This window comes from Oryx dammah, unplaced genomic scaffold, assembly GCF_014754425.2.
Source record: "Oryx dammah isolate SB20612 unplaced genomic scaffold, SCBI_Odam_1.1 HiC_scaffold_11210, whole genome shotgun sequence".
In the NCBI taxonomy this organism is placed as follows: Eukaryota; Metazoa; Chordata; class Mammalia; order Artiodactyla; family Bovidae; genus Oryx; species Oryx dammah.
The window spans coordinates 6,519,513-6,663,691 of record NW_024080603.1 but is presented as its reverse complement, the minus strand read 5'-3'; the positions used below and the strand labels follow the sequence as shown (position 1 = coordinate 6,663,691).

At 38.6% G+C, this 144,179-nt stretch overlaps 1 protein-coding gene across 1 annotated transcript; it reads left to right on the top strand.

Moving 5' to 3' along the window:
• Positions 1-29,321: 29,321 nt before the first annotated feature.
• On the top strand, positions 29,322-99,248 carry LOC120860999 (3'-5' RNA helicase YTHDC2). The gene is made up of 30 exons (XM_040236704.1): positions 29,322-29,718; positions 31,453-31,543; positions 38,105-38,301; positions 39,607-39,806; positions 40,963-41,129; positions 44,860-44,962; positions 45,782-45,938; positions 50,123-50,230; positions 52,649-52,797; positions 54,358-54,493; positions 58,573-58,699; positions 59,083-59,148; positions 63,999-64,177; positions 64,421-64,517; positions 64,596-64,683; positions 64,770-64,850; positions 67,198-67,280; positions 70,170-70,275; positions 71,943-72,062; positions 72,378-72,650; positions 78,155-78,281; positions 79,368-79,573; positions 79,917-80,112; positions 80,699-80,808; positions 82,369-82,661; positions 86,858-87,035; positions 95,151-95,354; positions 96,076-96,258; positions 97,291-97,378; positions 97,488-99,248. Exons 1-29 carry the CDS (start codon positions 29,535-29,537, stop codon positions 97,369-97,371), a joined length of 4,290 nt encoding a protein of 1,429 aa, XP_040092638.1. The 5' UTR covers positions 29,322-29,534; the 3' UTR covers positions 97,372-97,378; positions 97,488-99,248.
• The last annotated feature ends 44,931 nt before the right edge of the window (positions 99,249-144,179 follow it).

Sequence of the window (144,179 nt, the reverse complement as noted above, 5' to 3'; positions counted from 1 at the left end):
TGGGAATCTCATTATCTTGCAAGGGACAGGACTATCCACCCATCCCGCTGCCCTACACAAGGCACAATTGTGAGGATTTCCAATGTTTCCTGTAAAGTCTCAAAGACCAAGTCTCATCCAGCATTGATCTCTCGTCTATCTCCTTGCTGTGGTTGAACTGGTGTATTTCTCAATTCTATTGTGCTATGTTTAGTCATTTAGCTGTGTCCGACTCCTTGTGACCCCATGGACTTGTAGTCCGCCAGGCTCCTCTGTCCATGGGATTCTTCAGGAAAGAATACTGGAGTGGGTTGCCATGTCTTCCTCCAAGGAATCCTCCCAACCCAGGGACCGAACCAGGGTCTCCTGCATTGCAGGCGGATTCTTTACCTTCTGAGCCACCAGGGAAGTTCAAAAATAGTGGAGTGGGTAGCCCAACCCTTCTCCAGGGGATCTTCCCAACCCAGGAATCCAACTGGGGTCTCCTGCATTCCAGGAGGATTCTTTACCAGCTGAGCTACCAGTGGTAGCCTTCTCAATTCTATTAGAGCCTCCTATACTGATAACCTGGGATTCCCTGGTGGCTCAGACGGTAAAGCGTCTGCCCGCAATGAGGGAGACCTGGGTTCAATCCCTGGGTCAGGAAGATCCCCTGGAGAAGGAATTGGCAACCCACTCCAGTACTCTTGCCTAGAAAATTCCACAGATGGAGGAGCCTGGTGGGCTACAGTCCATGGGGTCTCAAAGAGTCGGACACAACTGAGTGACTTCACTCACTCACTCATACTGATAATCCAGTTCCCTGTAAAGCAAAGTGAGTGTCCTTAGCACAAACTGCTTGCACCCTTCTCGTTCATTCTCCTAAATTCAGAAAACCCTGAATCAATCTGTCCCTTACTTGTCTATTTCCTGGTGGTCATCCTTCATTTTCCCCAATCTTCCAACTTACTTTCACTTCCAGGCTCTTTGATACACTGTTTTCTTCATCTGAAGCATGTTTCCTCCTAACCTTCTCCAAATCTTAGTGATTCTTCAGATCCCAGTCTAAAAATCTGTAGACACCTGTTCCCCCTCGAAGCCTGGGGTTGAGGCATGTGCTGCAATTGTGCTCGTTACTGCCCTAACACAGCTCTTACTGGGCTCCATTGTCCTCGTATTTTTATTCATCAGCATTTCCCACTAGCCCAGGCTCCCCAAGGGCAGACATTCCGTGTTTCTATGTTTTGTTCCTGGTGGTGATGCCAGAGAACAGTCTGTTGCCCGTCACTTAATAGGTGTTAGTGGATGTTGGGTGATGAGTAAATGAGTGGCACGTGGGGAGACCCGAGGCTGTAACACCGCACTCCGCTCCTTAACCACCGATGCACACACATTCTCTACAGTTCCTCACTACAATTACCAATTTGGCAAACAACTACCCAGCACCTACTATGTGTCAAACACAGACATGGACACACTACGGAAGGAATCAACAGAGAAATTAAAAAGGAGTGGATATGGCAGTGGGTGCGGGTGGGGAGGGGGCGGGTGGCGAGGATGGTGTCCACAGAGCCAGAGGAGGAAAGGGGTTCCCAGGGGAGAGGGCTGATCTGCTGAAACTCCACCTGCTGAGAAGGCAAAATTCTCAAAGGCCTTTACCACTTAGGTGGTCATTGTTCAAACCTTATCACCAGCCATTTCAGATGAGTGGTGAAAATTACTGACTTGCTACTTTTAATCACATTTCGATGCTCCTATAATGAGGGAGGAGCAGGCCCTTTTGCGTCTATTACCAGAAAGGTCCCTGAGCAGGTTTCTGTTTTTATTAATACTTGGCCTTCACGTGGCTCCTGTGAAAGGCTCTGATTTGACCGGCCCTCCAGTCAGGACCACCGTGGCCCTGCACGCCCCCCAAGTTTCCCAGCCTTCTCTGAACAATTAGCCTCCCTGACTTCTCATCAGGCTCGAGGAACAATCTAAGACTGTGAAAGTAGGGTAATTGCTGTGAATGACTAAAGAAGGCTCCCAGCACTGAAGTGTTACCATGAGCTCTAAAACCTGCAAATCATACGATAATTATTCCTGAAGCGGCTTGGCAGCCCTTAAGTATAATTACCATGTAATCTGCAAGGCATGTAATATTTTCAAAACAAGCATGAATGGGAAAGAAAGCTAATGAGCCTCTCTCTTTTTTATTAGCACTGCCCTATCTGAGGTCAAAGGGGCCAAGGTGGAGACAGGTCGTGTCCAAGAGCGCCTCCCTCTGGTGGGAGGGCTGTCACTTTGTAACCTATTGTGACAGGCTTGTTTGCCTGTTGGCTCAAAAGAGGGATGCCGTTCCTTCCCACTTTGTTTCCCCTACCTGTGGGTGGCTCCCTGCAGTGAAATATGTAAAATATTCAAGAGACTCTTAAGGATTTTAAGGTGAACTCAGAACAAATTACCTTTGTCAGGCCTGGTGGATGGAGGCTTTTCGGTTTGCTTAGATTGCCATGTGGAAAGGGGGCAATCAGGATAAACGGGCCCACAAAGCCTATGGGTTGTGCTCCTGACCCGCTACGACCGGGGACTTCCTCCTAGAGAACAGCGTGGTGATTACCTATCTCCTCGGGAGCCATCAATGCCCCAGTGTGAAATGCGGTAACTATGTTTAAGAAACAAAGCACGACACAATTTTACAGCTCAGGGCGGGAGACCAAGACAGGCTTATGGTGTGGCTACTTGGGGAGATATTAAGTGAAAGGTAATTTTGAAAACTGCCGCCCTTCCCAGCCAAGAAAAGCTCATTTAGCTGCAGCAGTGACGAGCGGGCTTGCCCGTGTGGGATGGTGGTGGGAACCATTGGATTACAAGGTCCGACAGGGTAGAGGCTGTGCCTTCGCCCTCTCAGCATTCCAGGACACAGGGAGCTCAAGAGTAACTGAAACACTTTGATCCCTAAAAAATCTTGACTCTTTCCAGAGCTCTTGGCTTGTAGCCAATTGAGACAGTGGCCTGGAGAGAATGAAGACGGGATTTGCTGGGTGGGTGGGGGGTAGCTACAACCCTGTTTCAATGTGTGATCACATGGTCTCCTGCTCATGCCCAACCCCCACACACCTCCGCCCCAGATCCGGGGAAGCCCCCGTCTAGTCCAACGTGGCAGAAAGAGCTTTCTGTGCCGTGCAGCCCTCCAGGACAGAGCAGTCAAGCTGGAGGACAGTACTTAGTCTCACAACAGAGACAAAATGTCAAGAATGGATTATTAAGCATAAAATTATATTATTTGGTTTATTTTATAAACCTACCTAGAAAAACAAATATAGAAAAGTAGACAGAACTTAAAAAGTTACCCAGAATCACTGCAGCCTTTGATAATATTTTAAAACATATTCCTTTATCTCTTTTTCTATGCAATATTTCATTTTTTTCTATAATTGTGGCATATGGCACACAGCATTTGTATCTGACTTTAAAAGTCATAATTGTTTCCCTGTGAAGTTATTATATACTCTCCATAAATGCTTTTTATGGCTGTAGTATGACAGGGTCATAGTTTATGTACCCATTATTCTGTGATGGCACCATGATATTATTTCCAGTTTCTCACCATTTACTAATAGTGCCATAAAGAATGTCATTAGGCATATAGGATTTTCTTTCTTCAAAATTATTTTCTTGGGAAAACTTTTATGACCTAGGGTTGGACAAAGGGTTCTTAAAAATGTCACCAACATAGGGTCTGTAAAAGAAATAATTAGCAATTCAGACCTCAGCAATTAAAACACTTGCTCAGCTTAAGATACCACCAAGAAAATAAAGAGACAAGCTGTAAATGGGGAGAAAATGTTTGCAAATCACTTTTCTGATAAAGGTCATGTGTTCAGGCTATATTTTTTAAAAGATCAAAACTCAACAATAACAAACAACCCATTAAAAAGTGGGCAAAAGACTTGAACAGAATCTTTCCCAGAGAGGATAGAAGAATAGCAGATATAAACATGTGAAAAATGCTCAACATCATTACCATTAGGCGAATGCCAATACAAACAGCAGTTAGACACCAATATCCCCCATCAGAGTGGTTGAAAGAAAAAATGGTGACAAGGAATTGGTCTCATACATCGCTGATAAGAATGCAAATGGTATAGCCACTCTGAAAAATAGTTTTGTGATTTTGTATGAAGTTAAACAGACTCTAACCACTGACCCTGAAACTCCACTCCTGAGTATTTACCCTAGAGAAATGAATACTTATATTGTTCTCACAAAAGCCTCTATACAAGTGTTCACAGTAGATTTGTTTGTAATAACTAGTAGCTGGAAACATCCCATATCCTTCTATGAATGAAGGCATAAGCAAATTGTGGTATATCCATACAATGGAGCACAACTGAATAGTCAAAAGGGAAAAAAAATAACTATTGATGTATTGAAAAACTTGGAAAATTTTTGAAAGCATTATGCTGAGAGAAGCCGGTCTCAAAAGCACAAAGGAAGAATAGGAAAAAGATTGGTGGTGGCAGTTTCCGTAGGCAAGGAAACTTACAGAAGAGGCTGGTCTTGGGCGCCTGTAAGACTAGTGCACTTCCCAACCTGGAGGCCTCACAGTCACATATACCTTCCACATAATCTCTCTGGGCTGCATGCTTGAAAATGGCTCCAGCTGTGGGAACGGTGGGTGGGCAGAATGTACATTCCAAGGAGGGGGAAGGGATGGGGAGCTTCCATTTACCTGGGTTCAATTTACAGGTCAACAGACAGTCACGTCCACTTGATGACGCTCTCCAGTAATACCTAGTTTGAATGTGTGTCAAGAAATCTGCTCCAAGGTATTAACAAGCTGAAAAATTCTTAATAACCTTTGCCATAACTTGGAATGTTAGAAGTGCACTTTTTCCCAAATTTATTTAATTATATTCAAATAAGAGTTGAAATAATAGATTTTTTAAAACTGTAAGGCACTTGGAATATTCCTTATTACTTGCCACCCTTACAGATGAGAAGACTGAAGCAAGAAGTGTCTCACAGCTAGTTTGTGCAGACCTGTTGTCTCCCGAAAATCCTGCCTCCTTCCTCTTCCCTCTGCTCTTGAGTGGTTCTCCTCGTTGGCCCCTAAAATTGTAGAATTTTTTTCTGACTGGTTGGGTGAACTTCCAATTGGTCAGATAGCCTTCTAGTAAAAGGGACTGAAAACAAAGAGAAGATATACTTCCTAAATTTTCAGAGCACTATGTCTTGAGGGACAAGTAAAATTACCACAGGCTTATCCATTTTACTTTTTATTGTATATAGAGCTAGAGAAAACCTAGAAGGTAAGAATTGCTTTGTTTGCCTGCTGCACTCTGGATACCCCCATTTTACCTCAAAATTTGGTTGGGAGAAGTAACAATAAAATGTGATAATGATTCAATTTTAAAATCAACTGAGGGAAGTATTTCAGGAGAGGCAAATAAATTCATTGTAGGGAAAGAAGTTTTCCAATGAAGTAAGGGGCTTGATGTTGGAAGAAATCAATTATAATTGAGTTACTCCTATCTCTAACTTGGCTATACCTTGGCTTATGAGTGGGCTCTACTTGTATGAATGCCAGCTGGTAACTGGCAGTTAATGTTCAGTGAATGAATGATATTCTTGCCCTATAAAATGTCAACAAAAACTTTTAAGAGGAATGAGTGATATCTCATTTCAGTATAAAGAAGAATTTTCTTAAAATAGTCTTTTTTAAAAGTGGAAAAGGAAAACTTTTTTTAAAAAACGAATGGTGTACCTTGCAGGATATTTACTCTTGTATTCCTGCGCTAGCAGAGGCCAGAAAAGCACTGATAAGGAATCTAGTGGGTGGCATGAATATACAAAATCTAGGATCCCTTCCAACTCTAAGATTCAAAGATTCTGTGGTAAATATGTTATCTTATATTGTCTCACATATTTAAAATTATTCAAAATTTATTCTCTTGTTCAAAGCTCTATTTATGTCTTCAGTTTTTATCTTTCTTAAATAAAAAGATTTCATAAAAATATTGATGAAATTTGATGTAGCTATGCTATAGGAATATATATTATCTCTATCTTATTTCTATCTGTCTATCCGCTACTGCTGCTGCTAAGTCGCTTCGGTCATGTCTGACTCTGTGTGACCCCATAGACGGCAGCCCACCAGGCTCCCCCATCCCTGGGATTCTCCGGGCAAGAACACTGGAGTGGGTTGCCATTTCCTTCTCCAATGCATAAAAGTGAAAAGTGAAAGTGAAGTCACTCAGCTGTGTCTGACTCTTCGCGACCTCATGGACTGCAGCCCACCAGGCTCCTCCGCCCATGGGATTTTCCAGGCAAGAGTACTTGAGTGGGATGCCATTGCCTTCTCCAATCTATCTACCTAAGCTAGGATAAATATTCATATATATATATATCACATATATTCATGTACTCCTATGTATGAAGTGATTTTAGAAACTCTAAGATCTCAATTACATAATCAATTGATTTTGGTATCAGTTGATTTCTTTCATCCACCATGAATGACAAGTGCCAAAAAGTGATATGTGGTTATTAATATCAGCAAAATGCCCTAAGTGACTCTTATTCCATTTACTACCATAAGGGATTGATTATTTGGTGATTCTGTCTACAACTTGGCAATGATTCTATCCACCTTTTAAATTTACGTAAATATGCATCTGTAAGCCTCAAGTATATTTCATATTTGAACATTTGTTCACATTAGCCTTTCTCTCAAGGAAATAATAATGATAACATAATAAATATTTATAAGGGAATTTAGAGTTTTTAAAGAAGCTCTACATACATATTTGATATAGTGCATTTTGTACCTCGGTACAGCCTGAATACAATCCTACTGTGATTGTGTGTATATGTGTGCTTAGCCGTGTCTGATTCTTTGCAACCCCAAGAACTGTTGCCCTCCAGGCTCCTCTGTCCATGAGGATTATCCAGGCAAGAATAAAGGAGTGGGTTGCCATGCCCTTCTCCAGGGGATCTTCCCAACCCAGGGGTCGAACCCAGGTCTCTTGCATTGCAGGTGGATTCTTTACTGTCTGAACCACCAGGGGAACCCTCCTCTGATTACCATTTTATAGATAAAGACACTTAGAGTCAGTGCAGTTGAGGGTCTTGCCCAAAGTTATTCAAATAGTAATGATTGAATTGGAACTGAAAAACCAGTTTCCATGATTCGACAATCCTTCCCCACTATACTAATACTGATAAATGTTCTCAGAAATTTCTTCAAATAGGTGATTGAGTTAAAATGGGGTTCTTTGATTACTGTTTGAATGCTCTTCATTGTACAATGTAGGAATGTGATAAATCTAAGTACTAGAGAAATAGGCCCTGCAGAAACAGACTGATTTATAGAATTTTTCAAAGCCCCTTTACAAAATTGTAACATGATGTATAACTTTTTAATAAATATAATTAGGAAGCATTTAAATGTTGGCAAGATCTGCTACTATATAATGAAGTGACAAATCAAACTGTGGTATAATCTCAAATAAGAATATATAATGACGGTATCTATATAACTCCAAAATAACTGCTTTTTTAGAAAATGACATTGCAGAGCCTAATTTTTTCCATTCATTGGTCACATTTTTGACATAATAGAGGCAAAGTCTCTATTTAAAAATATAAATACTCGTATGAAAATTGAAGAATGCAGTCAGCATATCTGTCTTTTCTTGCAGTCATTTTTATATTTGATTTCAGGGTCTGCTCTTTGATCTTAAGCTTCTTGAGCACAAACTGTATCTAGATTATATTTTTCTCAAGACACTGTTAGGAACAGAGGAGTGGTCTAATGAACGTGTACTGAGTTGAATAAAACATGAAACGAATGGGCTTCCCCAGTATTCTGCTCTGTGATCTGTGGAAAGTTTCCAAAGCTGTTTAGGTTTCTCATCAAAGTGAGAACCATTGCTTTCAACATAGATAACCACTCCTTTCTTAAAATCATTTCATCCCATAACTTGAGAAGATTTCTCTCCTGGTTTCCAGCTCTTCCTTTTGCTTTGCCTTTCTCTTTAATGTTGGTGCTTCCCAGGATCCTCTTTTCTGCTTCCTTCTGATGGCTTTCCCCATTATCCCTGGGTATCTTCATATATGAATACTTCCCAGATCTATATGAGCAACTCATCTCATATCTTTCAGTGGAGTTCTAGATCTATACCTCTAGCCTCCCCCTGGATAGCTTCACATCTGCACTTGAATACACAAACATCTAAAACTGAATTTATTCTTTCTTCACGGGTGGCTCCTCTTACCATGCCCATCGTTTACTTAGTCTTCCAAGCCCAAAACCCTAGAATCCTTGCCTCCCTCTGCCCCTCACTTCCCATCTTCTATGAGCCCCAACACCATGTCTATGACATATTCACAGGTTCTGGGGATTAGTATGTGGATATCTTGAGGGCCATCATTCTGCTTACCACATGATCCATCAGCTTATCTTTACTAAACTGAAACGGCTATATCTTTCTACCTTTGTCTCAATCATCCCATTGTATCCAACCCATTGGAAGGATTGGAAGATTGTGACCTGGGTGAGCTCTCTGCAGCAGAGTTGGTTCCTGACAGGCTGATCGCTCAGGGTTGTCTGCTGACAGCACTCTTAGAAGCTGGGGCAACAAGCTCCTTTCTTGAAGAAAAAACTGTATGGTGTATCTCCAAGTTCATCAGAGTTCCTCTGTGAGCCATTTGGATTCACTTCTTCACAACTGCTTTGGGAACAGCTCCTCTTGGATTCTGGTGAGTCTTTCTGCCTGGGAGAGTTTCAGAATAAGAGGTGGGAAAAAGCATAATTCTGACCACTCCTGCAGATCCCAACTGACACTCATCTTCTCCCTTCCCACCAGCAAGTCTAGACCCCTGTCAGCCCTGGCTCACCTCATGGCACGAGGTAGATCCTGTTTTTTGATCAAAGTACTTGTTCATTTCATGTTATAACTGAACAAGGGAGTATGAAAGTGGTTCCCACGTGAATCACTCAACATATTTTTTGCCCCTGGTGTATACTTGTAGCCCTGCTTCTTCTGAAAAACTGGGATCAATTACTTTAGCCAAGATGGTGACTTCTCTTCTTTCCTGCTGATATCTGGATCCCTTGGTGGAAGAGTTCTTCCACTGAAGATCAAGATTTCTAAGCCTGCAAAGCCAAGAGCCTTATGAACAGGAGGCACCCATTTCTCAATGGGTCACTGAAGTCAAGGTAAGTGTGGTCACTTTGGCTTCTACCCCTTGGCTGCTAGATCTTTTTAGTCTTCCTACTGAGGATGGCCCACTAAATATAGCCTTTGATTCCAGATATGTCCTGTGTCCTGGAGGGCGGTCCATCATGCTCATGAAGTATCACCCTCAGGCTGGCATTTTAGCTGTACTTTCAGGAGGCTATCCTGCTTTGTTCCCAGAAGCTTCTTAGTGTGGAGTATGAGATGAGACCAGTGAATCAGCGGTCATGGGCCCTTCCTGCCCTTCAGGCAACGAGTGCGCTGATCTGCCTTAATGTTTTATGGCGCTCCTGGGTCCATAGAACAAATACACTGCAAGCTCTTGGTTAATAACACTGGCTGAAGCCCTGCAGGTTGGAAAGGCAACCCACACCAGGAATATATGTCTAGTATGATCATTTTAGTCTGGCCCTTTCAGACTAAAAGTGGCCCAATGTAATCAACTTGCTAGCAGATGGTCAGTTCACCTCCTCAAAGGATGGTGCCATATTGGAGTCCAAGCAGTAGTCTCTGTCCATGGCGGGCTGCACATCACACAGCAGTGGCAGCAGCGCCAGCCTTTGTTGAGGGGGTGCCTGGCTGGCTGGGCCCGGGCAAAGCCTCCGTGTCTGTCTTCACAGCTGCTTCATGCGTGTGTCCGCGGTGTTGGCAGTGGAGTGGCTGATGGCACGGCCTTGCTGGTGCTACTGGGCTGAGTCATTGTGTCTACTTTGTGGCTGGTGCCTCTTCTGTGTCCTTTGGTGGACTTTGCAATGTGCTAGAATGCTCTGTTTTGCCCACTCCCTTCTGTGCTTTCCTGTGTCTCCACCTAGTCCTCCTTGTCTCCTCGTTTTTCTAATCTTCCTGCTTTCATGCTCCTGGCCGTCTGGCTGGGCCATTTGTCTCTGCCTGCGAGTTGCACATATATTCTAACTTGGGCCATTTCTCTCTATACAAAGTGGATGACCCCTTGAAGTTTTGCTTATTGGAAAGATTTTGGCTTGCCACAGTTTTGGTTCTCAGGGAAGGTGTGCAGGATATCTATTAGGGAGTTTCCTTGATTTCCTTGCAAGGACTGTGGGAAAAAGAGAATGGAAGCAAGATTAGGGGGAGAAGGACAGCTAGTTATGGGCCTGATGGCAATCTGATAAGAAACTCTGGAGCTAAAATGATCTTTTAGAGTTGTGCTGTGCTGTTCTGTCATGGCTGGGCCTTCATATCTCCGTCTCAATTAGTCATCAGGTCTAGGCTGCTCTGAGAAAGGCATGATTCTGTCAAGGAGTTTCTGTGAGGCTGAGTCAAACTCTGAACAGTTAGACAGCTGAAGGCTGCAACTGCTGAGACTCCCAGAATCTGGACAAGTCTTCTCTTGTAGGGGGATCGGGTGGCACGTTTCTGTGTCCACACAGGATCAGAGAGCCTGAACTCAAATCCTGTCTGTCTTATTACTTCCTGGATGATCTTGGATAAATTAATTAACTGTTCCGTATTTCAATTTCCTCATCTATAAACTGGGAGTCACAGTGTTACTTATTTCCTAGGGATATTGTGAACTTCTAGGACATAATTCAAGTAAAGCACATTATATGGATCACTAGGAAGAGTCCAGTGAAACTCAACTATTATTTTTTATTAGAAAACTAGATCAGGCTGTGCATCATAGTGCTTCCAGAACCGTAATTGTTGAATAGCTAGCATCAGACCCTCTCCTTTTAAAATGTGTTCTATTTTTCTTTCTGAGTTTAGACATAGGGAATTGTTTTTGTTCAGTTTCTCAGTCATGTCCGACTCTTTGTGACCCCATGGACTGCAGCATGCCAGGCTTTCCTGTCCTTCACCGTTTCCTGCAGTTTGCTCAAACTCATGAATCAGTGACACGATACAACCAACTCATCCTCTTTCGTCCCCTTCTCCTCCTGCCTTCAATCTTTCCCAGTATCAGGGTCTTTTCCAATGAGTCGGCTCTTCACATCAGGTGGCCAAAGTATTGGAGCTTCAGCTTCAGCATCAGTCCTACCAATGAATATTCAGAGTTGATTTCCTGTATGACTGACTGATTTGATCTTCTTGCTGTCCAAGGAAATCTCAAGGGTCTTCTCCAGCACCATAGTTTGAAGGCATCAGTTTTTTGTCACTCAGCTTTTTTTATTGTCTGTTCTCACATCTGTATTTGACTACTAGAAAAACCATAGCTTTGACTAGATGGACTTTTGTCAGTAAAGTAATGTCTTTCCTTTTTAATATGCTGTCTAGGTTGGTCATAGCTTTTCTTCCAAAGAGCAAGCAACATTTAATTCCACGGCTGCAGTCATCATCTGCAGTGATTTTGGAGCCCAACAATATAAAGTCTGTCCCTGCTTCCATTGTTTCCCCATCTATTTACCATTAAGTGATGGGACTGGATGCTATGATTTTAGTTTTTTGAATGTTGAGTTTTAAGTCAGCTTTTTTACTCTGCTCTTTCACTTTACAGAGGCTCTTTAGTTCCTCTTCATTTTCTGCCATAAGGGTGGTGTCATCTGCATATCTGAGGTTATTGATATTTCTCCTGAGAATCTTGATTTCAGCTTGTGCTTTATCCAGCCCAACATTTTGCAAGATGTACTCTGCATATTTGTCAAATAAGCAAGGTGACAATATATAGCCTTGACATACTCCTTTCTCAATTTTCAACCAGTATGTTGTTCCATGTCTGGTTCTAACTGTTGCTTCCTGACCTGCATACAGGTTTCTCAAGAGGCAGGTTAGGTGGTCTGGTATTACCATCTCTTTCAGAATTTTCCACATTCCTTGTGATCTACACAGTGCTCAAAACTCTCCAAGCCAGGCTTCAGCAGTACGTGAACCGTGATGTACTTCCAGATGTTCAAGCTGGTTTTAGAAAAGGCAGAGGAACCAGAGATCAAATTGCCAACATTCGCTGGATCATTGAAAAAGCAAGAGAGTTCCAGTAAAACATCTATTTCTGCTTTATTGACTATGCTAAAGCCTTTGACTATGTGGATCACAGTAAACTGGAAAATTCTGAAAGAGATGGGAATACCAGACCGCCTGACCTGCCTCTTGAGAAATCTGTATGCAGGTCAGGAAGCAACAGTTAGAACTGGACATGGAACAACAGACTGGTTCCGAATAGGAAAAGGAGTACGTCAAGGCTGTATATTGTCACCCTGCTTATTTAACTTCTATGCAGAGTACATCATGAGAAACACTGGACTGGAAGAAACACAAGCTGGAATCAAGATTGCTGGGAGAAATATCAATAACCTCAGATATGCAGATGACACCACCCTTATGGCAGAAAGTGAAGAAGAACTAAAGAGCTTCTTGATGAAAGTGAAAGAGGAGAGTGAAAAAGTTGGCTTAAAGCTCAACATTCAGAAAACTAAGATCATGGCATCTGGTCCCATCTCTTCGTGGCAAATAGATGGGGAAACAGTGGAAACAGTGGCTGACTTTATTTTTTGGAGCTCCAAAATCACTGCAGATGGTGATTGCAGCCATGAAATTAAAAGATGCTTACTCCTTGGAAGGAAAGTTATGACCAGCCTAAACAGCATGTTAAAAAGCAGAGACATTACTAACAAAGGTCCATCTTGTCAAGGCTATGGTTTTTCCTGTGGTCATGTATGGATGTGAGAGTTGGACTATAAAGAAAGCTGAGCACTGAAGAATTGATGCTTTTGAACTGTGGTGTTGGAGAAGACTCTTGAGAGTCCCTAGGACTGCAAGGAGATCCAACCAGTCCATCCTAAAGAAAATCAGTCCTAGATGTTCATTGGAAGGACTGATGTTGAAGCTGAGACTCCAATATTTTGGCCACCTGAAATGAAGAGCTGACTCATTTGACAAGACCCTGATGTTGGGAAAGATTGAAGGCAGGAGGAGAAGAGGATGACAGAGAAGAGATGGTGGGATAGCATCACTGACTCAATGGACATGAATTTGGGTAAACCCTGGAGTTGGTGATGGACAGGGAGGCCTGGCGTGCTGCAGACCATGAGCTCGCAAAGAGTCATACACGACTGAGTGACTGAACTGAACTGACACAATCAAAGTCTTTAGCATAGTCAAGGAAGCTGAGGTAGATGTTTTCCTGGAACTCTCTTGCTCTTTTGATGATCCAACAGATGTTGACAATTTGATCTCTGGTTCCTCTGCCTTTTCTAAATCCAGTTTGAACATCTGAAAGTTCTTGGTTCCTGTACTATTGAAGCCTAGCTTGGAGAATTTTGAGGATTACTTTGATAGCATGTGAGATGAGTGCAATTGTACAGTAGTTTGAACATTTTTGGTGCTGAAATGAAAACTGACCTTTTCCAGTCCTTTGGCTACTGCTGAGTTTTCCAAATTTGCTTACATATTGAGTGCAGCACTTTAACAGCATCTTTTAGGATTTGAAACAGCTCAGCTGGAATTCCATCACCTCCACTAGCGTTGTTCACAGTCATGCTTCCTAAAGCCCACTTAAGCTCACACTTCAGGATGTCTGGCTCTAGGTGATTGGTTACACCATGGTGGTTATCTGGGCCATGAGGATCTTTTTTGTATAGTTCTTCTGCGTATTCTTGCCACCTCTTCTTAATATCTTCTGCTTCTGTTAGGTCCATACCATTTCTGTCCTTTATTAGTCATTATTCATCTTCGCATGAAATTTTCTCTTGATATCTCTGATTTTCCTGAAGAGATCCCTAGGCTTCCCCATTCTGTTTTTTCCTCTACTTCTTTGCATTGTTCATTTAAAAAGGCTTTCTTATCTCTCCTTGCTGTTCTTTGGAACTCTGCATTCAAATGGGCATATCTTTCCTTTTCTCCTTTGATTTTTACTTCTTTCCTTTTCTCAGCTATTTGGAAGGCTTCCTCAGACAAACATTTTGCCTTTTTTGCAGTTCTTTTTCTTGGGATGGTTTTGATCACTGCCTCCGGTACAATGTTATGAACCTCTGTCCATAGTTCTTCAGGTACTCCAAGAGATCTAATCCCTTGAATTTATTTGTCACTTCCACTGTATAATCATAAGGTATTTGATTTAGGTCATACCTGAGTAGCCTAGTGGTTTTCCCTACATTCTTTAATTTAAGTCTGAATTTTACAATAAGGAGTTAGCTATACAGTATTTAGATTCACATCTCTGGAGTAGTCTGGTATTTTCCTTGCATATACGGCTTCTCCTATATGCAGGAAGCTTGCATTTCGTCTTGCCGTTAAAGGATATGGCAAACACAGTATAGAATCTTGGGGCAGGCTGAGTGTGGGGATGGCTGGACATCATCATTTTCTCATGACCCCAGATGATGACTGGCTCTCCAGCAACCGCCACCTCCGCTATCTGTGAAGAGAAACCTTCTATTGGGCATGTACTCAATGTTGGTTTATTTTAAATAATCCCTAGCTAAATATCACCTTTTGTAAGGAGCCTAGGCACCTTGGATTTAAGCTGAGTAACCATAATTTGTTGAGGGATCAGACTGGCCCCTCGTGAAGGAAACAGTGAGGCCAACGGCCCCAGAGAGGAGCACTCCAATCCAGCATCTTAGGTAAAGCCCCTGGGGCAGCGGCTTTGGACTGCAACCCATAAAATGCAAAATCATTTTATTTATTTAAGTGGATGTGACCAGCTCTTTTTTCCCTTTGAATGAGCTAAAGAAATATAAAATATCTGAATGTATTCATATGTAACTTAATAATATTACATTATTCTTACATAATCTTACTATTTCAGAAAACTTTTTCATTTGTTCATGTATTATCTTTTTCTGGAATACAATGTAGAAAGAGTGTGTATTTGGTTGTGTGTCTGGTTGAAATACACAACCTTAGGGAGGAGAGACTTATAATAAAAACAATTACCCTGACACTCTTAGTCCAGAAGCCTTACTTTTCTTTCTATCTTTCTTTCTTTCTTTCTTTTTTTGAGGAAGGGTTTGAGACATTTATCCTGTCCTTTTCATTCATCTTCTGTTCATCCTACTTGGGATAATCAAGGAAGGAAACATTTTCTTCTGTTCCTCCTATGTTCCTTCTCAATTTCAGGCAGTGCCCAGGTAGGTCTAGAAGGCTGGACTGCTCCATTTCTCTCTACTCTGGGGCGAAGCAATCAAGAGTGAGGTGGGCTGCTGCGTTGTGGAAAGGGGTTGGGGTAGCCTTCTTACCTGAGATAGATGACGTCAGTGAAAAAAGTACAGAAAATTTCCTTTGGATCCTCAAATCTAGGTTGCTAGGCAGAAATCTGGAGCCAATGGGCAGAGGCAAACAGTGTTTAAAGCAAAGTAGAGGAGGAAGGGTTGATATTGCAGTGTTGAAATGAGAAGAGGGGAGGTTAAGGGGAAGATTCCCCAAATGAGAAATAGCCATAGTAATGCTTCATGATCTGAAAATGAGAAAAACTAAAAATCTGTAAACTCTTTCCTTATCTACATATTTACATATTTTAAATATGAACAGAAGAAGATGATGGAGGTGTGTGTTACATGGGCATATCCATTTCCAAATTATGTAGCTAATTGTGCATTTCAATGCATATACATTTTACTTAAAAAAAACAACAAAAAAAACACAATAGATCCCTCCTACCATGCGAGGGTACGGTGAGAAGGCTCCAGTTATGAACCAGGAAGGAGGTCTTCACCAGAGAAGGAGACCATGCTGGTACCTTGATCTTGAACTTTCAGCCTCCAGAACCATGAGAAATAAATTTCTGTTGTCATATATACATATGTCAAATTTATATATATATGTCAAATTTATATACATATGTCAAATTTATATATATATGTCAAATTTATATATATATATGTCAAATTTATATATATATATATATATAGAGAGAGAGAGAGAGCATGAGAAATTTCCTTCTCATGATTCTGGAGAGGACCATGAGAAATAAATTAGACATCAAGAGGTCCTCTTAATAAATTTAGACCTTGAGGTCCTCTGGTAAAGACGTCCTTCATATATATATATGACAACAGAAATATATACGTAAAATTGAATAAGAGTGGGAAGTGTATGGGGCTTCCCTGGTGGGTCAGATGATAAAGAATCTGCCTGGGAAGTGTATGGTGGTGCATATGGGTCAAGAACGGTTGATTATAAAGGCTGGGTGATGAGTACATGGGGATTCATGATATTATTCTGTTTATTTTGTGTTTGAAAATTTCCACAATATCTCGAAAGCTGTTAGCAGTCTTCCTTGTTATTAATCCATCCCAGGGCTGATATTATGTTTTTCTCCATAACCTCTAACCAACACGGAAGCAATGAATGGGCTACACTTTTCCACATTCTTAACTGCTCCCAACAGCCAAGTCCTGAGGTCAAGATAGACAAAGCCCTCCAGGAGAGGCATAGCTACCACATTTACACTGGACAATCAGAAGAGATCTAAAAGAGACAATAGATTTGTGTCTGAAAAATTTATTACATCCAGCATTTCTCCATTGACTCTACAGATCTCTTTATGTATTTTAATTGGAGGCTAATTACTTTACAATATTGTATTGGTTTGGCCATACATTGACATGAATCAGCCATGGGTGTACATGTGTCCCCCATCCTGAACGCCCCCTCCCACCTCCCTCCCCATCCCATCCCTCAGGGTCATTCCAGTGCACCCGCCCTGAGAACCCTGTCTCATGCATGGAACCTGGACTGGCCTCTTTAATGTCAGACCTTTCCAGAAGTCTGTGGAGGTAAGAAGAGACTTGTGTTTGTTATATCTGTTGTGCCTTGGTAATTAAGGAGGCAATAAGACCTGTAGCTACCTAGCAAGTACCTGATGTTGTAAATGATGACAGAGAAGGTGGGATCGCAACACATGTGGTTTGCTCTAACAGGAAGCCACAAACTAATCCTTGAGACCCAACACAGCATGAAACTTGCAGAATTGCTTTCTCAGCACTAAGAATATAAAGCCTTGCTAGTGAGGAAGTGGTCCCCCTCATCTACCTCCTCATTAACAGGTCCAGAGTGAGGGTGTGCTGCCAGAGGCCGATCTTGATGCCTAATGACACACAGCGGAACTGGAGCACTGATGTGGAATGATGTAGCAGAAAGGCGTTCTAATCTTGGGTCTTCTAGTAACTGTACCCTATTGGACAATCCATTCAGCCAAGTTATACTTTCAGGAGGAAATATGGTTGTATTTTAACAGTCCCTTTTATTTCTAAAATTCCATGATTCATTTGCCATAGTTAAAGTTTCACTCACCCATTACATGGGTGAATTATCAATAAGGCAAAATCGTTCTCTGCTCATGTGTGACCTAATTTTTTTTGTTGAAGTATAGTTGATTTATCAGTTCAGTTCAGGTCAGTCGTTCAGTCGTGTCCAACTCTTTGCAACCCCATGAATCGCAGCACGCCAGGCCTCCCTGTCCATCACCATCTCCCGGAGTTCACTCAGACTAACGTCCATCGAGTCTGTGATGCCATCCAGCCATCTCATCCTCTGTTGTCCCCTTCTCCTCCTGCCCCCAATCCCTCCCAGCATCAGAGTCTTTTCCAATGGGTCAACTCTTCGCATGAGGTGGCCAAAGTACTGGAGCTTCAGCTTCAGCATCATTCCTTCCAAAGAAATCCCAGGGCCGATCTCCTTTAGAATGGACTGGTTGGATCTCCTTGCAGTCCAAGGGACTCTCAAGAGTCTTCCCCAACACCACAGTTCAAAAGCATCTATTCTTCAGTGCTCTGCCTTCTTCACAGTCCAACTCTCACATCCATACATGACCACAGGAAAAACCATAGCCTTGACTAGACAGACCTTGGTCAGCAAAGTAATGTCTCTGCTTTTGAATATGCTAACTAGGTTGGTCATAACTTTTCTTCCAAGGAGTAAGCTGATTTATACTACTTGTTAATTTCAGATAAGAGTCAATCTCACAAGGAGAGAAAATAATAATTACTTCTGTGTGGTGATTTAGGGCATAATGAGATGGAATCTGAAGTTTGCAAATCCTCACTATCTCTAGCATTTCCTGATATTACATTAGATTTGTCTCTTTATACTTTGGCGATTCCTCAAGAGTTTGTTACTAAATGGAAATGCACTTGGAAGAATATTCAGCCCTTAACACTGATTTAAAACTTTATGAGAGTAGTCTATTAGGTCGGTCTTTTGGGCAGGAGGAGAGGAAAGGGTGAAGAAGAATAACACCAGTGTGAATCCAATACACTTCCTGCACTCCACTACTCTGAAGGATGGATTAGTTGTTATAGGAAAGGGAATATAGGGGAATTAAGGTGAGATAGTTGTTTGGGGGACTTGAACCAGCTGGAGTCAGCATGAATTTTAGCACCTGACTCTCGAATTCCTTTCATTTCTGTTACGGACTGAATCTTGGTGTCCCCTGAAATTCGCATATTGAAACTCTCACTTCTAATGCTATGGTATTTGGAGATGGGGCCTTTGGGAGGTCATTTGGGTTCAGTGAGGCCATGTAGGATGGGGCCCTCATGATGAAATTAGGAGACTTAAAACAGTTTACTCTCTCCCTCCATACACAGTTTACTCTCTCTCTCTCTCCATACATATCAAGGAAAGGCCACGTAAGCATACAGTGAGAAGGTGGATATCTGCAAACTGCAAAAACAGCTCTCCCCAGAACTGGATCCTATTGGATATAGATTCTAGGCTTTCTAGCCTCCAGCACTATGAGAAAATAAATTTCTAGTTAAAGCCTCAGTCTGTGCTACTTTGTCTTGTCAGCATGAGCCAGCTAATACAATCTCCTTTTAATCATGCAGCCCCTTTCCCTTCCAATGTTAGCCATGAACCAATTTGCCAGAGTACACATGAAAGAAATAGCTTTAAGACAACTGTCCAGGATTGTTCTCTAATGTTCTCAAGCAGAGGTTACCAGGCTAGTTTTCTGGTGGTACTGTTGCTGACATTGACTACTTTCAGATAGTCTATTCAAACATGGTGGTTACATTTCTTAAAGAAACTTTTCTCTCTTAACCTGTCCCACATGTGAAGTGGGTTTATTAACTTGATATCTGTTGGAACTGAAAAGACTTATAATTATTATTTTTTTAAATCAGCATTTTCAAACATGTTCCAAAGTAAAGAGAATGGTACAAAGAGAACCCATATACCCATTACCCAAATTCAGTGATTACCAGGATTTTGCTGCTGTAGATTTTAAAGAAAAATACCAATGAGTGACAAAGGATCGTGTTTATATTATATTTAAGCATGATATGGGGAAAGTAAGCTCAGTATTTTGTGGGATGTGAATATACTATCAAGTTAGAGAAAAAAGCATATATCTAATTCTTCTTCAACTATATGCAAGGGTAAATTTGGCCTAAGCTCTAAAAACTTAGATTCTTTAATAAAATGCAAACATTAAAATTCAGTGATAAATCTTTTTTTTTTTTTTTTAACTGCACTCTGTAGCTTGAGGGATCTTAGTCCCCTACCCTCAGCAGTGAAAGTGTGGAAGCATAACCACTGGGTCACCAGGAAATTCCCAAGAAATCTTTTCTCCGTCAGTAGGTTCTTGATATTTTTTCCTCTTTAGAAGATCCTAGGAGAGGGTTTCCAGGAGAGGGTTGCACAAATAGATAGGTTCTTTCTCTTCATATCTGAGTTCATCTGAACACTCTTCTGAGGGAGAAACCTAGGGGCATTCATTCTCCCACTCTCTGTGACCCTGTGCACTGTAGCCTACCAGGCTCCTCCGTCCATGGGATTTTCCAGGCAAGAATAATGGAGTGGGCTGCCATTTCCTTCTCCAGGAGATCTTCTCGATCCAGGGATTGAACCTGGGTCTCCCACACTGTAGGCAGATGCTTTACCGTCTGAGCCACCTGGGAAGTCTCATTCTCCCCACCCTACTGCATTCTCTCATAGATTCTATCTGATTCTTTTTATAATCACAACTAAATCCTAGCTTGATTTTTACATTCTACTCTTACTGCCCCCCCCTAACAGCATCATTTCCTTAAAATTCAACAAAGATGTGTGCCAAGGGACATATTTTTATCACTTCTATCTTCCAAACAGTATTAGGGTTTCTACTTCCCAGTAAACTCTGTTTCCTCTGCTTCAAGACCACAGATTGGACTCATATGTCTCCCCTTGGCTCACTGCTTTCTTCCTTGCTTCCTTCAAACTGCCTTGCTTTGTTCCCAGAGGGTAGTCTTCAGGGTTGTGACATGGTACTTTATCTTCAACACTCCTTTGCTTAGAAAGTTCTTCCCTGTGAGCTTTTCCATACCTCTTCTTCCCCTTTTACTGTGTGTCTCTTTAAAATTACAACTACTTAAAAAACTAGTCGTCATATATGGATGTAAGAGTTGGACCATAAAGAAAGCTGAGTGCTGAAGAATTGATGCTTTTGAACTCTGGTATTGGAGAAGACTCTTGAGAGTCCCTTGGACAGCAAGGAGATCCAACCAGTCCATCCTTAAGGAAATCAGTCCTGAATATTCATCGGAAGGCCTGATGCTGAAGCTCAGCCTGGAAGAGGTGATCTTCCTCTTCTCCTCAGTCATCCTCAGCATGAGATAGCATATGCTGTGTGAGTTATACAGTGCATTTGCTGGCCTAATGTGTTCACATTTTGGTGCTGAGCTTTAGTGTTTAGGAGAGGTTTAAGGGTGTCCTAGATATTTTGGAGGAATATCCTGTAAAATATTCATTTAAAATTTACACTCTGAGACCTAAAATGCCATGCATATTTCAATTTTCCTCCAAGTGCCAAATATATAGTGTTTGATATTTCAGGTAACAGTTGGGATATTCTACAGTGATATGATAGTAGATAAGAAAAAGAGGAAGAATACAAAATAGGTGCTATCAACTTTATAAGAAAAAGAACAAGAATATAAAATAATTGATAGCAGCTTTCATAGAGAGTTTATTTTTTTATTTTTAAATATGAGCATTGCCTCACATGAACCCAGTGGCTGCTATCTCAGCCTCTGCTCTGATTACTGCAATTACAGTTCTTCACAGTTGTACTGATATGTTGAAACTAATGATAGTCAAGGATGGGCTAGGGCAAAAGATAGTTTTCTAGTACCACCTTGTGGCCAACTTATTGATATACATTTTAAGCTGATTACTATGTAGGCAGGAAGGTAGATACATATAGAGAGAATTAGCAAAATAAATATTTTTGATGTATATGTAAATACATAGAGCTGGAAGAAATTTCACAATTACTGAACACTTCGGTATTGGGGACAGATTTCATTACATAGATTTTGACATGCAGGACTTAATTTCTTTGTAATTAACTTAATTTCAGTTAATTCAGTAGCCCCTATTCCACCCCTAGGCTTGCTTTTAAACTATGGAGGACTTAAAGGGTGTCATGGCATTAGAAAAAGTGGGAACAGTTTCTGATCTTTTGTCATCTTATTACTTGTTCCGAGCTGCACAATACCTGCAGGTCTGGTGTATATCTCTGCCAATTCCGGGCTCCTTTTGGACACCAGGTATCTGGTGTGCTGTGCCACATTGAGTCCCACCTGCCCAGATACAGATACCCTGTACCACCACTCTTTCCCAGGCTGCCTCCCTGGGGCTCCACCTGAGAAAGGAGCACAGGGCAGGCTCGTCTAGGGTCTCCCAGACCACATGGAGTTTCTGTTTTGTCCTCCTCTAGGAGGATAGAGCTCAAGATCCTTTTTATTTCTTACTTTCTTATTTTTTTAAATTAAAAAAATACTTTTGTCCGTGTTGTGCAGCATGCGGGATCTTACTTCCCAGGCCAAGGATTAGCCTGTGCCCGCTGCAGTAGAAGCGTGTAGTTCTAACCACTGCAATGCCAGGGAATTCCTTCAGGATCCTTTTTAGTGACTCACTAGCATGTTAGTATGTGACTTCTTCCTCCCCGAAGTCTCCCCATTTCTTGCACCTCCCAGCCCCTAACAACCACCTTTCCACTCTCTGTTTCATTAAGTTTGACCTTATTTTTTTATATCTTAAAAAAAAATCACCTTTAAGTGCTTATAATTCCACAAGCAATGTTTGTCTTTCTCTGTCTGGCTTATTTCACTTAGCATAACGTCCTCCATGTTCATCCATGCTGTTGCAAATGATAGAATTTCCTTATTTTTTTAAAAAAATATATCCTTACTTTTTAAAAAATGTGAATGACATCCCATTTTGTATATGTATATGTGTGTATATATATATAGGTACATATACACCATATTTTCTTAATCCATTCATCCATCGACAAACATTTAGGTTATCTCCTATAATGAAGGATGTTACAGTGAACACAGGAGTACAGGTACCTTTTCAGGTAATAGTTTTCTTTCCTTTGCATTTATACTTAGAAGTAGGATTGCTGGATCATATGGTGTGAAAAGCGTGTGAAGGTGCTAGTTGCTCAGCTGTGTCTGACTGCAGCCCCATGGACTGTAGCCCGCCAGGCTCCTGTGTCCGTGGAATTGTCCAGCCAAGAATACTGAGGTGGGTTGCCATTCCTTTCTCCAGGAGAACTTCCCAACCCAGGGATTGAACCTGGGTCTCCTGCATTGCAGGCAGATTCTTTACCATCTGAGCCACCAGGGAAGCCAAATTGGTATTTCTGTTTTTAATTTTTGAGAGGCACCAAATCTGTTGTCCACAGTGGCTGTACCAGGTTAAATTTCCATCATTCATGTACCTGCTGGCCGTTTGTATGTCTTCATACAAATGAAGAAATGCTTTTTCAGGTCTTCTGCCCATTTTTACTTGGGTATTTGTTGTTTTGCTAGTAAGTTATGTAAGCTTCTTATATATTTTGAATATGAACCCCTTATGGAATATATGATTTGCAAATATTTTCTCCCATTTCATAGGTTGCCTTTTCATTTCACTGATTGTTTCCTTTGCAGAGAAGATTTTTAGATTGATGTAGTCGCACTTATTTTATTATTTTTGCTTTTGTTACCTAATTCAAAAAATCATTGCCAAGGCCAATGTCAAAGAGATTAGTCCATGTGTTTTATTCCAGGAGGTTTATAGTTTCATGTCTTATGTTTAAATCTTTAATCCATTTTGAATTGGTTATTCTGTATAGTATAAGATAGGAATTTAGTTTCTTTGTTTTGCTTGTGGTTGTCCAGTTTTCTCAACACCATTTATAATTAGAATACTCCTGTAAGGAAGAGCTATCCTTTCCCTCATTTATTTATATATTCAATTATATATTACTTTGGGCTCATGGATGTTTATTTTATGGGTTATATTCTAATACCATCATTATTTTATCAGTCAAATTATACCAGCACAAACTCTTAGGAACAAGCTCCTTGAGGTTGTCTCCTGCGTTCTTTTGGTACACTCACACATACACACTTATTTTTGTCTATCTATCCGTCTGTGTATATATATTAAGAGCCAGATACTGATAATTTGAATCCAGTACCACAGACCTCATTCTGATTTTCCCGCTTATTTGTAATTCCTTCTTCCAAAATCCAGCTGCGGATTAGAGAAGAGGGAAAATCACAGGAGAGAGAAGCTAAATCACTTCTGTAAACATTCCGCTGGCTAGAACTTAGCCATTTGGCTTCACAATTTCAAGACAAAAATAGAGGCAGACACATGAGAGGATATGGGAGAAATATGGTCTAGTGTTCTTAGAAAGAAGAGGAGAAACGTGAAAACTTACGAGCATGAACATTCTTTGCCATATACATGGTGCCACACAAATACTGTAATTTTCAACGTGTGCTATGAAGTGGAAAAGTCTGGAAAGGACTAATCTAGAGAGACTCAATGATTTGTAAAAATTAATGATCCACTAGATTTATTCCAATTAAATGATGTTATCTAATTAGGGCTGAGCACAACAATTTTACTGTTCAGTTCAATTCAGTTCAGTCACTCAGTCATGTCTGCCTCTTTGCGACCCCATGAATCACAGCACGCCAGGCCTCCCTGTCCATCACCAACTCCCGGAGTTCACTCAAACTCACGTCCATCGAGTCAGTGATGCCATCCAGCCATCTCACCCTCTGTCGGCCCCTTCTCCTCCTGCCCCCAATCCCTCCCAGCATCAGGGTCTTTTCCAGTGAGTCAACACTTCGAATGAAGTGGCCAAAGTATTGGAGATTCAGCTTCAGCATCAGCATCAGTCCCTCCAATGAACAGGGAGGACTGATCTCCCTTAGGATGGACTGGTTGGATCTCTTTGCAGTCCAAGGGACTCTCAAGAGTCTTCTTCAACACTACAGTTCAAAAGCATCAATTCTTCAGCACTCAGCTTTCTTTAGAGTCCAACTCTCACATCCATACATGACCACTGGAAAAACCATAGCCTTATTATTATTATTATTAGGGAATATTTTTGAAAAGTAAATAATAGAGTTAGTGGAAAAACATCAAAACTTAAGTGTAATAAGTAGCTCAAGGTTTCAGTTCAGAACACATATTTTTACCTTAATCTCTAAGACAGATAGAAATCTGAGTGTTTATGTATGTAAGTCTATTTGTTGTGTTAGGTTTTGGGGTTTATTTTCTAAAGTATCATTATTTGTGACTCTGTGACATCCTGTGAAATCTGTAAGAAAGTGACTAACATGGTAGAATAATAATTACTCTTTAACAGATACTGGGTTGCCAATTCAAATTCTATGTGGATGTATTAGGAGTTGTGTGGTCTTTTCTACTTTAGTGAAGGAGACAGTTACTTTCTGTGGCTTACTTTCTAATTTCCTATGAAGTCTTAATGCACCTTCTGGGAATTAAAATATTCTACCCTCAACGATAGCTGTTCTTCCCCTTTCAGTGTAACCATATCTCTGTTATTTGCTTGTGGAAAATTGGACATATATACTTGAGATAAATTAATTATCTGAACCAAACAGACCTGCAAGTTAGTACCTGGTATAAGGGACTATTTAATTAATAAAGAATATTTGATCATTCAATTTGAACTGAAATTATATTTCATTTTAAAACATAAAAAATCACATAACAACTCTGTTTATCTGGAGGTCCAAGAATGACTTTTATGAAGAAGGAAAACCAGTATACCTATGCCTTCTGTTATTATGTAGGAAAAAATAGTATTACATTCAAAGTCTTGTAGGTTATTTTTTTAAAAAACAAACTTACTGAGGTATAATTGACATACAATAGTACATATATTGACAGTGTATAATGTTAAAAGTTTTGATATATGTATACATAAGTGAAACCATCACCCAAATCAAGGTAATGAATATATCCATCACCCCAGAGTTTCCTCATGTCCCTTTGAAATTCCTTCCTCTCTACGCTATCCCTAGGCAACAACTGATCTGCTTTCTGTCACTGTAGATTAGTTTACACTTTCTAGAGTGTTGCATGAATGAAATTATATAGCTGTACTCTTTTTGTCTGACTTCTTTTATTTGGTATATTTATTTTGATGTTCACCCATGTTGCTGTGTGTAACAATAGCTCATTCTTTTTATAGTTGGGCAGTATTGCACCGTATGCCTGTATCACCATTTCTTTATCCATACACCTGCAGATGAATATTTGTATTCTTTCCAGTGTTTGGGCTATTATGAACAAAGCTGCTATGAACATTTGTGCTCTTGTCTTTGTACAGATACATGCTTCTGTTTTTCTTGGGTAAATGCCTAGGAATAGAATGGCTGGATTTTTTGGTAGCTATATGTTTTGTGTTCTAGTTAATTAATTTCTGGCTATGCTCAGTCTTTGTTGCTATGGGTTTTCTCTAGTTGCAGAGAGTGGGGCTTCCTCTCTAGCTGTGGCATGCAGGCTTCTCATTGTGGTGCTTCAGGAGTTGGCGGCTCTCAGGCTCTAAAGCACAGGCTCAACAGCTGTGGCACCCAGGCTTAGCTGCTGTGCAGCATGTGGGATCTTCCTGGATCCGGGCTCGAACTCATGTCTCTGCGTTGGCAGGCAGATTCTTTACCACTGAGCCACCGGGGAAACCCTGTGTTTTATTTTTTAAAGAAACTGCCATACTGTTCCAAAGTGGTTTGTTTCCCATCTTAGAATATGAAAATTCCACTCCCTTGGCTTGCTCTCTGATAATCTGTAAAATCAGTTAATTTTAGATTTAGACATACTGATCAGTATGTAGTGGCATCCCTTGGTGGATTTCAGATGCATTTTTCTAATGATGAATGATATTTAGCATTTTTATTGTATTTATTTGCCACCCGTATAACTTCTTTGGTCAAGTGTCTATTCAAACTTTGACCAGTTTAAAATATTTGGTTGTTTGTTTTCTTATATGGTATTTGAGGGTTATTCATATATTCTGGACATATCTTTTATCAGATATATGATTTGTAAATATTTTCCCCCAGTCTGTGTTTTATCTTTTAAAAATGTCTTTGAAAGAACAAAAGTTCTTAGCTTGGATAAAATCAAATTTAGCAGTTTTTTCCTTTAATGATTTGTGCTTTTTGGTGTTATATCTTAAAAAAATCTTTGTCTAACCCAAGGTCACAAAGATTTTCTTTGATGTATCCTTAGAGAAGTTCTATAGTTTTAGTTTTTATACTTAGGCAATGCCTATAATCCATTCTGAGTTAATTTTTTATATGGAGTGAGATAAGGTTTGGAATTATTTGCATTTGGCCATTCAGTTTCAGCACCATTTGTTGAAAAGCTCAGCTTTCCTCCAGTGTGTTAACTTTTACCTTTGTCAAAAATCAGTTGTCCAAATATATATGGGTTTATTTTTAAACTCTATTTTGTAGCAATGATCTATTTGTTCACATTTATGTCAGCATCACACTATCTTGTTTTCACAAGATCACTTATTGTAGCTTTTTAATAAGTCTGTAAATCAGATTGTGGTAGCCCTCAAACACTTTTTTCTACTTAAATTTGTTTTGGATATTTTAGTGCATTCCCATATGAAGCATCAGCTTGTTACTGTTTTAGAAAAAAATTGTGCTGGGTTCCAGAAAAACATTTATTTCTGCTTTATTGACTGTGCCAAAGCCTTTGACTATGTGGATCACAACAAACTGAAAATTTTGAAAGAGATGGGAATACCAGACCTCCTGACCTGCCTCCTGATAAATCTATATGTAGGTCAGGAAGCAACAGTTAGAACTGGACATGGAACAACAGACTGGTTCCAAACAGGGAAAAGAGTACATCAAGGCTGGATCTTGTCACTCTGCTTATTTAACTTATATGCAGAGTACATCATGAGAAACGCTGGGCTGGAAGTAGCACAAGCTGGAATCAAGATTGCCAGGAGAAATATCAATAACCTCAGATATGCAGATGACACCACCCTTATGGCAGAAAGCAAAGAAGAACTAAAGAGCCTCTTGATGAAAGTGAAAGAGGAAAGTGAAAAAATTGGCTTAAAGCTCAACTATCAGAAAACTAAGATCATGGCATCTGGTCCCATCACTTCATGGCAAATAGATGGGGAAACGAGGCTGACTTTATTTTGGAGGGCTCCAAAATCACTGCAGATGGTGACTGCAGCCATGAAATTAAAAGGCGCTTACTCCTTGGAAGGAAAGTTATGACCAACCTAGACAGCATGTTAAAAAGCAGAGACATAACTTTGCCAACAAAGGTCCATCTAGTCAAGGCTATCGTTTTTCCAGTAGTCATGTATGGATGTGAGAGTTGGACTATAAATAAAGATGAGTGCCAAAAATTGATGCTTTTGAACTGTGGTGTTGGAGAAGACTCTTGAGAGTCCCTTGGACTGTGAGGAGATCCAACTAGTCCATCCTAAAGGAAATCAGTCCTGAATATTCATTGGAAGGATGGATGCTGAAACTGAAACTCCAATACTTTGGCTACTTGGCTTGTACAGTTGTCTCTCTGTCTGCAGGGAGTTGGTTCCAGGACCCCTTGAGGATACAAAAATCCAAGTCCCTCATATAAAATGGCACTGAGTGAAAGTCGCTCAGTCGTGTCTGACTCTTTGTGACCCCATGGATTATACAGTCCTGGAATTCTCCAGGTCAGAATACTGGAGTGGGTAGCCTTTCCCTTCTTTAGGGGATGTTCTGGACCCAGGAATCAAACCAGGGTCTCCTGCATAGCAGGAAGATTCTTTACCAACTTGAGCTATCAGGGAAGCCCTTAAAATAATAGTAGTATTTGCATATAACCTATAGACATCCTGTTATATACTTAGAATCATCTCTAAATCACATGTAATACCTAATAGGATATAAATACTGTGTACATAGTTGCAATGCATAGTAAATTCAAGTTTTGCTCTTTTGAACTTTCTGAATTGAAAAAAAAAATTTGGTTTAGTGTTTGGTTGAAACAATGGATAAGGAACTCAAAGATACTGAGAACCAAGATCTTTTTAATGTGTTTTTAAAAGGATCATTCTAGTTGCTTTCTGGAGAATGGATAATAGGAAAACCAGAGTGGAAGCAGTGTGGCTAGGTTTAGGTTTGTGTAACTGTATAAATGCAAACGGACATTCTCATAATCTTCCTTCACTTCGCAGACTAAAGTTTCCATCTTTCTATTCCATTCCCTCACATAGCACTTACAATTATCATTTAATCATTTCTTTGGTTATTGCCTGTTTTTCCCATCTAGGGTTGCCAAATAAGGCCGCTCAGTTGAATTTGCATTTCAGATACTAATTCTTTACTCCTAGTATTCTTGTGTTCTCAGTTGTGTCCAACTAAAGACTGTAGCTGGCCAGGCTCCTTTGTCCCCGGAATTCTACAGGCAAGAATACTGGAGTGGGTAGTCATTCCCTTCCCCAGGGTATCTTCCCAAGCCAGAAATCAAACCCCCTGCATCCCACGTCGATTATTTACTGTCTGAGCCACTAAGGAAGCGCAGGGAATTCTTTAGTCTGCGTGCTCCCAAATATTGCATGGGAAAGCCCTATACTAAAATTTTGTTCTTTATCTGACATTCAAATAAATGGCGCATCTTGTATTTTTATTTACTAAATCTGGCAACACTACCCCCAGTAGAACACAAACTCCTTGAAGGGCAGGAACTCCTTCTGTCTGGTTTCCCAGTATATATCCAGGACACAGAGTAGGAGCCCACACTGAATGAATTGACAAAGGATTTAACCACAGAGCGATCGAATAAGAGCCCCTCGGTGAGGGTGTCGCTGAAGACCGGAGACAACGGGGAGAAACACAGCTGTCGAGCTGGAGGCTGGGGTGGAGCGCCCCCGGGCCTGGGCGGCCTGCGCGCTGAGGTCACGGGCGCCGGCTGCGGTGACGTCATCACGCCCGCGCTGGCTGCCGGGCTGGAGCTTCCCTGGCGCCGGCACCTCGCCGGCTGTTGTGGAGACCGCGGGCTCTCTGGTGCGCCCTGCGCAGTGCAGGCCGCCTGTGAGGCCGTCCGGCCCCGGCCAGGGCCCGAGAGGCCCAGTCTCACGGTCGTTGGCTGTCAGGCCTGGCGGCTCTATCGCGGGGAGACCGTCTCCTCAGGGCCATGTCTAGGCCGAGCAGCGTCTCCCCGCGGCCGCCGGCTCCCGGGGCGGGCGGGGGCGGCCCCGCGCCCTGTTGCCCTGGGGGCGGCGGCCGTGCCAAGGGGCTGAAGGACATCCGTATAGACGAGGAGGTGAAGATCGCGGTCAATATCGCTCTGGAGCGCTTCCGCTATGGGGACCAGAGAGGTGAGGTTCCTGACAGGGACCCCGCCGGCTGCCCCACCTCCCGGAAGCCCGGCCCCTCGGTGGGCAGGGGCTGCCTCACGCGTGGGAGGGAAGACGGCCCGGCCCAGCGAGGAGGGCGGGGGGCGGCGGCCGGCGGCCGGCGTGGTCGCCCTCTCCCGGGATGTAAGGAGCCGCAGAGTCCTGCGGGCCAGCCGCGTTTCGGGACCCTTCGTGGCGTCCGAAAGCGAAAAAATCAGGTTGCTCCGTAGCAGGAGGCATTTCTTTCCCTAGGGAGAGGCCTTCCGGTAGCTTTGCCACAACTTTTAGGTATTGTTTAGCCCCTGCTTTTTTTTTTTTCTTTTTTCTAAATCGAGGTAGATTTAGTTTGATGGAGGAGCCTGGTGGGCTGCAGTCCATGGGGTCGCTGAGAGTTGGACACGACTCAGTGACTTCACTTTCAGTTTTCACTTTCACGCATTGGAGAAGGAGATGGCAACGCACTCCAGTGTTCTTGCCCGGAGAATCCCAGGGACGGCGGAGCCTGGTGGGCTGCAGTCTATGGGGTCGCACAGAGTCGGACACGACTGAAGTGAATTAGCAGCAGCAGCAGCAGCAAGGAAGTAGAGGAGCGGAAGGAAACTGTACAGATAAATGAAGTGGCAACATGTAGTCCTTTGCTTAAATCCTGGAAGTATCACTCTATTGAACAGTTAGAAAAAAAAAAAGGAGTTAAACTCCTGGTAGACAAAGCATCTTCCACCCCTCTTAAGGTTAGAAACCGGCTTGAGTCACACAGTGCAGAACCAGCAGTCGACCTGTGATCAGTACAGTATATATTAAGTGCTCATTCTGATTTGCTGGTCTAAATACAAGGGCCCCTTACTCTGGAAGCTTAATTAAAAGCGTCTTAAAAAAAAAAAAAAGATATGAAGCCCCAGAAATACACAACATATCCACATTTTACTATCTGAGACAGTAAAATATGAATTCTGTGCAGTTTTGAAGGCAAAGACAATGGAATCTGATGCTGAGCGTTCATAATTCTTGAGCATACCTCATCATTGAAGGAAATAAGCATTTTGTTAATTAAACAAGAAGTAAGTTAAGATAGTAAACTTCGTCAGTTTTTATAGGAGCTCAAGATTTCAGCACAAGTAAGAGTAGTAATCTTTGGTGAACATCAGAGTCCTTTATCATATTTAGATTTAAGTGTTACTGATATCAGAATTCTGGTAGACATTAAGTGATTAGTACAGGTATATCTGATTATTACACTTTATTTTACTTTGCAGATTTTTTAAATAGTTTTTTCTTTTTTAAACAGTTGAAGGTTTGTGGCGATTCTCTTGTCAGATGATGGTTAGCATATTTTATCAATAAAGTATTTTTAAATTACTGTGTATACATTGTTTTTTAATACATAATGCTATTGCACATTTAATAGACTACAGTGTAGTGTAACCATAAATAGGCCCAGGAACAAACCAGCATAGGCCCTGGAAACTGAAAAAATTTGTATGACTCGCTTTATTATTATTTATTATTATTTATTATATTTGTTTTATTGCAAGAGTCTGGAACCAAACCCACAATCTCACTGAGGTATACCTGTATCTACTTTTCACATAAAATATGGTAAATGTGCTTATATATGATTTTTTTTCAAATTTTATGAATATATGTGTACTGAAATACTTTGAAAGAAATTTGTCTATCAGCAAATGATGCTTTGTGTTTTTTTTTTTTTCCATGTAGAAATGGAATTTCCTTCTTCTTTGACCAGTACAGAAAGAGCCTTTATTCATCGGTTGAGTCAGTCTCTTGGTTTGGTTTCTAAAAGTAAAGGGTAAGCTGATAACTTTTCTTAATTAAAAAAACTTTATTGAAAAAGAGAAATGTTTTTGACTAAATAGTTAAACCGTTTTAGATTCACATCCTTAATTATATTGTATATAGAAGATCTGATTTATGTTTGTACCAAACTCAACTCTTTGCTTTTCCTCCTATCCCCGTTTTTTTGTTTTCCCTGGTTGGGAGAGGGTGGGAGAAGAAGGTCAATTTTAAGATGTTAGCAAAATGGTTTAAAAGTTGAAGTTGATTGCATTCAGAAAGGTATTTTCTTTTTTTTATAGAAACCAAAGCTCTTTTTTTTTTTCTTGAAGAATGGATAGCCTTAAAATAATAAATACAATTATTAACAGAACTTATCTCTTTCAAAGCTACTGTACTATAATGGTATGCTTTAGAACACATGCTTATTGTTTTCTTTCCTACCAAGTCACAAAGCTGATGATTAGAATAGAATTTATGTTCACTCCTGAGTAAAGATCTTTTTTTTTTTAATCTCCTAGAATTAACTTTGTTAATTTAGCAAATTAGTCTTTTTTCTTTTCTTTTTCTTTTGTGCCTGGTATTATGGTTCCATTTTACCTATTTGAGAGAGATGGAGAAAAGGGCAAGAAACCTGGATTCTACTCCCAGTCTCTCAGTGCTTCATTTTTTAGTTTGATCATGTCCCTTAACTTTAAATGCCAGTTTTTGGTTTTTTTTTTAATCTAAATAAATGAAAGAGTTAATCTCTTTGTGCTAGTTGAGATTCTGTGATCCTGCAGTTTATTTTGAGCTGCTTACTTGAGTTTTAAAAACAGATTGCAGAATTCCTGTGTGATAACTTACAGTTGTTTTTCTGATCACTTTTTTTTTATATCCGTTCTTTTGAAATGAAGCTATGTGTGTTGGGTTTTGTTTTTCATCTCCTTTCAGAGAGTTGAATTTACTTTGAATTGATTTTTTTTTAAATAACTGTTCACCTTTTGGTGAAAATACTCTTGATAGAATAGCACTTGTTTTGTGTTCTTTACTATATCCTTATATTTTCTTAGAAATTCCAGTCAAGTATTCCCATATCCCAGATTTTACCTCCTTATAATTTGCTTCATTTTTCCTGAACTGGTATCACTATGTTTTGGTTCTAAGAGCACACTTTTCTGAGTCTTTAATTTGTTCATGAATAAAACAAAATTGTTTCCTATTCGTCTTAGTCCAAGTTAGACAAAATGAAACTTATAAAGTGAACTCGTTAAAAACTTGTAAAGAGAATAGATATAAGGTATATGAAAACAGGTTTTCCAAGTACAGGTTTGTAATCTTGTGATTGCCACAGGTGCTGCTTAATAGGTATCCAGGGGATTTCACTTGGGCTTCCCAGATGGCTCAGTGGTAAAGAGTCTGCCTGCCAACGCAGGATAGACAGGAGGCGCTGTTTCCATCCCTGGCTTGGGAAGATCTCCTGGAGGAGGAAGTGACAACCCACTCCAGTGTTCTTGCCTGAGAAATTCCCTAGATGGTGGAGCCTGGTGGGACATGGAGTCACAATAGTCCAACATGATTTAACGACTGAGCATGCACACAGGCAGGCATGCATGCATGCAAGTATTTTTCTCACCCTGACCAGGGCGCTGTACCCTACAACAAGACCTCCCTTTCAGATTTGAATTATTGCCTCCCTTACCTTCTGCCCTAAAAGATTGAATGCTGCACTCCGCCTCTCTTCCCCTAGCTAAAATAAGAATATTGGGTTAAAAGTGAGGAACCCTGTTAGTGAAGTTTTGGAAATCCATTAAAACCCTGTGATGTACAGAAGTAATAGTAACAGTAGCTAACATTTATTAAGTGCTCTTGTGCGACAGGCATTGTATTAGGTGCTTTAAGTAAATTATCATTTGATCCTCACAACATTCTTGTATGGTAGGCTCTACTTTTTTAATACCTGGTTTCTATATAACAGATGAGGCAAGTCAAGCTTTGAGATATTAGTTTTCCCAAGTTCACACAGCTAGCAAGCGGGAGAGCCAACAATCAAACATAGTTAGTGTTTAGCTAATTAATTTTTATTGTTTGTAGTGAATTCATAGCAATGTTTTAGGAACTATGAGTAGTTAAGAGAGAAATATTAGATAATGCTCATTTCTAAGTTGTTTAGAGTCCATTAAGTCACAAAAAGAAAAAGAAATGGTCACAAACATAGTGAGCATGACATGGAAATAATTGTGTTTAGTGACAAAATTAACTCGGTTTATTATTTCTGAGCTAATCATAAAAAGCATAGATTTGTGTGGTGTAAACTTCAATAAATTTGTATATTTGTATTGAAGTATTGAAGATAAAATGGTTTGGAGTTAGGTCTTTGCATCTGTCTGCCTGTGCTTAGTTGCTCAGTAGTGTCTGACTCTTTGTCACCCGTTGGACTGTAGCCCACCAGGCTCCTCTGTCCATGGGATTTTCCAGGCAAGAATACAGGAGTGGGTTGCCATTTTCTAGTCCAGGGGATCTTCCTGACGTAGGGATTGAACTGGCATCTCCTGTGTCTCCTGCACTGCAGGTGGATTCTTTACCTGCTGAGCCATTGAGGAAGCCCCTCTATCTGCCTAGTGGAAGTACAGATTAAAGGGAAATGAAATCAAGTATTTGCTAGACATTAAACAAATGTGTATTATCTTTGTGAAGTGAAGTGAAAATCACTCAGTCGTGCCTGACTCTTTGCGACCCCCTGGACTATACAGTCCATAAAATTCTCCAGGCCAGAATACTGGAGTGGGTAGCCTATCCTTTCTCCAGGGGATCATCCTAACCCAGGAAATGAACCAAGGTCTCTTTGCATTGCAGGTGGGTTTTTTTACCAACTGAGCTATGAGGGAAGACTTTGAATCTTTGTATAGAGACATTAATTCCTTGGTGGCTGAGAACTTTTAAGTAGTGATTTCAGATTTTGGCTCTTCAGCAGATTTTTAAACTGTTCTCAGGTTTGTAAAGTGGGGAATAGCTGTATGGTTGTATTTAAGGTAAATTATTCAGTAACATACTATGTAAATGCAACATTTATGTCATGGTCCATGGGCGGGTTAGAAAAGAATTTCTAGACATGAGACAGAATGAGAGGGAAATAAAGTTTATTAGAGTGGGGGATGCTGCTAGAACAGCGGGCTGGCCCAAGGGAGAACGGACATTGAACAGGCCCGTGGTCTATTTTTATAGCCAGGGCACAAGGAGCAGAATAGGGGTCTTGCAAGTAATTAGCTGATTGGATGAGGCCCGTATACTGAGTGGGGGAAGAATAAGGCAAATACCTTCTCCCTATGGGGTAGAAGGGGAGGCAGGTTATACTGCTCAGGAGGACCTGAAATTCGTTAATAGTTACAACATGGATGTGGGAGGGAAGGACAATAAGGGTCTGGTTTTTCTGTTCCTACATTCCAAGGCCCTCCTTGGTTTTATCTGCTCTTTCATCCTTGGGTCACCACAGTGTATTAATATTAAAATTGCATTAGTTATATGCAATTGATTAGTTATATCATCATTTGATATAATTAGTTATATCATTTCTTTAAAAGGAAGAAGCTATTGAAATATCAGAACTTCATTATAATGTATGATTACTTTTCCCTTTGAAAGTTAGAAGTTACAATGTTCTTGCCTGTATTTTCAGTCCATTTATACTTAAATATGACATTATGTGGCTTGCATGTTACTATATTTTTAAAACTTCTTGTGAACTTCACTTATCTAGCATCTTTTCCACATTTTGCACGTAGTTTCTAGTTAATTTTGCTTTGTAAAGGGACTACTAGATTTTCATGGTAGTGTGTTACGTTGGAATGAAGTCATGGTGAGATTTCGTTGTATTAATTTACCCAGGACAGCTGCTGTATAGAATGTTTTCATCTGCACAATAACAAAGTGAATATTTTGCCAAAATTTCACTAATTTTTGAATTATATATCAGTGCCACTGTGGTGTTGAATGGTGTAGGAACAGCACTAATATTGACAAGTAGAATTTTTTACTAAAACATAAAAACTAGCAAGTTGGTATTATCTTTCTGTCCACCATCTGTGTTCAAACCGAATTTAGTAAATTTTAAATGGTAGTGGCTAAGTACTCCCACTGCTTAGTATGAGTTATTTTTATACATTGTTTTGTTGTCTTTTGCAACCCTGTGGACTGTAACCCACCTGGCTCCTCTGTCCATGGAATTTTCAAGGCAAAGAATGTTGGAATAGGTTGTCATTTTCTTCTCCAGGGGATCTTTCTGACCCAGGGATCAGAGTGGCGTCTCCTGCGTCTCCTCTTTCTTTATCACTGAGCCAGTGGGGAAGCTCATTCTTATACATTAATTCTGTGTGATTATTAGGCAATCTATGTTAGGAAAGTTTCAATCTAACCTATTAATTTAGTTGTGAGTTTATTGAGGAAAGAGTGTATTCTCAACTTTGTAATCCTGGCCTCTAGCATAGTGCCTGGCATACAGTAGGTATTCAGTATATGATGAATGATTGAATAAAAGAGAATTAAAAGTAAAATCTAGGAAAACTTCGCTGAGATGATTTTTGAGAAAATTAAAACATCTTGGAACTGATAGACATATTCAAGATTTTAAAATTAATGGTTCTACTGTGTCAGAGAAGTAAATTAATTTATTTTTGATCACATTGTTACTTGAAAGATTATTACCAGGTGAACACAGGCCTCCAGACTCTTGGTCTAGTGCTCATTTCAGCACACTTCTGGCCTTCTATAGTTAAAATTTTATGAAGTAAATGGGAGAGAAGGGGAATGAGTGACTGATGGGAAAAGAACCTGCTACGAAGAACATCTCTGTTGCTGCTGCTGCTGTTAAGTCGCCTCAGTCGTGTCTGACTCTCTGTGACCCCACAGACGGCAGCCCACCAGGCTCCCCCGTCCCAATAATTCTGATATACCATGGAATTGACTAAAATTTCTAGATAAGATTAAATTTTAATAAGTTCATCTTTATGTCATCATTTAAGCATCAGTAAGCACTTGTATGGGCTTCCCTGGTGGCTCAGAGGTTAAAGCGTCTGCCTCCAATGCAGGAGACCCGGGTTTGATCCCTGGGACGGGAGGATCCCCTGGAGAAGGAAATGGCAATCCACTCCAGTGTTCTTGCCTGGAGAATCCCATGGACGGAGAAGCCTAGTAGGTTACAGTCCACGGGGTCGCAAAGAGTCGGACACGACTGAGCGACTTCACCTTCACCTTCAAGCACCTGTTCAGGAGTAGATGATGGCATAGAAAGGTTATGATTCATTGAGGAATTTTCAGAAATTAAAAATTGGTAAATTGAAGACCAAGACTTAGAAGACTTAGCTAAAACTATAGGTTAATCTTTGGTTTCATGTCATTTTATAGTGAAGGTATTGTTGAAAAAATTTTAAATCTAGTGAGAATTAGAAAAATTGTACATGTACTTTTCATTGTATTTGTGGCTTTGTTGCTCATTTTTGTAAGGTGATATTGGCATTAACAAATTGTAAAAATTTTATTATAAAGTTTTGGTTAACTTTTTTGGTATAAGAAATGATATTTTTTCCTGGCTATAATAATTGCTTTCATTTATTATATTTAGTATGTACACAGTAACAGATACTGCCCTTTATGCATTATCTTATTTAATCATGTAAATAGTTCTTTGAGGCAGGTATCATCATCATCATCATCATCTTAGGCTCAGAGCTATTACATAATTTGCTTGTGGTCCCACAGCTAGTAAGTGGTAGAGGAAGGATTCAAATCCAAGTCTGTGTGCTTTCAGAGCCTTAGCTCTTTACCAATACTACATTGTACTAGATTATAGGCATGTATTATTAAATCCTTCAAGATACATCTGAGGACTTCCTTTGTGTGTGACATTGTACTTAGTACTCTTGAAGCTACAGAAGTCACCAAAAATATAATTAGGACTCGTTGAAGAATCTAGTAACTTGAGAACAGTTATAAATCATCATTACCTTACAATCAAAAGCTGGAGCTGGAAACTTTGAAAGATTTCTTTTTATTTATTTTTTCCAGTATACATGTGAAAAAGCTAATCAGTAATGCTGATTTTTTTTAGTTTAGCCACTAAACTTGGCTTTCTTAACAGGTTTTTCATGGGAGTGTGACATTACCAGCATACTGGGAAAACACTCAGTGGGATATATTAGTCTGGATCACTGTCATAACTGGACCACCATGGCATTTTCATTATCATTTTTAGTTCTGTTGTTCAAATTGGTTTTCTCCCTCTGTATATTTCCCAGCATGTATTAGTTGGTGATGTTTCATCCCCCGTGAAGCCTGCTAAGACAAACTTTAAGGGTAAGTAAGCATTTTTTTGCTGATTAAAATTGGATTTGCAGCATTTTGAAATTTTAATTGAAACTGGTCTTGTGGCCTCTTTGGCACTCAATTCCTCTTTACTGAAAATTTTGGAGATTTTCAGCATCTTATCTCAAAGCATTTTGATCTTTTTCAATGTTTTGCTTGAGACATGTTTTCTAAGTAGCCATACATCATATGTGAACAAATTGACTTATATAGTAAATAAATGATTTTTATTAATATTCAGAAAGGGAGCAAATAGATACCTAACTGTGAAGAAGAAAGATGGATCAGAAACAGCTCATGCAATGATGACCTGTAATTTGACTCATAATACAAAACATGCTGTTAGGAGCCTAATTCAGAGATTTCCTGTCACCAATAAAGAGCGTACTGAACTTCTGCCTAAAACAGAAAGAGGAAATGTGTTTGCTGTTGAAGCTGGTATGTATTTTCTGGGGAGATTCCTTGTGTATCCTTTTATTGAATGACTATTCTTTTTCCACTTAACATTAAAAATTTTTTTTAACATTTTAAAACAACATTAAGATTTCTCATTGTGAATAAGGTTGTTTGAAATGATTAGAATTTGTAAAAATTTTGTAATGAAATGCAGTCTTAAGGCATGTCATTAAGTTAGACAGGGTTTTTGTTTTTGTTTCTTTTTTTGCATGTTACAGTAATAGCTAACCATTTATTGAGCACTTATTGTGTGCTGGACAGCATAGTAAACTTGATATAGAGCCTCATGGCAACCCTTCCAAGGTAAGAATTTTCCCTATTTCACACGTGAAGAAACTGGGCTCAGAGAAGTTAATTTGTTCAAGGCCACTCAATCAGCTAGTAAACTGCAGAGCTGGGGTTTGACTCCAAGGTCTGGACTTCACTATTATATATTATGCTGCCATGATATACTATGAGTGGAATTTTGAATTAGGGCTTCAGCTTCTGGGAAGAGATAGGACAGAGTCTTCAGTATATTAACTTGCTCAGAGGTAGATAAATATATATATTTAGGTTATAAAGTGAAGTTGTAATTTTACTGTTTGGAAAAATAATTTTCCAAAGTTTATTTCTTTTATTATCTCCAGGGACAGAGTTTCTATTTGTGAAGTAGGTTTGCAGAATGTAGAAAATGCATGGTTCTAGCTATCAAGGAGTTTTATTAATAAAAATACATTCACACAAAAATATTTTATGTGAAGAATATAAAACACATCATGCCTTTTTTATTACTATCTGCTTAAATATAGATGTTGGCTAAAATGCACAATTAGGAGATTTGTTAAGCATTAAGGCCTTAAATTTACACGTTATTCTGTTTGATCACATAATCTTACATGCTAACTTCAAGAAGGGTTTTTTCTTTTTCATACATGTTTTCATACTGCATGTAATAGACCTTACAAGTATAATGTATATTGTTTCCTTCTCTAAAGTTTTGTTCTAATCGATAGAAACAAGTTTGAGAATCATTTTAGGATATCAAAATTGGATTTTATTTTTAATGATTTTTGTTCATTTTAAAACATTATACACTAGGAATACTTCTGAGAAATTTGCCTTCTAATTGATATCAAAATGTGTAAAATGTTCTAAGAATATTGTGTAGGAGTAAAGCAGCTGAGGTATTGTTAATTTTATGTTGACTGAGTAGAGAAGAAACACTTAGAAGGTATTAATTACTTATGTTTTTAACTGTATTGTTGATATACATTTTTTTTTTCATTCTCTTATTCATTTTCAAAGAAAATCGAGAAATGAGCAAGACAAGTGGGCGACTCAACAACGGCATACCTCAGATTCCAGTAAAAAGAGGAGAATCTGAATTTGATTCTTTCAGACAATCTCTGCCGGTGTTTGAAAAACAAGAGGAAATTGTTAAAATAATTAAGGAAAATAAAGTAGTTTTGATTGTAGGAGAAACTGGATCTGGAAAGACTACACAGGTTTGTTTCTACTTTGTTGTTTATAGAAGAAAAAATATTTTACTTCATGTGATAGTTTTGCATCAAATTTATACTACATATACAAAGTAAACATAATTATGTTTTTAAACTACTAGTTTGGCTGAAATTTAAAAATTCATGAAATCCAGCATTTGCATAGGTATTGAGAAAACAGCATCTTCTGCTCTTTTGATAAAAGTATAAATTGTTTTGAAGGGCTGATTGATCATTTTTATGAAAATTAAATTTAATACTCTTTGACTCAGCATATTTTTGTCTTTGCAAAAGTATTTGAGGATAGATGCTCACTACAGTATTCTTTATAGCAAGCAACAAAATCAATAATAACAAACCTAAAAAAGCTGGACGTTACTTTGTATGTAGTCATATTTGTTAAATTATAGCACATCCATTAGATGGCATGTGCAGATGTTAAAATGGATTAGGTAGATCTGATATGCTGTTAAGTGGTATCAGCAGGTTACAAACATTAAGTATAATAATAACTTTGTGTGAATAAAAACCTGTTTATATACACAAATATTTTAAGTTGTATAAGCATATTTTTCCCCCAAAAGAGTTTATGAGAAACTTAACAGTAGTTACTTTTGTGGAGAGGACTGTTGGTAATGGTAGGGGTTGGCAAAACTTTAGCCTTATATTTTAAATCTTTTTGACCTGTTTAATTATAGAAGAGTGTTTGCAGTCCTGGTATTAGGCTATTTCTGATTTCTTTATACTTTTCACTATTTAAAAGATTCCAACAGAATTTTATTTCATTGACTTTATAGGATATTTTGGAGATAATTGACATTTTTGCAATATTGATTATTCCTGCCCAGGAATATGTCATATTTTTTTAGAATATTCCCATCTTCTATGTTTTTCACTAGTGTTTTATAATCTTTTTCATGTAAACCTTAGCTGTTTCTTTATACTTTTGTTTTTTAGTGTTTTAGTTTCTATTGTGAACAAAATCTTTCTAAATTACACTTTTTAGCTGATTATTAGCAGTTAATATGAAAGGTGTTTTTTATTTTTATTTTTATGTTTGGACCTGTTACATAACTTTTTTAGTTCTAATGATTTTTCAGTTGACATGGATTTTCTGGATATACAGTTATGTCATCTTATAGTACTTTAAAATTTGTTTCAGATTCCTCAGTTCCTTTTAGATGATTGCTTTAAAAATGGTATTCCCTGCCGTATATTTTGTACTCAACCAAGACGATTAGCAGCTATTGCTGTGGCTGAAAGAGTTGCTGCAGAGAGGAGAGAAAGGATTGGTCAAACAATTGGATATCAGATCCGTTTAGAAAGCAGGTAAAGACAATTCACCTGTAACCTTTTATCATTCTTAGAAAAGACCAAATATTTGTATTTCACTAAACAGAGAGAATATGTTTGGAGAAGGCACTGGTGACCCACTCCAGTACTCTTGCCTGGAAACTTCCATAGATGGAGGAGCTTGGTAGGCTGCAGTCCATGGGATCGCTGAGTTGGACACAACTGAGTGACTTTGCTTTCACTTCTCACTTTCATGCATTGGAGAAGGAAATGGCAACCCACTCCAGTGTTCTTGCCTGGAGAAACCCAGGGATGGGGAAGCCTGGTGGGCTGCCCTCTATGGGGTTGCACAGAGTCAGACATGGCTGACGTGACTTAGCAGCAGCAGAGAATGTGTTAGTTGAAAAATGAGGTGGTCATTTTGCTTCAACTAAGTTTGCGAACAGAACATTGAGGTCATGTCTAAACTTACTGAGGTTTTGAATAAATAAATAATTGAAAAGAAATCCTTGTTCATAGTTTCATGATAAAGTGCAAGTTGTATCATCTCTTTGAGCCTGAGTTTCCTCATCTGTAGAATGCGGTTAATGAAACCATCTAGAGCACAAGTTTGACGTGAAGTTTACAAAAGTACTCAATAAGTGCTAGTGACTGAATTATTGTTATTGATATTAATACTACTTAGTAGTACCTGCTTGACAAGTAGTACTGTTTCTTTGCTCATAATTATTTGGGTATAATGATTCAAAAAGCTGATCTCATTTATGATATACTCTTATCCTCAAATTAAAAATGTTTAAGATCTTAAAAACAATCTCTTTGGACTCTTTAACAAAATAATTAATAAAAGGCTGTTAGTAATAATAAACTTGTGATATTATCAAACATAAAATATGTATTTCATATAACTTTGCTAATAAAGCATGTATACCAGTACACTAAATATATATGTATACCAATACACTAAATGTATACCAGTGAACTAAAATGGACTGGAATGGGAGAATTAAACTCAGATGACCATGATATCTACTACTGTGGGCAAGAATCCCTTAGAAGAAATGGAATAGCCATCATAGTCAACAAAAGACTCCAAAATGCAGTAATGGATGCAGCCTCAAAAATGGCAGAAAGATCTCTGTTCATTTCCAAGGCAAAGCATTCATATCACGATAATCCTCTATGACCCGACCAGTAATGCTGAAGAAACTGAAGTTGAATGGTTCTATGAAGACCTACAAGACCTTCTAGAACTAACACCCAAAAAAGATGTCCTTTTCATTATAGGGGACTGGAATGCAAAAGTAGGAAGTCAAGAAACACCTGGAGTAACAGGCAAATTTGGCCTTGTAATACGGAATGAAGCAGGGCAAAGGCTAATAGAGTTTTGCCAAGAAAATGCACTGGTCATAGCAAACACCCTCTTCCAATAACACAAGAGAAGACTCTACACATGAGCATTACCAGATGGCCAACACTGAAATCAGATTGATTATATTCTTTGCAGCCAAAGATGGAGAAGTTCAATACAGTCAGCAAAAACAAGACCGGGAGCTGACTGTGGCTCAGATCATGAACTCCTTATTGCCAAATTCAGATGTAAATTAAAGAAAGTAGGGAAAACCACTAGACCATTCAGGTATGACCTAAATCAATTCCCTTACAATTATACAGTGGAAGTGATGAATAGATTTAAGGGAATCGATCTGCTAGAGTGCCTGAAGAATTATGGACAGAGGTTTGTGACACTGTACAGGAGACAGGGATCAAGACCATCCCCAAGAAAAAGAAATGCAGAAAAGCAAACTGGCTGTCTGAGGAGGGCTTGCAAATAGCTGTGAATAGAAGTGTAAGAAAAAGGAGAAAAGGAAAGATATACCCATTTGAATGCAGAGTTCCAAAGAATAGCAAGGAGAGATGAGAAAGCCTTCCTCAGTGATCAGTGCAAAGAATAGAGGAAACAACAGAATGGGAAAGACTAGCGATCTCTTCAAGAAAATTAGAGATACCAAGGGAACATTTCATGCAAAAATGAGCTTAATAAAGGACAGAAATGTTATGGACCTAACAGAAGCAGAAGATACTAAGAAGAGGTGGCAAGAATACACAGAAGAACTGTACAAAAAAGATCTTCACAGCCCAGGTAATCACAATGGTGTGATTACTCAACTAGAGCCAGACGTCCTGGAATGTGAAGTCAAGTGTGCTTTAGGAAACATCCCTCTGAACAAAGCTAGTGGAGGTGATGGAATTCCAGTTGAGCTATTTCAAGTCCTAAAAGATGATGCTGTGAAAGTGCTGCATTCAGTATGCCAGCAAATTTGAAAACTCAGCAGTGGCCACAGGACTGAAAAGGTCAGTTTTCATTCCAATCCCAAAGAAAGGCAATGCCAGAGAATGCTCAAACTACTGCACAGTTGCACTCATCTCACACGCTGGTAAAGTAATGCTCAAAATTCTCCAAGCCAGGCTTCAGCAATATGTCAATTGTGACCTTCCAGATGTTCAAGCTGGATTTAGAAAAGGCAGAGGAACCAGAGATCAAATTGCTAACATCTGCTGGATCATGGAAAAAGCAAGAGAGTTCAAGAACAACATCTATTTCTGCTTTATTGACTGTGTGGATCACAATAAACTGTGGAAAACTCCTAAAGAGATGGGAATACCAGACTACCTGACCTGCCTCTTGAGAAATCTGTATGCAAATCAGGAAGCAACAGTTAAAACTGGACATGGAACAACAGACTAGTTGCAAACAGGAAAAGGAGTATGTCAAGGCTGTATATTGTCACCCTGCTTATTTAACTTATATGCCGATTACATCATGAGAAACACTGGGCTGGAAGAAGCACAAGCTGGAATCAGGATTGCGGGAGAAATATCAATAACCTCAGATATGCAGATGACACCACCCTTATGGCAGAAAGCGAAGAAGAACTAAAGAGCCTTTTGATGAAAGTGAAAGAGGAGAGTGTAAAAGTTGACTTAAAGCTCAACATTCAGAAAACTAAGATCATGTCACTTCATGGCAAATAGATGGGGAAACAGTGGAAGCAGTATCAGACTTTATTTTTTTGGGCTCCAAAATCACTGCAAATGGTAACTGCAGCCATGAAATTAAAAGATGCTTACTCTTTGGAAGGAAAGTTATGACCAACCTAGACAGCATGTTAAAAAGCAGAGACACTAGTTTGCCAACAAAGGTCCGTCTCATCAATGCTATGGTTTTTCCAGTAGTCGTGTGTGGATGTGAGAGTTGGACTATAAAGAAAGCTGAGCGCCGAAGAATCGATGCTTATGAACTGTGGAGTTGGAGAAGACTCTTGAGAGTCCCTTGTAATACAAGGAGATCCAACCAGTCCATCCTAAAGGAGATCAGTCCTGAGTATTCATTGGAAGGACTGATATTGAGGCTGAAACTCCAACACTTTGGCCACCTGATGTGAGGTGCTGAGGGGAAAGATTGAGGGCAGGAGGAGAAGGGGACAACAAATGGTTAGATGGTTGGATGGCATCACTGACTCAGTGGAGCTGAGTTTGAGTAAACTCTGGGAGTTGGTGATAGACAGGGAAGCCTGGCATGCTGTGGTCCATGGGGTTGTGAAGAATCAGGCACGACTGAACAACTGAACTGAACTGAACCAGTACACTGAACCAGTACACCAGTTAGTAATACTTACTAAAATACTAAGGATACTAGCATTTTAATATGGCCATGTTTTAATTGTATAAAAGATTTGTAATTGTACATTTTTTTTTAAAAAAGGGTTTCTCCAAAGACACTTCTGACATTTTGCACAAATGGGGTACTGCTTCGTACACTGATGGCAGGAGATAGTACATTGTCAACTGTGACACATGTTATTGTGGTAAGATATTTAAATTTAAATAGGTAATTAAGATTTTGGAATAGGATGTAAGTGAGAACCAATTCTTTTTTAAAGCAGGCTGTTCTAACCAAGTTACTTTTTATTTTCCATAATTATTAGAAATAAATATTTATATTAAAGATATTCTTGCCATTAATTTTCATGAGTGAAAATATATAGCTTTGTAAAAAGTGCTTTTTATATATAAAAATGATACATGTATTTCGAGAGTCTCCAGAATAATGAAAGTTGTCTTTTTTCTCTGTGCTTAGTCATCTATTTTCTCTTCCATATCTTAGGAGAATACTTAAAGTCAGCTAACTTCCTGGTATGCTGCTAAATTAACTAGCTGCTGATGAAATAAGTAGATGAATTAGCACCTTATTAAAGAATTCTAAGCTTTTATCCAGTTTGTATCAGAAAACTTAGAATAAGTTCTATAAGCTTGTGATAAGCAGCTTTTGGAAAGTTATTAGTTCTCTGTATTCAAAACACAATATGCACCTGGTCCTGATGCTAACAGAAGCATATTTAAATAGATTTTATATTTATTAAAAGTATATTAAATTAGACTGTACTAATTCAGAATTTGTTTTAGTTTTTGCAGTTTTACATTCTGTGGGAAAAAGGGCAATACGTTACCCACAGAGGATTGTTAATATCTGAGTATTTCTAAATTGTCCATAAAACAAAATTTTCACTAATTGACTGTTTCCACATTTAACTTGATTTAGTGTGAAACTCAGCAGCTCCACAGTTTTAAAGACTTCATTTATTTTATGTTTTAACTGTTCCATGGTTTGTTTTTGTTTACTGCAGGATGAAGTTCATGAAAGGGATCGATTTAGTGATTTTTTACTTACAAAGTTAAGAGATTTACTGCAGAAGCACCCAACTTTGAAACTAATTCTTTCTAGTGCTGCCTTAGATGTAAATCTTTTTATAAGATATTTTGGCAGCTGTCCAGTGATATATAGTAAGTAAAATTTTCTTCAGGATTTTACAAAAGAATTCTTTTTTGGCTTGATTTTATTTATTAAAATAGAAATATTAAGGAATATTCTGATGTATAGGGCATCCTTTTCTGTTTTCTCTTGAGATGTGCTTAATTAGTTATCTCCATATATTTTCATCCTCTCCTTTTTCACTTTTTGGTATTGTGTAGTGAGCCATTTTTCTAGTCTTAAAAGGAGATATGTTTTAATTTTGTATTCCTCTTTAAATTCTGTCTTACAGCTTCACCTTTATTGTTAGACTCTTTCACAGAGTAGTTGTATTCCCATGTTAACTTCCCATGTACTTCTGAATATGTTGCCCCTGAACTTTTGTCCTTATCCTTTAATCATACCTGATTGTTCCACCAATCTTTAAAAAAATTATTAATTTTCTTCTCAAAAATTGAAAAAGTTGTGTTTACTTCAGTGTGTTTACCTCAGTTCAGACATGTAGGATGTAGTTCATTATATTGAACAGCTGCTTTTATATTTCCTAACATGAATGTACCATGATTTGTTTAACCATTTCTTAATTTATAGACATTCACATTGGTCCCGGATCCTTCCTTTTGCCAACTATAAACCTTGTTGTTATGAGCATCCTTATACACATATTCTTTTATATGTATATATATGTGCTCTTATTTCTGAGAATAGATTCTTAAAAGTAGAATTGTTGAGTAAAAAAGTATGTCTGTTTTTAATTTTAGCAGTAATATGGTTTAACCATTTTACTTTTCCAAAAGGCTGAAATGATTTACATTTCTGAAGTTTATGGGGCTATTCATTTATGCATTCTTAACAGTGATGTTCTGAAACTGATTTAATTGCCAAGCCTGTTATTCAAATTTTATATAAAAATATTACTTAAAATTGCTATAGTATTTCTCATAATTGTTCCCCCTTTTTTGGTGGAATGCTCATCTGTTTGCCAGCACTGCTTCCTAAGTCTCATTCTCTGTTATAGCCTGTACTTTCTTGGTCTCCTCTGTGGACTTCTTTTGCATGGTGCTTAAATATTGGTATTTTTGAGGATTATTCCCATGAGCCATTCTTTTTTTCTCTTCCTCTCTTCTTTTCCCTCCCCTTTCCCTCCTTTCCCTTCCTTTTTTGACTTCTTTGCTTTTTCTCTTTCCTGCTCCATGCTGCTCTCTACTTGATACTGGGAACGCATAGTTTGTTTCCCTGGAAGATCTCATTCTTGCCCTTGACCTCTACTTCCTCTTATATAGATGACTCCTGAATCTTTATTTCCCAATTCAACCTGTTCTCCAGAGCTTTGGACTTAGGAAGTTTATAAGCAGTTCACATCTAATATGCTCTAACTGAATACTAATCCTTTCTAAAAAATATACAAGCAACTCCTTCAGCTCAATTCCAGAAAAATAAATGACCCAATCAAAAAATGGGCCAAGGAACTAAACAGACAGTTCTCCAAAGAAGACATACAGATGGCTGACAAACACATGAAAAGATGCTCAACATCACTCATTATCAGAGAAATGTAAATCAAAACCACAATGAGATACCATCTCACGCCAGTCAGAATGGCTGCTATCCAAAAATCGACAAACAGTAAATGCTGGAGAAGGTGTGGAGAAAAGGGAACCCTCTTACACTGTTGGTGGGAATGCAAACTAGTACAGCCACTATGGAGAACAGTGTGGAGATTCCTTAAAAAATTGGAAATAGAACTGCCATACGACTCAGCAATCCCACTGCTGGGCATACACACCGAGCAAACCAGAGTTGAAAGAGACACATGCACCCCAATGTTCATCGCAGCACTCTTTACAATAGCCAGGACATGGAAGCAACCTAGATGTCCATCAGCAGACGAATGGATAAGAAAGCTGTGGTACATACAAACAATGGAATATTACTCAGCCATTAAAAAGAATACATTTGAATCAGTTCTAATGAGGTGGATGAAACTGGAGCTGATTATACAGAGTAAAGTAAGCCAGAAAGAAAAACACTAATACAGTATACTAACACATATATATGGAATTTAGAAAGATGGTAACAATAACCCTGTATGCGAGACAGCAAAAGAGACACAGATGAATAGAACAGTCTTTTGGACTCTGTGGAAGAAGGCAAGGGTGGGATGATCTGAGAGAATAGCATTGAAGCATGTATATTATCATATATGAACAGATCACCAGTCCACATTCAATGCATGAGACAGGGTGCTCAGGGCTGGTGCACTGGGATGACCCTGAGGGATAGGATGGGGAGGGAGGTGAGAAGGGGGTTCAGGATGGGGAACACATGTACACCCATGGCTGATTCATGTCAATGTATGGCAAAAACCACTATAATATTGTAATTAACCTCCAAAATAAAATAAAAAAAATAAAAAGAATATATTAAAAAAATAAATAAAAAATCTGCTTCTTTTGTGTTGCCTGTTTTAGTTAATCATACCATTGACCAAATGACCTAGGTCACAACCTGTAAGACTTTTTGTTCATAAGACCAACCTAGACAGCATATTAAAAAGCAGAGACATTACTTTGCCAACAAAGGTCCATCTAGTCAAGGCTATGGTTTTTCCAGTAGTCATGTATGGATGTGAGAGTTGGACCATAAAGAAAGCTGGGCACTGAAGAATTGACGCTTTTGAACTGTGGAGTTGGAGAAGACTCTTGATAGTCCCTTAGACTGCAAGGAGATCCAGCCAGTCCATCCTAAAGGAAATCAGTCCTGAATATTCATTGGAAGGACTGATGCTGAAGCTGCAACTCCAATACTTTTGCCACCTGATGTGAAGAACTGACTCTTTGGAAAAGACCCTAATCCTGGGAAAGACTAGAGGCAGAAGGAGAAGGGGACAACAGAGGATGAGATGATTGGATGGCATCACTGATTCAATGGACATGAGTTTGAGCAGTCTCCGGGAGTTGGTGATGGACAGGGAAGTCTGGCGTGCTGCAGTCCATGGCATCACAGAGTCGCACACGGCTGAGCAACTGAACTGAAGGCACATAAAATTTATGCATCTGCTAATGGAAGCTCATTTTGGCAACTAACAATTGACATGTATAAAACCAAACCCCAACTCCCATAAGCAAACTTGTTTTTCTTTAGCTTTCCTTGTCAACCTCAGAGAATGACATCTTCCTCTATCCAGTTTTTTAAGCTAGACTTTTAAGAGCTGTGGCTGACCCTTCCTTATCATTCCTCCTTATTTAATCTAATGCTGAGTTCTGTGGATTTTACTTCCTGTCTATCTAGAGTTTGTCTGTCTCCTTCCATTTTTACTGTCACCAGTCTTATTCAGGTTATTGTCCTCTTCAGCCTGAACAATTGTCATTGCCCCCACCTGGTCTGTTCCATCTACTCTGCTCTCTTAAATCCATTCCCCAGGTTTCAGCCAGAGTGGTGTTTTCTGAAGTGTAATTTTGATGATTTAAATACTCTCATGAGCTTAAAACTTTGAATGACCTTTATCTCAGAATAAAGACCTAAACCCTTAATAAGACCTGTTTCTTTGGCCTCATCTTGAACTATAGCCCCCTCTACACACCACTCCTCACATCATGTTCCAAATAGCTTGGCTTTTTAGTTCCTTGAGAACACCATACTCTTTCACATGATAGGGCCTTTGTGCATACTGTTTTGTGTGTGTGTGGTTTTTTTTTTCCTTCTTCATATTGCACTCTTTCCTCTCTGTGTAGCTTCATTATTTTGTTTACCTCCTTCTCTTGGTTCTCATTTTTCTCAGTGAAGATGTTTTTCTGGTCTCATTCAAGTTCTCCTATTATGTACTGTCATGGTATCTTGTACTTCTCTCTCATAGGACTTTTCACAACTTTATTTTTACATTGTTGTTCTGAATTACTGGATTAAGGTCTGACTCTCCTGCTAGACTGCAATCTTTAAGCTTCAGGAGAACAAGAGGAACTCTGTTTCTACTTGCTGTTTATATTCCTAGTACCTAGTATAATGCCACACACACAAGTGAATAGCAAACATTGGAAAAAACATGCAAATAACAGTTGTCTATCAAAGTTATATTTAAAGAGCAATATGAGGATTACTTGATCTATGGAATTGCCTTTGGATTAATACTCAGATTTATTAATTTGAGAATCTCATATTTTTATGCAAATTACCTCTAAGATGCAAGTTGACTGTTTAAAATACTCCTATTATTTAGTACAAGGAAGACCATTTGAAGTAAAAGAAATGTTTTTGGAAGACATTTTAAGAACTACTGGATATACAAACAAAGAAATGTTAAAATACAAAAAGGAAAAACAACGAGGTAAGCTCTTTATCAAACAAGTAAAAAAGAAAATTACTATTGATACTGACTTTTTAGAGTACTCCAGTCTTATACTGTGCATATACGAAGATACTTGAAAGTATTTCTCTCTGTGTATAGTTGTAGAATATTATATTAGACTACTGTCCCAAATGGACCTTTTATATTGTGGTTTATGTCCAAAAGTTATAATCTGTGGAGAGGAATTGAGAAGGAATGCCAGAGCTGGATAGGCCGAGTGTCTGCATCCAGAGATTCAGCCACAGTTTTAAGGAGGGAGAAGATGATATGCTGGCTGTCCCCCAGCATATATTACAGAGTGGGAGCGAGAGGCGGGTGAAGAAAGAAGAGAGTTGTATGTGAGTGATGAAAGACTCATCTTTCTTATAACTGTTGAGTTCTTCAAATCTTGAAATTGTTATCAATTGCATCTGAATTTTGAATGTAGCATGATCTGCCTATTAATACATCTCTTGTGATTTATGCTATATGTCCACTTTTGAATTAAGGTTAAGTTCCTTCTGGTTACTTTTAACTACATTATTCATGATGGAAGATTTGACTTCAAGTTTTGATTTCTTTGTTTAGTTAGTATAACTTTGGACAAATAATCTTAAATTCTTTGGATTCTTTGCTTGAAAAAGCAATTAGCAATGCCAGTCTCACAGTGCAATGTTGAATCACTAATATGTACATTATAAAATTTATGGCTCTGATTATAAAAACTTGTATCTCAAACAACTAGCATGGTGGTAGAAGTTCAGTAAATGATTTCCTTCAAAGTGCTATGTGGATATTAGTCATTGGTTTAAACAATATTTGTTACATTGATAAAATACTGTTCATTAAATTTTGTACTTTTTATAGAAGTAAACTTCTTACCAGTAGATGAACAGATGAAGTTTTTTTAAAGTGGTTTTATGTCTCCTTTTGGTTCAACATAACATGTTTTATTCTTTGGAGGCAATGCCAAAGAATGTTCAAACTTTCACACAATTGCACTCATCTCACATGCTAGTAAAGTAATACTCATAATTCTCCAAGCCAGGCTTCAGCAATACGTGAACCGTGAACTTCCAGATGTTCAAGCTGGTTTTAGAAAAGGCAGAGGAACCAGAGATCAAATTGCCAACATCTGCTGGATCATGGCAAAAGGAAGAGAGTTCCAGAAAAACATCTATTTCTGCTTTATTGACTATGCCAAAGCCTTTGACTGTGTGGATCACAATAAACTGTGGAAAATTCTGAAAGAGATGGGAATACCAGACCACCTGACCTGCCTCTTGAGAAACCTGTATGCAGGTCAGGAAGTAACAGTTAGAACTGAACATGGAACAACAGGCTGGTTCCAAATAGGAAAAGGAGTGCGTCAAGGCTGTATATTGTCACCCTGCTTATTTAACTTCTGTGCAGAGTACATCATGAGAAACGCTGGGCTGGAAGAAGCACAAGCTGGAATCAAGATTGCCAAGAGAAGTATCAATAACCTCAGATATGCAGATGATACCACCCTTATGGGAAAAAGTGAAGAGGAACTAAAAAGCCTCTTGATGAAAGTGAAAGAGGAGAGTGTAAAAGTTGGCCTAAAGCTGAACATTCAGAAAACTAAGATCATGGCATCTGGTCCCATCAATTCATGGCAAATAGATGGGGAAACAGTGTCAGACTTAATTTTGAGGGGCTCCAGAATCACTGCAGATGGTGATTGCAGCCATGAAATTAAAAGACGCTTACTCCTTGGAAGGAAAGTTATGACCAACCTAGATAGCATATTAGAAGGGAGAGACATTACTTTTCCAACAAAGGTCTGTCTAGTTAAGGCTGTGGTTTTTCCAGTAGTGATGTATGGATGTGAGGGTTGGACTGTGAAGAAAGCTGAGTGCTGAAGAATTGATGCTGTTGATCTGTGGTGTTGGAGAAGACTCTTGAGAGTCCCTTGGACTGCAAGGAGATCCAACCAGTCCATCCTAAACGAGACCTTCATTGGAAGGACTGATGCTAAAGCTGAAACTCCAATACTTTGGCCACCTCATGTGAAGAGTTGACTCATTGGAAAAGACCTTGATTCTGGGAGGGATTGGGGGCAGGAGGAGAAGGGGACGACAGAGGACGAGATGGCTGGATGGCATCGCCAACTCGATGGACATGAGTTTGGGTGAACTCCGGGAGTTGGTGATGGACAGGGAGGCCTGGCATGCTGCGATTCATGGGGTTGCAAAGAGTCGGACATGACTGAGCGACTGAACTGAACTGAACTGAACATGTTTTATTGAATGTTTCTAATTAATTAATTTTTTAAAAAGTAACTTTAAAATAAGGCCAACTTTTAGGTATTTTCAAATTCACTTAAGTTTTTTAAAGAAATGTATTTATAAAACAAAGAATGTATCAACATATTTTCTTTGGTAATTAATTTAGAGGAAAAACAACAAACCACACTTACAGAATGGTACTCAGCTCAAGAGAATACTTTCAAGCCTGAATCTCAGAGACAGAGAGCTATCCCAAATGTGACTGAAGAGTATGATTTATTGGATGATGGTGGCGACGCTGTCTTCAGTCAGCTGGTAAGACCTCAGTGGTTTTACACTGATAGTTTGAGTGAAAATTGTGTACTTTAAACAATATTTTATGAGATTATAATTTTTATTACATTATTAAAGCATAATTCCCTTACTTTATCTTAGACTGCAACACATTTTTCAGAATAACTTTCTATAAACTCTTTTTTTCAAATAATGTGACATCTTTTATTGTTTCATTCTGAGTCAAAATTATTTCAATATTTTCTATAAATTGTTTCAAGAAAATAGTTATAGTTATTATGTATATACATTATCATTGCTAGATATTTTGTCATGTCAAAAATTTAAGGACCTATCATCTAAGCAATGTAAGATTAGCTAAGTTAGGAAAAACTGAGAAAGGACTGTTGGTATTAAGGCAAATATAATCAAGACCAGGGTTTCCACTGGAAAGCTATATGACTGTAAAGTCAATTACCCATCATAGACCTCAGTTTCTTCTTCTTTTCTCCCTTTTATTTTGCCACAAAATCTTTCACAAAATCTTCTTTGTAGACATCCTACCTGCTCATCCCTCACTCTCCAGCTCTATCCCCTAGGTGGGGCTTCTGCTCCCTTGGATTCCATGGAGTCTATTTGAAAACAAACTAATGAATTTCCTAGGTTCCTTCTGGTCTTTGATTGTGGTTTAGAATTCTAAAGGACTTCCCTGGTGGCTCAGATGGTAAAGAATCTGCAGGCAGTGCAGGAGACCTGGGTTTGATCCCTGGGTTGGGAAGATCCCCTGGAGAAGGGCATGACAACTCAGTCTAGTATTCTTGCCTGGAGAATCCCCATGGACAGAGGAGCCTCACAGGTTGCAAGAGTCAGACACAACTGAGCGACTTTCACTCAGAGTTCTTAAAAAGGCATTGGTGATTAGAATAATGACTGATTGGGACTGTGTACTTTTTAGAAAAGGAATTAAACTGTATTGAGCATGAGAATGCAAATATGCTTGGCAGTTTTCTCCCATTGTTTAAAGTTCTGATGCATCCAAATGAACTATTCTTGTAAAGAATGTATACTTTTAAAGAACGTTTAAAAATTGTTATTTAATGTTGGGACTATCCATTTGGTTCAGTGAATAGCATTTTGATCCTGTAAATTAGTGATTCTTAAGCCTGGCTACATATTAGCATCTCCTGAGGAACATTTAAAGTCCTGTGGAATCTGGCTTCTGTCAGAGATTCTGATGTACTTGCTCTGGGGTGGGTCTTGGCTTCAGTGTTGACAAGCTCCAGGTGACATTTCCTCTGTGGTACAGTTGGGAGAAAAGACCACTGATCTGCAGGTATATTTAGCAACATTGTGTCAGAAGCACAGTTAATATTGTGACTAGATCATCCTGCCTTGTTGACAAGCTTATTCTCAGGTAAAAGATGAATGTGAAAACAAAATACAGTGTTGGAAATGATAATGTTTATGATGAAATGACAAACTTTTATGTCAAATCCTTTGATATTACACTGTATGACTAATAGTTCTTACGGTCATTATGGCCATCTTGTGTTCTTTGCCAGCAAAGGTTAAGTAATTTATAATCTTTGTTTCTTTTTTAAGACAGAAAAAGATGTGAATTGCCTTGAACCATGGTTAATAAAGGAAATGGATGCTTGTCTTTCTGACATATGGCTGCATAAAGATGTTGATGCCTTTGCTCAGGTCTTTCACCTTATTTTAACTGAAAATGTTAGTGGTAAGTGTAAATTATTTCAGTTTTTTAAATTACTCTTGCAGTTATTTATTATGATAGAGATATAGTTTAATTCATAAAATTCAAGATTCACTTTTTGTTCACCACCAATAATTTGTTATTTTGGAGTACTTATTTCAAATGTACAAGTGAGGATTTTTCTTATTAGCATAGTAGAATAGACATTATACAATAGAATAGTATTATATTAAATCAAGGATTCTTAACATAATGTCTCCAGAACAGTTTTATGGGGTCTGTGAATATATGATAATTATATGCAATAGTGTTTTTATGTGTATAAGATTTGTGATATAAATATACTCACCCCCAAATCACACCTCTTCCTCCTTGAAAATCCAAATATCTTGGATTTTCAGAGATTTATGATTTCAAAACAGGGAAAAATGTTATTATCTTTTGCTCTAGATTATTCATTCAATAAGTGAAAAATTTTAGTATATACCTTTAGTTATTTAGGCTCAAGTTCTGAATCACATGTACCTGCATTATATCATGTGACATATTTTCATTAATGATTTATTCTGATTTCATTCATTGATTATAATGGATATTAATAATCAGAGGTGAGTTTTAGAACCCTAAAGGCTTTTAGGCAAAAGGTAGAATGATGGTAATGGAAGGTCAGTACTGAAAGGGACTTAGGTGTCAAATAGTTTATCCCCTCACTTGAATTCTCAGCATTATTATAATTGACCACTTCCTTCTTGAAACATGTTCTTCAGTTTGGTTCTGATATTCCTTCTTAATTTATTTTTTTTCATCTCTCTGACTGGTAGGTCTTGGTTTCCTTGGCAGGATTTTTGTCTTTTTCTTGACCTCCAAATATGGAATGTCCTAACCCTCAATCCTTAAACTACTTCTCTTTATGCTTACTCCTGAGTTGAATCTCATCTAGTCATAGCTTTAAATATTTATTTAAAATGACTCCTAACTTTATGTCGTCTCCAATCCTGACCTTCCCCCTCACTTCAGTATACCTCACTACTTGACATCTCCAGTTGGAAATCTGTTAGAGGAATAAAAATAGATTTACGCCAAACTACTTGATTTTCTATCTCCTAACCTCTCTCTCAACCCGCTATTTCGTGAATGTTCTTCTAGTGATCATTATCAGTTTTAGACCCCATTAAAAATGCAAGTGCTTGGCCATCCCAGGCACACTGAATCTAACCTTAGGGTACTACCATTCACCTAGTTGCTAAGATAACAAAATATAAAATCATCCTTGACTTTGCTCTCATACCTCACGTGTAATCCATTAGCAAATCTTGTTAGTTTTACCTTATAAATAAATCCTGAATCTCACCATATTTTACTGCCTATACTGCTGCCATCCTAGCCCAAGCCAACATTTTTTTCCTGGACTGTTAACACTGACCTGTTAACAGCTTCTGTTCTTATGTTACTTATAGTCTGTTCTCCAGAGAACAGTTGGATTGATCCTTTCCAAAAGGCAATTGGATCATGCCACTTCTCTTCTCTCAGCTTTCCGATGGCTTTCAGTTACACTTTGAATAAAAATCAACATCTTTTCCCCTGATTTAGTCTCTGATATTCTTTTTAAATCTCATTTTCTACTGTTTGCCTTGTTCACTGTAATTTAGCCACTCTTATCTTCTTGCTCTTCATATTTGCTGTCTCATTCCCATCTTTGGGGCCTTTGCTTTTGTTGTTTGTTTATGCTTGAAATGATCTAATATGGTCCAATGCCTACTTCATTTAGGTTTCTATCCATAAGTTAGGAAATTTGAATTCTGAGACACATTGCTTTAAAACATTTATGAAACATTTTAAAGTATTTTTGTATTATCTTTGACCCTCTTTTTAGATATTTCTTTTGTGACTACTAGACTATTACTTTGATAATGGTCATCTCTCCTTTATAGTTTTATTGGACATTTTCCAGAGCCCAGTATTCTAATGTCTTAAGCCATGTGTAGTGAACTAAAATGTTAGCATATCTCTATGAACAGTAATTTACTTTCCATATTTTTATTTCTCTTCTAAAATCTCAATGCTTAATTTTAAGGTACCAGAAGTTGAAAATATTTCATGTGATCCAGGAAACCTTTGGCTTCATAGATTTCTTTTTAACTGTATCAATCCTGTGTGATCTTGTGTAGCCAGGTAGTAATTAGCTGGTTTAGTTCAGTTCAGTTCAGTTCAGTTGCTCAGTCGTGTCCGACTCTTTGTGACCCCATGAATCGCAGCACGCCAGGCCTCCCTGTCCATCACCATCTCCCGGAGTTCACTCAGACTCATGTCCATCGAGTCCGTGATGCCATCCAGCCATCTCATCCTCGGTCGTCCCTTTCTCCTCCCAGCATCAGAGTCTTTTCCAATGAGTCAACTCTTCTCATGAGGTGGCCAAAGTACTGGAGTTTCAGCTTCAGCATCATTCCTTCCAAAGAAATCCCAGGGTTGATCTCCTTCAGAATGGACTGGTTGGATCTCCTTGCAGTCCAAGGGACACTCAAGAGTCTTCTCCAACACCACAGTTCAAAAGCATCAATTCTTTGGTGCTCAGCCTTCTTCACAGTCCAGCTGGTTTAGTAGGACTAGGCATTCTGTGGAATGCTGGATGCTAGTCATCTATTGCTGCATAAGAAATGATTCCCAAACTTAGCAACCTAAGATATTTATTATTTTCCATAGTTATTGAGAGTCAAGAATCTGGGAGTGGCTTAACTGAGTGGTTCTGGCTCCTAGTCACTCGTAGACTGGTAGTTAAGCTGTTGGCAGGGGTTGCAGTCATCTGAAAGTTTATTGAGACTGAGGATCTGCTTCTAAGATGGCTCACTCTCATGGCTGTTGGTCAGAGAACTCAGTTTGTCTCTGCTGTTGGCAGAAGGCCTCTGTTCTTTGCCATCTGGACCATCCATAGGATTGCCTTGTTCTTCTCAGAATGTGACAGCTGGCTTCTCCCAGAATGTGTGATTCAAAAGGGAAAAAGGGAAAACAAAGAAGAAACTGTAGGTACCTTTCATGTCCTCATCTCCAAAGTTGCACACCATTTTTTCCACTTTGTTCTATTTGCTAGAATGAGTCACTTAGGCCAGCTCACACTCAAGGAGAGGGGAACTAGGCTCCACCCTTTGAAGGAAAGAGAATTAGTGAATTTTTGGTCGTTTTCTAACTCCCATGCTTATCTGTACCCCCAATTGAATATTCCATTGAAGTAGTAATTCTCATATAGTGAACACAAATCATAATCTTTGCAGATCTTTTTAATAATGCATGTGCTTTCTCACCTGAGACTGCTGAATCTGAATCTAGAAGTAAGGCATAGCTATCTGTGCTTTCAGAAATAAAAAGCCTGAAGTAATTCTCTTATAAGTCCCCCTGTCTACCTAAGAACCATTGGCTTATATTAATATTTGATACCATGTTTTAGGGGGTTGTTAACCTGTTTTACTATAGAGTGTTTTTCTCAATAGTGATTTCTTTCTGAAATTACCAATTTTGTACTTTATGAACATTAGTTCTAAGTAATTATAATACATTGCATTGCTTGAGATATATTTTAAGATGGAATTTAAATTCAATGAAAGTTTATTTTTTTTTCCTCATGGAGGGGTTTTATGGGAAGTAAACTTTCTGCCAGTGTTACTCTCTTTAAGCATCTTATAAGACGACCCTGGATTGATGGGGGAATAAAAGCAAAATAAAAGGATGTCAAAAAATCATTTAAAATTTTTTGTTTGCCCTTTTAACTTTCGCTACTAGATTCTGATGATGATTAACTTTTTAATTATATCTTGCCATTTGATTAAGGCAGAATCTAGATTTAAGAAGGTTACTTAAGAGTTCAACAAAGTTAATAGCTTTCCTTTCTGCTTTGATTAACACTATCTCTCCTTCTCCTGCCTTCCAACTTGTGGTACTTATTTTATCCTGCTTATACTAATGACACATCAGGATCAGATCTTAGATGATCTGAGTTAAGGGTTATACAGTGCTGTTATATATTTAGGTTAATTCCCCTAATATTCAAAGAAATTAAAATGTATTTAAATAATTTGAAAATTTAACATTTACACATCTTTTCTTTCTTTTAGTTGATTATAGACATAGTGAAACCAGTGCAACAGCTCTGATGGTTGCTGCAGGACGAGGTTTCTCAAGTCAAGTAGAACAGTTAATTAGTATGGGAGCCAATATTCATAGTAAAGCATCAAACGGCTGGTAATTTTTAATTGCATCTGTTCTTTGCATACCTTCATATAGCTACATATATCTTTTTTGATTTCTTATATTTGCCTTTATATTAAAAGCTATTGTGAGGGGACTTCCCTGCTGGTCTAGTGGTTAAGACTCTGAGCTTCCACTGCAGGGGACATGGGTTTAATACCTGGTTGGCAACTAAGATCCCACAGACCATGCAACACAGCCAGTAAATAAATAAAGTTGCTTAAAAAAAAGAAAAACTTAAAAAAATGAAAGCTGTTGTGTAAAATTGCTCATACATATCTACTTTAATTGATGAATGAATAACTTCAAGTAATTAGTGTCCTAATTTTGAGAACATTATTTGTCTTTTTTAATTTGATACCTTTGAATTTTGTCAGGATGGCTTTAGATTGGGCTAAACACTTTGGCCAGACTGAAATTGTGGATCTTCTAGAATCTTACAGGTAAAACTTTTTGCTATTTTTAATTCTAACTCCTTTTGAAAGATGTTAGCCGTATAAATCATAGAATGTGATCTATAAAAGCTATTTATCCAGCTATATATATATATTTGTAGTTCTAAGAACTTTTTCTAATAATAGTTTACAGTTACTTTGTAGGTTGCTAATAAGATTTCCAAGGCAAACCATTTAATATCACAGTAATCCAAGTCTATGCCCCAACCAGTAATGAAACTGAAGTAAAGAATCTGAAATTGCATGGTTCTACGAAGACCTACAAGACCTTCTGGAACTAACACCCCAAAAAGATGTCCTTTTCACTATAGGGGACTGGAATGCAAAAGTAAGAAGTGAAGAGATACCTGGAGTAATAGCCATATTTGGCCTTGGAGTACAAAATGAAACAAGGCAAGGGCTAACCGAATTTTGCCAAGAAAATGCACTGGTAATAGCAAATACCCTTGTCTAACAACACAAGAGATGCTTCTACACATAGACATCACCAGATGGTCAATACCAAAATCAGATTGATTATATTCTTTGCAGCGAAAGATGGAGAAGCTATATACAGTCAGCAAAAACAAGACCGGGAGCTTTCAGTGGCTCAGATCATGAATTCCTTAGTGCCAAATTCAGACTTAAATTGAAGAAAGCAGGGAAAACCACTAGACCATTCAGGTATGACTTAAATCCCTTATGATTATACAGTGGAAGTGGCAAATAGATTCAGGGGATTAGATGATAGGGTACCTGAAGAACTATAGACAGAGGTTTATGACATTGTACAGGAGGCACTAATCAAGATCATCCCCAAGGAAAAGAAATGCAAAAAGGCAAAATGGTCTGAGGAGGCCTTCCAAATAGCTGAGAAAAGAGAAGCTAAAGCAAAGGAGAAAAGGAAAGATATAAGCATCTGAATGCAGAGTTCCAAAGAATAGCAAGGAGAGATAAGAAAGCCTTCCTCTGCGATCAATGCAAACAGATAGAGAAAAACAATAGAATGGGAAAGACTAGAAATCTCTTAAAAATAATTAGAGATACCAAGAGAATATTTCATGCAAAAATGGGCTCAATAAAGGACAGAAATGGTATGGACCTAACAGACGCTGAAGATACTAAGAAGAGGTGGCAAGAATACACATAAGAACTACACAAAAAAGATTTTTGTGACCCAGATAACCACGATTGTGTGATCACTCACCTAGAGCCAGATATCCTGGAATGTGAAGTCAAGTGGGCCTTAGGAAACATCCTACGAACAAAGCTAGTTGGAAGTGATGGAATTCCAGTTGAGCTATTTCAAATCGTAAAAGATGATGCTGTAAAACTGCTGCACTCAGTATGCCGGCACATTTGGAAAACTCAGCAGCTGCCACAGGTTGAAAAGGTCAGTTTTCATTCCAATCCCTAAGAAAGACAATGCCAAAGAATGCTCAAACTACCGCACAATTGCGCTCATCTTACACACTAGTAAAGTAATGCTCAAAATTCTCCAAGCCAGTCTTCAACAGTATGTGAACCATGAACTTCCAGATGTTCAAGCTCGTTTTAGAAGAGGCAGAGGAACTAGAGACAAGTTGCCGATATCTGTTAGATCATCAGAAAAGCAAGAGAATTCCAGAAAAACATCTATTTCTGCTTTATTGACTGTGCCAAAGCCTTTGACTGTGTGGATCACCACAACCTGTGGAAAATTCTTAAAGAGATGAGAATGCCAGAACATGAAGTTAAAATATATTAAAATGTTTTTTATTCAGGAACACAAAATATTTATTTGACTTGGGTTTTTGTATTATATTACATCTATAGATTTAGTCTTGAATATTTGTTGGGAATACCAGACCACCTGACCTACCTCTTGAGAAACCTGTATGCTGGTCAGGAAGCAACAGTTAGAACTGGACATGGAATAACACATTGGTTCCAAATAGGAAAAGGAGTATGTCAAGGCTGTATATTGTCACCCTGCTTATTTTGCAGAGTACATCATGAGAAACACTGGGCTGGAGGAAGCACAAGCTGGAATCAAGATTGCCGGGAGGAATATCAATAACCTCAGATATGCAGATGACACCACCCTTATGGCAGAAAGTGAAGAACTAAAGAGCTTCTTGATGAAAGTGAAAGCAGAGAATGAAAACGTTGGCTTAAAGCTCAACATTCAGAAAACAGATCATGGCATCCGGTCCCATCACTTCATGGCAAATAGATGGGGAAACAGTGGAAACAGTGGCTGACCTTATTTTTCTGGGCTCCAAAATCACTGCAGATGGTGATTGCAGCCATGAAATTAAAAGATGCTTACTGCTTGGAAGGAAAGTTATGACCAACCTAGACAGCATATTAAAAAGCAGAGACATTACTTTGCCAACAAAGGTCCATCTAATCAAGGCTATGGTTTTTCCAGTAGTCATGTATCGATATGAGAGCTGAACTATAAAGAAAGCTGAGTGGTGAAGAACGGATGCTTTTGAACTGTGGTGTTGGAGAAGACTCTTGAGAGTCCCTTGGACTGCAAGGAGATCTAACCAGTCCATCCTAAAGGAGATCAGTCCTAGGTGTTTATTGGTAGGACTGATGCTGAAGCTGAAACTCCAATACTTTGGCCACCTGATGTGAAGAGCTGACTCATTTGAAAAGACCCTGGTGCTGGGAAAGATTGAGGGCAGGAGGAGAAGGGGATGCCAGAGGATGAGATGGTTAGATGGCATCACCAACTCAATGGACATGGGTTTGGGTGGACTCCGGGAGTTGGTTATGGACAGGGAGGCCTGGAGTGCTGTGGTTTATGGGGTTTCAGAGTCGGACATGACTGAGCAACTGAACTGAACATCTATAGATTTAGTCTTGAATATTTATTAGATGAAGTAAACATTTGATGTATCAAATTATTTTTATCATTTTAATTTCATTAAATGATAATGTAGTATGTCAAAATTATCTGCACATCCAAATGCTAATTCTGGTGTGGTGGGTTTTGTCATTTCATTAATTGCACCCAGAACTTGCAGTCCTTTTAGTGCTAACACTTTGAAAGTTCCATTCTTATGGTGTTAGGTATAGCTTACTGTATACTACAGATTACCATGTAAAGCAGTTATCTGGATAATATTGTAGGTATCCTAGCTAAGTCAGCTTTCTTTTTGTTCAATAGATCATGATATTATCAATTATAAATTTAAAATATTTAAATTCATTATGTTTCCTGGATTGATAAAGTTTATAGCTTTAAACAGCACAAAAGTAAAACAATAAACTTGAAATGGTTTAAGTTGAACTTTAAAATTTTAAATACTACAGTTATAAAGTTGAAAAAGGTTCATATTTTTCCTATTGAAAGCAGTCTTATTTTTCACCTAAGCTCTTTTAGAGACATTGAGCTGAACTGAACTTTCTAGAAATCATATTGATAATTTCTAGTGATGGCAGCAGTCTATATTTTTACATATAGCATGAAGAAACAAGTGGGTTATTCCAGTAATTTCAGTTTGAAGTGAAGTGAAAGTTGCTCAGTCATGTCTGACTCTTTGCAACCCCATGGACTATACAGTCCATGGAATTCTCCAGGCCAGAATACTGAAGTGGGTAGCCTATCTCTTCTCCGGTAGATCTTCCCTACTCAGGAATCGAACCAGGGTCTCCTGCTATTCAGGCAGATTCTTTACCAACTGAGCTATTAGGGAAGCCTACTTTTAGTATAGGAGAACCAAATTAACAGTCATGTTAAGCTGGTACCTGTACAGTTCTTTTATTTTTAATGAGAACTATTTTTCAGAATATTGTTTATAATAATGAGTAGTTAGAAACAACCTATTAAAATATAAATGATGACCAAAAGTTTGTGTTTTTTAAGTTTTATCGATATTCAATTCACATATAATTCACCTACTTTAGTGTGTAGTCCAGTGGTTTTTAGTATGTTCAAAGAGTTATGCAGTCATCACCACAGTCAGTTTTAATAACATTTGCATCACTCCAAAAAGAAACCTATGCTCATTAGAAGTCTCTTCTTATTTTTCTCAACTTTCCCAGCCCTAGGCAACCACTAATCTACTTCCATTTTCTATAGATTAATATTCTGGACAATTCATATAAATGGAATTATATAATCTGTGGTCTTCTATAATTGGCTTCTTTCACTTAGCATAATGTTTTCAAAGGTCATCCATGTTGTGACATCCTTTTAATGACTGAGTAATATTCTATTTTCTGGGTAGACTACAGTTTGTTTATTCATTCATTAAATGATGAACAGTTCAGTTGTTTCAACTTTTGGGATGTCATGAATAATCACTGGTATAAATATTTGTATACACATTTTTATGTGGACAGATATTTTAATTTCTTCTTATACTATATTCCTAGGAGTCTAACTGCTGGGGCACATGGTAACACTGTGTTTAACATTGTGAGAAACGGCCACATTGTTGTCCAAAGTGGTTACATCATTTTACATTTCGACTTGGTTCCAGTTTCTTCACATCCTCTCTCACACTTATTATTATTTGTCGTTTGATGATAGTCATTCTAGTGGGTATGAAGTGGTATTTCACTGTGGTTTTGAATTTCATTTTTCTGATGACTAATGATGTCATGTGCTAGTTGGCTGTTTGTATATTTGCTTTGAAGAAATGTCTTCAGGTTGAGCTTTTTAAAAAGCACCTGTTGCCAAGTTTTACTTTGAATAATATACTTGAAACCAAAATATGAATTATATTATAGCTAGAGCATTAATTGTCACTTGACTTTTTAGAGTATATTGAAAATGTGAAGGTGGACATAATGGGAATAATTGGCAAGGGTTACTCTTTTTAATGGAATTCAACTTGATCTATTTTTTTTTTTTCTTCTAGTGCTTCTTTGGAATTTGGAAATCTGGATGAAAGCTCTTTGGTTCAAACAAATGGGAGTGATCTCAGTGCAGAAGACAGAGAACTTCTGAAAGCTTATCACCATAGTTTTGATGATGAAAAAGTAGACTTGGATTTGATTATGCATCTTCTATACAATATCTGCCATAGTTGTGAAGCTGGTAAATGAGTATTGTCTAAAAGAACTGGAACAAAAATATATTCTTTGATTTAGAGATTAATATTTTGTGTATATAAGTTTTCATATAATTCCATTGATAATAATGCACAATCTCTTTAAATGTCATAAGTATTAGAGCTTATCAGTACTTGAAAACACATATATAGTTCATTATATCTAGTTGTTTTGATTGATTCTTATTTTACAAAGAGATTGAATGTTAAAAAAATCATTCTTCTTCAAGGTGCAATATTGATTTTTCTACCTGGATATGATGAAATTGTTGGTCTGAGGGATCGTATCCTGTTCGATGACAAACGGTTTGCTGATAATGCACATAGGTAAAAGCTAACACTTTGTATTTGTTACTTTTAATAACAGTTAGGTACCACAGTATATTTTCTCTTAATTGTCAACAGATACCAAGTCTTTATGCTTCATTCAAATATGCAAACATCTGATCAAAAGAAGGTATTAAAAAACCCACCTGCAGGTGTTCGAAAAATAGTAAGCTTCATAAAATTTTCATTTTTCCATTTTGTTAATCATTGGTTTTGTGTTCATATTAACTATGATATAATATTCCATTGCAGATCCTTTCCACCAATATTGCTGAAACCAGCATCACAGTCAATGATGTTGTCTTTGTTATTGATTCTGGTAAGGTGAAAGAGGTATGTATGAATAAATTGTATTTTTACTTAAATGAAGAAGGTTAAGTTCCATAACAATAAATATTTTTATGAGCAGAATTCATCTTAATGGGGAAACTTCTGGTTCTAGGATGAATTTGACATAGTAAATGTTAGTTTCACTGAAGTGAATATTCTACCTTAAACAATTCAGTTTGTAGGGTTTGTCTTGTTATTCTAACAGTTTAGCTTCTGCAGCTTCCCTGTGGCTCAGATGGTAAAGAATCCGCCTGCAGTGCAGGAGAACCAGATTTGATCCCTGGGTTGGGAAGATCCCCTGGAGAAGGAAATGACAACCCATTCCTGTATTCTTGCCTTGAGAATCCTATGGACAGAGAAGTCCGTGGGATTGCAGAGTTGGACACGACTGAGTGACTAACACACACACACACTATTAGGAAGAAAATGAAGCATTTGGCTAGTAACTGAAAGTTTTGTCAATGTGGAAATTGGATTACATATTTTCTATGTTTTCTTTCTACTTACGGGCATGGACTGTGTCCTTCTTGTTCATTGTTACATTTCCAGTGCTCTGCATGTAGTTTTAATGGGTATTCAAAAAATGTTTAGTTCAAAAAAGCCTTCTTTAGTTCAAGAAAAAACATAAAACCAGGTTTCAGCAAATGATGGCTACCAGAAGAATTGGGCCCATCAACTGCTTTTGTAAAAATAAATTTTATTTGAATAATGCCGTGTCCTTGTCCACTTTTACCCATTGTCTGACTGCTTTCACACTGCAATGGCAGATTTGAGTAGTTGCAACAGAGCCCCTCTGCAAAGGCTAAAAATTTCTGCTAACCCCTGATATAAATAAAAGTCAGTGTTTATTTCCTTGTAGTATTGCTGCTACTGCTGCTGCTGCTAAGTTGCTTCAGTCGTGTCCAACTCTGTGCGACCCCAGAGACGGCAGCTCACCAGGCTCCCCTGACCCTGGGGTTCTCCAGGCAAGAACACTGGAGTGGGTTGCCATTTCCTTCTCCAATGCATGAAAGTGAAAAATGAAAGTGAAGTCGCTTAGTCGTGTCTGACTCCTAGCGACCCTATGGACTGCAGCCTACCAGGCTCCTCCATCCATGGGATTGTCCAGGCAAGAGTACTGGAGTGGGTTGCCATTGCCTTTTCTGTGTAGTATTGCAGTGCCCACCAATTCTCAGTATTCCTAATTTTGGTTAGTCCTTTCATGAAAGAGGGGCTTCCCTGGTGGCTCAGAGGTTAAAGTATCTGCCTGCAATGTGGGAGACCCGGGTTTGATCCCTGGATTGGAAAGATCCCCTGGAGAAGGAAATGGCAACCCACTCCAGTACTCTTGCCTGGAGAATCCCATGGAGGGAAAAGCCTGGTAGGCTACAGTCCACGGGGTCACAAAGAGTCGGACACGACTGAGCGACTTCACTTTCACTTTCATGAAAGAATTGAAAATTTTTGGTTTTTCAAGGAAATAAATGCTATCCATTTTGGGAAAACAAATCATGTTTGCTCTAGTGGATATAAATGATCATTTTTAATGTGAAAAGAAGTTACCTTTGTGTGTTATTAAGAAAACTGATGGTAGTGTCAAAAGTTATTTTATACACAAAATTGATAAGGGTAATATTAAAAATCAAAATAAGCAGCATCTTTTCTAAAAATGTCATAATAAACTATTAAGAGAACCCATTTATATTTATCTATGTAGTTATTTTATGAAAAGGATGGTATAAAGTCACTAGAGTATATACTAGTTAAAAATGAATATTTCTCTATAGTAAATTTTCACTTTAGTAGTGAAAATATGGGATTAGTAGTGGTTCTTTTTTACTTTCTCTTTTGTAACATTCTGGATAGGCTGACACATTAGTAGTTCAGCAAGAGATAAAATGGATGGGGTTGAAAATTCTTCATTTGGGAATAGGATTATTTTAGTGATTATTACTGTTCTCTCCAATCAGCTTCCTGAAAAGTATGTCAGAAAATGTCTTTCCCTGATGACTCCTATTCCCCACGATGATGTAAATCTGATAGAAAATGACCTTAAGAGAATAGATCAGTTCTCTCCAATCTTGATGCTTTATGAGAACTGACTGCCATTTTTCAAGTGTAGTAGAGTAAAACAGATAGCTTAGCAAGGCACAGCATGAGGAAGTTTTACAGCTCTTCAGAGTTTAGTTTTCCTTTTTTTCCCTTAGAATGATTATAACCAGAAATCTGGATTTTTAAAAAAATCAGTACCCTGTGCTAGTCAAAAGGGACTCTGAATTAAACTTGGCATGTTAAAATATATTCATAATGTTTTCTATTTCTTATTAAATACCTTTTATGTGTTAACATGAAGATGATTTAAATATTACAGAAATCCTTTGATGCACTGAATTTTGTTACAATGTTAAAAATGGTATGGATTTCCAAAGCTAGCGCCATACAACGAAAAGGCAGGTAATGTATATTTAATGAACATTCATTCAATTCCCATTCAAATGGGAATATTTAATGTATATTTTACTTTCTATAAAATGTTGAAATCTTCATGTTTGTCTTAATTTTTATATTATTTTTTCAAAGCAGACAATTTTAATACTTATTTTAAAGTCAAATTTAGGTTATGTTAAAAGTAAAAATTTTTGCCTTGTATAACCTACACTCAGAACATGTAAAAAATTTAAAAAATGAAAATAAAAGCAATGTAAGATAAGACTAATTTCTGTACTATACAAAAAAACTCAGAATAAATCAGTTAAATAAAGATCACTACATTAACTTCGTGTATACCACATGTATCTCACATATATGTGAAGAAAGGCAAATTAATGAGGTACTAGTTTTTGCTTATCAGATTGGCGTCAATGAAAATTTTTAAGTTGGAAAAAACATAGATCAGTAGGCTTTCATAGTTTGTTATTAGAAGTGTCAATTGGTGTGACTTCTTCACAGGATGATTTGAAATTGTTTATCAAGATCTCCCTTTTTGCAGTGGGTTTCACTTCCCATAATTTATCTTGAGTATACTTGCACATGTGTGCAAAGATATATGTTTAAGAATGCTTTTAGCAGTATATTATTAGTAGTGAAAAATCTGGGAACACTGTAATGTCCATAAATAGTGAAGTGGTTAAGCAAATTATATTATTGCCACATAATGTCTTACTAAGTAACTGTTAAAAGGAAATATGTAGATATATGTGTCTTATGTGGATAAGTTTTTAGAAACTCGTATTAATTGAAAAAGTAAGGTATAAAGCATATATCTAGTATTTTCTTGTGCTAACAAGTATCTGTATATGTTTATATATGTATTTAGACATACATTGTCAAGGCAGAGAACAATATTAAAAAACAGTGGTTGTTGACTGAGAAGGAGGACAAAACAAAAGATTATATTATCTAAACTTAGTTGATAAAGCAGCAGCAGAGTTTGAGAAAATTGACTCCAATTTTGAAAGCAGTTTTGTGGGTAAAATGCTATCAAATAGCATGGCATGCTTCAGAGAAATCATTTATGAAAGGAAGAATCCATAAATGTGGCAAATTTCATTGTTGCCTTATTTTAACAAATTGCCATAACTTCCAGCCTTCAGCTGATCAGCAGCTATCAACATCGAGGCATGACCCTCCACCAGCGAATAGATTATGACTTTGAAGGCCCAAATGATGGCTAGGATTGTTTTAGTGATAAAGCATTTTTAAAATTAAGATATACACATTGTTTATTTAGATGTAATGTTACTGCATGCTTAATGTACTACAGTATAGTATAAAACAACTCTTCTGTGTACTTAGAAACCAAAACATTCTTGTGACTTGCTTTACTGTGTGTGTGTTATATTGTTTATTGTTGTTTGTTGTTATATGTATTACGTGTGCTTTATTGCCATAGTCTGGAACTGAACCTGAAATACCTCTGAGGTGTGCCTGAGAATAATTCAGGAGGTACTCAGGAGAGTAATCTTGGTGATTGTATGTTCCGGGGTAGGGAATAGAGTGGAATGAAGGATGTCTTCCAGGTTTCTAAGACAATTTTGTGGATGGCGGTGCTATTGTCAGGTGAAATGTGAAAAGTGGTGATATGAGGACAGTAAATTTTTGACTGTGTTGAGTTTGAGTTGACTGTGGAAAATCCAGGGGGAGCTAAGAGGCTTCTGAAATACAGGTCTAGATTAGGATAATGAGACCTATATGGATGAAGTTTGAAGTTACGAGGATTATTAATATCACTTATGAGAGAGAGAGTAGAGTAAGGAGAGCAGAGATCTGAGGTCTGACCTCAAAGGAACATCAGCATTTAAGGACTGTGGAAGATTAGGAATTTCTTAGAGGATGCTAGATAGATGGGAAAACTAATGCGTATGTAGTCAGGGAAATGGTGAAGGAAGAAATGGTCCAACAATGTCAGATTTTCTAGCTTGTATCACACTGTGTTATAGTTGTTTGTCTCTCTGGATTGTGAACTTTGTGAGAATAGGGATATTTCTGTATCTCTGTCACTTGGTATTAGCCTTGCTATTAGCTGACATAAGGACATTAAATGAAATTAAAAGTCACTGCTTTTCTTCAAGGTATATTTCTGGTACTTTCCAGAAAATTATGCAAGTCTCTGATGATGGGGTAAATGACACTCCTTTAGAGTTATATAAATGCATAACTTCCACAACTCTAATCAGTGGACCTAAACCACAGCCTTGTCTAACTCAATGAAACTAAGCCATGCCCGCGGGGCAACCCAAGATGGGCGGGTCATGGTGGAGAGGTCTGACAGAATGTGGTCCACTGGAGAAGGGAATGGCAAACCACTTCAGTATTCTTGCCGTGAGAACCCCATGAACAGTGTGAAAAGGCAAAATGATAGGATACTGAAAGAGGTACTCCCCATGGACAGGGAGGCCTGGTGTGCTACGATTATGGGGTCGCAAAGAGTTGGACACGACTGAGCGACTGAACTGAACTGAACTGAAACACAGTGCTTGGTAGCAGCTTCATAAAACTGATTAAATTTGAATTGCTATATATTTATTCATACTTTATTTTTTATTCATTTTTATTTGTGTGTGTATATATATGTATATATGTTAATTTTTATACTATTTTCTAGAAGTATTACTTGTCAGGTAGATACCATTCATGAATCTCATTTGTAAATTAAATAATTGAATTTCACACCTATGAAGTGTCTTTTCAAAGGTTAGGGGATCAGTATCAGAGTACAGATTCAAACTCAGATATCCTGATCCTGGTTTATTGTTCTGTCTCCTAAATCACATTGCTTTTACAGTTTCCCTGTTATGGTTTTTATTCCTTGTTTGAGCCTTAATTTTGTGTTTTAATTTTAAGGGCAGGGCGATGCAGACCTGGAATTTGTTTCCGACTGTTCAGTAGACTTCGATTCCAGAATATGTTGGAATTTCAGACTCCAGAACTTTTGAGAATGCCATTACAGGTGGAAATTTACTAAGTTCTAAAATGCTATTTTTTTGGGTGAGGGAGGAGAGGGATCATTTCAACTTAGACCGATTGGACTTAAAAATAAATCAATTTATAAAATAAAATTCTAAAATATATATTATGGAGGGTGATTATATAAAACTAATATTTTTTCTATAAGAAAATTTAATTCAGAAACGTCCAAAATTTTAAAGAGCTGCTTGAGTGCATTTCAGTTATGGTATAGTTTGTAAATATACTGTTTTTTACTGTAACGTTTTAGGATTTTGTCAACCACATCCGTATTCACCTTTTAAATTCTCAATGAGAAGTAGAAAACAAATCATTTAAGGTCCAAAAGATAATACCAAAATCTCAGTTCAAGTTGCTGAGCTTACCTTGTTAGTTTTGGAACTGAGTTCACTGAGATTTCCTAGTCTATATTAATTATTTTCCTTTCAGTTTTCTGACTTAATGGAACAATCAAACACTGTGTAGTTTGTTGGGAAAACTATCAGAAGTATATTAATTTGATTCTTTGGTGTGCCAAGCTACATGCTGGCTTCCAAATCTTAAAGAGACACTGGATCATATTATTGGCATCCATATACCTGGATTACTTCGCACTTCTCCATGCCTATGTGCCATTTTCTGTTCTTAGGATAAAATGCAGAATTCTTAACCAGAGCCTAAATCATCTCTCTTGCTTGTGTCTCTGGTTTTAATTTTTAATTCATACCTTTCCTCTTCTCTCTACTCATACTAATAGCTTCAATTTTTCAAACACATTTTGTTGGTATCTCAGGGCCTTCACATGTGCTATCCCGTCTCCATAGAATCCACCCCATTTTTCCTTTTCTGATTAACTAATCTTTACATGGGAGTTAATGCAGGGGACTTAAGAGATGCAGGTTTGATCCCTAGATCAGGAAGATCCTGTGGAGGAAGGCATAGAAACCCACTCCAGTATCTTTGCCTGGAGAATCTCTTGGACAGAGGAGCCTGGAGGGCTAGAGTACATAGGGTTGCAGAGTCAGGCATGACTGAAGCTACTTAGCATTCACAATCTTTACATCTTAATTTGTGTCATTTCTTTAGAGAATTGTCTTTGACTTCCCATGGTCACCTCCTCTTGCCATTTCTTGAACCTCATGTTTACGTCTTTAGTTCCTTTTATCCTTCATTATCACAACTGTAATTAAGTAGTTAATTATATAATTATTCTGTTTTTCACACACAGTGAAAATCCATGAGGGTAGTGTCTGGTTATGCTCTTCTTTTTTTTCCAACTTGATGTGTAGTGCCTAGCATCTATCAAGCACTTAAATATTTGTCAAATGGATAAAAGGTTGTAGAATGCAGTATAAAGGGGAAAAAAAGATTTTTGGACAGTGACTATTATTGTTATATATAAGGACTATGTGAGAAGACATTGCCAGCAGGGACAGTAGTAATCTTGATAGATGTTGATGGAAGATGATTATTAAGATTCTCACACTAAAGTATGAGCCCATCTTTCATAGAAAGATCTTTCATGAAATGACATTGTTTACTTTGCTGTTCATTTTAATCAGGGACTCTACTAGTCTCTGTTGGGGATCTATAATTTCTATGATTTTTTAAAAAATGAAAATCAGCTATAAATGTCAACATTTCAAAATGATTTGCTCTTTTCATTTACAGGAACTGTGTTTACATACCAAGCTGTTAGCCCCAGTTAATTGTGCTATTGCTGATTTCCTTATGAAAGCTCCTGAACCTCCACCAGCTTTAATTGTAAGAAATGCTGTACAAATGCTTAAGGTTGGTATCTTTATAGACTTATTTTACCTGGCTGTTTTACTTGAAATTTAAACCAATTGATAATGTGTCTTAACTAATTTTGTATCTTAAAAAATTATCTTAATAATCATGTATTTTGAATAATTCTTTTGTGGTAATTAAAACAGTAGGTATAGTTCATTTTTACATGATATATTTGAAGCAGAAATTTTTTTTATGAGATGTAATAGCAAAAGAAAATTTATGTTCTTGTATCTTGCTTATGGATTTTTAAGTATAGGGTTTGATTAAACAGTTTTGATCATGTCAAGTTCTATTTTATATCCTTTTATTTAGACAATAGATGCAATGGATGCATGGGAAGATCTCACTGAACTTGGATATCATTTGGCTGACTTGCCAGTAGAGCCACATCTTGGTAAAATGGTCCTGTGTGCTGTTGTTTTGAAGTGTCTGGATCCCATCCTTACAATTGCCTGCACACTAGCTTATCGAGATCCTTTCGTCCTGCCAACTCAGGCCTCTCAGAAACGTGCAGCTATGCTTTGTAGGAAACGTTTCACCGCAGGAACTTTCAGTGACCACATGGCACTTCTCAGAGCATTCCAGGTAATATTTTTGTCATTTTATTTTTGAAATGTTGCTAAACACATTTCTAGAGTAAGTGTAACAAATTTAAAAAAATAGATATGATTCCATTAATTTTATTTCATTATAAAGTCACATTTTATTGATAGCTCAGAATATCTTCCTACTACCACTATGTTAAAATTATCATATTTTTCTCTAGTTTCTTTCATTTTCTCAACTTTCTCCTTGTGGAAATATGTGTGTGTATGTGTATATATATATATATATATATGTTTTACTTTTATGTATATTTATTTTTTTATAAGCTCAAATTCCTTATCTTTAATCATATCTTATTCAGAAATGCTGTAAAATTTTAGTTAAGAAACAACTTTATGTTATTCAAAGTGTATAGAACAAAACTTAGAAGAAAATTATTTTGAATTTAACATCTATTTATTGATTTTTTTAGAGTATATCTCTTTCTTGTGTACTCAGGACAGTATACTAAGAATTTAATTTTATAAAGCAAAATCCAAAAATCACTTACAAATTTTAAGATAATGTGAGAAATAGAGGAAAGTGGTAAATGGGAAAGAAAGGATAAGAATAGTGAGCCTGAGTAAAGGAAATGATATTGCAATTAAAAAAATAATTGTAAGCTTTTTTTGTGGGCATTATTGAACAGAAGTTGATGCATTGTTATTAATTGGGTATATTAGATACTGTATATTATAATATTAAGTGATAATATTGTAATCAGAGAAAGATTTGGAGTAAAATTCCTATCTAGTCTGTTTTTCCCCCAGCTTTTCAGTTATATTCTGAAGCAAGAGAACTCATTTTCAAAGAGAAGCTTTACTATACTACATATAGGTAATTTCTAGGAATCTCACTTTCCATTCTCACACAGAGTAGGAAGTTGATATAAGGTTATTTTTAGAGGCCTGGAGTGACAGGGTTCTTAGATATAATGGTATTATGATGGCTTATTTGGAAATCTCTCATACTTTAGTAGAGGAAAATTAGCAGGCACATCTATAAAGGTGAGTATTTTTACATAGCTAGGTATTTAGGTTACCTGATACTTCATTCTCGTTGGGACTTTATAAACTCAGTGCTTTCATAGCGTTGTAGCATTTGAGTGTAAATTATCTAATGATAATTTTATTTGATTATAAAGTCTTAGATTTTATTTTTAAATTATTTATTCTTAAAAAATTAGATATAATTGAGATATAACATTATATTAGCTTTAGGTATAGAGCCTAATGACAGTATTTGTATCTGTTGTGAAATGATCACCACAATAAGTCTAGTTAAGATCCATCACTATGTTGTTGTTGTTCATTTGCTAAGTCATGTCTGACTCTTTGTGATCCCATGAACTGCAGCATACCAGGACTCTCTGTCCTTCACTGTCTCCTGGAGTTTGCTCAAACTCATGTCGATTGAGTCAGTGATGCCATCCAACCATCTCATCCTCTGTTACCCCTTCTCTTGCCCTCAATCTTTCCCAGCATCAGGGTCTTTTCTAGAGTCAGCTCTTCGCATCAGGTGCCAAAGTATTGGCGCTTCAGCTTCAACATCAGACCTTCCATTGAACACCCGGGACTGATCTCCTTTAGAATGGACTGGTTGGATTTCCTTGCAGTCCAAGGGACTCTCAGGAGTCTTCTCCAACACCACAGTTCAAAAGCATCAATTCTTCAGCGCTCAGCCTTCTTTATAGTCCAAATCTCACATCCACACATGACTGCTGGAAAAACCATAGCTTTGAGTAGATGGACCTTTGTTGGTAAAGTTATGTCTCTTCTTTTTAAAACATTGTCTAGGTTTGTCATAGCTGTTCTTCCAAGGAGCAAGCATCTTTTAATTTCATGGCTGCAGTCACCATCCACAGTGATTTTAGAGCCCAAGAAAATGAAATCTGACACTCTTTCCCCATCTATTCACCATGAAATGATAGGACCAGATGCCATTATCTTTGTTTTTTGAATATTGAGTTTTAAGCCAGCTTTTTCCTTTTACCTTCATCAAGAGGCTCTTTAGTTCCTCTTCACTTTCTGCCATTAAAGTGGTATCATCTGCATATCTGAGGTTGTTGGTATATCTCGCAGCAATCTTGATTCCAGCTTGTGCTTCATCCAGCCCAGCATTTCAAATGACGTACTCTGCATACAAGTTAAATAAAAAGGGTGACAGTATACAGTCTTCTGCCCAGTTTTGAACCAGTCAGTTGTTCCTTGTCCAGTTCTAACTGTTGCTTCTTGATCTACATACAGATTTCTCAGGAGGCAGGTAATGGAGTCTTATATTTTCATCTCAGAAAGAATATTCCACAGTTTGTTGTGATCCATACAAAGGTTTTACCATAGTCAATGAAGCAGAAGTAGATGTTTTATGGGAATTCGCTTGCTTTTTCTATGATCCAGCTATGTTGGCAATTTGATCTCTGGTTCCTTTGCCTTTTCTAAATCCAGTTTGTACCTCTGGAAGTTCTTATTTCACGTACTGCTGAAGCCTAGCTTGAAGGATTTTGAGCATTACCTTGCTGGCATGTGAAATGAGTACAGTTGTACAGTAATTTGAACATTCTTTGGCATTGCCTTTCTTTGGGATTGGAATGAAAACTGACCTTTTCCAGTCCTGTGGCCACTGCTTAGTTATCCAAATTTGCTGACATAATGAGTGCAGCACTTTCATAGCATCATCTTTGAGGATTTGAAATAACTCAGCTGGAATTCCATCACCTCCCCTAGCTTTGTTCGTAGTAATGCTTCCTAAGGCCCACTTGACTTCACACTCTAGGATGTCTGGCTCTAGGTGAGTGACCACACCACTGTGGTTATTGCATCATTAAGAGCTTTATTGTACAGTTCTGTGTATTCTTGTCACCTTTTCTTAATCTCTTCTGCTTCTGTTAGGTCCTTGCCGTTTTTGTCATTTATTGTGCCTATCTTTGCATAAAATGTTCCCTTGATATCTCCAATTTTCTTAAAGAGATTTCTAGTCTTTCCCATTCTGTTGTTTTCCTTTATTTCTTTGCATTGTTCCCTTAAGAAGGCTTTCTTATCCTTCCTTGCTAAAAATTTTTTTCTTGTGATAAGAACTTTTAAGATCTACTCTCTAGTCTGTTAACTAAAATTGTGATCATTTCACAATATATACACGTGTTGAATCATTATATTATGCACCTAAAGCTAATGTTGTAAGTCAATTATGTCTCAATAGGAAAAGTTACTCTTGGGGACTTCCTGGTTGCCCAGTGGTTAAGACTCTGTGCTTCTAGTGCAGGGGATGCAAGTTTGACCCCTCATCAGGGAACTGAGACCCTACATGCTGTGTGGTGCAGCCAAAAAACAAAAATTACTCTCAGATGAACATTTACAAAACAAAAATAGAGTCACAGATGTTGAAAACAAGCTTATGGTTACTGAAGGGAAAAGGAGGAGGGAGGGATAAATTGAGAGATTGAGATTGACATGTATACATTAGTATAAATAAAATAGATAGCTGTTGAGAGCTTACTGTACAGCACGGCGAACTCTACTCAGTACTCTGTAACGACCTATAGGGGAAAAGAATCTAAAGAAGATTGGATCAGTTTAGTTCAGTTGCTCAGTCATGTCTGACTCTGTGACCCCATGAATCGCAGCACTCCAGGCCTCCCTGTCCATCACCAACTCCCAGAGTTCACTCAGATTCACGTCCATCAAGTCGGTGATGCCATCCAGCCATCTCATCCTCTGTCGTCCCCTTCTCCTCCTGCCCCCAATCCCTCCCAGCATCAAAGTCTTTTTGAGTGAGTCATCTCTTCTCATGAGGTGGCCAAAGTACTGGAGTTTCAGCTTTAGCATCATTCCTTCCAAAGAAATCCCAGGGTTGATCTCCTTCAGAATGGACTGGTTGGATCTCTTTGCCATCCAAGGGACTCTAAAGAGTCTTCTCCAACACCACAGTTCAAAAGCATCAATTCTTTGGCATTCAGCCACCTTCATAGTCCAACTCTCGCATCCATACATGACCACAGGAAACACCATAGCCTTGACTAGACGGACCTTAGTCGGCAAGGTAATGTCTCTGCTTTTGAATATGCTATCTAGGTTGATCATAACTTTTCTTCCAAGGAGTAAGCGTCTTTTAATTTCATGGCTGCAGTCACCATCTGCAGTGATTTTGGAGCCCAAGAAAATAAAGTCTGACACTGTTTCCACTATTTCCCCATCTATTTCCCATGATGTGATGTGACCGGATGCCATGATCTTCGTTTTTTGAATGTTGAGCTTTAAGCCAACTTTTACACTCTCCTTTTTCACTTTCATCAAGAGGCTTTTTAGTTCCTCTTCACTTTCTGCTATAAGGGTGGTTTCATCTGCATATCTGAGGTTATTGATATTTCTCCCAGCAGTCTTGATTCCAGCTTGTGTTTCTTCCAGTCCAGCGTTTCTCATGATGTACTCTGCATAGAAGTTAAATAAGCAGGGTGACAATATACAGCCTTGACGTACTCCTTTTCCTATTTGAAACCAGTCTGTTGTTCCATGTCCACTTCTAACTGTTGCTGCATACAGATTTCTCAAGAGGCAGGTAAGGTGGTCTGGTATTCCCATCTCTTTCAGAATCTTCCACAGTTTATTGTGATCCACAGAGTCAAAGGCTTTGGCATAGTCCAGAAAGCAGAAATAGATGTTTTTCTGGAACTCTCTTGCTTTTTCCATGATCCAGTGGATGTTGGCAATTTGATCTCTGGTTCCTCTGCCTTTTCTAAAACCAGCTTAAACATCAGGAAGTTCACGTTTCACGTATTGCTGAAGCCTGGCATGGAGAATTTTGAGCATTACTTTACTAGCATGTGAGATGAGTGTAATTGTGTGGTAGTTTGAGCATTCTTTGGCATTGCCTTTGTTTGGGATTGGAATGAAAACTGACCTTTTCCAGTCCTGTGGCCACTGCTGAGTTTTCCAAATTTGCTGGAATGTTGAGTGCAGTATTTTGACAGCATCATCTTTCGGGATTTGAAAGAGCTCTACTGGAATTCCATCACCTCCACTAGCTTTGTTCGTAGTGATGCTTTCTATGGCCCACTTGACTTGAGTGGATATATGTATGCATATAACTGGTTCACTTTGCTGTGCAGAGAAACTAACACAAATTGTAAATCAACTATATTCCAGTAGAAATTACTTAAAAAATAAATGTTCATGTCAAAAATGAAAAAAATTACTCTCTTAGAAACTTTACAATATACCATACAGTGTTATTAACTATACATCCCCAGGACTTATTTATTTTATAACTTTAAGTCTGTAGCTTTTAATCCCCTTCGCTTGTTTCACCTACTCTCCACTCCCTTAACCTCCCCTCTCTTGCAGTCATCAATCTGTTCTTTATATTTATGACTATGTTATTGTTTGCTTGTTTTATTTGTAAGAGAATTAGAAGAAGAAGAATTGACTTTGAATGGTTAATACAATGATTTTCAGTTACTTTGCTTCCTAACTGAGAAGTGATGTGTCTTTTGTATAATTTTATTTTTATAGGCATGGCAGAAAGCTCGAAGTGATGGGTGGGAGCGAGCCTTTTGTGAAAAGAATTTTCTTTCACAAGCTACCATGGAAATAATCATAGGCATGAGAACTCAGTTGCTTGGTCAACTTAGAGCATCAGGTAAAGTTTTCCTCCAAAGAACCTATTTCAACTACTGGGAGTACCCTGCCTATGCCTTATAGTACTTCTTATGTTAACTAATGCCATCTTGCATTATCTTTATACCATTATCATGTTGTATATCTTTTGTTCATGAACTGCTTTGTATTAACATTGTAGACTTCTACATGATATTAACTTTTGTTTGTTGATTTAAAAAATGATAATGTAGAAGCTGTGGGTGATGAATGATTTTATAATGTTGGCAATAAAAAATTTATAATATATTTTTTGGGAAAATAGATTTAGGTATGGTACTTGTTATATTTTATTGCTATTAATAAATAGTTTTATGGAAGAGAAATTGCTAAAAATTAAGTAGATTGATATGAATGCTGTCCTTTATATTTTTGGAACATAAAACAACTAGTAAGCACATGAAGGCACTTGATTTTTTTTTTCTTAAGAGAATGCCAAAAAAAAAAAAAAAAAAGAGATAATGCCAGTTTTGCTATATCATTTTAGAATTGTGTCTTTGAATTTCTTTTTGAGTGACATTTTATCTTGAGGAAATAGAAGAAAAGTACCTGAGGCTGTATTCCTAGAATAGCTCAAGTGCCAAAGTGATATAAGGCATGAACCAGAGGATTTAGAGTTGTTTCAAATATGGGGAGATATGAAGGACTATTGAAATTCAAGCTAGAATACTTTATGCTTATTTGACTTCACTTCCAGGATTAGTGTCTATCACAACCAACATGATATTAATACCATTCAGTGGAGTATTTTAGGTTTTTAGGTGTGATTTTAGGATGCTTCTGATAGCTGTTCACGGAGAACTTTATTGCAAGAGTGTTTTGTTGTTTTTTTTTTAAGTTCACAACTTCCCAGTGTATCTACTGCTTACTTTAGTCTAAGTAAACCTAAATTTTCTTAGAACATTGCTTTTATATGTTAAACTTTTCAGAAGAAATTTTATGAATTATTGTGAAATTTGAATCATTAAACTTGTATCTGTTATACATTATTTTTTGTGTGAAAACCATAAATTTAAAAGTATATCTTGTGAAGTAGAAAAAGTTGGTGTGGTTTCTTTCGTCTTTCTAGGTTTTGTGAGAGCAAGAGGTGGTGGTGACATTCGAGATGTTAACACAAATTCTGAGAATTGGGCTGTTGTTAAAGCTGCATTGGTTGCAGGCATGTATCCTCATTTAGTTCATGTGGACAGAGAGAATATAGTATTGGCAGGGCCAAAGGAGAAAAAAGTACGGTTTCATCCCACTTCAGTTCTCAGTCAGCCTCAATATAAAAAGGTAAAACTTTTTGAATGTTTTTTGGCCTTGAGGTAAAATTTGTCTAATTTAAATATTTGAAAATCAATGAAAAATGTTCCCAATACCAACATGCTTTGCAAAATTAATTAGTTATAAATGTACAATTCAACACTGGAACCAAATTTTGATAGAATTGAAAGAAGTAATGTGTTAAGTATTAAGGGACTTTTGTGCAAACTACGTGAACAATGATTTGCTTTAATTCTTGTTTGAGTAGTAATATATGCATCATCTATTTTGCTGAGGGACTTTGTACATTTTAAAAGAATTACCGATAAGTGATAAATTCAGTTAACAGTTTTAAAATTTATTTTCCTAATAGATTCCTCCAGCAAACGGTCAAACTGCAGCAATCCAGGCACTGCCCACAGATTGGCTTATTTATGATGAAATGACTAGAGCTCATAGGATAGCTAATATTAGATGCTGTTCAGCAGTGACACCTGTCACTGTGTTGGTATTTTGTGGACCAGCTAGGTTGGCAAGTAATGCTCTTCAGGAACCTTCATCTTTTCGTGGTAAATATATTATGATGGAAATAGAAATCTATTTGAGAGAAAAATCTGTTTTTTTCTTCGTATTAAACCAAAAAAAATTTGAAATTATAGAAATTTATGTGGTAGTAGCTCCCTTTTGATGTATTAAGACTAATTAAAAAATATTAAAATATACCACTATTCTTGAAATTGATTTCTAAGGTAGCTTGATATTGATTTGTGCATTTTTGATTAATCTTGCTGATAGGAAGTTTAGTTTTTTCTTCCACTTGAATTTAAATGATAGTTTAACATAAATAAAGGTAATTGTTTAAAGGAAATGTTACCCATAATCCTACTACCTTTATGCAGACACTTTTTAATATTTAATATTTGGGAAAAAGATGTGAGAAATTCTGATATTTAGAGTTTGAGTAGAGAAATAAAGAATGGCCAGATGCTGAGTTTTAATTTGTGACCTGCTGTGTTTAGAGAACTCTTCACACAAATTGTTAGTATATCAGGAGGATTTGTGTAAATGCAGAGTATCTGTATTGGCTTACTTTTTTTGCTGTGATGTTAGATAGTAAAAGTGAATTTCTTTTCCTTTCCATACCTGTTTGAACAGCGGATGGTATTCCTAATGACAGTAGTGATAGTGAAATGGAAGACAGGACTACTGCTAATTTGGCAACTTTAAAACTTGATGAGTGGCTCAGTTTCAAACTAGAGCCAGAGGTAAGTTGCTTTCTAGCAGTGTGATAGATTTTTTTCATTCAGTTGTATGAACTGTATATGGTGTGATGAAAATTGTCTCTTTAAAATTGAGCCCTTGGTGTGAGAGAATAGAATACGAATATGTTTGTGCATATAAGAAAATACTGAGTGCTGGGTACACAAGAAATTCTTTTATTTTATATAACTCTGTGTAAAGGGAAAGATATTAGGTCATTTTATTTTCTCTTTACATGTATCTCTCAAGTAAGAAAGATGAATGTTTGTTATCAAATTAAAATTTTTCTTGACAAAGCCTTCTCTTAATTCTATCTTTACTTTTAAAGATCATTTTATATCATTTTGGGGGACAATACGAACTGTCAAAAGTTGGTACTGGCTAGAGCTTACTTTTTTACATGCATTCCTTGATCACTTCAATCTACTGCAGTCTCATTTCCATTCCCATCCATTTTTCCCTTCACTGAAACTGTACTTGCTGTGGTCGATGCTGTCTCCTCCATGTTGTCAAAGCCAGACTGCTGTTCTTGATAAATGGGGCCTTTCTCTCATAGTTAACACTATTGCCCATACCCTTCCCCATTTTCCTTCCTCACTGCTGTTCAACTTCTTTGTCACTTGTTTCTATAATACTATTCTTTCCTGATTCTTCTTCTATCTAGTGAGGCTGTTCCTTCTTAGGTTCTTTCATGTACTCTTTTGTATGTGCTTGTACCTTAAATGTTGGGTGTTCACCAGTAGTATGTTCTCTACTCTTTACACTGTCTCTGCACAGTTTCTAGGGACCTTACCTCTGTGTGTAGATTTAGTAATCATTTATACATTGATAACTTCCAGGCATATCTTATCTGTATCTCTAGCTTAGGATTTTCTCTGTATGAATTCAGCTGCTTTCTGGACATCAGCATTTGGCAGTAAAATAAAGTATGAATGAAATTAAATGTATTTTTTCTTTATTTACCCTGCTGTTACTTTTCCAGTATTAATCACACTTTACCACACATTGTTTTTCTTTCTCTCTCATTGGACTGTGTAACTTGATTTTGTGTCTCTAGTGCCTCAAAATGGTAAAGAAATTTTATTTTTTTCATGCAACAAAATGAATAAAATTGATAACAAAATGTGAAATGTGTTCTTTGGAAACAATTTCAGACTGAAAAATAATTGTCTTGCAAGTGTGGAACATATTTTGCTGTTACCGATTTGAACTGAGGGCTTCCCTGATAGCTCAGTTGGTAAAGAATCTGCCTGCGATGCAGGAGACCCCGGTTCGATTCCTGTGTTAGGAAGATTCACTGGAGAAGGGATATGCTACCCACTCCAGTATTCTTGGGCTTCCCTTGTGGCTCAGCTGGTAAAGAATCTGCCCACAATGTGGGAGACCTGGGTTCAGTCCCTTGGTTAGGAAGATCCCCTGGAGAAGGGAAAGGCTACCCACTCCAGTATTCTGGCCTGGAGAATTCCATGGACTGTATAGTCTGTGCGGTCGCAAAGAGTTGGACACGACTGAGCGACTTTTACTTTCACTTTCATTTGAACTGAAAAAAAGCTATTTTATTACAGGCAGCCGGTTTATTGCTGCAACTTAGACAGAAGTGGCACAGCTTATTTTTACGTCGAATGAGAGCTCCATCCAAACCTTGGTCTCAAGTTGATGAAGCTACTATAAGAGCAATTATAGCTGTTTTAAGCACTGAAGAACAATCTGCAGGTTTACAACAGCCATCTGGGATTGGCCAAAGGCCAAGACCTATGTCTTCAGAAGAACTTCCTTTGGCATCATCTTGGAGGTCAAATAATAGTAGAAAAAGTTCAGCAGATACTGAATTTTCTGATGAGTCTACTACTGCAGAAAGGTAAATTTATAGCATTTTATTAAAATGAGATATTTTCTCTAGGAAATAGTTATTTATCATAGAATCACATGCTTTTATAATATTTAAAAATTACTTTCTTATAATCTGAGATATGCAAAAAGGTTACAAAAAAATGGGAAGAATTTATTACTTTTAAAATATAATTCTTTTAAGTGTTAGATAATACGAAGAATTTCAAGCTCCTGGGGTCTTGAATTATTTAAAAAGGAATTTTTATTTTTTTGTCAGGAAAAGCTCGGAATGTTTAATTTTCAGAATTTACAAATTCAGGGTCTATGAAAAAGATAACAGCATTTTTTATTATGCATTTTAGTTCATATATATCAAGTCATATCTTTCCTAGATACCTCACAGCAAAAAGTGTTGGCCATGGCCATTTAGAAGAACTGTCTCCTTCTAAGTCTTACCTAGATATTAATAAAACTGACTGGTTTTTGTACAGAAAAGTACTTTATTCATTTGTTCATACAGGGACATATTAAATGCTTAGTGTTCTTGGTGTGAGGCATATAGCAATGTATAACAAATAAAAAATAAATCTCTTCAGAAAGGTTACATTTTGTTGAAGAGAGGAATACATATATTAAAAAAGTAAATTTACTGTCTTGGCAAAATTTCTTATAATTTAGCTAAATTCTTTTATCCTTTCTATCATTTGGCAATTAGATGTGAATTTTTTATTATATTATTATTGAGAGCTCTTATATTGAATCATTTTTCCAAAATGTATTTGATAATGTAGTATTTATAGTGAATGGTTGGCCATGATTTAGAAATATTTCTGGTCGTAAAAATGTTTGTTAGAACCCAATTTGTATTTCTTTATATCAGTTAAATTTTTTTTTTTTTTACCCTGATAGAATGGATAACAGAGACAACGTTCTTGCCTGGAATGCTAGTTTGAACAATATAGTAGATATTATCTCTGTGCTAAGAATATTATTTCATTGTTAAAAATTGAAAATAGAAATAATGGAGGCATAAAAGATATGTGATGCTTATTGTTTTTCAAGGTTCAGATGGAATATTTAGTACCTGCTATCTTTTGTTCAGATTTTACTTATTTGAATGAAGCATAAAGGCATGTTATCAGTTAAGACTTCAGTAAAAAGGAATAATACATGCTGGATTCCAAGTTTTTCATATACAACATTTTAGGAATAATTCAGCCAATTGCTTATAATAATGTGTGTCCTTAAACCATTTTCTCTGATGTAGATACTGCCAAGCAAAAAAGAAAATAGTAAAAAATACATTTTCTACTTAGATACTCCTCTTTTTAAAAAGATTTTTTGAAAAATTTCCTTGAACAAGAGTGATTTCAAATATATGAATACATTTGCATAGAAATTATGTGGTAGACTTATTTATAGACTCCTCTGTAAAAAAAAATATATATATATATATTCAGAGGGACTGTTTATACACACATGTGTTTATATACATGTACATACTATACATATACATTTATGAGGAAAATTTTCCTATTTTCTTTATAAAAGTAATATGTACTTGTTTAATAAAAATTAGAAATACAGGAGAAAATCATAATTATAATAAAGTATAATAATAGTTATGCTTTAGAAACTGATTGTCTTATAAATTCATTTTTTCTCCTGTGATACCAGTATCTCCCATTTTCCTTTCCTTATAGGTTGTAGCCTTGCTTTTTTATTCTCTTATCTGTTGAACAGTGAGATAAAGAATTTCATATACTTTTAGACTTTGTAGTTTTAATAGACAAGGCCTGAAACTGATATAGCTTGGTGAGGAATAGATTAAGGACTCTTCTGAAGATGTATTTTTGAATGGTGAATAATCTTTCTTGATAATCTTTCTGGAATTGCTTCTTGAAGAAAAGGTATTTATAGTATTTATAGTTAAGAGTTTTTACACTAGGATGGCAAAATATAGATCAGATAATTTCTTTCAATAAAAACATTTTATTAGTTATTTTAAAAGGTTTAAGAAACTATTAAAACATGGAAAAATGCCCATATCCCATGTTAAAATTAAACCAGTGTTTTTAAATTGTCGTTTTTTACATAATAATTTGCTTACAAAGAATAAACATCTTTTCTATAAGAAAAATGAGATATAACTGAGTTATCAGAATTCTTTGTTTCTCTTAAATGAAAATGTAGGTGGAAAGGTTTATACAAATGCTTTGTTTCTACATGCATGAAATTTGAGGGGGAGCCAAAATTTGGGGATGAAGAGAGAAAAGCTAGAATAGAGCACGGAATCAAAGATCAAATTGGAAACTGCAAAAGTGGGCATTTAGTTCTATTGGAAGCATCATTTTTATTTTAATAAGATATTACCCTTAATTAAGTTCTGTTACCTAGTTTTCAGGTAAATAATCTGCTAGGGTAAGAATGATGGAATTTTAGAGGTATAACTTGATAATTCTTGAACTTCAATTCTTAAAGACAAAAGCCCTGAAAAGTTGTTTTATATTTATCAAGTTCTTAATAATTATTCACGTTTGTTCATTATATATTTTTGTTAGCATTTTTAGGCTTTAGCTATTTTATTTCATTTGTGAAAGAAATATTGAATCCAAGATATTTATTGAAAGAGAAGCAAAATGTGGGGATAAGCTATTTTAACTTATTTTGAAGGCAGAGTAATTATAATTGCAAGGCTCAGTGGAAGTTTGTGAACTTATGACTTATTCTCTTTATGTTTTGTTTACATATTATATATAAACACAGCAAAAAATGATTGATGTTCAGTCTCCCATTTGTGTCCAACTCTTTGTGACCCCGTGGACTGCAGTATTCCATGCCTCTCTGTCCCCCACCATCTCCTGAAGTTTGCCCAAGTTCATGTCCATTGCATTGGTGATGCCATCCAGCCATCTTATCCTCTGATGATTTTCACCTATTTGCTGTATCTACCCAATTAGTTTTTTCTTGCTTCCTTTCTTTTTTCGTTCACATATTTCAAAATCAGTCTCTCACATCATGTCATTTTACTCCTCTGTATTTAGATTTGAATCTCTTAAAAAATAGAGGCATTTTTCCTACACAATCAAAATCCAATAATCAGTCCCAATAAAATAATCATTTCCCCAATTCTCAAACTATATTTATTTGAAACAGCACTCAGGGAGGACTCACTCATGCACTGTATTAGGGTGTCTTGTTTCTTGAATCTCTTGTGATCTAGAGCAGTTAGTTCCTTTGTTGACTTTTCTTAGGAAACTAAGTCAGTGTTATTTATGACATGTACCACATTCTGGATATGTCTCTTTTTATTGCTATACCCTGCATATTTCATGGATGTGGTTAGCTCTCAAAGCTTGATTAGATCCAGTATTTTGGCAAGAACATTTTTTTTTCTTTTGGCAAGAATATTTATAGGTAATGCTGTGAACTTTATATTATACTGCTTTAGGAAGTACTTAATGTCTTTGTTTTTTAATGTCTGGTTTTCCACTGAGATGTATACTTTAAAAAAAAATTATAAAATTCTTGACTGCCATTTTTGCTGCATTTATTCATAGAATTTTAAAACAGAAGAATCTTAGCGTTTACCCAGTTTAATCCCTTTATTTAACAGCTAAAGGATATTAAAGCTCAGATAAATTAAAAGACTTGCCCAGGATCACCTACCTCATTAGTTGTAAATTTAGTTCTGTCTGAAAATCTTCTCTCCTGACTCTAGTCCAGTATTATTTCCATTTTGCCATGCTTTAATTTTTAGTATGCTTTTGAAATCTGTTTGGTTTTAAGATATATGCAAATGGAAGAGAGGTGGAGTAGGTGATTTTCTAGTAACAGCCATTAGCGTAGATGTATTTAAATAATTTTAAAATGTTAAAAGACATTAGGCATCAGTATATGACATTATGATTGTTTAGGATTTCTTCTAGACTGTCATAAAAGAGGTTAGGAGTTTTGTAAGGGAAATAATACTTTGGTATCTAAATTAAAAATTTTTATAGGTTGTTTTTAATGTATTTTTGTATTGTTTTAAAAAAAATGCTATCTTTGTAAGTGTACCCTAATAGTACAACCTTTTCTTCTAAATGTAATAGAAGAATGAAATTGCCTTTTAAAATACTACTCCATAAATCACAGAATCATTGAACTTTGGTTTGAAATGGAGTCTGCTTTGTATTATGATCTTATGTGTAACTGATCTTTGCTTCCTCCTTTTCACTCAAGAGTATTGATGAAATCTCCAGCTCCAACACTACACCAGCCTCAGAAGTATAAAGATAGAGGAATTTTGCATCCTAAACGAAGCACTGAGGACCGGTCAGATCAATCTTCTGTGAAATCTACAGACAGCAGTAATTATCCAAGTCCTTGTGCTAGTCCTTCTCCTCCATCTTCAGGAAAGGTAGAGTATCAGGGATTTGTAGCACATCTGGTGTTACATATTTAAACAAAATTATAAATAATTCTGCTTTTAAATCACTAATCCTGGCCTCTGTTCTAGTTACAAATAAAAGTTTGCAAACAGTAAATTTTTTAGTTTCTCCTGCTTGCCAGATATTTTTGGTCAATATGATCCAGGGAAGTTTTCATACTAGTAGACCATTCCCTGATGGCATGTGGCTAAGCAGTTCATGATTCCCTTTCTGTATCTTTAGAACCTTTCTTTTGTTAAATACAAATGACAAGAGGAATTTCTTAAATTAATTTTGATTCATACTTTCAGAATTCAAAACAATGATTTCTTTCATTGTTAATTGATTTATTCAATTCAGTGGTTATATTAAAAATACAACACTAGATGGGGTTAGGAAGATAAGGAAATGTTGATAAAGAATTGAGAACTGTGTATCTTTTAAAAAGTTTGTGATAATGAGTGATTTCAACTATTTAGAATAATTTTAATTTAATACCTGAATAAGTATTTGGTTAGTGTTTTTTAGCTATGTGATGTAGTTCTGGTGAAAATGTCTGCTAAAATACTATTGTTAAATAAGAGGAAAAGAAATGTTTTTCCAGATTTATATTCTTTGGCTTTAAGAGCATTTTTGTTTTTAATTTTAAGTGCCTTTATTAAGGCATAATTTACATGATAAAATTCACCAATTTAAAATACAGTATTGTAAAGTAAAATAAAGTAAAATTAAAAAAAATAAAAATAAAAACTGTATAAATTTAAAAAAAAAACTGTTCAATTCAGTGAATTTTGACAAGTGTATGCAATCATGAACTGTACTATAGTTTCATGGAGAGCAGTCCTATTACGCCCGGATTCTGGTAACCACTAAACTGCTCTTTGTTCTTAAAGTTTTGCCTTTTTATGGAACTTCCTGTAAATGAAATGTATATAACTTTTTGTGACTGGCTTATTTGACTTTTGAAATTGATTTGTAAATTATTGAGTTTATTATATTATTAGTTATATATAAAACATAATATTAATATAAAATATTATCACATATTATATATCATAATCATATAACATATAATTATAGTCATTATGTATTATATCAATGTTACTGCAATATTACTATTATAAATATAAATTATATTTTATATAAATCATGTTATTATATAAAATATATAATGTATATTAAATTATTTAAATTATATTAATATTTCACACTATTATATATATTAATATTAATATTATTGTATTATATTAATATATATAATATATTATATTATATGATATATTATAATTATATTGATTATATGATTTTATATATATATATATATATATATATACACATACATACATACATAAATATAGAAGTTTCTGGTGGCTCAGATGGTAAAGCGTCTGTCTGCAATGCAGGAGACCTGGGTTTGATCCCTGGGTTGGGAAGATCCCCTGGAGAAGGAAATGGCAGCCCACTCCAGTATTCTTGCCTGGAGAATCCCATGGATGGCGGAGCCTGGTAGGCTACTGTCCATGGGGTCGCACAGAGTCGGACACGACTGAGCGACTTCACTTCACTTCACATAGAAATATATTTTATATAATATGTAATATATAATATAAAATAAAATATATCACATATAAATAAATGATAATATATAATATATAATACATCATATTAATAATAATATATCAATTATGCAAGTGGAAGATAATATAAGTGGAAGATTAATTGATATAATTATATATATTAGTTATATATTATATTATTATTATATAATTATTATATTATTAGTTTATTACTTGTTATTGCTGGATAGTAGGTATTCCATTGTGTGGATATATCCTATTTAGTTCAGTTCAGTCCCTCAGTCATGTCTGACTCTTTGTGACCCCATGGACTGCAGCACACCAGGCCTCCCTGTCCATCACCAACTCCTGGAGTTTACCCAAACTCATGTCCCCTGAGTTGATGCTATCCAACCATCTCATCCTCTGTCGTCCCCTTCTCCTCCTGCCCTCAATCTTTCCCAGCATCAGGGTCTTTTCAAATGAGTCAGTTCTTCACATCAGGTGGCCAAAGTATTGGAGTTTCAGTTTCAGCATCAGTCTTTCCAGTGAACACCCAGGACTGATCTTCTTTAGGGTGGACTGTTTGGATCTCTTTGCAGTCCAAGGGACTCTCAAGAGTCTTCTCCAACTTCACAGTTCAAAGCATCAATTCTTCAGTGCTTAGCTTCCTTCGTAGCCCAACTCTCACATCCATACATGACTACTGGAAAAAACACAGTCTTGACTAGATGGACCTTTGTTGGCAAAATAATGTTTCTGCTTTTTAATATGCTAAGTTGGTCATAAATTTTTTTCCAAGGAACAAACATCTTTTAATTTCATACCTGCAGTCACCATCTGCAGTGATTTTGGAGCCCCGCAAAATAAAGTTTGTCACTGTTTCTATTGTTTCCCCATCAATTTACCATGAAACCGTATGCCATGATCTTAGTTTTCTGAATGTTGAGTTTTAAGCCAACTTTTCACTCTCCTCTTTTATTTTTATCAAGAGGCTCTTAAATTCTTCACTTTGTACCAAAAGGGTGGTGTCATCTGCATATCTGAGGTTACTGATATTTCTCCTGGCAATCTTGATTCCAGATATATCACAGTATGTTTATCTATTCACCATTAATGGACTTTTGGATTGTTTCTACTTTTTGACTATTATGAATAATATTCAGGTACAAATCTTTATGTACAGATATGTTTTCTGATCTTGTGTACATACCTATGAGTATGTTTGTTGGGTTGTGTGGTAAGTGTAACTTTACAAGAAACTAGTCAACTATTTTCTAAAATAGCTGTACTTTTCTCTGTCCCCTTCAATAATCTATGAGGATTCCATTTGCTCAATATTCTTAACAGTACTTGACATTACTAGACTCTTAATTTTAGCTATTTAGGTGTATAGTGATGCTCCATTGTAGTTTTAACTTGCATTTTCCCAGTGATTAAGTATTATATGGACCATCATTTCACATGCTTTTTTCAAAACATTTCTGAATCTTTGATGAAAATCTGTTCAAGTTTTTGTTTAACTTTTTAAAATTGTTTATTGGTTGTCTTTTTTTATTTAGTTGTAAGAGTTCTCTATACAAGTTTTAATTATCTGTGTTGTAAACACTTTTTTCAGTAGTCTGTGCTTACATTTACATTTTATTAATGGTGTCTTTTTTTGTCCTCATGTAACCATCACTTTATTTATTTAAGAGTGTTTTTAACTTTTTTTAGTTTTTAATTTTTTATTGAGGTATACTTGATTTACAATATCGTATTAGTTTCAGGTGTACAACATAATGATTCAGTATTTTTATGGATCATACTCCATTTAAAATTGTTACAAAATAATGGTTATATTTTCCTGTTCTATACAATGTGTCCTTGTTACTTATTTATTTTTAATTTTTATTTTATATTATAGTTGGTTTACAATATTGTGTTAGTTTCAGGTGTACATCAAAGTGATTCAATTATCTTTTAAAGAAAAATGCTTTTAATTTTGATGGAAGTCTATTTAATTTATTTTTTCCGTTTCATCTGTATTTTCTATTACAGTTCATATTTTTTGTGTCCTAAGAAGCCCTTGCCTAATCAAAGATTCCAGAGATTTTCTGCTGTGCTTTCTTCTAGAGATTTTATAGTTGGAACTCTTTGCATGCTATACCTCACTTGGTCATGATGTATTATTACCCTTTTAAAATATTGCTGGATTTGATTTTGTTCCATCAAAAATTTTATTAAATGAGGGATCTTTGTTTATGAGGGATGTTATTCTCTAGTTATCTTTGTATGATTTTGGTATCAGGGTTGTGTGGTTATTTTATGGTTAGTGGGGAAGTGGTCCTTTAACTTCAATTTTTTGAAAGAGATGTATAGGCTTAATAGTATTTCTTCCTTAAGTGCTTGATGGAATTTACTACTTAAGTCATTTTCACCTTATCCTAATTATTGGGGTCTTTTAGTGGACCGGAGGTAACAATAAGAAAAGTGAAAGAGAGAAAGAGGCTGATACTCCCTGGTTTACGCAGAGTCCTTGACACAGGACTTGTGTCTCTCACGAAGGCACAGGGTGCTATCTCGAGGGGGAGGTGAAGGCACAGGGCGCCTTCTCAAGAGAGTGTTAGAAGCCCAAGAAGGAGAGTGAGCAAGATGGGTTTCTGTTCTCCAGAGAATTAGCTGAGGAGAGAGAGACAGAAAGAAAGAAAGACAGACAGACAGACAGACAGACACAGGGACCCAAGCTCAGATGGAGCAAAGGTGCTTTATTAGCAGAAAGGCAGGCTTATATATCTTTAGTAAGATGATTACTCAGCTGTTACACAGGATGAAATTTTATCAATAGCCACAATATGGATAGTCTAATACATACAAGGTCTCAGATGCTGAAAAGAGTCACTGCCTGTCTCATCCCATGACCTGAGTCCTGAGAACTGCATGCAGCTTTACTCATTCTTGGAATAGGAACTGATAAGGAACAGAGAATCCTTGAGAAATAGAAAACAGCAGGCAGGAATCCTCCTGTTAAATGTTCCCTAATATGTAATGTATCTTGAATCAGTATTATGCCTTTTCAGTTATAGTTTGAGAACCTTGCAACAGTATGCTTATATTACCCTTCAGTCCTTTGTTGATATTGGTTTCTTACATTTTATTTCTACATGTTACAAATGTCAAAATATATTAGTTTTTATTTTATACAGTCAATTGCCTTTTATCAAAAGTCAAGAAAATGTCTTTTATATTTACTCAGTGTCTACCATTTCCTGTGCTTTTTATTCTTTTGTGTTGACATGAATTTCTATTTGGATCATATACTTCTGTCTGAAAACCTCTTTTATCATTTCTTTAGGTACAGATCTGTGGGAAATGAATTATTTTAGCTTTTGTGTAAAAATATTTTCACTTTTGATTTTGAAAGATATTTTTACTGTGTATATAATTCTAGGTTGACAGATGATTTTGTTTCATTACCATAATACTATAATATAGGCTTCCCTGATAGCTCAGTTGGTAAAGAATCTGCCTGCAATGCAAGAGACCCTGCTTTGATTTCTGGATCAGGAAGATCCACTGGAGAAGGCATCGGCTACCCACTCCAGTATTCTTGGGCTTCCCTTGGGGCTCAGCTGGTAAAGAATCCGCCTACAATGCAGGAGACCCGGGTTCAATCCCTGGGTTGGGAAGATCCCCTGGAGAAGGGAAAGGTTACCCACTCCAGCATGGGGTTGCAGAGTTGGACAGGACTGAGTGAGTGACTTTCACTTTCACATTAGTAGTTTATATAGTTTCTGATGGGACGTCTAATATCATTCTTATCTTTCTTTTTCCACATATAATTTGTCTTTTTCTGCCTAGCTGCTTTTAAGATTTTCTTTTTATCACTGGTTTTTTTTGACAGTTTGATTTTTATATGACTTGGCCTGGTCCTCTTTATGTTTCTTCCTTAATCTGTGTATGTATAGTTGCCATTGATTTTGGGAAATTTAACACCATGTATTTTTTTTATATCTCACCTCTTCCCCACTTCTTTTCTAGAATTCTAGATATACAAATGTAAGACTATTGGATATTGTTCCACAGGTCACTGATACTCTCTTCATTTTTTTCTCTTTTTGTCTCTTCATTTTGTCTCTTTGCTTCATTTGAGATTGGTTCCATTGCTGCCTCTTTAAGTTCATTGATTTTTTGTTTGTAGTGTCTAATCTGATATGCATTCTTTCTAGTGTATCTTTGCTTCAAATACTGTATTTTCATCCCCAGACCTTCCTTTGAGTCTCTAAAAAAAACCTTCTATTTCTCCTCTCATCATATTTATGTTTCGTCTACCTTCTTAAACATAGTGCCATGTATTGAGAATAGCTTCTTTAAATTCTTGTCTCCTAATTTCATCATCTGTCATATCTCAATTTGTTCCTGTTGATTAATTTTTTTCCTGGTTGTGGTCATAGTCCTGTTTGTTTGCATTCCTTAAAATTTTGTTTGGGTGTGAGATTTTTGTTTTATTCATTTATATAGTGTTAGACATTGTTCTGATACACAGTTAAGTTAGTTACAATCAGTGTAATCCTTCCAGGACTTACTTTTAAGCTGTGTTAGGGTGGGTCTGGGCACAGAGCAGTTTTTATTCTGGTCCTAATTTATTTCCAGTACTAAGATATGATTTCCATCGGCTGATGTGCTAGGTATTACACATTCTTTCCATTCTGCCTGGGAAAAAGATGAAATATTCTCAACCATGTGTCAGCTCTAAGGACTCTTTTTCTTTGAATTTTTCCTTGCTTCAGTTCATCGTTTCTTACTATGTTCAGGTCTTCACTTAGCCAGAACCTTGTGAGGACCCCTTCTGTAGTCCCCTGTTCTCTTCCTATGCAGCTCCCTTCTATCTGGTACGCTGCCATGCAAAACCTAGGTAATGTGGCCTCTAAACTGTAAGTTCAGTGAGACCATTGGATTCTGTTTGTGTTTCCCTTCCTGCATTGTCACCTGGAAATTGTATCCAGGCAGTAAGCTGGAGCAGTTTTTGTTTTGTTTTCAGTCTTTGCAAGTTTATTAAGATATTTTCTGAAAGTACATTTGGAGTATAAATCAGAGTTGACTATTCTGAGTGCTCCGAAAATCAGTACTTGGTTTTGGTTCTTTGACCTCACTTTGACTGAGCCTTGTGTAAGTTTTCAGCCATGATAGAGCTACCTATATTTGTTGCATATTTGGTAAAATATTTTGGTTTATATATCTATAAGATGTTATTTAATTGAGCCTATTGATTCTGAAAGGTCAAGTTTTACTTCCAGAATTTATCAATTCTTTTTTTTTTTAATTTAAATTTATTTATTTTAATTGGAGGCTAATTACTTTACAATATTGTATTGGTTTTGCCATACATCAACATGAATCTGCCATGGGTGTACACGTGTTCCCAATCCTGAACCCCCCTCCCACCTCCCTCCCCATACCATCCCTCTGGGTCATCCCAGTGCACCAGCCCCAAGCATCCTGTATCCTGCATCGAACCTAGACTGGCAGTTCATTTCTTAGATGATATTATACATGTTTTGATGCCATTCTCCCAAATCATCTCACCCTCTCCCTCTCCCACAGAGTCCAAAAGACTGTTCTATACATCTGTGTCTCTTTTGCTGTCTCGCATACAGGGTTATCGTTACCATCTTTCTAAATTCCATATATATGCGTTAGTATACTGTATTGGTGTTTTTCTTTCTGGCTTACTTCACTCTGTATAATCGGCTCCAGTTTCATCCACCTCATTAGAACTGATTCAAATGTATTCTTTTTAATGGCTGAGTAATACTCCATTGTGTATATGTACCACAGCTTTCTTATGCATTCGTCTGCTGATGGACACCTAGGTTGCTTCCATGTCCTGGCTATTATAAACAGTGCTGCGATGAACATTGGGGTACAAGTGTCTCTTTCAATTATTGTTTCTTCAGTGTGTATGCCCAGAAGTGGGATTGCTGGGTCATATGGCAGTTTTATTTCCAGTTTTTTAAGGAATCTCCACATTGTTCTCCATAGTGGCTGTACTAGTTTGCATCCCCACCAACAGTGTAAGAGGGTTCCCTTTTCTCCACACCCTCTCCAGCATTTATTGCTTGTAGACTTTTGGATCGCAGCCATTCTGACTGGCATGAAATGATACCTTATTGTGGTTTTGGTTTGCATTTCTCTGATAATGAGTGACGTTGAGTATCTTTTCATGTGTTTGTTAGCCATCTGTATCTCTTCTTTGGAGAAATGTCTATTTAGTTCTTTGGCCCATTTTTTGATTGGGTCGTTTATTTTTCTGGAATTAAGCTGCAGGAGTTGTTTGTATATTTTTGAGATTAGTTGTTTGTCATTTGCTTCATTTGCTATTATTTTCTCCCATTCCGAAGGCTGTCTTTTCACCTTGCTTATAGTTTCCTTTGTTGTGCAGAAGCTTTTAATTTTAATTAGATCCCATTTGTTTATTTTTGCTTTTATTTCCAGTATTCTGGGAGGTGGGTCATAGAGGATCCTGCTGTGATTTCTGTCGGAGAGTGTTTAATATCCATTCTTTTTTAGGGTTCAAAATCTCCTTCACCAAAACCAAACATGCCTATTCGATACTTCATAATGAAGAGTAGCAATCTGAGAAACCTTGAAATTTCTCAACAGAAGGGTATCTGGTCTACAACTCCTAGTAATGAGCGGAAGCTAAATCGAGCCTTTTGGGAAAGCAGCGTGGTTTACTTGGTATTTTCTGTTCAAGGATCTGGACATTTCCAGGTGAGTCATCCTGAAACAGTAAAAGGGCATTATTCTGGCTATAGATTAGATCAGTTAAATCATAGAAGTTAAAAAGAAGCTGGGTTTTTATTGCATTGGAATGTAAGAATGCACTGTGCTTGACTGAGGATGAGGAATATATTGCACCTCTTCAAAGGAATGATATATAGGGATCCCTTTGTGTTTGCCTTGTTTTCCCAGTCTCTCCAGATAAACATTTTTTCCTCCTGAGGACAACTTAAGATTTCTGGTGGATTAAAAGTAATGAGAAGTGTGACTTTTTGATAAAATGTTTATTTAAATATTGCCAAAGAGATTAGTCTGACCATCAAGAAACTGTGTTTCTTAACTCAGTTTCTTAACTGTGTTCCTTGAGTTGATGTATATCTGAATTTATAAAATAATGGATTTATTATTTGATATAATTATCACTTTTTGAACTAAAAACCTAGAAGATACATAGTATTCATATGGTAATGGAAAAAATGTGGGTTTAGAACTATGATACATTATTTAGAAAATATGTGTTTGTATTTAAAATTACATTAGAAAGCTGAAATCGGTCTTTCCTCTAAAATTTTCTAATTCATCTTTTTATAAGAAATGCTTAATGAGTAGCTTTCTAGAATTTTGTTAGATATCTATTATTTTTATATTACATTGTTACCTTAAAAGTACAAAACCTCAGGGCTTTCTCATTTTTCCCTCATTTTATTCACAGGGATTTTCTAGAATGTCTTCTGAGATAGGAAGGGAGAAGAGTCAGGATTGGGGCTCAGCTGGACTAGGAGGAGTGTTTAAGGTGGAGTGGATACGGAAAGAAAGTCTTCCCTTTCAGTTTGCACACCATTTACTCAATCCTTGGAATGACAACAAGAAAGTGCAGATAAGCAGAGACGGGCAGGTATACGATGGCATTTAATATTTTTCTTCCACTGTTTGTTTTGTTTGGCTGTTATTCAGTGATTTGTTTGAGGGACAAATGCAAGAATACAAATTGTATATTCCATGTGCACATGGGAAGATAATGGTTGAAATAGAAGAGTTAGTTAAAAACCTACTTGCAAATGTGCCTGACAGAGCTCTTTTTTTTTTTTTTTAAACATTTTGTAAACTTGACTTTGCTCTGTCATTGTATATATAATCTTTCATGTCAGTTCTTGGAGGTTCCTATTGTCGACCTAACTTGATATGATCAAAACCTAGTGTAATTCTGAAGTAATTTCAGTAAAGTCTAAGGATAAGAACAGTATCTAAGTTCTTTATGGATTTAACTAATGATATAAATAGCAATTTTATATTTTGTGGCTTGTTTTATTTCTTTTATGCTTTGTCTTCATGATACTAGTTAAGGTGATGGGAATTAACATATATATTGATGACTGTACTAGCTTCTTTATATGAGGTAGTTCAATTCTTAAGCCTAAAATAAGTTATTGACCAAGTTTTTTGTAGGAAAAAATAGATTCAGAGAATCTATTTAGAGAGTTATCTAGTCTTGCTAAGGCTATATCCAATACTTCATCTGAACAAGTGTGACTGTTGAAATAACCACATGAAAACTGTTAAGGTTCTTTTTAAGTGCACATGATGTCACAAGAGGACAATAAATGACATTCTTTCAATTATGTAAGAATATTTTAATTTTTATTTGATAATAATTTTGAAATAAATTTCATTCCTAAGTATATTATATAGTATATAAGATGGTTTCTTGAGGGAAAAAACACAAATATCTAATATGTTAGGTATTAACATAAACCTTTGGAAGTACAAAAGCTGAGTACTTTTGCTAAATCTTCATGAAAAGCGTTAGAGCAGTGAAGGCATAACACATGATTCAGTAGAAATATGAAGTTTGATTTTCTTACATTTTTATCAGTATAGGTTTCAATCTAGTTGTTTTTATGTTTATTGTGACTTTTGGTTTCTCCAGGAACTAGAACCTCAGGTTGGTGAACAGTTGCTCCAGTTATGGGAACGCCTTCCATTGGGAGAAAAAACCACAACTGATTAATATTCAGGTTATACCATACTTAACTTTGAGTACAGGCATTATTTATTATCATTAATGAAATCGTTCAGATTATTTATATTTTCTTTTCTTCTTTTTTTTGTTTTTAACCCTTCCAGAGCTCTTAGCTTCAGAAGAACATCATGTCTCCTTATAACCACTGAATGCACTGACGTTCAAAAACTGAGATGGGGTTGTGTTATGAATGAGCTTTTCTGGTTGAAAGTGTTGCTTGAGGACCAACCATCTTCATATAAAAGAGAATAGGATAATTTAATTTTTATTGTGATCATAGGGAATGATTATATGTTTGTTAATATGTTTATAATTGAATGAAATAGTTGTTTCTTTAACATAGCAGCAGTTAACATATTTAATTTGAAGTTGAACATTTGTTTGAAACACTGACTTAGATCTCTAATTGGTGATTTATTTTAATGCAAGATAAATTGTTTACTTTTAAGAAAGGTCTGATTTTATCTGTCCACCTGAGCACCATTATAGAAGAGTCAATTCTAAAGATTTATCATTAAAAACAAGCAAAGAAAAGCAAATGACCAAAATCTAAAAATGTCCCTTTTAAAAAGTGTGTCCTAATTAAGGACTACTCATTCTGCCATTTTTAACCTGAAGTACATTAAGAAAAAAAAAAAGAAGAAGAAGAAAGAATCTTCTTTTTCTGCAACTATGTGAAACACAGTAAGAACTGAAGAAAGGCAGAATTCCTTCTTGACTTGAATCAGATCAGATTAAGTGCTTAATCGAGGTGCTACCTCTATTAACCTGATGTGTCCAAACCATCCTTTCTTCCACATAGCAATCTTCACTTAACTCTGATACAAAAACAGTGATTATGAACTCTTCATTTTGGCTAGAGAAACTTTATTTAGACAAGTTAAAAATTTAAGCAAGTTATACAAGTTGGAAAAAAAAAATGCTTGTAACAGTTAATGGTAACTTGGTTTCAGTTTTCCAAACTGAAGCTCCCAAACAACACACAATGTTTTCTAATACTTTTTATTCTACTTATGTTTCCAGGTAAGATTTCTCTCTCCTTTTTTTTTTTTTTGCATTTGTGGTTTAATAAACGGAGAGTAACTCTTTGTAAACCCATGTTAGTGCCAACTCTTGCATTTCTTTGCCATCTCAGAATTATTTGGTTTGATCTCTTTACCACAGTTGTCTATAAAATTTCCTTAGAGGCTTTCTGAAGGGAAATGGAAGTTCAAGGAGAAATGAAAGAAATGTCTTGGTTCTGAGTTTTAAGTGAAACAGGGTTGATAGCACTTCTCATGATGCATTAGGGTCATTGCTGTGTAACAAAAAACCAACATAAATCTAATTTAAACACAAAAAGAGTAAGTGCTCTGCTTCTTTATTTAAGAATAAAGAAGTGAAAAGTCATTCATCAGCATAAAATCTCGGGCACTCTTCTCTACTTTCTCTGGGAAAGCATTGTATGTTGGTGCATTAGTTTAAAATGCCGGCTGTAACTTTTGCCTGTACTTGTAGTTACTGGGATTTTGTTTGTTTTATACTTTGAGACATACCTGTAAATTGAGCCTGTGTGAATTATGTTCCACTATATGTATATTACAGTTCTTTTCCTATTAGAGCAAGTTGTGGTTTTCTGATAATGTATACATTTCTTTAGGTATATATTTAGCAGTTCACAGTATTCTAATCTGGAAGTAAGAACTTCTAAAAAATAGAACTTGTTTCAATTTCCACCTGTTTTCTAATATCTATCCCTGTATGTAAATAATGAGTTTGTTGATATTTAAGATGAACACAATTTGAATGTAATTAAAATGCTGTTTTTTTTTTTGAGAGAGAGATGAACTTTAAATATACTTATTAAATGAAATTCTGTTAAATCATTTAGATTTTGTTATTTCTGACATTATCAATGATCAACAATTATCCCTTGAGATATTAATGAATTTCATACACTTTGAAGAATACTAAATTGCAGTAGAAGGTGATGGCCTCATATCAGTACCTTTCCCTAGAAAAAATTACCTTATTATGATAGGGGCATGAGAAAAATCCCAAGACAGGTTTTAACATAAAATCTTCTGATTATTAATAGGATATGTAGCTGTCCACCTTCCGTTCTCAAGACAATGCATTATGTACTGTGCCATTGTATCCAGCCTCACTCTACCAATTACAGCAAAGATAAACAATAAGGAAAGAATAATCTCAATTGAGTACTTCAAGGAAAGACAAGTTCATTTAAGAATTTGTTCTCAGAGACTCATTCTTCACCGTTTAAAATCTTGTATCCTGAGACAGAGAAAATGTTGAGAAATAAGTCAAATGAACTTTACACCTGAATCAACACCAGAGTGAAAAACTGGACACATACTTCACAGGTGACCACACCTCTTGGTCTGAGTGTGCTTTTCATATACAGATCCTCACTGTGCTGCTGAAATCTCCATGATTGCTGTCTACCCAGAGGCCCACACAGTGTGGGCGGGCTGGCCAAGGCCACTGGATGCATTGTGGTCTTTCTAGCCAAATATGAATTTCTACTTGGCTGTCTAATAAAATCTCAGATTTGGTATATTCAAAATTGAGCTGCAATTCTTTCACCACAGTTTGTTCCACTTAAAGTTGTCCTGTTTTTGATTAATGCCACTTTCATTCTTTTAGTTGTTCAAACCAGAATACTTGTAGTTATACATGATTCCTTTATTTCTCTCAATCCAATCCATCAGAAAATTTTCTTGGGTTCAGTTTCAAATTATATCTAGACTCCAGCTGTTTCTCACCACATTTGTCACAACTACTCTGGACTAAGCCACCTTCATTCGTGTCTTCCCTTTTCTACACCTTCTTCATGCTACCAGTCTATTTTCAACACAGAATCAGTCTTTAAAAACATTGAATCAATTTGTATTATTCTGTTTGCTCAGAACTCTGCAGTGGCTCCCTGATTCACTCAAGCCAAAGTCCTTATGATGGCATAATGATCTGGTCCCCTTTTATGATGTGGTCCCCTATTACTTCTCTGATCATCTCTCCTCTGTTCTCCTCCTCTACTGATTCCACTTTAGCCACATTGACCTCTTCACTGTTCCTTCAACATCAAGTACCTTCCAGCATCAGAGACTAGGTTTCTTTCTTCACTCTACCTGGAATGCCTTTCTCAGAATATCTGTTTGGCCAGTTAGTTATATCATCATTTAGTGTTAGCTTTACGATAAAGTTTTTTTTTTTTTTTTAAGAAACTGTATCAATAACTAAATATGCAGATGATACCACCCTTATGGCAGAAAGTGAAGAGGAACTAAATAAAGATGAAGGTGAAAGAGGAGAGTGAAAAAGCTGGCTTAAAACTTAACATTCAAAAAACTAAGATCATAGCATCCAGTCCCATCACTTCATGGCAAATAGATGGGGGAAAAATGGAAACAGTGGCAGACTTTATTTTCTTGGGCTCCAAAATCACTGTGGATGGTGACTGCAGCCATGAAATTAAAAGACACTTGCTCCTTGGGAAAAAGTGATGACAAACCCAGACAGTGTATCAGAAAAGCAGAAATATCACTTTGCTAAAAAAGGTCCATAGAGTCAAAGCTATAGTTTTTCCAGTAGTCCTGTATGGATGAGAGAGTTGGACCATAAAGAAGGCTGAGCACTGGAGAATTGATGCTTTTGAACTGTGGTGTTGGAGAAGACTTGAGAGTCTCTTAGACAGCAAGGAGATCAAACCAGTCAATTCTAATGGAAATCAACCCTGACTATTCATTGGAAGGACTGATCCTGAAGCTGAAGCTTCAATACTTTGGCCACCTGATGCAGAGACAACTCACTGGAAAAGATCCTGATGAAAGATTTGAGGACAGGAGGAGAAGGGGATGACAAAGGATGAGATAATTGGACAGCATCACCAACTCAAGGGACATGAGTTTGAGCAATGTCCAGGAGATAGTGAAGGACAGGGAACCTGGCATGCTGCAGTCCATGGGGTTGCAAAGAGTGAATAACAACAGTTTAACTTTTAAAATTAACAAACAGTAAAATCAGATGTTTCTTAGATATATAGCTCTATGAGTTTTCATGTACAAATATATGTAATCTATACCACAACGAGGATACAGGTCCATCGCCTCCAGAACTCCCTCATGCTATCCTTTTGTAGTTACATACTCCTCCCACCTTTAACCCCTGCCAGCCGTTGGTCTATTCACTGACATTCTAGTTTTTTTCCTTTTGGAATATATTAAAAAATTATACAAAGTGTAACCTTCTGAGTCTTTTTTTTTTTTTTTTACTCAATGCCTTTAAGAATGATCCAAGTTGTATATATCAAAGTTTATTTCTTTTTATTGTGAGTAGTGTTCCATTGCATAGAATGTGCCACATTTTATTTTTAATCATTTATTTGTCAAAGGGTAGGTAGGTTGTTTTCCATTTTTTATTTCCATTTTTATAAGTAGAAGAGCTAAACATTTGGTACAGTATTTTGTGTGGAATATGTTTCCATTTCTTGAGTAAATACCCAGGACTGGAATTGCTGGATCATATCGTGAGAAACGCTGGGCTGGAAGAAACACAAGCTGGAATCAAGATTGCTGGGAGAAGTATCAATAACCTCAGTTATGCAGATGACACCACCCTTATGGGAGAAAGTGAAGAGGAACTAAAAAGCCTCTTGATGAGAGTGAAAGAGGAGAGTGAAAAAGTTGGCTTAAAGCTCAACATTCAGAAAACGAAGATCATGGCATCTGGTCCCATCACTTCATGGCAAATAGATGGGAAAACAGTGGAAACAGTGTCAGACTTTATTTTTTTGGGCTCCAAAATCACTGCAGATGGTGACTGCAGCCATGAAATTAAAAGGCTTACTCCTTGGAAGAAAAGTTATGACCAACCTAGATAGCATATTGAAAAGCAAAGACATTACTTTGCCAACAAAGGTCCATCTAGTCAAGGCTATGGTTTTTCCTATGTTCATGAATGGATGTGAGAGTTGGACTGTGAAGAAAGCTGAGCACCGAAGAATTGATGCTTTTGAACTGTGTTGGAGAAGACTCTTGACAGTCCCTTGGACGGCAAGGAGATCCAACCAGTCCATTCTGAAGGAGATCAGCCCTGGGTGTTCTTTGGAAGGAATGATGCTAAAGCTGAAACTCCAATACTTTGGCCACCTCATGCGAAGAGTTGACTCATTGGAGAAGACTCTGATGCTGGGAGGGATTGGGGGCAGGAGGAAAAGGGGATGACAGAGGATGAGATGGCTGGATGGCATCACTGACTCGATGGATGTGAGTTTGAGTGAACTCTGGGAGATGGTGATGGACAGGGAGGCTTGGCGTGCTGCAGTTCATGGGGTCGAAAAGAGTCGGACACGACTGAGCAACTGAACTGAACTGAACTGATGGTCAACACCGAAATCAGATTGATTATATTCTTTGCAGCCAAAGATGGAGAAGCTCTGTACAGTCAACAAAAACAAGACCAGGAGATGACTGTGGCTCAGATCATGAACTCCTTATTGCCAAATTCAGACTTAAATTGAAGAAAGCAGGGAAAACCGCTAGACCATTCAGGTATGACCTAAATCAAATGCCTTATGATTATACAGTGGAAGTGAGAAATAGATTTAAGGGCCTAGATCTGATAGATAGAGTGCCTGTTGAACTAAGGACTGAGGTTCATGACATTGTACAGGAGACAGGGATCAAGACCATCCCCATGGAAAAGAAATGCAAAAAAGCAAAATGGCTGTCTGGGGAGGCCTTACAAATAGCTGTGAAAAGAAGACAGGCTAAAAGCCAAGGAGAAAAGGAAAGATATAAGCATCTGAATGCAGAGTTCCAAAGAATAACAAGAAGAGATAAGAAAGCCTTCTTCAGCTATCAATGCAAAGAAATAGAGGAAAAGAACAGAATGGGAAAGACTAGAGATCTCTTCAAGAAAATTAGAGACACCAAGGGAACATTTCATGCAAAGATGGGCTCGATAAAGGACAGATATGGTATGGACCTAACAGAAGCAGAAGATACAAAGAAGAGGTGGCAAGAATACATGGAAGAACTGTACAAAAAAGCTCTTCACGACCCAGATAATCATGATGATATGATCACTAATCTAGAGCCAGACATCTTGGAAAGAGAAGTCAAGTGGGCCTTAGGAAACATCAGTACGAACAAAGCTAGTGGAGGTGATGGAATTCCAGTAGAGCTCTTTCAAATCCTGAAAGATGATGCTGTGAAAGTGCTGCACTCAATATGCCAGCAAATTTGGAAAACTCAACAGTGGCCACAGGACTGGAAAAGGTCAGTTTTCATTCCAGTCCCAAACAAAGGCAATGCCAAAGAATGCTCAAACTACCACACAATTGCACTCATCTCACATGCTAGTAAAGTAATGCTCAAAATTCTCCAAGCCAGGCTTCAGCAATATGTGAACTGTGAACTCCCTGATGTTCAAGCTGGTTTTAGAAAAGGCAGAGGAACCAGAGATCAAATTGCCAACATCCGCTGGATCATGGAAAAAATGAGAGTTCAAAAACAACATCTATTTCTGCTTTATTGACTATGCCAAAGCCTTTGACTGTGTGGATCACAATAAACTGTGGAAAATTCTGAAAGAGGTGGGAATACCAGACCACCTAACCTGCCTCTTGAGAAATCTGTATGCAGGTCAGGAAGCAACAGTTAGAACTGGACATGGAACAACAGACTGGTTCCAAATAGGAAAAGGAGTATGTCAAGGCTGTATATTGTCACCCTGCTTATTTAACTTCTATGCAGAGTATATCTTGAGAAACGCTGGACTGGAAGAAACACAAGCTGGAATCAAGATTGCTGGGAGAAATATCAATAACCTCAGATATGCAGATGAAACCACCCTTATGGCAGAAAGTGAAGAGCTAAAAAGCCTCTTGATGAAAGTGAAAGAGGAGAGTGAAAAAGTTGGCTTAAAGCTCAACATTCAGAAAACGAAGATCATGGCATCCGGTCCCATCACTTCATGGGAAATAGATGGGGAAACAGTGGAAACAGTGTCAGACTTTATTTTTGGGGGCTCCAAAATCACTGCAGATGGTGACTGCAGCCATGAAATTAAAAGACGCTTACTCCTTGGAAGAAAAGTTATGACCAATCTAGATAGTATATTCAAAAGCAGAGACATTACTTTGTTGACTAAGGTCTGTCTAGTCAAGGCTATGGTTTTTCCTGTGGTCATGTATGGATGTGAGAGTTGGACTGTGAAGAAAGCTGAGTGCCGAAGAATTGATGCTTTTGAACTGTGGTGTTGGAGAAGACTTTTGAGAATCCCTTGGGCTGCAAGGAGATCCAACCAGGATCCAACCATTCTGAAGGAGATCAGCCCTGGGGTTTCTTTGGAAGGAATGATGCTAAAGCTGAAACTCCAATACTTTGGCCACCTCATGTGAAGAGTTGACTCATTGGAAAAGACTCTGATGCTGAGAAGGATTGGGGGCAGGAGGAGAAGGGGATGACAGAGGATGAGATGGCTGGATGGCATCACGGACTCGGATGTGAGTTTGAGTGAACTCCAGGAGTTGGTGATGAACCGGGAGGCCTGGCGTGCTGCGATTCATGGGGTCGCAAAGAGTCGGACACAACTGAGCGACTGAACTGAACTGATGGTAAGTTTATGTTTTGTTTTGTAAGAAGCTGCCAAAGTATTTTCCAGTGTGGCTATACCCTTTTGCATTCCTATAAGAGCTCCTGGTTGCTGTGCATACTTAATAGCACTTACTGTTGCTAATACTAATACATTTATTTCTGCCATGCTATCTGTAAAGTATCTGATCATCATTTTACGTTGTAGCTCTCTAATGACTGTTAATGTTTGCCATCTTTTCATGTTCTCTCAGTCTGTTCAAGTTGGTAAAATAAAATATTACAAACTGTGTGGCTTGTAAACAACCATAATTTATTATTATTCCCAGTTCTGGAGCTGGAAGGCCAAGATCAAGGTGCCAAGTGTACAAGCCGTCTTCCTGGTTGCAGGCTGCTGACTACTTGCTGTGTCCTCACATGTTAGAAGGGGATGAGCAAGCTCTCTGGGGCCTCTTTTATTAAAGCAGTAATCCTGTTCATGAGGGCTCAGCCTTCATCACCTAACCACCTGCCAAAAGCCACTGAAATATTTCTAGTATCATCACATTGGACATTAGAATTTCAAAAGAAGAATTTTGGGAGCACACAAACATCCAGCCTCTAGCCATCATCCATACACCCTCTTTGGTGAAGTGAGTGTCCATGTGTGTTGACTATTTAAAAATTAAATCGGTTTGTTTTCTTACTGTTGAGTCTGAGCCTTTCATTATGTTTTTAGAATACAAGTTCTTTGTCAGATATGTGATTAGTTTTTTTCCTTTATTTGTAGCTTGTCTTTTAATTCTCTTAACAGTAGTGGAGTTTTTTTTTTTTTAATTGTGATGAACTGTTACCAGTTCTTCTTACCAGTTTTTCTTCTTTTATGAATCACAATTTAGGTGTCGTTTCTCAGAATTCCTTTACCTAATCCTTAGTCATGAAGATTTTCTCTCATTTCCTTCTAAAAGTTCTATAGCTTTATATTTAGATTCATGACCCATTTGGGGTTAATTTTTGTGCAAGTTGTGATATTTAGTTTGAGGTTCATTTTTAATGCATATGAATGTCTAGTGGTTCCAACACTATTGTTAAAGACTTTAATCTTTATTGTCTTTGCACGTTTAACAAAAATCACTTTGCCTATTTCTTTGGCTCTATTTCAGAACTCTCTATTATGTCCCATTGGTTTATGTCTCTGTCCCATCACCAATACTGAAGTCTTGATTATTGGTATTTTAGGGTAATTTTTAGAAATTGAATAGTGAGGAGTTTCACCTCTAAGATTGGGAGTAACATGGACCTTTACTTTCTTTCCTGAAACATTTTTAAAAAAAAAAAGACAAAATACATGAAGTTGCAGTTTTCAAGACACTGACCATCAGGTGAAGGACAGTAATCCTGAGACGTAGGAAACAAGGTGAGTCCTACAATTGCCCAAATTTAACTGCCTCAGAGGGTTTCCACATTGTGGCCCAGGGAGGGCAACTGAAGCGGTGTGAGTTTCTGAGTTGAGGAGACAAGAGGTTGGAGTGGGGAAATCCAAGCAGCTAGAGTTCCTAGAGCAGAATAGCAGAGAGGGTAGAACTGTACAGCAGGTGAGGCCTGGAAGCCTGCCAGTAGGCTCCCTGCAGTCCTCATCAGAGTGCTCCTCAGCGCAAGCACACAGAGACTACCTGACGTGAGGAACTCTCTCAAAGGACTAAAGGAGACGGTGCTTGGCCAGGAAGAGTATCTCTTCCCACTAGCCAGACTTGTAAAAATACAAAAGAAGGCAGAGAAGAAGAAAAAAAGAAAGAACACACAAAAATAGCAAATAGAAAACAAATAATGAGATGATAGAACTAAAAACATCAATAATCATATTGCCTCACAATCCCAGTTAAAAGGGGAAGCTTGTCAGACTGGATTAAAAAAAGACTCAATTACATGATGCCTATAAGAACTGTACTTTAAAAATGAAGACACAAATAGGTTAAAAGTTTTAAAAAATGAAAGAAGTTATACCATGTTACTATTAGTTAAAAAAAAAAAAACAAATTAGAAGGGCAGTAGTATTCAGAACAAAGACTATAAACAAGGGATAAAGACAGTAATAATAGAATCAGTTGACATAATCATGCTAAATATTTAATCACCTAATTGAAAGTTTCAAAATACTTAAGTGAAAGGTGATAAAACTGAAAGGGTAAGTTCATAGTATTGTCAGATTTCAATACCTCTCAGTAACTGATACAGTAGACAAAATCAGCAAATATATTCTAGACTTAAAGAGCCATATCAACCAGCTTGACCTAATTAGTATTTACAGAACTTAGCACCCAACAGCAGCAGAATATACACTCTTCAAGTGCACACAGAATATTTATCATGGTAGACCACTTTATGGGTCATGACACAAATCTCAATACATTTATTTCTTAATTGATTTTATAAATGTGGTAAGAGCATTTAACTTGGGGTCTACCCTCAACAAATTCTTAAATGCACAATACATTAATGTTAACTACAGGCACAGTGTTGTATAGCATATTTGTAGAACTTGTCTGCAATTCCCATTCCCCACCTAGCCCCTGGCAATCATTATATTCTCTATGATTTTGTCTACTGTAGATATAAAGTGGAATGATGCAGTATTTGTCTTCCTGTAACTAGTTTATTTTATTTAGCATAATGTTCTCCAGGTTCATTCATGATGTGTTTGGCAGAGTTTCCGTTTTTTCAAGGCTGAATAATATTTCACTCTAGAATGGACATTTTCTTTATCCATTCATCTGTGGATAGGTTGTTTCTGTATCTTGGCTATTGTGAATAATGATACAGTTATTCATAGACTGCACATATCTCTTTGAGATCATGATTTCAATTTTTTTAATATATCAGAAGTGGGATTGCTGGATCATAAGATAGTTTTATCTTTAAAAATCTCAATAAATTTAAAAATGGTTCAAATCATGCAATGTTCTCTTACCACAATAGACTTAAGTTAGAAATGAGTAACATCCTACTTTAAACCAGCTAGAAAAAAAACAATATTTTCTCACTAGCTTCCTCATAAGCTCCAGGATCATTCTCATTGGATCAGTTGGTCATTTGCTTCTCCTTCTACCAATTACTATGCTAATTGGCCAAATCTGTGTCAAATGTTGACCCCCAAACACATGGGCCAAGAATAGAAGAGAAATGGCTCTCTAAAGGAATATCAAAGTAATGTTACCAGAGTAAGGATTGTGGGGAAAGCAAAATTATTAGCTATCCACTACCAAAACCTACTAGAATTAATTAGTAAGTTTAATGAGGTTGCAGGGTACAAGGTTAGTATTAAAAATGTATTGCTATTAACAACAAACAGTTGTAAATTAAAAGAAATGCCTTACCAATAACATTAAAAATATAAAATACCTAGGAATAACTTGCAAGAGATGTGGGAAAACTTACACACTGAAAAGTACCAAGTAGAAGTGCTGGTAAGTAAATGATAAAATATGTTACCTTGAATGAAAGTTACCTTTTGGGTCACCTCTAAGAATTTGGTGTGTGTATCAATCAAAAACTTCTATGTAATTTAATTGTAAGTAACACATTCTGCTTATACTGTAAAAGGATCTACAGGGTGTCAAAGGGACTTCCCAGGTGGCACTAGTGGTAAAGAACATGCCTGCCAATGCAGGAGACAAGCGATGTGGGTTTGATCCCCGAGTGGGGAAGATCCCTTGGAGGAGGACATGGCAACCCACTCCAGTATTATTGCTTGGATAATCCCATGGACAGAGGAGCCTGGCTGGCTACAGTGCACAGAGTTGCAAACAGTCAGACACAACTGAAGCAACTTCGTACACACCCACGTCAAAAAGAGTTTAGAGAACTGATTAGATTGAATAACCAGATATGGAAATGGCCAGGGGAGTGGGTAGATGGAGTTCCAGCCAAAGAGGTCAGTCCAGGATTTTACTCCTGGCTTTGCTGCTACTGAACACTGACAATATAGATCCCACTTCTTCAGTGATTTTTCCAGTCTCCCCTGTATCTTTGCCACACCCTCTCAAGAATCAAAGTTGGTGGGATCAAATGACTGGCCAAGTGGGTACCCTTCCTGTCAAAGAATACAAAGCGGGAAGTTCTGGCCTCTTCTGCCACGGAAAATGGGACCCTGCCTCCTACCAGCCCTAATACAATGAAGTATTCCTCCCAATAACAAGGAGGTTTGAATTACGGTTATTATTATTTTTTTTAAGGGAGACATAGATCTGTTATAGCATCTTCTGATTCCTGATGATTACAGTATCGTTTCAAATTTTCCCAGTGGTTGAAATAATGCAAACAGTACAGGCTCTTATTAAACTGTGGCCCTTGCATGATTGGAGAAGTCTGGAGACATTATGTTCCCTGAAATTGTATGTAGAATTTTGGTACATGTGGCTTTCTCACTGGGGCGCGGAGGAATCTCGAAGGGGCCCACAATGTATTAAAAAAAAAATACTACGTGGAACGTTCTATAAAATTACTTTCTCCTAATGAAATTTCCTTTTGTTTGTATTAATTGTCACTGGTATTACTTCCTTTATCCACTAGATGGCGGTGTTGCATGGTGTTTTCAAACCAATCGCAAGTATTACAGACATGAAAGAAAAAGTGCATTTAAATGGCACGTTCTCAAGATGATTTTAAGGTTGGAAAGAATTTAAGAAATCACAAAGTTCATGATTCCCATCCCCCCCACTCCCCTCCCCCCCCCCCCCCCCCCCCCCCCCCAACACACAGGTGAAGAACCTGTTGCCCACAGGTTAAAGGAGAGGTCTGACTGAAAACAGGTCTTTGGAAAAATCTAAAGAATTCCCTGAGGGGAAGGAACACTTGAAGCTTGGGCTCTTCAGTCATAACATACTGTACGGATGTGCCTCTGGCCGCTGAGGGACTGGAGTGATGCTGGTTGTCGACTTTGACTCTTCGGCACTGAAACATTTGTATATTTTAGTTACATCTGTGACAAAAGCCTGTCTTTCTCTCCTGAGGCAGAAGGGATCCTAGTAATGCCTAGAGGCTTTGGTTGAGGAGGGAGCTTGCCCAGAGCCTTCCTTTGACTAAGCTTCTTTACTGCCTTTGCATACCTTGCAGTTATGTGCTTGATGTTCTTTCCACAGTCAAAGGTAACCCAATAAACGTGTGTATACGGAATATTGATGACACATAAGGAACATACTATATGTTTGGATTCCTTCTCAGACACGAAGAGAAAGGAAACTCAAGTCAAATGGGCAGACCACTTGGGCAAGGTGGCTGTATAGATTCTCTGTACTATCCTTTGTGTTCAGTTCAGTCACTCAGTCATGTCCGACTCTTTGCAAACCCATGGACTGCAGCATGCCAGGCCGCCCTGTCCATCACCAACTCCCGGAGTCCACCCAAACTCATGTCCATTGAGTCGGTGATGCCATCCAGCCATCTCATCCTCTGTCGTCCCCTTCTCTTCCTGCCTTCAATCTTTCCCAGCATCAGGGTCTTTTCCAATGAGTCAGTTCTTCACATCAGGTGGCCAAAGAACTGGAGTTTCAGCTCCAACATCAGTCCTTCCAATGAACACCCAGAACTGATTTCCTTTAGAATGGACTGGTTGGATCTCCTTGCAGTCCAAGGGACTCTCAAGAGTCTTCTCCAACACCACAGTTCAAAAGCATCTATTCTTCAGCGCTCAGCTTTCTTTAGAGTCCAACTCTCATATCCATACATGACTACTGGAAATCCTTGTGTACAGACCACTAAACAAATTATGAGGAGGAGCTATGGCATGTGCTCAGGACCCACCTCTGAGCACCTGAAATTCTTTTTTTCCTAACCATGTTGTGAGGCTTACAGGATATTAATAATTTCCCTATCAGGGGTCAAACCCAGGTCCATGGCAATGAAAGCCCTGACTCCTAACCACTGGTTGGCCTGGGAACTTCCCTTTCCTCCCAGAATTCTTGAAGTGCCTAAGTCTCCAAAAGATGTGCTGTTTTCCCCTCCATTTCCTTATTTTCTTTTTTCTCTGATCCTTTTTAATTTTGGTAATATCCTCAGCCACACTGTAGCCAAGACCGGAACGAAAGTGCTCATCATTTACACCTCTTTCCACTAAAGCTAATAATATTGAGTCAATAAAGTATCTTTTAAAAGAGCAACCTTTTCATTTGTGCTGATAAACATATGTAACTATATCTAAAATTCAATGTTGTGTCTTAAATTTCAGTAAGCTACTGTGAAGGTCACTATGATGGATAGTTCTTGACTCTACAGATCACTCTGCTTTCTGCCCAGGATGCTGGCTTTTATGTCCTCTGACTTCGTGCTGGGTTTGGCCAGTGGGAGGCAACAGCAAGAAACAGGAAGGTGAGAGGATAGAGAGCTGAGAAGTTACTTCTCTATGCCTGTCTTCTTCCAGGTGACGCAGTGGCAACAAATCTGCCTTTCTGTGCAGGAGACTCAAGAGACACAGGCTGGATCCCTGGGTCAGGAAGATCTCCTGCAGGAAGAAATGACAACCCATTCCAGTATTCCTGCCTGCAAAATTCCATGGATGGAGAAGCCTGGTGGGCCCAGTACCTGGGGTCACAGAGAGTCGGACACAACTAAGCACACACACGCTCTGCTAGGTCACTAGGTAGGTTGCCTGGGTCCTCGATCCTTTGCTAGAAGTCGTACTTTCTGTGAGATAACTCTCTCCTGCAGTTGGTTAGCTCCTGTCAAATAAGTCTCTCCTGTTGCTGGGACTTTGTGGTTTCCAGCAACTTCTTGTTCCTTTGGGTCTAGGGGTGGCAGTAGCCTCCTGCTCTGGCAAGTCATCAGGTGCTTCATTCTCCCTTGTTTTTTTCTAACCCTGCCTTCTCCTCTGTAAACAGACCCTTCAATTCAATCTCTTCAATCTTTTCATCTGTTTTTACCCAAAAACCCTGACCTGTTCAATGAAACTATTCAATTTCTATAGTATAAGATTCCTTATAAATGTCTGTTTGTGATGTTGAATTTATGTGTGAATTTTCAAGTTTGAATGTTAATGGTCAAGTTTTATTAGACTGAGTTTGAAAACATTTACTAACCTTAAACATTAACCTTTAACCTTAAACATTATTTAAGGTTAAATAATATTTTTGAGAGACAACATAATTTGAACTAAATTAGAGAGGGATGCTCAGAACTGAGTCTTTTGTCCTCTGATATTGGGAAAGGGATAGATTTCAGAATATAAAATAGTGGATTAGAAAGAACCCCATTAGTAATTTTACCTTGATGCTATAAGGAGTAATCATATGAGTCAATCAAGGAGAAGCAGTTGACTGTACCACATTTCCAAAAGTGACATATTCCAAAAACAACAAAGGAGATGACGTTGAAAGGTACCAAGTGCCTACAAAGTTTATTGTTGAAGATCTTCTGGGATAACTTTCAAAATGACCAGAGAATGCTGCTGCTGCTGCTGCTAAGTCAGTTCAGTCATGTCCAACTCTGTGCGACCCCATAGATGGCAGCCCACCAGGCTCCCCATCCCTGGGATTCTCAAGGCAAAAACACTGGAGTGGGGTGCCATTTCCTCCTCTGCCTAACAGAATACCAAACATGTTTATATAACAGAGAGTTAATGAGTTTTGTAGGAAAAGAATTTATATTAAGCCTAGGTTTCTATGTAAAGGCCAAAAGAAAATAAAGTTAGAAAACCAAAATCTCCAAGAAGGGAAAGTGATTTTGTGTCAAAGATACTATAAAGCAGGTAGTTTTGACAATAAAATGATTAAGAAGTGAAATAGGGTACTAGTCAGTGCTATAATATCTTGAGGAAATGTCTGATTTTGGTTTGAACTTAGAGAAAGAGGAAGAATGAAAAATTTTTGAAGTCATTTTCTTACATGCATCAGTTCAGTTCAGTTCAGTTCATTCGCTCAGTCGTGTCTGACTCTTTGCAACCCCATGAATCACAGCACACCAGGCCTCCCTGTCCATCACCAACTCCCGGAGTTCACTCAAACTCATGTCCATCGAGTCGGTGATGTTGTCCAGCCATCCCATCCCCTTCTCCTCCTGCCCCCAATCCCTCCCAGCATCAGGGTCTTTTCCAATGAGTCAACTCTTCACATGAGGTGGCCAAAGTATTGGAGTTTCAGCTTTAGCATCATTCCTTCCAATGAACACCCAAGACTGATCTCCTTTAGAATAGACTGGTTGGATCTCCTTGCAGTCCATGGGACTCTCAAGAGTCTTCTCCAACCCCACAGTTCAAAAGCATCAATTCTTTGGCACTCAGCTTTCTTCACAGTCTATACATGACCACTGGAAAAACCATAACCTTGACTAGACAGACCTTTGTTGGCAAAGTAATGTCTTTGCTTTTTAATATACTGTCTAGGTTGGTCATAACTTTCCTTCCAAGGAGTGAGCGTCTTTTAATTTCATGGCTGCAATCACCATCTGCAGTGATTTTTGTGCCCCCCAAAATAAAATCTGACACTGTTTCCACTGTTTTCCCATCTATTTCCCATGAAGTGATGGGATCAGATGGCATGATCTTTGTTTTCTGAATGTTGAGCTTTAGGCTAACTTTTTCACTCCCCTCTTTCACTTTCATCAAGAGGCTTTTTAGTTCCTCTTCACTTTCTGCCATAAGGGTGCTGTCATCTGCATATCTGAAGTTATTGATATTTCTCCTGGCAATCTTGATTCCAGCTTGTGCTTCTTCCAGTCCAGCATTTTTCATGATGTACTCTGCATAGAAGTTAAATAAGCCGGGTGACAGTATACAGCCTTGACATACTCCTGTTCCTATTTGGAACCAGTCTGTTGTTCCATGTCCAGTTCTAACTGTTGCTTCCTGGCCTGCATATAGGTTTCTCAAGAGGCAGGTTAGGTGGTCTGGTATTTCCATCTCTTTCAGAATTTTCCACAGTTTATTGTGATCCACACAGTCAAAGGCTTTGGCATAGTCAATAAAGCAGAAATAGATGTTTTTCTGGAACTCTCTTGCTTTTTCAATGATCCAGCTGATGTTGGCAATGTGATCTCTGGGCCTCTGCCTTTTCTAAAACCAGCTTGAACATCTGGAAGTTCACAGTTCACGTATTGCTGAAGCCTTGCTTGGAGAATTTTGAGTATTACTTTACTAGCATGTGAGATGAGTGCATTGTGTGGTAGTTTGAGCATTCTTTGGCATTGCCTTTGTTTGGGATTGGAATGAAAACTGACCTGTTCCAGTCCTGTGGCCACTGCTGAGTTTTCCAAATTTGCTGGCATATTGAGTGCAGCACTTTCAGAGTCATCTTCCAGGATTTGAAATAGCTCTACTGGAATTCCATCACCTCCACTAGCTTTGTTCATAGTGATGCTTTCTAAGGCCCACTTGACTTCACATTCCAGGATGTCTGGCTCTAGGTGAGTGATCACACCATCATGATTATCTTGGTCATGAAGCTCTTTTTTGTACAGCTCTTCTGTGTATTCTTGCCACCTCTTCTTAATATCTTCTGCTTCTGTTAGGTCCATACCATTTCTGTCCTTTATCGAGCCCATCTTTGCATGAAATGTTCCCTTGGTATCTCTAATTTTCTTGAAGAGATCTCTAGTCTTTCCCATTCTGTTGTTGTCCTCTATATCTTGGCACTGATTGCTGAGGAAGGCTTTCTTATCTATCCTTGCTATTCCTAGGAACTCTGCATTCAGGTGCTTATATCTTTCCTTTTTTCCTTTGCTTTTTACTTCTCTTCTTTTCATAGCTATTTGTAAGTCCTCCTCAGGCAGCCATTTTGCTTTTTTGCATTTCTTTTCCATGGAGATGGTCTTGATCCCTGTCTCCTGTACAATGTCATGAACCTCCATCCTCTGTCCATAGTTCATCAGGCATTCCGTCCATCAGATCTATCCCTTAAATCTATTTCTCACTTCCACTTACATGCATAGTTTACTCTGATTCTGTTTGATTATTTTTCCCTAAACACTTTTTTATACTAAATAAGAAAAGGAACTGGTGAATCAAATCTGGAGTTTTTCCATGATTTTCGTGGTTTAGGTAATTTCTGTTTTCTGTATCCTGAGATGATCAAGAGTTGACTGGAGGTGAAAATCATGTTTCTTTGTCATTGGGTGAGTTCTTTTAGTATTTCCATGATTTCCAATATACAGAAGTTATATAATGTCTTGCCATTATTTCCTACAGAGAGTCTGTTGTCCAAAGACAAAGTATTAACCTCTGCCTTTACTTATCTGTGTGACTTGGGGCAAGTTTCCCAATGTTTTCAGGTTTTGCCCTTGTAAAATGCAGATAATGTATACCTCATAAGGTTGTTGTAAGGATTAAATAATATTTCACAGAAAACACCTGATTTAGAGTCTGGCACAGAGAGGGTGTCCTAATAATATATTGTTGTTGCTAAGACAATGATGAGAACTCATAAGTAACACAGTCATGCCAGAAAGAATGCTTCCTTCACTGAAGGATTTTGTCCATCCTAGGTGCTAGCCCACTCACGACATCTGTTACATTATTCTACATTTTTAAAATTAGCTAGTGTACCATTCCGCTGGACATTTTATGGATGGGAATAATTAGAAATTTTATTTTTGGCTCATATAATGGCCTCTGAGCATATGGAAGTCTCCTAATTCGCTGGCAATGAGTTCATAAACCCTGCTGGATCTACATCTGTGAACCTACAGTACACATCCTCTGGGCATTTAAAACAAACTTTTACTTGGTGATAATTAATAAATTGATAGTTGGAACTAAGGGAATGTAACGTATCATGCAAGGAGAAGCAGAAGCAGCAAGTCAGAAATTCATGTGGCTGTAAGGGACATGCTATTAGAGCCAAAGGGAAGTTGAAGGGTGGTTTGACCTTGGCTAACATGCTAGCATTTTAGATTGATTATTCCCATGCCTTTGTGATGATAAGATGAGGCTCCTTCACGAAAGCACTGATCACTGATGCTATGGACGTTATCTTGGTTTATCAGGCTAGTGGTATTATGGGAACTCCTGAATTATTAATGATTAGTGCTTAAGTATTAAATTCATACAGAATACATCTACAGCCTTTTAAGGAAAAGTGATGTTCACATTTTCTTTGAAAAATTGTTACTGTGCAAAGTCTAATTCCTCTATATAATCCCTCTCCTTTAGTAAGGAAGATCTCTGTATATAGTTTCATAATCATTCTCAATAAGTTATCCAGTGTTCAGTACAATTGTATACACCCAATGGTGAGTTCAATGCATACAGTGACTTTTAAAGGTCTTCTCCAAGTTGTTTTGCATTAAATATTTTATTACAATAATTATTTTTAGTATTCAGGGACCAGGAATCTTTGTTTATCAGAGATTATAGGTTGTAGTGCCCTTCAGAAAGAGTCATGGCTTGAGAGTGAGTCTGTCCTAGTAAGAATAGTACCTCTGGCTTCATTAATTTCTTTTGAAAAATGGAGAAAGGAGTGAGAAAGGTACTGGAAAAGAATGTTGTTTTGATACCTTTTCTTTCTTTCTTTTTTTTTCCTATGATAAACGTCTAAGTGTGATCAGAGGCCATGTAAAAGGCTTAAGGTCCACACTGCCTCCTACCCACTATTTGCACTGGATGTCTCCAAGGAAACAAATTGCCATGTCTAAAACTACCAAGGTCACCATTTGGATTCCCCCTTCCCCCATGCCTTACCCCCTTCCACTTTTGATTTCCCAGCTTAGCAAATGATACCCCAGTTTATTTAGATGCATATGCCAGGAGCTGGGCGTGATTCTTAATCTGGAGACATCCTTCTGCTTCACCTTCCACAACCACAACTGACCAATTTACTTCATATCTTTCAAGTGTTTCTCTCCATTGTCACTGCCCTTGATAAGCCATCCTCACATTTTACCTGTACTTCAGTAGCCATCTACTTGGTCTCTCTATTTCCACTTTTCCATTCTAATCCATTTTCTGCCACTCAAATGATCCTTTAAAACCATGTTGGATTACATCACTGCCCTATTTCAGATCTTTGCTGTGGGCACAAAGTGTATCTGATCTGGCCCCTGCTTGTCTGTCCGGGTTTGCCGGACATCTCCTTTACGCTGGCTGCATGCTGTCTTAAAGTCCTTCAGCTGAGAGGTGTTCCTCCCCACAGCAGGGCTCACTTCAGTCCACATCTTCAGATCTCAGACCAAAAGTTCCTCCTGGAGCCTCCTCAGATAGTTCAAGCTTGGTCAAATCCCCACTATGTGCTTTTATTGCACCAGATATTTTTCCTTGGACATTTATCAGACATATACCTTGCGTAGTCTTTTTTTTCAGTGTTTGCACAATTTCTCCCCTCTCTGCTTGCACATTTCTAGGATAGTTCTAGGGGCTTCCGAAGTAAGAATGTGAATAGTAAGAGGACACCATTATCTCATCAGGCATACCCTAACACAATTCTTTATTTGTGCTAAACCTAAAATTAGGAAATAGAAGGAAACGAATGAACCACTTAATCAATTTTAAAGGATAAAAATAGACTCCAGGGTAGAATAAAATCTAGGACAACAGTGATTTAGAAAATAAAATTGAAGATAATAATGCCAAAGGCACACAGTAAATTAAGCCCTTTTCAAAGCAAAAAGGTTAAATTAAAAACTTTCAGGCAGTTCAGAGAATTTAAGAAGCATATCGTCTTGCTGAGCAAGTTGTGACTAGGGGGGAATTCAACATCTGTTTGGGAACTTTTTTTTCCATGTAGGTCTCATAAAACTAAGTCCTGTCATTTAAGTTTCAATCCGTTGAAAAAGCAAGCCGTTAACAATAAAGGTGCTTTGCTCTATCAATCTCCTTTCACTTGGGATGGCACTCAGAGTGCAAATGATATGTAAGAGGCTGCAGTTCTCTCCTTAAGCTGCTGTTGCTGCTGCTGCTGCTAAGTCGTATCAGTCGTGTCCGACTCTGTGCAACCCCAGAGACGGCAGCCATCAGGCTCCCCCATCCCTGGGATTCTCCAGGCAAGAACACTGGAGTGGGTTGCCATTTCCTTCTCCAGTGCATGAAAGTGAAAAGTGAAAGTGAAGTCGCTCAGTTGTGTCCAACTCTCAGTGACCCCATGGACTGCAGCCTACCAGGCTCCTCCGTCCCTGGGATTTTCCAGGCAAGAGTACTGGAGTGGGGTGCCATTGCCTTCTCCGCTCCTTAACCTAGTTGAAGATAATAAATAATGCCAAAGTTGGTTGTGTTTCCATGGGGTCACTAATGTGCTCTTTAGCATTTTTAACTCTATCATGGATCAGACTGGGGAGGAGGAAAGGGAGATTCGTTTTTTTTTTTTTTTTTTCCGTCCTGTTGTCTAAACTTAGATATGTCCCATTTCTGAAGCATTATCATTTTTGGAATTGAGGAAAGAGAGCTGAATTGAGTCATCTAAGTTTACTTTCTGTTGGTTGGGTGTAGAAGCCTGGTGCCTGCCCGCTCTCGCTTCCACATCCGAGGTCATATCTGTTTGAGATTAATCCACTCTTACAGGCAGATGAAGCAACCAACAGACAAATGATCATCCCCGTTCAACACTGCTATAAAGTATAGAAAATGCTTCACAACTGGTCTAATAAAAGAAGTTATCACTGTTTTCCAAGTTCAATCAAGTACTGAAATTGCACTAGGCACTGAGGTAGGTGCTGACGCATATATTATTTCACTTCATTGTTAGTATCATTGTTTTCCCCAAAGTTCCAGTGGGAAATTAAATGAGACTGTAAGCTGTTTGTGGGTGAAATTGCTGCCAAATGCTTAGAGGAGATTCAGAGGTTTAATTCAAGACCGAAGTGAACCTACCTTAATTGCTTTTTCATTCCAGTTCAACTTGTGTTGTTTTTGCCTCATTCCTTGAATCTTCCACAAAAGGTCTCAGGTCTGAGACTTGTCACTGTGAGCACTAGAACAATGAAGACATATTTGAAATCTATAATCTCTGCAAAGACACCAGGACTGACTTATACTTGTCAAAAAGTCCATTTGTTACATTGATTCAGCTAAGAAGTTTGCATCTCAAGACTTTTGAAATTTACCAACTGCTTATAAAACCCTTGGAGAAGGGAATGGCAACCCACTCCAGTACTCCTGCCTGGAAAATCCCATGGACTGAGGAGCCTGGTAGGCTACAGTCCATGGGGTCACAAAGAGTCAGACACGACTGAGCGACTTCACTTCACTTATAAAACCCTTAAGAAAGAATAGCCAGATATGAGGATGCACACAATAATATTTTATGACACTGGAGAAGTGCATCTCTGAAGGTTAGCTCTTTGTCCCCCATTCAGATGAGATGTTGACAGAGGAGCCAGAAGGAAGATCAGGTGTGTGGGGCTTTCTGGATGACTGGACCTCAATATATACCTCTAGTCATATTCCAATTCCATTAAAAAAAAAAAAACTTTTTAAGGCTGCAGGTCAGAGGACTTAGTACCTCAATTTTTAACCCTTACTCCAACTCACTTGGAAAGGCTTTTGAGCTCAGAGGTAATATAATACTGCCAAGACAGGTCAGAGGCCAAGCCTGAAGGCATGCATATGATCCGGTTTAAGGACAGGAGATGAAAGTATAACTAGAGGAGTCTCTAAGATAACCACCAGGTCCTTTCACTCCCCTTCCTCGGTAAGGAGTTGGGGTGAGCGCCACGAGATGTTGGCTCTTCTCTCTCCTTGCTTCACAGTATAAAGCTTCAGCTTCTTCCGAATGTTTAATACAAGTCCATGTGATACCATCTCACTGTCAGGATGTTTTCCGAGGGGGCAAGGAGTTCACCGAGTTCAGCTGGCACCAAGAATGGAAGTTATCCCCTGGGGAAAACAGGGAGAGCGCCCCAGCGCAGTGGATGTTTCCGTCAGACGTGCTCAGGTCCTCGGGTCCTCTCTGCCTCCTCCAGTCCAGGATAAGGGTCTGGCTGCCCAGTGTGCGTGGCCACAGACCACAACCTCAGGGCACAGAAGGGGGTTCACAGCTGGTGAAGGTATGCCGCACTTTTTCTAAAAAGAAAATCCGTTTTTTAGTAGTACAGATCTAGTATAGGAGTATGGATAAGGAACGTTTCATATTCAGAGCAGGGACAGCTCTGCTTGTGCGCTCATGCACGCGTGCATGTGTGTTTATGTTGTGGTAAAATAATACATAACATAAACTTTTCCATTTTAACGGTTTCTCAGTGTACAGTTCAGTGGCACTGGATACAACCATTACCACAGCTTTTCCTCATCCCAGATTGGCACTCTGAACCCATTAAATACTGACTCCCTGGTCTTCCCTTTCCTCAGTCCCTGGCAACCAGCATTCTCCTTTCTGTCTATATGAATTTGACTCTTCTAGATACTTCATAGAAGTGGAATCATACAATATTTGTCCTTTTGTGGCTGGCCTGTTTCATGTTTTTAAGTTGTCTCCATGTTGTAGCGTGTGTCACAATTTCCTTTGTTTTTAAGGGCAAATAATATTCCAGTTTGTGTATGTGTGTGTGTATACAAATATAAACACATATATATGGTTCACCATAATTTGTTCACGCGTCTGTCAATAGATACTCGGTTTGCTTTGGTCTCTTGGCTGTTGTGAATACTGCGGCTATGAATACGACAGTGCAAATGTCTGTTTGTACCGTGAAAAACTACACGTCTACAATTTGGGGTTGGAGCATTATGTATTCTTATTTGGGTTAGCATTTTCATCCTTGAAAAATGTCCCAGCACGAGAGAAAGGAGGATATTCTCAACTGTTTGACTAGAAAAACTGGGCCCGGCCTGGTACTCTGAAGCACTGAATTCATGAATTAATGCTAGTTTCAAAGGTTTCTCTGATGACAAAATCTTTCTGAGTAGTATGCTGCTTTTGAACGTGTTGGTTGGTTTGACTTTCCTAATCCTAACCGATGTTCTTGACGTTTGTTGGGCGGGGGGTAGTTTAATCAAGATAAATTGCTTGCTTCTGGGGACGATGAGGCGGATGCCACCGGGCGGCCGGCACCACCTGCAGTACCGGATTTGGAGCTTCTTTCAGCGTGGTGTTCTTCCGAAGACGCAGGACACCCTAGACCAGGGTGTCGGCCGTGGTTGGGCAGCTGGGGGTGCAGAGGTCCCCCCGCACGATGCCGCGCCGCCCCGCCCCAGGGAGCACCAGGAGCGGTACTAGTCGCTTCTGGTGGCGCAGCTCCAGTGGACACAGCTCACGAAGGTCCGGCATCTGGCTGCAGACCTGGCCGGACGCAGTGGCTGTCTCGCTGGTGAGCTTCCCGGGCGGGAGCATCACGGGGGCTGGCTTGGAAGACCTCGCAGAGGCGGTCTCCTAGTGGAGCGCGGTGTTAGCCTATTTCCTTGGGCCATGGGCTAACGTGTGATAGAGACCTTACATAAACTTAAGGATTTTTGTACATTTTCTATCTCTGGTTCCAGGAGCACATGATCTTTAACTATTGGGCACTTGGGTTCTATGCCTTTGTTTCTGTGAATAATGCTGCAGTCAATATAGGCGTGCTGGGTATCTTTTTGAACTGGTGTTTTCATTTTTCTCTGGATACTCAGAAGTGAAACTGCTAGATCGTAAGCTAGTTCTATTTTTAATTTTTAGAGGAATATCCATACTCTTTTGGCACAGTGGTTGTGCCAGTTTACATGACCATCAGCAGTGTACCTGGGCTCCCTTTTTCTGCGCATTTTTGCCCACATTTATGCTTCGTTGTCTTTTTGCCACTAGCCACTCTGACAGCATGCAGTGATCTCACTGTAGTTTTCATTTGCACTTCCCTGATGGTTACTTAGGTGAATCACACTGCTTCTGTTTGGTGTGTTGTATTCCTTTTTCTGTCTTCAGGAGAGCTGAGATCTTAGGCATGTGCTTCTGGCTTGCTGTTGCCGCTGACACCAGGAGAAAATGGGAAGATAGTTTATCGCCCCTGAATGTCCACACAGCTAAACATACTGTAAATGACAGTGACCATGGTAAAGGTTTCTCAGAGAGGAAGTGACACCTAAGCAACTGTTGCTGAATGGTGGACATAAAATGAAGAGCACTTTCTGACATGACCGTAATTATCCCTTGTAGTTTTGTCTTAGTAGTAAAGATGTATATATGTGCAATGTGTGCCCAGTCACTTCAGTCGTGTCTGACTCTTTGTGACCCTATGAACTCTACCCCGCCAGGCTCCTCTGTCCATGGGATTCTCCAGGCCAGAACACTGGAGTGGGTTGCCATGCCCTCCACCTGGGTATCTTTCTGACCCAGATCCACTATTAATCAAGAGAAAGGTCAATTTAACAGCTCATGAGTGGCATATGTTATAAAAGGATGTCTTCAAGATTGAATAAGAAAACTTTTTTTTTTTTAACCTCAGGGGCTTTAATGAACTTAATTTACGCATCAGACAGTTTTACATAGGTATTGGAGGATAGTTGCTGTACAGTGTTGCGTTAGTTTCTGCTGTGTGGAAACATGTTTTCTAAAAAGTAGAAGCAATATTTGCATGTAAGAATAATGGAAAATATGCACATACTTGTTGATGTTAAACATGAGTGCAACTGGGGTAATATTCTTAAAAGTGTGTTGCATTTTTCTGTTTTTGTCTCCCTGCATGTATTTTTCTTCTACAGCCTGAAGGATTCATATGGCTGATGGTGGGGATGAACTTATAGGATTGTTACAGTAGGAATATAAAGAGAAAGAAGGAATTCACATTCAATTTCCACCATATGAAACAGGATTTTGCATTAAGGCAACAGGCTTGTAAGACAAACTTTATTGAGGAAGAGACAATTTTCTCAAATTTAGCACATCAAGAGCAAAACAAGGAGGGGTTTGGATTAGAGTATCAGAGTTTCTCTAATAAAGGTAAACAAAAATAAATGTCCATCTGTGGCTATTCCATGAGGCATATGGCCTCAAGGATGAAATGAAATCCTCTTGTCATGAGGGATTATGGAATAAAGATGGAGGAGAGAGGTAGAGTAAATAGTGAGAAATGGAGTATTTCCTGCCGTATCAGTAAACAAAAGATATCATAGTCATTAGTGGCTGCAGCCACAGCCTGTGGAGAGCTACTGAGCCTGAGAGAACTCAGCAAAGAAGGAACACTTGCCATCTAGCAGACATCAGACTGCAACCACTCCCAATGGCTGAACCCTGAGGAACCTCAGGATACCAAAACATAGGATACTGGTCACAAATAGCTGAGATGCATATCAGAGGGATGATTTCAGTAAACCCAGACTCTTGCATCTTCCCATACATAGAAAAGCACTACATTCTTTAACTTTCAATTTCTGGTTTTCTTTAACAGTAATCCATTGATATTCTGATTACCTGCCCTTTGTTGTGAAACTCATATATATCCTAGCTCCCCCTTCAACTCCTCAGAACAGTTCTCTCAGTGTTACTTGAGACGCTACCTTCCAGGCTTGAAGTCCTAAAAATTCCTGCCAAATGAAAGATTACCCTCAACTTTTATGTTGTGAATATTTTTTAAGTTGACAGTAGAGAATGAGAGACATTCTAGAGGTCAGAGAAGCAAGAGGACATCACTCAGATTATTAGATCCTTTTGTCCATCGCCATGAGCAGCTCCCCATCTGAGGACAAGGGTGGTGGATGGAGGAGTTCTGAAAGCCTGGCCTTGGCCTGAGCCTGAGAGTCCCAGTAGACGTTTGGCTGTATCTCCAATATGATCCCAGGAGGGATCAATGAGTTTCTTCAAGAGATACTTCAGAGTATGATCTCAGACAGACAGATTACTAGATTGGACTGAAATGTAAATGCCTTCCTTCTACTACTAGCTAGTGGGTGTTTCAGCACTTTAGAAGAGTTATAGGCAGGATTTTTTAAATGTACATTCTTTCTGCCTATCTCAACCAAGGGTGGGAAATTGACAGCCTTAATAAATCAATAAAAACTCTTAATATATAGTATGACAAATGACAGCCACAACAAATTGAAGTGAGAAAACCCTTGACATTTTTAAATTTTAGAAATGTATTGTGAAAATGCTGAACACCTTGAGGGTTGATTCTGACTGCTGTCCACTCGGTAGGGAATATGGGCTACTGTTCCTAAGGGCAGTGGGTGTAGAGGTGAGAGTGCAGGCTTTGGGCTCAAATCCAGACTGCACCATTCCCTGCACTGGAACTTGGCCAGGTTGCATCTGTGTCCCCGTTTGAACATGGGAAGGATCAAACATCTTTAAAGGGTGGCTTTCAGAAACATAGGTTAATATGTGTAATAATTAATAAGTGCTGCACTTTAATAAGTGGTGCAATGGTAAAGAATCCACCTGCCAATGCTGGAGACGCAAGAGACGTGAGTTCAATCCTTGAGTCAGGAAGATCCCCTGGAGTAGGAAATGACAGCCCACTCCAGTATTCTTGCCTGGAAAATTTCATGGCTAGAAGAGCCTGGCAGGCTATAGTCCATTGGGTCGCAAGGAGTCGGAAGTGACTGAGTGTACTTGCATGCATGGTAAGTGCTCATAAATATTCACTTTCACTTAAAAATGTGGACTCTCTATTACCTTATGTGAAAACAAACTTGAGAACTGTCTAGGAATAAGTAAGTCATAGAGGTCTTGCTACGGAAGCTTCTCTGTGGGGCATACATTTTGAGTGTCCTGAGTTTGTATATTTGGCAGCAACTTTATTCTAAATCTTCAGATTCTTTAGTTGATAGTGAATCATTCTTTTACCTAGTTAAAAAAAAGGCAGAAAAAAAGACTATAGTATGAGTAGTTCATTTAGAAGAATTTTGTGTTTCATTATATTAAATTCCACTTTCAGAGATCAGAATATGATCATAAGACTTAAGAAACCAGTTACGAATTAGCTTAGTATGTGTATATTTAATGTCACATTAGAGCTCATTTCATGGTTTGGTATAATTTCCCTTAATATTTAAATGTTCTGTATAACATTTTGGGCTTCCCAGGTGGCGCAGTGGTAAAGAAGTCATCTGCCAATACTGGATACATAAGAGACCCAGGTTTGAGCCCTGGGTCAGGGAGATCCCCTGGAGAAGGGAATGGCAACCCACTCCAGTGTTCTTGCCTGGAGAATCCCATGGGCAGAGAAGTTTGGTGGGCTACAGTCCATGGAGTCACAAAGAGTCAGACACAACTGAAGTGAATTAGCACACATAACTTATTTTGCATTTCTTACCGATGGGTTTTTCTAATCTGAAAAAATTCACTGACATAATTTCTTAAAGGGGATGAGTTCCCTCAGTTTCCCCGCACACTGTGTAGAAATTCCTTTTATTTGTAATTAAACCACCTCTCTCAAAAATGTTTCACTTTGTTTTCAGACAAAAGGAATGAGGAAAATGTTGTTTTTGCTTTCATGATGCATACTAACCTCTGAAATGAATAGTTTGAAAGCAGAGTGGCAACTGAGCTAGATTATTTACCAAAGTTCAGAAGACATTGTTCTTTACAGATGAGTAAAAAACAGATGATTTCTTAAAATGGCTGTGTACTGTCTATCACTGTGAAATCCAAAGCCCTCTCTCAGGGGTTAGAATTTGGGGACTGTTGTCTTGGACCAACTTTCTCAGTGAGGCTTCTATGCATTTCTGAGTCCTTGTTAAGTACGGCATATAATGTGGATATTCTGGTCCTTACTTTTCACTGGGAAATTAAGGAAACAAGCTCCAGATGACTAGCAGTTTTGAATTGAGTGGTTGCATGTGAACTGACTCACTGGAAAGGACCCCGATGCTGGGAAAGACTGAGGGCAGGAGGAGAAGGGGACAACAGAGGATGAGATGGTTGGATGGCATCACCGACTCAATGGATATGAGTTTGAATAAACTACAGGAGTTAGTGATGGGCAGGGAGGCCTGGCATGCTGCAGTCCATGGGGTCGCAAAGAGTGGGACACGACTGAGTGACTGAACTGACTGAAGTGATACTCAGTATACTTCTTGAGAAGAATGAACTGAAAAGCAAAACTGTGTATGTTAGCAGGCAGTTCTCCTTGTGTCTCATGCATTTCTGTATTTCTTTTGAGCAGAGGCACAGAGTGACTTTGTTTTGTTTACAGGGTTTGTCTTGATTTAAAGGAAAATACACAGATTAAGAGTTGTGAATTTTAAAGTTGATTATTTAATTATTTTAAATTTTATTCCGGAAGACTGTAGCCCAAGAGGCAATCACTTAGCTCTGAGGAAACTGCTCTGAAAAGGTAGGGGAGAAATCAGTTTATATCTGACTTTTGGCTAGGGAATATGTACAGTCAAGCATACATCTTGACAAAAGATTATTGCTAATCACCAAAAACAGATATCTCAAGTGAATGACGTTAGTGCTTTTCTATATATGAGAAGATGCAAGAACCTGGGGTCAGATACACATCTAACTGTATAAGGGACCTCCTTGTCCAAAGCACAGAATGCCTCATGCCATTATCTCAGTTTCCTCTCAGAGTACACTGTGGGTCAGCAGTGGGTTACCACTTAACCTGAATGGAACTAGGGTGGTGAACATCACACTTTGTTCTTTGTTCACATTTGTATAGCAAACAGCCTTGGAAGACAGAGACACTGTCTCCTTCTGAAACAAATGAGACGTAAGCTTATATCCTTGTAAAAAAGCTAAGGTCCCTGCAACACACCCTGCTGTATATGCAGGTGTCCCTTGATTCTCTTTGCATTGCCTTCCAGGAACCAGGGCTCAGGGAGTTGACACACAAAAATGCAAGTACTCTGGCAATTGCTGTTGCTGTGAGTAGCCAAGTGTTTTTACTCTGACCCAAGAGTTTTGTGTCTTCTGTCAGGCTCTGTAAACTGTGGCAGACTGAGGGTGAAAAAGGAGTGAATCTCCAAAAGAAAGCTGGGGTACAATTAATTACCTAAAAAGGAAAAAGGATACTGCACAAACAATGACCAAATATCTGCTCCCCTGACAGGTACTTTGGTATCAGTGCTCCTTTCCTCCTATTGATTTTATTACTTAGCAGCTCTCCTTGTCCAAGTCCTAGTCTTCAACCAAGGCCAAGCAAAATCTGTGCAGCCTAGGAATGGCATCAGAACTCTGGTATCTTATTCCTAGAAAAATGCATTGCATAAAGTAGGCATTCAGTAGATATTTCCTTAATCGTTTTGATCTGTGGCCTTCTATGTCTTTTGGCTATAAGATCTTGGAGGACAGAGAGTATAGTATATGGGATTTATTAAACTCTTTAGCAAATGTGGGTATACCAAGTGAAAAGAATCTTATTAGTCTATAAAATGTATTAAAATTACCTATGTTGATAAATACCTTATTCTGGGGTTCAAACTTATATCACAGGAAAAAATCACTTGCAGTAATATAAAATAGATAAAGTGTAAACTCTTCCTTTGGTAAAATACAAGCTGTGTTCTTCTCTGTTCTGAACTTTTGAATCATGCAACTTTTGGCTGTATCCTTGTGGAGAACTTTAAGATTTAGTGTGAAGAGACATATATACTGGGAAATATTTTTACTTAAAGTATTTCACTGGAATTTTGGCAAGTTTGATAAGAAATTAATAATAAAAATGAAAAGATGAATAAAAATGGAAAGGTGGTCTCTGGTTTCAATATCTAAGAGCTAATTTGACCACATATGTGGCTCAAGATGAACTTCTCTTTGGAAAGATCAACTTAGCATGTCTCAGGACAAATACTATTCTGATCCTCTCTAAGATCATGGGCCTCACTTGAAAGTACTCCAAACCATGAGTATCTCTTTTCCATACTCATATCAAAATTCCATTAAAACCCTATCTCTTCCTTTATTCTCTGAGGTTAATACTTTATAGACCTTAAAGCTCTAAATGTTTAATCATTCTTTTTAGAGCAATTATTTAAAATGATATGGATTTCCAGTGCATACAATGATCTACTCAAAGGAATTAAATCTGAAGCAGCTTGTCTTTGCCTTTGGCAGAAATATGTATTCTGAGGCAAAGACCAGCAGATTTGTGGATCTCCGGGGTAAGAGCAGGTCCTAAGATCTTAGAGCACAATGAATAGGAAAACATAACCATATAGTCAATAAAATATTCTTCTGTTTTTATAAAAAGCTTCATTTTAATACAGATAACCACAAGGGAAAAGTTTAAGAGTTTTAATAAGCATGCAGATACAAGTAAAACTGGAGCATTTTGAACTTGAAGATAGTGAAAACATACAGAAACAAAGAACTGCTATGAAAGCAGTGGTTTCCAAATCTTGTAGCACATTAGAAAGACCTGGGGCATCTTTAGAAACTGCTGATGCCTGGTTCTCCTCCTCCAACATTGCAATTTGTTTGGCCTGGGGGTGCCAGCAGGGTGTTAGGACTTTTCCATGTAACTCTAGTGTGTAAGCAGAGTTTGGGAACCACCATGTCAAAGAGTGTTTCCTCAAGAAGATCTCTTACAATCTGTGACAGGTTTTAAAGGACATTAGTGACCGGTGGTGGGCTCAGTAGTGGCACCCCGAAACATACGTCCATTTCCTATGGTACTTTATTTGGAAAAAAAGTGTCTTTGCAGGTGAAATTAAAGATGATGAGTGAGGAGATCATCTTGGCTTATCTGTGGTTTGGTGGTTTAGTCACTAAGTCGTGTCTGACTCTTGTCACCCCATGGACTGTAGTCTGCCAGGCTTCTCTGTCCATGGAATTCTCCAGGCAAGAATACTGGAATGAGTTGCCATTTCCTTCTCCAGAGGATCTTCCCGACCCAGGTATTGAACCCAAGTCTCCTGCACTGCAGGCGGATTCTTTACCAACTGAGCTATGAGGGAAGCCGTGGGTGGGCCCTAAATCCAATGACAAGTGACCTTTTAAGAGGTAGGCAGATTAGACAAAGAAGGGAAAAAACGCCTTGTGACCATGGAGACAGAGATAGGATGACGTACCCACAAGCCCAGGAATGCCCAGAGTCTGGGGGAGGCAAGGAGTAGACTATAGACCCTCTGGAAGGAGTGTGGCCTGCCAGCATCTTGATTTTGGACTTCTAGAACTGTGAGAGAGTAAATTTCCATTGTTTTTGGTGACTTATTATGACAACTGTAGAAAACAATACATTACCTAATGCTGCTGTAGTAGGAGAGTAGATGCTAAGATGAGGGATGCAGTTAGTGGATGACAGCTTGTTGCTACATGTGAATTATAGCCACAGGGCAGCTTTGTATCCGGTTCACATGTTCCCGTTGTGGGGAGTTCTGCTGGAGTTACAGCTTGGCAGGCCATCATTTGCTAAAGCAAAACCTCCTCAGCCTCAAATATCTTTTACATATGTATCATTTAGGAATTTTACAGTTGAGACAGAGAGTTCAACTGACCTCCTCCAAACTGGCAGATAGATGATTGACCGATACATCCTAGTGGAATGCTCAATAGCTTACGTTGAGGATTAAATAGTGGAAATGGGACAGAATTCTTTACATACGGCAGCTCTGTCTGCTCCACGTGGGCTGCATTCTCAGACAAGCTCAGTCCTTTGCGGGCAGAGAGGAATAACTGCAGACCTGTGTCCTCACGGCAGCAGCTGCCTCTGTCCCAGAAGTGTCAGCAGACCTCTCCCTGTACATCAGTGCCAGTAGTGGTCAGAGGCCTGTCCCTGATGGCCGTGAGCGAGCGTGAAGGGTACACGTCTCTAGACATGCGCTGATGTTCCTGCGTGCATGATTCCACCTCAAGGCTAAATTTTAATGACTAGGGGTTCTTATTTACTATGATTTATTTTTATAAGTAGAATACTTGTATTTTATTAACCTTTACTATTGTTTCCTTCATTTATTTTTCATTTATTTCTGCTTGGATCTTTATGAATTCTTTCCTTCTACTAACATTGGGGTTTTTTCCTTCTTTTTCCAGTTGCTTTAGGTGTAAAGGTAGGCTGTCTATTTGAGGTTTTTCTTGTTTCTTGAGGGAGGATTGTACTGCTATCAACGTCCCTCTTAGGACTGCTTTGGCTGCATCCCACAGATTTTGAGTTGTCGTGTTCTTGTTGTCATTTGTTTCTAGAAATTTTTTTATTTCTCTTTTGATTTCTTCAGTAACCTGTTGGTTATTTAGAAACGTGTTGTGTAATCTCCATGTGTTTGTGTTTCTTACACCTTTTTTTTCCTTGTAATCAATATCTAGTCTCATAACATTGTGGTTCTGAGAAGATCCTTGATACAATTTCAATTTTCTTAACTCTACTGAGGTTTTTCCTCTGATGGGCAAGGCTGAGTGAGGTGGTACTTCTGTCTGCTGATGATTGGGTTTGTATTTTTGTTTAGTTTGTTGTTTAGATGAGGTGTCCTGCATAGGGTGCTACTGGTGGTTGGGTAATGCCGGGTCTTGTAATAAAGTGGTTTCCTGTGTGTGAGTTCTCACTATTTGATACTCCCTAGGGTGAGTTCTCTGGTGGTCTGGGGTCTTAGAGTCAGTGCTCCCACTCCAAAGGCTCAGGGCTTGATCTCTGGTCAGGAACAAAGATTCCAGAAGTGGTTTTATTTTTTATGGCATTAAAGGAGAGTAAAACAAAAATCCAAAAATGAGAAATCAAAGATGAACCCCATACAAATGGCAGGTATAAAATCAGGCAGGTAATATTTAAAATAATGGAATATACACATATACATATACACCTATGAGCAAAGTGAAAACAGTCCAACAAAAATAAAGACTGATCCAGCGAACAAAGCAAATAAAAAATTACATTTACCAGTTAAGAACAAAACTAACTTAAGCACAAACTGGAAAACAAAACTATAGCAAGGTGCCAAGTGGGGAATAAAGCAATGAAAACAAAACTAACAAATATGTTGAGAGGAAAGGAAAGAAAGGAAAGAATAGATATTCAAAGTTAAATAGAGGTAGATAAAGAAGATTTATATATATTAAAGATTAACTTCAAGGGGAAAAGAACAGTAGGAAAGGCAAATGAAGGAATAAATGTAGGAAAAATATAATAGGTTTAAAAAATTAAAAATATAAAAGAGGAAAAAAATGGAAGAAGAAAGAAAAAGGGGAAAAAAAGGAAAACTCCACAGAACTGCAAAAGCCTAATGTAGAGGCAGAGGTTTATAACAATAGAAAGTGTGACTGAATAAACACATATACATATATACCCATAAGCAAAATTAAAACAGTCCAACAAAAATTAAATACAACAGATTGACCCAGTGAACAAAGGAAACCAAAAATTATATCTACCAGAACAAAACTAACTAAAGCACAAACTGGAAAATAAAGCTAAAGCAAAGTGCCAATTTGAGAATAAAGCAATGAAAATAAAACTAACAAATATGTTGAGAGGAAAGGAGAGAAAGAAAAGAATACATATGTAAAGTTAAATAGAAGTAGAGAAAGATTTATATGTTAAAGTTTAACTGCAAGAGGAAAAGAACAATAGGAAAGGCAAATGAAGGAATAAATGTAGAAAAAATATAATAGGTTTAAAAAATTAAAATTAAACAAAGAGAAAAGAAAAAAAGAAAGAGTTAAACTCCATAGAACTGCAAAAACCCAACATAGAGGCAGAGGTTTATGACAAAAATAAAAAATGTGACTGAGGAAAAAAAAAAGCTTAAAAGCTTAATTGGATTTCTTAGTACTAATAAAATTGACACCTACAACAGAGGAGGCAAAAAAGGTTAAAAAATCCAAAATAATCTATAAAACAAGTCAAAAACTGAAAATAATAAAGGTTTATATTGAATCGCTGCTGTCAGAGTCCTTTCCTACGCCGGGAATCCCAGTCCACCTTACCTCCCTAGGATGCCCTCCAACAGTGTGCTGATAACTGGACCTGCTGTGGGGGCAGCCCAGATTCTCATCTGGTCCTACTCCTGTGGGTTCTTGCCTCCAATGTCCACAGCTAGTGCATTTTCTTTTGTGGGAGCTCTCAGTGGCCTTTTATATATTCCACAGACACAGAGTCTACCTAGTTAATTGTGTGGATGTAATCTGCAGCTTGTACAGCTGGTGGGAAGGTTTTGGGTCTTCTTCCTTAGCCACACTGCCCCTGGGTTTCAATTGTGGTTTTGTTTCCACCTCTGCATGTGGGTCATCCACTGGGGTTTAGGTCCTGAGGCTGCCCTGGAGGACTTGGGTTTGTCCCTGTGAGGGCCAGGTGTGGAGGTGGTGCAGCTGCTTGGGTTGCAGGGGTTCTGGCAGCACCAGGTACTCAGGGGGGTTTGTGGCTAGGGCAGCAGGAAATATAGCGCTCTAGGAGGGTGTAGCACCCAGTATTGGCCAATACGCTCCAGTATTCCTGCCTGGAGAACCCCCTCTCTGACAGAGGAGCCTGGCAGGCCAGTCTACAGGGTTGCAAAGAGTCGGACAGAACCAAAGCGACCCTGCACGTATAAACACAAGACTTTTTTTTTTTTTTTTTGCCTGTGGCAGCTCTGCCCCAGTGAGGGTTGAGCATGAAGGTAGTGCAGCTGCGTGGCTTGGGGGGAACCCTGGCGGCTCCAGGTATGCAGGGACACAGACTGCCTCCGCGGCAGGAGTTATGGCCCAATCAGAGGCCTTTTTCCAGCTTCTTGTAGCTGGGTGCTCAGGGGGCATCTTTGGCCAGTCTTTCTCTGTAGCTCCCCCCATTCAGGCACTTAGAGGGACACCCTTGGTGGGGTCCTGCTCTGGAGTTCAGTGCATATGTCACTGAAAGGAGCAACCTCGGTGGGGCCTTGCTCTGTAGCGCTGTGTGTTAGGCATTTGATGGGCCAGCCTCTGCTGTTCAGCTGCCGATGCTGGCGTATGGAGAGAGAGGTATCAGCAGTATCGCCTTGCTTCCACGGCTGCCTGGCTTTCCTCCACAGGCATTTCCCACCATGATCTCCTCCCTCACATCCCCTCGGTCAGTCTCTCCACAGTCAATAGCAGCCCTCGCCCTGGGAATTCTCCAGTTCAGTTCAGAGGCTCAGTCGTGTCCGACTCCTTGCGACCCCATGAATCGCAGCACGCCAGGCCTCTCTGTCCATCACCAACTCCCGGAGTTCATTCAGATTCACATCCATCGAGTCAGTGATGCCATCCAGGCATCTCATCCTCGGTCGTCCCCTTCTCCTGCCCCCAATCCTTCCCAGCATCAAAGTATTTTCCAGTGAGTCAACTCTTCGCATGAGGTGGCCAACGTACTGGAGTTTCAGCTTTAGCATCATTCCTTCCAAAGAACACCCAGGGCTGATCTTCAGAATGGACTGGTTGGATCTCCTTGCAGTCCAAGGGACTCTCAAGAGTCTTCTCCAACACCACAGTTCAAAAGCATCAACTCTTCGGTGCTCAGCCTTCTTCACAGTCCAACACTCACATCCATACATGACCACTGGAAAAACCATAGCCTTGACTAGTCGGGCCTTTGTTGGCAAAGTAATGTCTCTGCTTTTGAATATGCTATCTAGATTGGTCATAACTTTTCTTCCAAGGAGTAAGCGTCTTTTAATTTCATGGCTGCAGTCACCATCTACAGTGATTTGTAAGCCCAAAAAAATAAAGTCTGACACTGTTTCCACTGTTTCCCCATCTATTTCCCATGAAGTGATGGGACTGAATGCCATGATCTTTGTTTTCTGAATGTTGAGCTTTAAGCCAACTTTTTCACTCTCCTCTTTCACTTTCATCAAGAGGCTTTTTAGTTCTTCTTCATTTTCTGCCATAAGGGTGGTGTCATCTGCATATCTGAGGTTATTGATATCTCTCCCGGCAATCTTGATTCCAGCTTGTGTTTCTTCCAGCCCAGCGTTTCTCATGATGTACTCTGCATAAGTTAAATAATCAGGGTGACAATATACAGCCTTGAAGTACTCCTTTTCCTATTTGGAACCAGTCTGTTGTTCCATGTCCAGTTCTAACTGTTGCTTCCTGACCCGCATACAGATTTCTCAAGAAGCAGGTCAGGTGGTCTGGTATCCCCTTCTCTTTCAGAATTTTCCACGGTTTATTTTGATCCACACAGTCAAAGGCTTTGGCATAGTCAATAAAGCAGAAATAGATGTTTTTCTGGAACTCTCTTGCTTTTTCCATGATCCAGTGGATGTTGGCAATTTGATCTCTGGTTCCTCTGCCTTTTCTAAAACCAGCTTGAACGTCAGGGAGTTCATGGTTCACGTATTGCTGAAGCCTGGCTTGGAGAATTTGAGCATTACTTTACTAGCATGTGAGATGAGTGCAATTGTGTGGTAGTTTGAGCATTCTTTGGCATTTCCTTTGTTTGGGATTGGAATGAAAACTGACCTTTTCCAGTCCTGTGGCCACTGCTGAGTGTTCCAAATTTGCTGGCATATTGAGTGCAGCATTTTCACAGCATCATCTTTCAAGATTTGAAATAGCTCAACTGGAATTCCATCACCTCCACTAGCTTTGTTCATAGTGATGCTTTCTAAGGCCCGCTTGACTTCACATTCCAGGATGTCTGGCTCTAAGTGAGTGATCACACCATTGTGAGATCTTTTTTGTATAGTTCTTCTGTGTATTCTTATCACGTCTTCTTAATATCTTCTGCTTCTGTTAGGTCCATGCCATTTCTGTCCTTTATCGAGCCCATCTTTGCATGAAATGTTCCCTTGGTATCTCTAATTTTCTTGAAGAGATCTCTAGTCTTTCCCATTCTGTTGTTTTCCTCTATTTCTTTGCATTGATCACTGAAGAAGGCTTTCTTATCTCTTCTTGCTATTCTTTGGAACTCTGCATTCAGATGCCAATATCTTTCCTTTTCTCCTTTGCTTTTCGCTTCTCTTCTTTTCACAGCTATTTGTAAGGCCTCCCCAGACCGCCATTTTGCTTTTTTGCGTTTCTTTTCCATGGGGATGGTCTTGATCCCTGTCTCCTCTACAATGTCACGAACCTCATTCCATAGTTCATCAGGCACTCTATCTATCAGTTCTAGGCCCTTAAATTTATTTCTCACTTCCACTGTATAATCATAAGGGATTGGATTTAGGTCATATCTGAATGGTCTAGCGGTTTTCCCTACTTTCTTCAATTTAAGTCTGAATTTGGTAATAAGGAGTTCATGATCTGAGCCACAGTCCGCTCCTGGTCTTGTTTTTGTTGACTGTATAGAGCTTGTCCATCTTTGGCTGCAAAGAATATAATCAATCTGATTTCGGTGTTGACCATCTGGTGATGTCCATGTGTAGAGTCTTCTCTTGTGTTGTTGGAAGACGGTGTTTGCTATGACCAGTGCATTTTCTTGGCAAAATTCTATTATTCTTTGCCCTGCTTCATTCTGTACTCCAAGGCCAAATTTGCCTGTTACTCCAGGTGTTTCTTGACTTCCTACTTTTGCATTCCAGTCCCGTATAATGAAAAGGACATCTTTTTTGTGTGTTAGTTCTAAAAGGTCTTGTAGGTCTTCATAGAACTGTTCAACTTCCGCTTCTTCAGCATTACTGGTTGGGGCATAGACTTGGATTACCGTGATATTGAATGGTTTGCCTTGGAGATGAACAGAGGTCATTCTGTCGTTTTTGAGACTGCATTCAAGTACTGCATTTCGGACTCTTTTGTTGACCATGATGGCTACTCCATTTCTTCTCAGGCATTCCTGCCCACAGTAGTAGATATAATGGTCATCTGAGTTAAATTCACCCATTCCAGTCCATTTGAGTTCATTGATTCCTAGAATGTTGACATTCACTCTTGTCATCTCTTGTTTGACCACTTCCAATTTGCCTTGATTCATGGACCTGACATTCCAGATTCCTATGCAATATTGCTCTTTACAGCATCGGACCTTGCTTCTATCACCAGTCACATCCACAGCTGGGTATTGTTTTTGCTTTGGCTCCATCCCTTCATTCTTTCTAGAGTTATTTCTCCACTGATCTCCAGTAGCATATTGGGCACCTACTGACCTGGGGATTTCCTCTTTCAGTATCCTATCATTTTGCCTTTTCATACTGTTCATGGGGTTCCCAAGGCAAGAATACTGAAGTGGTTTGACATTCCTTTCTCCAGTGGATCACATTCTGTCAGACCTCTCCACCATGACCCGGCCGTCTTGGGTTACCCCACGGGCATGGCTTAGTATCATTGAGTGAGACAAGGCTGTGGTCCTAGTGCGATTAGATTGACTAGTTTTCTGTGAGTATGGTTTCAGTGTGTCTGTCCTCTGATGCCCTCTTGCAACATCTACCATCTTACTTGGGTTTCTCTTACCTTGGGCATGGGGTATCTCTTCATGGCTGCTCCAGCAAAGCGCAGCCACTGCTCCTTACCTTGGATGAGGGGTATCTCCTCACCGCCGCCCTTCCTGACCTCAGGCGCGGGGTGGCTCCTCCCAAGTGCCGCCCCTGGCCTTGGGTGCTGGGTGGCTCCTCTCGGCTGCCACCCCTGACCTTGGACACAGAGTATCTCCTCTCGGGCTCCTTCTCTGGCCTCAGACACAGTGTATCTCCTCCCGGCCGCCGCCCCTGACCTCAGACACAGGGTAGCTCCTCTCGGCCATTCCTGCGCCGTTGCAGCCTGGCACTCTCGGCTTCTTCCCCTGACCTCGGATGTGGGCGTAGCTCCTCTTGGCCGTGCTTAGTGCGCCGGCCGGTCGCAGCCATACACTACTAAAAATACCAGGCAGAAACCTTGGGCCTTTCAGGCTGCTTAGAAATATGCAGGCCCTTTCAGTATCTCTCATTTATTATCCCTAAACTCCAGCTCCCAGTCGCTGCCCCTTCCAGGAGACCTGCATTCTTGCCCAGCATATGTATGGTTGTGTTAGGTAGGTAGAGTAGGGAAAAGGAGTCCAAAATGGTGGTGACTAAGAGATAATGAAAGGAAAAGCCCGTGAATATAGAACAGAGGAAGGTCAAAGGAAGGTCTGAGGACTGGAGTGAGGACTTCAGGTAGAACAGCACTCCTGGCTGAGCCCAATTTGCATAGGGCAGGCCCAGGGGGAAGAAAACATATAAAAGGAGGAGCCAAGAGCTCTCTCTCTCTCTCTCTCTCTCTCGTGCATGCGTATGCTTTTTTTGTTTTCCTCTCTCTCTCTATCCGCCCTCCCCTGTGCGCATGCTGGCCTGCTCCTCCACTTTCTTCTCTTCTTCAAGGATGGATTCTCCTGCTATCTTCTAAAGAAAATAGAGCTATAACACTGATTTATCTAAGAGCTACGACATGGTTTGTTCAAGACCCGAGAGCTGCGATGCACCGAGGGCTTTAATGTCCGTCACTTCAAACCATTGTTGTGATGAGACAAGATCCGAGAAGCATACACTCGCCTGACATCTATGGTGCCATGACTCGGATTTAACCTGGCTGAAACAACCTCTGCGCAGAAGAGGCCAAGCATAGCAGGAGCCCAACTCAGCAATGCTCCCGTGGTAGAAGCGGAACACGAAGAAAACCCAGCACCGGGGAAGGCCCATCGTGCTGGGAACCGGGAGAGCGAAAAACGAACTCAGCAGAAAGGTCACGTGGCTCAGCCTCAGATTCTAGAAGACCTCCAGTTAAGGTAAGAGATCCTCTCTCCTACAGCTGGAGTGACATGCCTAACAAAATCTTAATTCCTTTACAATCTCTTGTTTCTTGTTTCCTTGAACTCCCCACAAACAGGCAGGCAGCAGTGGGCGCAATTGAGGGACTCTGGAGAGGCTACTCTTTGGTATGTCCCAAAGGCACTATCTGCTGGGCTCCATTAGCTGTTACCCAAGCCGTTGGGGGTTCTTCTGTCCTTATTTTTCTCTGTGCTAAGAATCAGGCCAATGAAAACTGTGAGCACTGGTCAGATATTTAGCAAATTTTCTGGCAGGCTATGAAGGGGATTCCTTGGCACGTTTTTCCCACTGCTTTTTCCTCCTGTCCTTCTTATCCCAGAACTGGAGCCAGGCCAAAAAGTAAGAGGTGGATTTGTTAGGATTCAGAGAAAAGCCACTTTTCAGGGTGTGAACCATTGCCAAGGGCAAGGGCTGGGGCCATGGAATTAGGCCTGGCTAGGTTTTGCTAGGGACTTCCCTGGTGGCTCAGGTGGTAAAGCATCTGCCTACAATATGGGAGACCCAGGTTTGATCCCTGGGTTGGGAAGATCTTCTGGAGAAGAAAATGGCAACCCACTCCAGTATTCCTGCCTGGAGAATCCCAAGGATGGAGTGGCCTGGTAGGCTACAGTGCATGGGGTTGCAAAGAGTTGGACAGGACTGAGCAACTTTACTTCACTTCACTTCACTTCAGGTTTTGCTAGTGGGGTTAATTCATATGCTAATGAGTGGGAGGATCATCCCAGCCATTGGAGAACCACCTACTCCTCCATCTTTTGACAGTGCCTTGTAGCTGTCCTGCCACCTCTGGGTGTGTCTGTTGGCTTATAGATTGGGGATAAAGGTTTACTTGAATCTGACTTGTCATGTTGGACCCAATTGATTTTTAATCGGTTTATGTTATGCCCTTGTGCTATGTCATTCTTTCAAAGGTTGTGCTCTGCCTTCTTCCCTCCTGTTTCATGCTCCTTTCCTCACCCCCATCTGGGCCCACAATGTTGTCTCTACAATATTCTGGAGAGACAACCAGAAAATAGCTGGCCTTGGGAGGGAAATACTGTATAATATCCAATCCCTTAATCCTACCCATCACTGTTTACACTGGAGATCTTGGGGATGCCCAACTCCAGCCCGGGGGTCCCAGGAGGTCATCATGCCTTGACCTGCCTAAGGATTTGGTCCTCGAAAGGTTGTCATGCCTCAACCTTCCTGGGGATCCTCCAGTCCCAGGGGTCCCAGGAGGTCGTCAAGCCTCGACCTGCCCAGGGACTCAATTCTCGGGGAGCCGTCACACCTCAACCTGCCTGGGGATTCGATCTCTAGGAGGCTGTCACACCTCAGCCTGCCTGGGGATCTGCACCCTGACCCAGGGACGCCTGGCTCTCAGGTTGCAACAGTACTAGTAGGATGAGCTTACATCATGATATCTATTCCTGTCCATGGTGGGCAAACTAGCAATGAGTTACAAACCCCTTAATTCTACCCAGCACTGGTCTCACTGGAGACGTTGGGGACACCCAAACTCCAGTCCAGGGGTCCCAGGAGGTCATCATGCCTTGACCTGCCTAGGGATCTGGTCCTCGAAAGGTCATGCCTCAACCTGCTTGGGGACTGCCAGTCCCAGGGGTCCCAGGAGGTCATCACACCTCGACCTGCCCAGGGACCCAATTCTCAGGAGGCCGTCATGGCTCAACCTGCCCAGGGATTTGATCTCTAGGAAGCTGTTATGCCTCAGCCTGCCGGGGGATCAGTACCCTGACCCGGGGATACCTGGCTCTCACGTTGCAACAGTACAGCGTAGAATAAGCTTCAGAAAGACTCACCCCCGAGGAAGTCCACCCATGGAACAGAAGGAAGCCTATTACACGTGGGACTGTGCCCAGTCTTAGCAATAACAGGAGTCCAACAAGAACCCCATTGACTTTCTGGAAAGGCTAAAAGAAGCCCTCCAAAAGTTTACCCATCTGGCCTTAGACTCTTACGAGGGACACGTGATTTTAAAGGACAAATTCCTGTCCCAATGTGCATCAGATATCAGAATTAAGTTACAACAGCTACAGCAGCAGGACCCTGCTGCCTCTTTAGATGAGATGGTCCAGGCAGCCACCAATACCTTTTATAACAGAGAACAGGAGAAGGAGGCCAAGGCCCAGGAGAGGGAGAGAAAGAAAGAGACAAGGCATGGCCAGATCCTGGCCGCCCTCCAGAGAAGCCCTATGGCAAACTCCAAGTCTTGGAAGGACAAAGCACGAGATAAATGCTTAATCTGTAGACAGGTGGAGCATTGGGCCAAAGAATGTCCCAACCATGACAAGTCTCCTAGAATGGCTTGCCACAAATGCTGTTAACTGGGACATTGGGCGGCACTCTGCCCTCAGGACCCAAGAGCCTCAAGGTTAAGTGCCAAGCCTTCCCTCGATGGTTCAAGAGGACTGAAGTGGCCCGCTCTAGCCAGCCCGCCTGTTACAGATAACCATCACGGGGCTGGAGCCAAGGGTGCAACTGGATGTGGCAGGTAGGTCCGAGAACTTGGTTGACACAGAGGCTACCTATTCTGTCTTGATCTCCTACTCTGGAACCTTCTCCTCCCAAACCTGTACCATTGTGGGTGCGACAGGAAAAGCAACTACTAAAAGATTCACCTGAGCACTTCTTTGTTGCTGGGATGGACAAATATTTTCCCACAAGTGGTCTCTGAGGGTTCTACTCCCTTATTGGGAAGAGATATACTCACTAAACTGGGAACCACCCTGTGATGGGAGGTTTTTCAGCCCCTAGGGCCCTACAGCTCCTGGTTACTACTGAAAAACCCATTACACTTTCTTCAATAGAGAGGGATCAAAAACTATGGGAAGACAAAATTAACCCCCAGGTGTGGGACCAGGGAATTCCTGAATGAGCCCACCAAGCTGAATTGGTCATCATTGTCCTCCGAGATCCCACTCAGTTTCCTAACCAGAAACAATATCCCCTCAGAAGAAAGGCTTGTGAGGGACTATAGCCTTTAATAAATAAATTCCTTGCTTGTGAGCTATTGGTCTCCACCAATTCACCATGTAACACCCCAATCCTCTCAATAAAGAAAAACGATGGAATCTGGAGAATGGTTCAAGATCTCCAGATCATAAATGAATCTGTAGTCCCCCTCCATGCCACAGGACCCAATCCCTATGTAATCTTGGGAGAAATCCCACCCAGTGCCAAGTGGTTTACAGTCTGGGATCTCAAGGATGCATTTTTTTTTTTTTTGCATACCATTGGCTAAAGAATCCCAATATCTTTTTGCCTTTGAGTGGGAGGCTCCAGGAGAAAAACACCAACAGATGACTTGGACAGTGTTACCTCAGGGTTCAGAGATAGCCTCCCCTTGTTTGGACAGGCCCTCAGCTGGGATCTCCTAGATCTGGACCTGGGACCTAATGGGAAAATATTACAATACATAGATGACCTACTAATCTGCTCTCCAGATGAGGAAAATGCCCAACAGTATGCAATTCAGGTTCTAAACTTTTTGGCAGCAAGGGGATATAAAGTCTCCTGTGCTAAGGCACAGACAGTTGAGAGAAAGGTCACTTACCTGGGAGTTCAGATTACACACGGGTCTAGGAGGCTGTCCTCTGATCGGGTACAAGGAATCCTCCAGTTGCCCTCCCCCACAACTCGAAAACAATTGCGAGCTTTCCTGGGGCTAACTGGGTATTGTAGAATCTGGATATCCAACTATGGTCTAATTACTCAGCCCTTACATGAACTCTTGACTTCCCTGGTGGCTCAGATGGTAAAGCGTCTGCCTGCAATATGGGAGACCCAGGTTTGATCCCTAGGTTGGAAAGATCTCCTGGAGAAGGAAATGGCAACCCACTCCAGTGAAGAATCTGCCTGGAGAATCCCAGGGACGGAGGAGCCTGGTAGGCTACAGTCCATGGGGTCGCAAAGAGTTGGACAGGACTGAGTGACTTCACTTCACTTCACTTCACTTCACTTCACTTATATGAATGCTTAAAGGGACAGGATGATTCAATCCCACTGATGTGGGGAACTCCTCAAAAGAAGGCAGAGGCTACATTAAAACAAGCCTTAACTCAGGCACCTGCTTTGAGGTTGCCAGACCCAGAAAATGTATTCCAACTTTATGTCCATGAAAGAGAGGGAATAGCCTTGGAGTGTTAATTCAAATGTTGGGATCTGAGCCCCAGCCTGTAGCTTACTTATCCAAGAGGCTTGATCCAATTGCCCGAGGCTGGCCCTCTTGCCTTCGAAATCTTGCAGCTATTGCAGTCATGATAGAAGATGCTTTAAAACCCTCCTTTGGAGGCAAACTAACTATTTTTACCAGCCACCAAGTAAAACAACTCCTAAATGGGAGAGGCCATTTATGGATGTATGATCAAAGAATCCTCAGATATAAAGTAATGCTGACGGAAAATCCAGACCTCACTATATCCCCTTGTGAGGTTCTTAACCCAGCCACCCTCCTGCCTACCCCCAAGGGCTCTCTCTCTTTTCACTTTTGTCTAGAAACCTTGGACCACTGGACAAAACCCTGAGAGGGATTGTTGGAAGATCCTCTGACCAATCCTGAGGAAATCTGGTACACTTATGGAAGAAGCTTTGTCTTAGATGGAAAAAGAAGAGCTGGGTATGCAATAGTTTCTGATTTTGAGACCATAGAGGCTAAGCCTCTGCCACCAGGTACTTCAGCCTAATTAGCTGAGCTCATAGCCCTGACTCGAGCTTTAGAGCTGAGAAAAGGAAAAAGAATAGCCATTTACACTGACTCCACGTATGCCTTTCTGGTGCTACATGCGCATGCTGCTATTTGGAAAGAAAGGTGTCACTTGGCCACCCGAGGGCCCCCAGTCAAATATGGTGATCATATTCTTAGACTCTTGGAGGCAGTCCATCTGCCCACTGAGGTTTCAGTCTCCCACTGCAAAGGACACCAAAAAGGGAGCATGGAAGTGGTACGAGGGAACAGTGCAGCTGATCAGGCAGCTAAGAGAGCAGCATTACAGAACCATGACCTAATAGGAGTTGCCACCTTAGTTCCACAGACTAATATGCCAAAAATTCCTTCATATATTGAAGGTGAGACTCTTAAAGCTAAGAGTGAGGGCTTTCAAGAAGATCATATGGGGTGGTTTCAAAAAGAGGGACTCTTTTTTTCTGCCTGGGAACCTCCAATGGAAGTTGTTTAACTCCTTACTCATTTAGGGGAAAAGGCCCTCCAAAAATTACTAGAAAGGTCCTTCTGAGGAACAGGTTTCCAAACAACTATTAGACAAGTGGTCTCCTCTTGTCCCACTTGCCAATTAAACAACCCCCAAGGAGCTCGGATATGCAGATGATACCACCCTTATGGCAGAAAGTGAAGAGGAACTAAAAAGCCTCTTGATGAAAGTGAAAGAGGAGAGTGAAAAAATTGGCTTAAAGCTCAACATTCAGTGCTGGGAGCCAGCATGGGGAATCCCGCCCGTGGCAAAGGTCATGAGGAAAGGGGCCTGCCAAAACGCAAAGGCAGGATCAGGCCTCAGGGGTCCCCCTGGATTTTCTTGAGCATCTACCCCCCAAACCAGAGTCTGCCTGCTTTACTATATTATGCCTTTCACCTACTCTTCTAACATTAACAGGGGGCTATCCCCGCCACCACCTTTTTCTGGAAAAAGTTAATTTAGAGCTTTTAGATAATAAGGCTCCTGGGCATGAAAAGAGTGTTTCAATCCAAAAACCCCTCTGATGGCTTTCTAGCCTGCCTGATAGTTTTATTCAGACTCTTACAGCTGTGCATGTGATTGTTTACAGCCTCCCGACCGCGAGAGGCACAGGAAGCTTAAAACATCCTAGGAATATAGGGGCTTCTGAGGAGTCAAAATCATTAGAATAGGACTGATTAATGGTTTCATTGTTGAGCCAATACTTGCTGCCAAGTTTTCATATCTTTTATTTGTTGATATAGTTGGTATTTAGAAAAAACAGGTGATAGCCCTGGCATTAGCAACATTAGACCTTTGAGTTATGTACTTTTTTGTTATAACCCATTGCACCTTTGTTCCACAGGAATGTAACTTTATTTAGTACTTTGAGGGTGATGCAGATTAAAGAAAAAACACTTCAAGGGAAAATGAGTTTTCTGGTTGATAGACATTTATCTAGGAAAAGAGCCATAAAAATGTTAACAGGCCCCCTGGCCAGAAGATGATGTAAAATCACCTAAGACCTTTTGTATACGGGAAGGTATGCAAAAAGAAATCCTGGTCTCAATAAGGGTCAGGACTGCTGCCCCTGCATAACTCTGCATATTCCATTATTTCTTTATGTACAACTTGGGGTATATAAGCTGCTTTTGAAAATAAAGTTGTGGGTCTGGCACCAATGCTTGGCTCCCCCATGTCGTTCTTTTCTCCCTTTTCAGGCTGAATTCCTGTCTGGAGCACAGAGGCTCTCCGTGTCTACTTATTTACCCTGGCTTGTAAGACCCACGCTAGAGGGAGCCCAAGGTGGGGCACCCTCCGCTATTCAAATGGGCAGCTGTGGCCTATGTAGACGGTGCAAGCCCCTTGTCTTGGAGCTTTATTGGTTTCCTGTGTAAACCAAGTTATTCAGCATCTTTTCTCCACTAACTTTCCTACTACACTATTCTTTCCTAATCTCTTTTTATATCTTTAAATAAATGAGTCTCTCCTCACCGACTCTGTCCCCAATTCGAATTACCTGGATCCACCGGGGCTGGACCCCGGCAATTCAGAAAACTAAGATCATGGCATCTGGTCCCATCACTTCATGGGAAATAGATGGGGAAACCGTGGAAACAGTGTCAGACTTTATTTTGGGGGGCT

Bases quoted from the DNA above. Each gene is read 5' to 3' on its own strand.
- LOC120860999 (XM_040236704.1), top strand. From the start codon at position 29,535: ATGTCTAGGCCGAGCAGCGTCTCCCCGCGGCCGCCGGCTCCCGGGGCG. The intron at 64,178-64,420 runs GTAAATGAGTAT...TTCTTCTTCAAG, and splicing joins CTGCCATAGTTGTGAAGCTG to GTGCAATATTGATTTTTCTA. The intron at 72,063-72,377 runs GTTGGTATCTTT...CCTTTTATTTAG, and splicing joins ATGCTGTACAAATGCTTAAG to ACAATAGATGCAATGGATGC.